Genomic DNA, 115000 nt, shown 5'->3' with positions numbered 1-115000 from the left:
GTGAAACACTGTGCCGCTCTCTGTGTGCTCTCTGCCTGTCTGGGGTCAAACTGAGGTCCGCTTCGCTTTGAGACTCGGCCGTTTCTTTCCAATATGTGATATCATTTTCTTTCCGGTTGTGCCAGATGGATCGAGGGTTTCCTTAAAGCTCTGAGATGATTTGAGATGTTGGTTGATCGAATCCGTTGCCTCACCTTTGAGCTTTGATCACGAGTGGAAATCGGCCCGGTTCTGTCCCGTATGCATTAGGCGACTGGCTGCGTTTCTGTTGGACTGTTTGCATGTTTTTTTTTTGCAGAACTGCAGAACGGCTTCCAGCGGTGTTTCATATTTTAAGAAGTCTTGACTGGCTAATTGATCCCCACGCTTAATTAAATGCAGTCAGATGCATGATCGAGTTCAGAGTTTTGATCCAGGCCCTAATCAGAATATCAGCAGGAGATTTCTGTTTGATGTTATGTGAAGCCCTTCTTCTTCTTCTTCTTCTTCTTCTTCTTCTTCTTCCACAGCCTTGTCAAAATATCCTGTTGAATTAATAATCAATCCTAAACATGTATATGCTTCCTTGTGCTCAATTACTGTACTTACTAGTGTGAATTTGTGTTCGAGTCGGAGTGCTTTTGAAAAGGAGAGATTTTGGTATTTTTCAAATTTACTCTCCCTGTCTGTGTTCTACTAAACTTGAGAGGGATTTCCATTATTGGAGGGAGAAAGACGAGAAAGATATCAGCAAAAATCAGACATTTGACCTTTGTATCTGCAGAGTGAGACGTGCCGCTGTGGATTTTTACACTTATTCTGCTAATTCTGTTTGTATCTTTCTCTTTCTGTCTGTGTTTGTCTCTCTCACACAGAAGCATAGTATAAAATCAGTGTTTAAGCCTGAACAGAGCATGTATTCAGGTTAAAATATTTTCTTTTTTCCTTTTCAATTTTTTTTTTTTTGTCAGCAATATTTTTTGTGGAGCAGTCATGCTCCACAGCCATGATGCAATACTGTGAAACGCGGTTTCGGCTCGCTTTTGAAGAGCGAGTTTTATCCCAACATCAGTGAGGAAGGTGCATATATGTTTAAAAAATAGATATACTGTGCTTCAAACACAGTCTGGCGAGCAAGATTCTCTCTCAGAAGTCTCTTTCTCAGCGCTTTCAGTTCGATTCAAGGATGCTTTCCTTGCATGACAGTCAAAGAAATAAACTAGACTTGAGTATTGATTACAATAATGATTAGTGATAGAAAAACAGGTCAGAACAGCTCCGGTTCTGTCTCTGTCTCTCAGGATGTGGATTACTGACATATTGAACAGACAACTATGTTTGCTTCTTCTTCTTCTACTTCTTCTTTTTCCCCTTCTTTATATTTTCTCTGTCTCTCTTCACAGGGAGATTTGTTTAATGTATTTATTGCACATATCATTAAGTTTTTTCATAATGTAAGAGAATCTCTTCCTGTCTCACGGTTCCACAATTGACCAACTTTCTGTGTCTCACTGCATCCACTTTTCCTGCTTATTCTTACTTTCTGCTTCACTCATTTTGTGATGAAGAGAAGTTAAAATGCAGATCACACGGACTGTCTCCATCAAATGCTCAAACCATTTAGTTCAATGATGAAAAGCACAGAAAACAGTGAAACCAAAGACTAGGAGAAACATACGACCTCAAAACAAACGAAAGAAGAAACCAACAAAAGGCAACAATAAGCATATCGTCCCCTACAGGTGATGCAGTCATCCCTCGGGCCAATCGGCAGCAATTACAATAAAGCACACCCCTATTCCCCATCGTCAAGTACTACTATATGTATGTGTGTGTGTGTGTATAGTATAGAGTATAATGTAGAATGTGTAGAATCGCCTTGGGCCTTTGTACAAAGTTTGTTGTCTTGAAAAAGCCTAAAGTGTAAAAACTGTTTTATAAGAAATTCATAATGGTGAAAAGTCCAACATGGTGCACATTGAAAGATTTGTACATACTGTATGTAGATATGTGCACCAAATTTCACATCAGTCAAACTGAGGATGTGGAGATTTCATCATGGACTAAAACAAACAAACAAACAAACAAACAAACTAGACGGCGGACAAAGAGGCAACTGACCTGGATGAGAGAATCTGAATAACAACAGAACGCAGCGTGGTGGAAAATGCTTTGACAAAATGAAAGGAAATAAAATAAACCAAGGGTGGGCTGCAATTTGAAAATGTTTGAATCAACAACAATATTTGCCAGCATGTCACATGTTGCTGTGTCAATTTACTGCTGTGAGTTTATCCATAACAGCTCCTTACACACTTCCTTCCACAGCGGAGGGAAATCCAGCTGCACAACCAGAACAGAGACAGAACTGACCAACAGGATGCTGGGACATAAACAAAGTCAACCTAGTGTTGTGTTCTCACAGTTTATCCCACAGCTTTACATCAGAATTACAGCCACAACCAGAGTTCAAAAGCTCCTTCTCACCTAGGGTGACCACATTTTCAAACCCCCAAACCGGGACCCTTAAGTGTACCGTACGTTCGTGCACATGCACATGTATGCGCTTATGCACGCACCATAGTGCATGTAAAACGCTCGTCATAGAATTTTCGAATTAGACCAGCTGTACAGTCCATGGATCGAAAGCTCACTGTCACCGGCGTTTGCCCCGCTGAAGTAGGTCACAGCGGTGCTACTACTAGCTTGTAGCCACCGCTTATGTTTGGCCGTCTTAATATGATCTTTTATGTCGGCATTTCCACCGAAAATGTACTCTTGCAGTGTGTGCAGAACGCAGCATTTTCGTTGCCGGCTACTTCACGAAGAAAAGAGTAACTTAAGCCTTCTGGAGGTCTTTAGAAAAGAGCAACTTTCTCTTCGGCACGACAGCTAACCGTTAGCGTACTGACAGATTCTGTCAGACAGCCACGAGCGTCACAGGCTAGCAACAGCCTTGACAACGACACATTGATTGATTGACACACATACAGACAAATCAGTGTTGAATTCAGACGCGTGGTGCATTGTTTATGTTTTTTGATTGGGTTAGGTAAGTATAATACTATTATTATTATTATTTTAATTGTGGTGAAAACCGGGACAATTTGGTAGTGAATGTTGAAAACCGGGACATTTTAGTGTTTTACAGATATTTGTCGGGACTCGGGACACCCATCTTGAAACCGGGACAATCCCGGACAAACCGGGACGTCTGGTCACCGTATTCTCACCCACTGCTGCTATCAGGACATTTAAGGTTAGCTAGTTAGCCTAGCTGACCTTCCAAGTTCAAACTAGCCATACTAGCCTATAGCTATCTGGTAAGCTAGTTAGCTAGCTGCTGACCTTCAACATCATGAATGACTGAAAAATGAAGTCATTGCTACTTATATTTTTTATGTATATTTCAACCAGAGTTCTTTCTTTGCAGTTCAAGTTTGCTAACTTGCGCTCTGAAAAACTGTGGTCATTTGGCTCCGCCCACTGAGGTTTAACTCAACCAATGAGATTATTTCTGCCTCCACTCTGGCTGTCTCCAAGTGTTCTGCCTTCAAGTGTTGGCTGCTCAGTTACCCATTATGTGTTGTTGGGTGTCTGTTTATTGTTATGTGTCCATATATGTAGGCTAGTGATTTCATTCATTGCATCATGCTGTACTGAAAGCAGTTTCAGTAGGACATGTAGGTCATGTAAGGCAAGGCAAGGCACGTTTATTTATATAGCACATTTCAGCAACAAGGCAATTCAAAGTGCTTTACATAAAACATTAAAAGCATCAAGACAAAGTGAAAAAGATAAAATTCATATATTGCATTAAAAGAATCAAATCAAGTAAAATAGAAAGATAAAAGAACACAACAAACACACCAACACTCCCACTTTTAGATGCACATTGTGAGTGAACCCATATGTTTTTCTTTACTGTAATTTACAGATCTCACTGGCCAAGGCAGACGAGAATCATAGAATCTCCTATGTAGGATGAATGATTCTATTCTATTCTATTCTATTCTATTTATTCGGCAAGTGCTACAAATGTGTTTAGTGCATAAACATACCAACATCTGACATAGTAACAGAAATACATACTGGTACACATGATGCTGTGATAAACGGGGCCTTTCATTTAGTGCAGGGGGACAGTGCGGGACATACTGTATACATCTCTGGCTGCAGATATGCACCAAAACATTGTGTGTCTTCATGCAGCAGGTTGCAGCCCCAGGTGAGAGTCCAGCAGAGACAGCCACACTGAGCAGGAGGTCAGAGGAAACGACAGATTGAGTTTGTAGCCTCAGATCTTTCATCTCTCCTCCAGACCGATTTCCCCTCTCTCCTCCAGGATGGACAGACTGAATTTCGCTCTTCGTTATGTAACTACGCTACATGCGGCTCGTGTTTTCCGCTTGCGTTGTGGATCTCGAACACATGGGCTGCTAAGAATAGGAATACTACAGCAGTCATACCCATAATAAGGCCGTTCTTTACTGTGATTATGGGGAGGACAGTGATGAGGCAGAGGACGAAATATGCACAGTAAGGGTCATTCGTAAAGATATTATGGTGTTTATACAACACCAACGCATGTGTACTGTCTGAAATGTTTTGATGTATGGCATTTTATTGTATGATGCCCAAACAATAGAATAATAGCAGGAGAAAATGAGAAAGATCACTCACCAGCTCCAGGTTAGCAAAAAAGTTGGCATAGCAACCGATATCTTGTGAGGAAGTCTTGGAGGGGAAAGTCGCAATTAATTTTTTTCCTGTGTTTTTCTTTTCTATTTTTTCCGCCTTTTTTCCTTATGAAATAATGAATAATGAAATAAGCTTCATCCACTGATTAATCAAGTGGAAAATAATGAAGCTCAGGCAACCAGAGGGAGAGGTGCTGCCTTAAATGAAATTGCATAGAGGGATTACGAGGTGCGACTGTGCAAACTTTAATAGTCAATCATATTAAGAGCATGAAAAGATGGAGGTCCAGTGTCATGTTTTTAATATGATTCTGAAAAGTGGGAAAAGGGAAAATAAATATCATAGTGTCAAGTTCACCATTTTGCACATTTACGCCTGCAGCACGGGTTCAAAAGGCAACATTTTGCTTTTTGATTTTATTTTATTTCTCTTCTATTTAGCCAGGAAGATCCCACTGAGACACAGTATGTCTTCATCCAGGGAGTCCTGATGACAGAATTTCACATAAATCAATTTCTCACATAAACACGGACGACATAAAAAAGCCGTCTGGAGGTCACAAGTTGAAAAGCTTTAGAACAAACTGCCCTGCAACAGCTCAGCTCAGCTCATATTAATGAATATTTCCTATAGCCAGAAATAAGAAGCAATTGTTTGTCTTTTCCCCCCGGTGCCCCCAGTCTGTAATGTCACATTGATGTACTGCTCCGCTGAGAATGACTTGGGAAAAAAACGGAAAAGGCGATTAGAAGAGCAGCCAAAGGGAAGGTTCTGGGGAAACGGTTATAATTTCTGCTTCAGACTTATTATCACTGTTATGAAATGAAGCTTTACTGGTTTAAAAGGCTCAAGCAAAAGTTGGGAGAGTCCCTTTGAGTCAAATTCAGTGTTAATAAAGCGGCTGATGACTGTACCTCTGGTTAACATCAACTGAGTGGCGCTCCACTTTAAACCACATGGACACAATACAGATATGCAGCACGGAAAACTACAGAAGCCCACTGAGGACATGTATTCATACCTTTTATTTACGTTGTTTTCCCATAATAACCAGTTCATTTTCTTTGTTTTCTCGAGATATCGAGTTATTTATGTCATTATTTTGCGATAACACATTTTGTTTTCCCGAGATAATGTGAAAATTATCTCTTTGAGACGGAGGTAAGTGTGGTGAGACATTCTCAAACTTTCAAATGTTGTGGTTCATGGAGAGTGCGTCGCTTTAAAGTATCAAGTTCATGTGGGTTTGCCTAATCAGCATGTTTGTGTGTAAATTATCTCACATTTGCTGTTATATGTATGCTTACACATGCATGTTGGTGGTGTGTCAGCTTGTGTGTATGTAGACTGCTTCTATATTTGTCCTGTCTGTCTATCTGTACAGTACCTGTATCTGTACAGATGACTGCATGTTGTGTTTTTATATGTATTTTTTTTTATATGCAGTTTCTTGGCTAATAACATCTGGCCACAGGGACTACAGTTGAAAATTAGCCAGTTGGCTGAAACTGACACATTTACCCTCGGATCAATTAATGTGCACTGGCCCTGTTTTAAAAATGAATAAACAAATGAAATGAAAAATGCGATGGAAAAATGGAAAATGATGCCACTGTTGGTGGTGGTTTATTAATAAGAACTTATGGATGAATTGATGCCTCTGGTTGCTGGTGTTACTGGTGTCAAGTAAACTGAGAGCACAGGCGATGGAAGCTGTCATACTGGTCTGAAGTAAATGTTACTATGGTTACAGGCAGTATTTACAGCCATAGCGAGATTGGAGATATACATTATGTACTTTTGGCATATTTGACATGTGCAAATATGCTAAATACCTAAATACCCATATACACTTCCAGTCAAGAGTCTGGACCCACCTGACTGAATGTTCTGTTTTTTATTCTCTTAAAGCCATTTTGATCTAAAGGCTTCTGCTTAAATGCTTGAAATTAGTTTCTTATTCAAATATAAATAGTGAAGTTGATCCTATGTATGAATTTCTTTCCAAAGCCTTTTGCCTTTCCATCAAGGCAAAGGGCGGCTACTTTAAAGAATCTAAAATATAAGATAGTTTTGATTTGTTTAGCACTTTTTTGGTCGCTGCATAATTCCATGTGTGTTATTTCATAGTTTTGATGTCTTTACTGTTATTCTAAAATGTGGAAAATAGTAAAAATAAAGAACTTTTGACTGGTAGTGTACTTCTACTTACTCTTCAGGAGTAGTTTTTGCGTTCTTGTATTCCCTCTTATGTACATTGTTTATCATTCCTCTGTCCTTACAGCTGCTGTAACGCTGCAGTTTCCCCTCGGGCATCAACAAAGTACGCTCCCGTCCCATCATACCCCTATACAGCCAGACAGGTAGGATGCGGGCCAGCCAGCTAGGGTTTCTACATAGCTAGATTCTCCCACAGAGATGCTCAAACAGCTTACCGGGTGATTGACAGGTGTCAGGGGGCGGAGTCACAGTGCAGCAGTTGGACGGCTGCATCTGTGCCGCGGCAAACGATCCGAACGTGTCATTCTAACTTTTCTCCTCTAATTTCCATCCCCACTGGGACACGCTCGCTGCTGCACCGGGTGAGAGGGAACACAGAGCAGAGAGAATCAATGTCAGCGGCGCACACACACACACACACACACACACGCAGAAATGTTGGAGAGGTGCAACCAAACAACAAACAGGAAGCAGGCGACCTGAGACCTGACACTGGAGGTGTGCTGTGATTCTGGAATGAAGATGTGCACTTAAAAATTGTGTGCAGGCTGTTGTACACACACACACACACACACACACACACACACACACTTCATGAGCCCCAAATCGCAGGCTTACCACTTTGCACTTATGGTCTAAATACAATCAATTATCTTTCAGCTACTCCGCCATCTCCATCCTTACGCACACACACACACACACACACACACACACACACGCACACGCACACGCACACGTTGAGACCTGATGGGCTTGGTTGGAGTGATGAGAACCGTGACATCTTGTGCCTTAACATTTCTTTTTTTTATAAAAACAAAAACAAAAACAGAAGGTTAGAAGATTTTGTTTTCTCAGAGAAAAGGACACTGCTATAAAAAAAAAACCAACAGTGTTGAAAGGAAGCTGGAGGAGATAAACAAGGTGAGAAACAACAGAAAAATCACGTCACAATAAATATACTCTCTCCCCGAAGAGTTTCACGGCAACACACACACGTCAAGGTTGTGTGTGTTTTACTGAATCAGTCAAGAGTTTTGTGACGTGTGTGTGTGTGTGTGTGTGTGTGTGTGTGTGTGTGTGCTCAGTGTGCCAGGGGCAGAGAGGTGGATGAAGCTGAGGAGAGAGAGAGAGAGAGAGAGAGAGAACGAATCGAGACGGGAAAACAGACGGAAGGTGAAAAACACTCTGATCCGGCCTGACACCCGTCACTTTAAAACACTCTGTCCAGTAAGAGAGGAGAGGCTTCACGACCGTGTGTGTGTGTGTGTGTGTGTGTGTGTGTGTGTGATGTCTGTATGTGATGTCTTATCTTTAATCTGGACCTTTACCCTTTAAACTAGGCTTAATGTTGACTTAGACACGAGAGTCAAAGTTGAAGGCCAGGTGGAGAGTTGTTGACTGACTCTGTTCAAGGCTGTGTGTGTGTGTGTGTGTGTGTGTGTGTGTATGTGTAGAAGTGTGTGTGTGTTAAATCACAAATTATGAGAATTGGATTATGATGATAAAAATGTAACAAAATTCTGTGGTGGCTGGCTCCAGAAAATAAAATAAAGCCATTCTAGTAGAGTGAGCAGATTGTGTACAGTTTTTAATTATAGCAATCTGTAGGTCCTTAAATATTAAATATGTCCTTTCATGCTTTTTCAAATTGAATCCTAGTACTTACCTTTCTGAAGTCCTGTGGAAAGAAATATTAATGGTTTGATTTATTACACTACCTAAGAACTTACCTTGCTAGTTCTAATTTTTGTCCAAAAATCATTTCTTTTCCATTTAGTTTTAAAAAGGTCTTAAAAACTATTAAATATAACTCTGATACCTGCTGACACCCCGTTGAGTTATAATTGGGATGCATTCCTCGCGTGCATTTTTGTACATTGAACCACAACTTCATGTTATTTTCTTCAGACACTTGTTCATAAACTGCATGACAAACAGCTGCAAGTCTTCACCAACTTCCTTGCCTGCTTTGTCAAATCTGAACACCTGAACCTGATGCCCAAAGCTCTGGCTACTCTGGATTTAGATGACAAACTGCTGTGAGAGATGTATGTGGGACGGGAGGCTGATCGATTCAGAGTGGCACATCCACAACACCCTGTGAGTACTTTACAAGAATGATTAATTTGGAGCCTCTGCAAGGTTTGTATGACTACATGTACAGTAGTAAGTGTTTGTGTGCTTATTCTTCCTTCTAGAAGTCTCCAGGGCATGCAGTACATGTGCCAAATACCTGCAGAAAAAGCTGCCTTTGCAGAGCAGGACCCTGCAGTGTTTGCCCGCCATGGATCCAGTTGTGAGAGGGCACTCAGACCGGGTTTGAACTGAAGAAGCTCACACAAATGATGAGTCACCTGCTGCCGCCTGATGCTGACACTCACCAGGAGACTCTTCAGCACAGTGTGGACCAGACCCTGCCCACTTTTAAAGAGGGAGATGATGTTGTGAGATGGTGGGCCTCTGTCTTTGAAAATAGGGCTGTCCCGAATACAGTTTTTTCGTCGTGTTAAGAGTCACGCACCTTCAAACTGCTTGGCTTTCCATACACGGGCAACAGTTCGCCCGACAAAGTTCACACATAGTCACAGTTCCTCCTCACAAAAACACAGCGCTGAAAACATACTCGGTGGAGTCCACAGTAATATATAGATAGAGATAGATATTTATATTAGAAACCAAGGAAAATGTAGCTTAGCACCGTTTATATCCACTGAGACACCGTCATAGCGCGGAGATAGCAGTCCACGGCAACAATGCTGAATCCACTTGAACTCAAACAACAGTCCGACCTCACTCACAGAGCGGCCGCAGCTTAAATCCGAGGTGATCACGACACGGTTCGGGCGCCGTTTGTAGAGATGTGGATGATCTCCGGGGAGTCGTTAGAGAAGAAGAGATGAACACCAGACGAAAAACTTCATGCTTCAGCTGTAGTTTTATTAAGGGCAGACGTTGTTGTGATATAGGTCAAGCTCTGACTCTGCAAGAGCGGAAGTGTGACGTCACTATATAGGCACCCAAGCAGCGATCATTACATATAAAATTACATAAAAAAAACGAATATCTGAATCCCAAAATTGAAAACCGAATACCTACCACACGAACGAATATCTGAATAGTCGAATATTCGGGTCCAGCCCTAGAAAATACCCAGGCCTGTGCCAAGCTATAAAAGCTGCCATGTCCATCTTCCATGGTCCCTTGGTAGAGTCTTCATTCAGTGTAATGGGTGCCATCATAGACCCAAGAATCACCAGCATGAACATTAATACATTCAGTGCCATCCAGGCGGTGAAATACACTTTGCAGTCCAGGAAGCAGAGTGCCAGAGAAATGTTCAGGAGGCAGAATTTGGGGCGGCAGACAGGAAGCTGTGCAGCAACATCAATTCGGCAGGAACAAGAGACAAGGCCCAGCGACAAAATAAGTTCCTCAGAGTCAGAGAGAAAAGGATGGAGTTTGACTGCCAGCCATCTACAAGTGCTGCAGAGAAAAGGATAGAAGTGGTAGAGGAAGAAAACGTGGCAAGAAAGAGGCAGCGAAAACGAGCACTTCAAATTCTTGTACAGGCAAAAAGACTGAAGAAATAAACTTTAAAATCACAAAAATTTTCTTCTGGGGGCCCCCAGACCCCCCTACAGGGGTTTGGTTTACAGACATGTCACCTTTTTCACCTCTTATGAGTTTGCAGGTCTGATTGAGAGAGAAGCAGAGAGAGAAAAATAGAGATACTCTATACTGTAGGCAGATAAAGGAGCATTTTAAACATCAATATATATCATTATCAAATTAATTGTGATACCTTGATATAATTACTGTAAACAAATGAGACCATGGCCCACCAAGCAGCATTTACTTCAATAAAAATTCAGGATTTATAACTGCTCTCCCCACAAAAAACTGTGTGGGTGGTGTTACTGAGCAGTGGGAATTCATTTTAAAAGTGGACAGTTTATTTAAATGAGTGCTGCTTTTGTGGATCATACAATGTGGGTCCTAATGATTCAGAAAAGGCCTTTAAAGGTGGTAGGTGCAACATCAGTATATAATTTTTAAAATAATTGTGATACCTTGTAATAATAACTGAAAAGAAATGAGAGCATGTTGGAGACCAGTAGTATTGTTAGTGCCAGTGTTTCTCCACATTTAGACTGCATTTCCCATAAGCCCCGTTGCTTCCTGCCCCCCCTCCCTAAAGAGGATCAACATGTTGGAAGTGATTTCTCCATCTTCCTTTCCCTCCTTCCACCATCTGCTGCCAGAAACTCTTTCAGCTTTAGCTCCGTTTGCTCTGGAAGAACAGAACCTCTTCCTGTTTTGTGCCGTAAAGCGATCCAGCAGATTTCCCTCCAGATCCAGAGAAACAATGGAGGATGCAGAGTAGAGGCTGATAGAGGCTGACAGGCTGACCACTGATGGTCTGGTTTGTTTACAGTGATTATACTAATGTCTCAAAATGAATGCTATTGATGTTAAAATGCTACACACAGCCCCTTTAACCAGATTTGCCTTGCTGGTCTTACCATAAATTAAGCAGAATTGAAAGAATTGTTGGCTCTGTGTTGTTCTTCTTGGCCCTGGGTGACACAGCATAGTGAACTCACCAAGAGAACCTGCTGACCTGTGACCACAGCACTGTAAACATGGTTTGAACCCATAATCCACTAGTTTGGACACTGATTTACAGAGAGGGGGATCTCTTCACTGAATAACGTAAGAGATGGATCCTTCACATCCCGTCCCTCCTTCCCTCGTTCTGTCTCACTCAGTCCTACATCATGTTGGACATAAATAGAACTATTAATCTTAGATAGGATGACAACACTTATAGTTTAGTGCTGATAAGCTGGGTGTTGGAGCAGTTTCTCATGGAGCTCTGACAGAAGATGCCCTCCATCTGCACTGGACTCCCAAACTCCTCCTGCATGCTTGACTTTATATAAACGGGTCCATCGTTTCATCCAGCAGGTTCAGATCTGAGCGTCATCCCTGCCTATAGCCTATACTGCGCTGAATGCATTACTCTTCAATGGAAGCCGATTCATTTGAAAAGAGAGAATCCGTACTGCTGCATCATTGTGTTGCGTAAATTGCTTTTGCATATGCATGCCGTAAACTAAATCGATTGTTTATGCTGTGATACTGTACAGCCAATAATGCACTAATTAGTTTCAACTCGATATTTTGAGTCACTCCGGTGTGGTAGAACTCTGCACACAGTTTGCAGCAGCATAGAAGCATTAAATAATCTGCTAAGTGTGATACCGGACACCGGCGTGAGGAGAAAGAGCCAAGTCATATGAATGACAGAAAATCCGCAATCCGCCGGACAGCGACGCACACGGTGGTGGAGCCGAGTGATGCGTTCAACGCTTCAGCGACAAACCTGTCGTTCAGAGAACAAGTGGTAAATCATTCTCTCTCTCTCTCTCTCTCTCTCTCTCTCTCTCTCTCTCTCTCTCTCTCTCTCTCTCTCTCTCTCTCTCTCTCTCTCTCTCTCTCTCTCTCTCTCTCTCTCTCTCTCTCTCTCTCTCTCTCTCTCTCTCTCCCTCCCTCTCTCTCTCTGTGCGTCCTGACGCTCTGACTCGCCGCGGGGATTCGGTGCCAAGACTTTCTGCTGGACGCAGCGCACTGAGCGCACTCACAGAAACCGCCGCTTTAGACGAGGTTTATTCAAGTTTTGGCGACAAACCCGGAATATTTCGGAGGGGAAATGACCTAAGGAGACATACAGGCACAGCCTCCTCCGCTGAAGGCGGCGATCAGAAGTGAACGGCAGCGCCGTGCGTAACGGGCAGCAGGTGGATGGACAGGGTCTGATGGCAGGATGCAGCAGGTCAGCGCCGCTTCCCCGCGGCTGGACTCCATGTTCTCCGCTGAAGGACACTTTGCCGCGACGGACTTGATATGACGATGAAGTTCTCAGTTTAAAAGTAAGTGATGTAGACAAGGAAGAGTGAGACATTTCATTTGGTATTAAGATGCTCATTGAATTTGCCTTGATCCACCGGAGTATCTTAGACATGTTTTTGCGCACTGTTATCCATCTTTACCGCTTTACTTCTGTTAAAAAGTTACATTTTTAGCATCAGTTGAAATGGGCACCTGTCATTCTGTGGCGCACACGCAGTATTATGGCGCAGCAATTATTTGGTTTCCATGTGGACGGACGCTGATAATTAAATTAATACATCTTATTATATTCATTAAAACTCCAACTCAAACCTAAAACACATGGAGCTACTGGGGCGTGTTAAGGTTCCTGCAGGTTCTGCCAATCAGCTTTGCGCTCCGTTTTATTTATCTCACTTAAGAAAAAAAAATAGAGCAAGTGATTTAATCTTGCACTGTCTTGCAATGTTATTTTCCTTAAAACAAGTGGAAAAAAACCGCAGTGTTTCCAACGCAGAACAGCTTGGTTGAAGTGAAGTGCCATTTTCTTGAACTGCCTCGTTCTGCTGTGACTGAAGGTGCTGACGCTTCAAACCAGAGCAGAAGTGGAGTTATTTCAACCCAGTGGCAGAACAGAATGATCCACCTGCTGTAAGTCAAACGGCAGAGTGGGATAGTGATTAGAGCGGCTGTCTTGTAGTGAAAAGGTCAGAGGTTTGAGCCCAGCAGCCATTTTACCTGTCAGTGTCCTTGAGAAGACAAATAATACCTGCTCAGTTATATTGAGACGCTCTGGATGAGAGCTAATTGCAAAAAAAAAAAAAACCCTGAAACTAAAAAAGTGACTTGTTAAGATGGACATTATTTTGCAGTGCAGCATACAGGTTGTGTGTGAGGCTCCGTGCTGCTGCTTCACCTCATCACACACCCACTGAAATAACCGTCCAGCTGAAATTCCTGACACGAATCCCGCGATTTAGGTTATTCTATGAATCTCAAGTAGCCTATTAGAGTTTCCCTTTGCAAGATTTTTAATAGACAACTAAATCTCCTGTTAGAATTGCTAATGTAATTACCCTATTTTATAATTAAAGTCCAACGTGTTGCCAAATAGCACTGCCACACACACGCACACACACACACACAGGCATAATTATCCCACGCCTCCTGCGAACAAATAACAGTCTAAAGCCTTTCATCAGCGCATCCATTATTAGTGCAGATAGCGCTTACACACACTTTCTCTCGCGCTGTCTTACTCACACACACACTCTTTCACACTGTGCGTAGGCCTATTAGGGTTCGACTGATAAGGGTTTTTGAAGCCTGATACCGATGCCGATATTTTTGGATTGCAGGTGCCCATACCTGATATTTTGTGCCAGTGTTCAGTATCTTTAAATTTGACCATTTCCATGCCTAAGAAATCCCCCAAAATGACAAGTATTCAGTGTGTTCCCCAGAATTATATCCTTGTCAGGGTGGAAAAAGACTCTGAAACAACATTTAGAGCATCATGGGACACAAACTCTCCACTGAAACCCAGATTAAAGACAGTTTAGCTGGGTTAGCAGCTCATTACAGCAGATTGAAGCAAGTTTCACTGCAGGTTTTACCGACTGCCACCCTTTAAGCTGGCGGAGTCAAATACTCCCACAACACACTGATGATTTCTCTAGGCAGGAACTGGAAAAATAAACAAATAAATAATAATAAAAACATATTCACTAGCCATCATATCCATCATACTTCCATTATATCGGGTTAGGGTTAGGGTTAGTGATGACTTTCGCTTGCTAGAATGTAAACAACAATTTAAAAATGTCTTTACAAAGTGCAAATAATATAATTTCGATGGAGAGCTTGAGAAATTGACGTCTCATTTGTGATTCCTACAGCAGAATAAAATGTAGCTCATATTGCGATTCATTTTTCTGCCCCACGAATTTCGATATATATCGTCCCCGTCCCTAAAGAAAGAGCAAAGTGGGCTCACGTGTGCCAATCACAGTGCAGGGAAGTCATGAAAGCAGGAATTAGTCTGGTGTCATTATTCACCCGGCTGCAGTGAAGAGTGAGCGCTGCTGCCACAGTGTCAGAGCTGTTTGTCCCCCCAGATCAATTGAATAAACATTTGTCTTCAGCAGCACAGTGCCCTCGTCCTTCTCTCTCAGGCGTGCCTTCTTGCATGTATGCATACGTGGGCGGTGGGGGCACACACACACACACACACACACACCCACACACACACACACGCACACACGACTACTGGGCTGAGTGGAGCATGGGAGGATTTATGGTCTGGACTGAGATAGAAAGCTAAACGACTGAGGAAAACAGAGAGGAGAGGACAAGAGGAGACCCAGCAAACATTTAGACGTTGAGTAGATGTTGAAAACCTGCATAAATATAGCAACAAAATAAAAGTTGAGATGATGTCCATAGTGGTCCATAGTTGCTCGTTTTGTGGAATCAGGACATAAACATCTTTCTGATGTCTGTTCAAAACACTTAACAAAGCTGTTTTAAACATTTTTACTGTGCCGTAATATCATATTGTGAAAAATTTGTGTTTGTATGGGTTGACGTTGAAATTGCACGTAATGATGCTACATAACGGCGATGTCCTGGGTTTGAATCCAGTTTAAGATCTTTGTTGCATGTCATCCCCCTCGCACTCCCAATCTTTCTTGACTGTCTCTACTGTATCTATCAAATAAAGGCAAAAAATGCCCCACAAAAAATCGCAGTCACGCTGAAATGAAAAATAACTTTTTCGCCTTTTAAGGTCATTCTAACTATCATACCATACACCAATTTGACAATTTATGCCAAAAAAAAACGACAAAAAATATTTTCTTGTGTTTTTATATCAAAATCTCATTACTTTTACTTCCTGGAAAATGGAAAATCTTTAGTGGTGACATCATCGTGTACCAGGAGGCATACATAGAAATTCCAACCAATGAAACATCACAGATTTTTGAGCAGTCCCGCCCCTCTGCCCCTCCCATCAAATAAAACTGCCTTTCTCTCCCTCACTGAAATCCCATTGGTTTACGCTTTTGACTGATCCCTCCCTGCATTATGCCCCGCCCCAATATCCCTTCAACAAGAAATACATCACATTATGGAAGGTAGATGCTCTCAAAATGCTGTTTCATTGTGACTTTTAAAAAATTACATGTAAACCTATGGGGATGAACTTGGTCTCCTGCATGTTACTGTCCGTCAAATGTGAGCGGAAAAAGTTGAGGAGTGGATAATGAAGGAGAAGGAGGACTGAAATTGTGGAGCAAATATTCTGAATATTATATGGAGGAGATATACTGAATATTCTGTGGGTGAAATATCCTGAGTGAAGGTGTGAAAGCAGTGTTATGTAAAGCGTGTTGCATTAACCTTGCAACAGTTGCCATGGTTCTTGAGGGAATATTATTTGCCAAATGAACAATTCTCTGTTTTTCAGCCAAACTTACTGTTCTCTCGCTCTCTCTTGTTATTTCTCTCTCTCTCTCTCTCTAGCTCTCTCTTGCTGTCTGTTTCTATCTGTATTCTCTACAGGTGGGATGTGACACTTAGTGGTTCTTTATACCTCAAACACCTTGAAAAGACCCAGTCATCCCAATCCCCCGAGCCCCGAACCCCTGGACCCCAAATTCCCAATACCCCTCTCCCTAGTAGCTGAACTTAGACCGTCAAAACCAGGCATATCCCCAAAATCCTTATACTCTATAACCAGTATTTCCAAACCTCTATACATTCAAATCCATGTTTTTTAGGCATGTAACCCCAAACCCAAATCTCACCTTGAATCCCTGAGCCCCAAAATCCCTTGGTACCCCAAATCTTTGAACCTCTTAACCATCATACCTCCAAACCTTCCCCCCCCTTCATCCTCAGACAGCTAGAACTCTTTGGCACCCCAAAACCCGCTCATACTCTTCGACAAACATCCTCATCATCCTCTCAGTCGTCATGGCCTTGGATCAGTGGTCCTTCCTCCCGACCCCGCCCAACGTCTCCCTCCCCGAGCCCCCGCTGTACGACAGCTACATCCAGGGGAACGAGTCCGACCTGGACCTGAACATCTCCGAGACCGGGGGGCCCCACCAGGACAAGACCAGCTCGGTGGTCATCACCTTCATCTACTTCGTGGTGTGCGGCGTGGGGCTGTGCGGCAACGCGCTGGTCATCTACGTGATCCTGCGTTACGCCAAGATGAAGACGGTGACCAACATCTACATCCTGAACCTGGCGGTGGCCGATGTGCTGTGCATGATGAGCCTGCCGTTCATCGCCATGCAGCTGGCGCTGGTGCACTGGCCCTTTGGAGAGGCGCTGTGCAGGGTGATCATGACTGTAGGTGGGTGTGGAGCAGAAGGATGATGGTGCACTTTAAAGAGTAATGGGTCACTGGGTTGCTAAGCACTTTTGGGTTCCTCACTAGCAAAAATGATCTCAAAATGAAACTCCACTACGGTTGAAATTTGAAGAAAATGTAAATGAAACGATTAGCTCAACAAAAAATATAAGACTTTTCTGATTGAAATTCAAAGACTGTTGGTTCCCATCCCGAGTGTGCATGGGGAACAAAATGGCCGCTATCTCACTCTCATCACCTTTTGTCAGAAGTGTGACCAAGTCAACTCTGCCAAGTCAGTCTCAAGTCTTGAGGCACAAGTCTCAAGTCAAGTCTCAAGTCTAAATGTAGAACAGCAAGTCAAGTCAGAACAAATCAAGAGTCCAGTATCAATTTAATATCTTAAAGAAAACTAAATATCTAGGACTTTTCAATGCAATATGGTTTTAATAGGATAAAAACTTGGTAAGAGCATCATGAGTTTGATTTCTATAATCAGTTTCAACTTCAATAAATTCAATCATTCCATACAAATTCAGAAAACAGAATTTAAATTCAGTCGTCCGCTGGAACAAATCTCATCACTTTCAATCTAAGTCATTTACACAAACACAAGATCTCAAGTCAAGACTTTAGAAACCTTTTCAAGTCGTCAAAGTACAAGTCAGAGTCAAGTCCCAAGTCACCAGAACCCAAGTCAAGTCAAGTCTCAAGTCTTCTCTTCATGCATCAAGTCGAGTCTCAAGCAATTAAAATTGTGACTCAAGTCCAATTGTTATAAAAAAAGAGGACGAGTTAAAAACTTGTATTTCACTGCACTGCATTTTACGAGTTTAATCCAAACTGATTAATTAATCCTTAATTTGTCTCCTCTTTTCCTTTAACCTCACCTCCTTTTTCTCTCCTCTCCTCTGCTCTCTCTCCTCCTCACCCCCTCCCAGACTCCCTAAATCAGTTCACCAGTATCTTCTGTCTCACGGTGATGAGCATCGATCGATACCTGGCCGTGGTTCATCCTATCAAGTCCACGAAATGGCGGAAGCCGCGCATAGCGAAGCTCATCAACCTGACAGTGTGGGGCGTGTCACTGCTGGTCAACCTGCCCACTATGATCTTCAGCGGCTTGAACAAGGTGCCGGTCTGTGGGATCGTGTGGCCGGAGCCCCAGCAGGTCTACTACACCGCCTTCATGTTCTACACCTTCTTCGTTGGTTTCTTCCTGCCCCTGGCGGTCATATGTATGTGTTACCTGCTCATTATAGTCAAGGTGAGGATCGTGCGTCTGCCTGTGTGAGAATGTAACATCATTTTTGTTCTGTTTCTTTTTGGTATTTTCACAGTATCTTCCTTTTATTACTGACTATAGCGCTGGAATGCCTTGTGGTAATCCAGCTGTCACCAAGGCTGTGTAGAGTTATTCTGGCTGTACATTTGACAATTGGCTAAATTGAAGATGTCAAGACGGTGTATTTTGTAAGAACCTGAAAAAGTCAAGGGTAGGAACATTCAATTCTTGAGAAGTTTTTACATTTCACTTTCTTACAATTAAGACACTATTTACAGAAACACAAGGAATGGGAGAATATATCACACACCATCCATGTTAGAAATACTGTTTATTTCCATGATAGAGGGACATATTAGAAAGGGTATTATATCAAATATCTATAGAGCATTGCAACACAAATCACCAGACAATAATATAGATACCAAGGAGAAGTGGGAATAAGAAATGAACATTACAATTTTAAATGAAAGTTGGCAAAAAAACGTTTAAGGATGGACATAACATAACTGATAGCCCGAGACATAATGCGTACATAACAACCGTCACCCAGAAATGGACTACAAGTTTTGTCTGCGATTGCCAGTTTTAAGTTGTTTTTGCTTGAGTTAATAAGGTTGGGTTTTCACTATCTTACCTCTACATAGCATATAATACACATGACAAACTACACTGCTCTACTTCTCCAGATTTGTAATGATTTGTGCCTCTGCTAACATTTTTTTACATCATTTTTGAACTAGGACACTAGAGCTGCTGTGTGACTGAACGAGAGATAGGTAGCACGAAATTATTGAAAAAAATCGGAAAAAACCTCTTCCATAACCATGGTACCATGTGACATTCCAGCTCTATGAAATGATTGTTTGAGAGAGTTTCCCAGGTTTTTATGTTGTTCCTTTACAATGTCTCAGCATGTGAACTGTGTGCTTTTACACTTGGAGATTTTAAGCGCTTGACAATCCTTCCCCTGCCAGGTGAAGTCGTCCGGCATGCGCGTGGGCTCCACCAAGCGCAAGCGCTCAGAGCGTAAGGTGACCCGGATGGTGTCCATCGTGGTGGCGGTGTTCGTCCTCTGCTGGCTGCCTTTCTACGTGTTCAACATCACCTCCGTCACCAGCTCCATCAAGTCCACCTCTGCCGTGAAGAGCACCTTCGACTTCGTGGTGGTGCTGGGCTACGCCAACAGCTGCGCCAACCCCATCCTGTACGCCTTCCTGTCGGACAACTTCAAGAAGAGCTTTCAGAACGTTCTGTGTCTGAAAAAGGTGGCGGGTCTGGACGAGATGGAGCGCAGCGACAGCCGGGCCGACAGGAGCAGGATGGTCAACGACGCCATGATTAACCACGCCAACTTGGAGACGCACAACGCCGCCCTGCTCAACGGCGAGCTGCAGACCAGCATCTGAGGACGGAGGGATGGAAGAGCGGTGGAAGAGCGAAGGGTGGTCACATCCACGGAGTGAGCAAAGCAGTGGTTGGGGCTTCCAGAGACCAATGGGCTGCCAGTGTCCCGCCACCGACCGCTGTCCAAACACGTTGGGACAGGAGGATGATGTAAGAGCTGCTGATGGATGTGGACATATGAACAAAGTCCAAGTGAAAAATAAACGATTTGTTGTGGGGTTTCAGAGATTAGGGAAAATATAGCGACTCACCCGCTCGAAAGTGCTTTGATATTTGGGTTGTTGAGGCGACTGAGAAAAGAGATGGATCCTCACTGAACTGATTATCAACAACAACAACATTTAGATGAGTAATGTCAGAATCAAAGAGGAACAAGAACGCTGTTTACTCTTGCCAGCTTCAGACTTACTGGCAGCAGAAGTGCTGACTGACCCAAAATTGTACCAAGTCAGTGTGTGGACCAATGTGGACCAATGTGGACCAATGTGGACCCACTGGAGAAGTAGTTTACCTGCAGCAGGGAGGGGCCTGGACGGGAAGGAGGATTATCTACATCACCACATCACATTTGAAGGAGCTATGAAGTTCTCAGCATGATATTTTTCCTCATGTGAAAATAATAAATATTCTAAGCAGTTGGCCAAACATGTCAGCGATAAAGATCCAGTGCAGGAACTCTGCAAAGACTTTGAAAACCAAAAAAAATAAAATAAAAAATACTTGATTAATCCAACAGAAACCAAAAGCTCCAAAAATAAATAATTTCACGCTCATGTTTTATTCAAAACCAGCTGATCCCTCTGGTCTTGACAGTGAGGGTTACAAGCTCTCTTTGTGTGACATCTTATTTATTGACAAAGACGGATGTTCTTGAGGCTTCTCCAGTTGGCGTCCGTACGGGAGAAACCGCATCGATCGGCAAACTCTCGAATTTCTCATACTGGATTATTGATTAAGTGTAAGGAATGGAAACATCTCGGCGGCCCCTCCGACCTTGCTCACTTCAAAACAGCTTGACACTGCACATAGGAAATGGTTTTCTGTCGAACTGAACTCTGCGTGGGAGGTTTCACACATGGACTACTCCTTGTCCTAAATTGAATTTCAAAGGAACTCCCACTTGTAAAATTGTGTATTGTGGTATGTATCTAGGACAACACTTCAACCACGTGTGAAAAACCCATAATATAGTATCATAGTATCTTGGTGATAAACATGATCGTTGCTCCCTGCCATTGTAAAGAGCACATTTCCAGTTGTAAGCTGTTCTGTTTTGACGATGTGAAAAAAAAAAAAAATTCCTCTTGATTTGATGTCAAACTGTGGTCACCGCCCTCGGATTCACATTTGGTTCAGTCAGCGTGAGCTTGCAAAAATGCCTAATGGCACAGAAGGCAGGGAAATGTGTCACAGAGAGAAAGAAGGAGAGAGGCAGAGAGAGAGAGAACGAAATGAGGAGAGAGAGAAAGAGAGACAGAGAGAAAACCAGAGCTTGTGTATGTAAATCTATTAGGAACACAAGAGACATAAAGAGAAAGATAACAGTGGATTGCATGGATACAGGTGAAAGAAAGAAGACAAATCTGTGTGTGTGTGTGTGTGTGTGTGAGTGAGAGAGAGAGAGAGAGAGACATTGGAATACCATTAGAATTGTTGCAGACTCGTTAATGACCTTAATTACCTTTAATTACCACCAAGGAGGTAATGTTTTCCGTCCGTCTGTCTGTCAGCAGGATATCTCTAAAAGAATTGGGCACAGATTTGCACAAAACTTGGTATGAAGGTTGGTTATGGGCCAAGGAAGAACTGATTAACTTTTCATGTCGATTGGCCAAAAGGGGGCGTGGCGGTGGGCGTGGCTTATCACCAAAAGGTGCATAACTTCCTTGCAGGGTGTTGTCAGGCATGGCGGAGGTCTGCGATCTACTGAACACATTTTCTACTTCTCAATAGAGTAGAAAGCTAAAGGAGCTGGGAGTAAAGACAGTTTACTGTGTCACATTAGCCTAAATTTGGAAACAAATCTACCTTATCACACCATTATTTTTACCTAAACGTTACTGAATGGACCGACGCCCACACCATGACCGTCTCTTATAGATATATCTAATTTTTTTGCCTGCTTGTTTTATAGTTAGCTGTTATTTGCACCTCCATGGACCTCCATGGACCTCCATGATGGCACCAGATGTCGTTGCTAGGAGATTTGTGACACAACTGCAAAGACAAGAATGGCGTCCATGCTGCAGTGTGCAAATCCACTCTCTATCCCAGTATACTGATCCTGTCAGAAGTCATCAACAAGAGATGAGGAACCAGACAGAAGTTACTGCAGTAAACTTATACACCGCTATGTGTGGGAACATACACACGCACTCACACACACTCACACACACACACCTAAACAGTCTAGTTGGTTTTCAGCCTATAATATGTCATGACATTCTCTATGCTGTCACTGCTAGTAGTATTTATAGCGGCGGAGGGCAGATCAACCGCCACAGGGCCAGTCCCACCTTTACGTAGCGGTCAGAGCTGAAACACACACACACACACCTACACACACACACACACATACACACACACTCACATACATAGAAAATTGGAGGCATGCACGTAGGCACACTCACAGCATATGCATTTAAAGACACAAAACACAATCTCCAGCTGTCTGGCCCTGTCTGGACACACACACACACACACAGGCACATGCACCTACACACACACATACACATATATACTCACACACACACACACACACACATAGGTATCAGTTCCTTACTTCTTTGTCTGGGTGACGCAGATGGTGATCTGAGTGACCAATGTTGCATCAGGGAGTCATACTGACCCAGTGGACCGTGTGTGTGTGTGTGTGTGTGTGTGTGTGTGTGTGTGTGCATTCGATGTGACACAGTCCAAGGCCTGAAGGCGTTGTGTGAGCGATACCCGGCCTGTTTAAACTAAAACCACAACTAGAAACATCCTTGGATTGTGACTTGTGATATATGTGGAAAACCTATGAGCGCTTCTGAAATGTTTACGAATATTGTTGTGTGTGTATCTGTATGTAAACTGTATGCTCTGTGCACTCGTGTGTGTGTGTGTGTGTGTGTGTGAGAAAGTCACGTCACATTCTTCCCCATTACGATGGTGAAGTCAGGCGTTGTATTTAGCGGCATCAAGCCAGAAATACAAGCATGACTCTTATCTCTTATCATGCAGAATTATTTTCTTTCTCTCCGTCTCTCTCTCTCTCTCATGCTCAGCTGGTAAAAGTTGATGTAAGCTGACAAACGTTTCACACTGTAACCCGAATTTAACGGAGCTGAAATGAACTGAACCAAAATGAAGAAAACACGCTATGCCCGTCATCGCCAACGGATGACTGGACTGTCTCTTATACTTAACGGACCAACGCTAAGAAGAACAGATGAGTAGATGTTGATTTTGACGGCCTGCATCAAAACCTGTGTAAATATAAAGAGTTAGGGTTGGGAAAGTTGAGGCGGCGACGTCCATCACATCAAAACAGTTTCCAAAGCTGTTCGCTACAAAAAATCTCCATCTTAACAAGTCATTTAGTCTATTATTGAGTGCTAAAATAATAATTTTCCTAAAATAAGTGTAAAAATCTGCCAGTGGGGTTCGATAATTTCACTTGTATCCAACGCAAAGCAATTTCTTTTAAGAATTTAGTAGAATCAAGAGTCATTTTCTTGACAGCAGTGCAGTGATCTGCCTTATTCTGACTGGTTTCAACACACTGACACTCATTTCTAGAAAACTCCTGAAACAAGTGAAGCTGCATTGGAAACAAGTGGAGTTATCTCTCCTCACTGGCAGAATGTTTCTCTTGGTTTAAGAAAAATAAGATCTGAAGGCTGAATATGAGCTCTATGGCCATTTTTTTTTTTGCAGTGCTTTAATATGAATTTTCACCCTGCCATAATGTCATATTGTGAAAGTTTTATGCTCGTTTGGGGCGACGTTGAACTCCTGCCTGAACTCCTCCTGCATGTTTCTGTCCGTCAAACGCTCGCCGGGTTCAGTTCAGCACCAAATGTGTTAAAAGGGGCGATGGGCTGCTGCTGTATAGTGTACAGATGAGAGGCGGGACGGGAGCAGAGGACGGGGAAACCTCTGCCTTCTCGCTCTCTCTTTTTTTTTTCTAAACGTGAGTTCATTTGCGAAGGGCTAGAACGTGCTCTCCTGAGGATGCGCCGTTCAATATAAACTGTGTATATTTGCGTGATCCACCGCTTATTTCCCCCCCCCCCACATGCGGAAAGCTGCATATCCCACCTGCCGAGTCGAAACCAGTGTTACAAGCTACACACACACTCATTCGGTGCCACCTGTTTGCTAGATACACCCTCGGAAAAAAAAGGTACAGAGATCTGTGCTCAGGCTGGGCGATACAGCTGAAATCAATATCGTGGATTTTTTTCTTCGATAACGATATATATCACAATGTGAAAAACCACATTCCCATTAAACTGAATGGTAATGTTAGGTGTGATGTCAAACAAAAACTGAAATATTCAAATAATACTCCTACCATGCCTCATTTTGTCAGAGTTTTTAAATAAAATTAGAATCAGAATCAGATTTATTTTCGCCAGGTACATTTTCACATAGCCTACTAAGAATTTGACTTGGTGAAGTTAGTGCAATATACAAGCATTTAGACAGACAGACAAGCAGCAATCAAGCTTTACAAATATAATTTAAATATCAAAAATATCAGATACAAAGAAGAAAGAAAGGAGAGATTCCTGAAAAATTGCTTGTTATCATCAGTTTAGACATCAGAATATCCCAAAATCACCACGATAAACGATAATATTGAATTATCGCCCGGCTCTTGCTCTGTACCTGTTTTCCCCGAGCGTGCAGAGCGATGGATATGTACTTTTCTGTGCGGTTACTTTTATCTATGTGCCTTGGACTTTAACATGAGAGGATGCGACGAAATCAGTGTACAAGCAAAACAAAAAAGACAGCGTAATAACCTGTTCCTCCCACAAGCCAAACAACCAAAGGCCTTTGTACTGTGTGTTCTGTCTCATGGTGTAACAGAGAAGTCGGTAACCAAAACATAACAGAGATCTCGCTGTGTCATTTTTTCAGTACTATGTGGACTTCATCACTGTTCCCCGGGCTTACGAAGCGTGTGTTTGTGTGATGTGATGTCAGAGGCAGATGTTGGTTTCTTTGACTGTTTATTGTTACATAATAGAGTATAATGTGATCATTGATTGTAACGGACAGGCAAAACGTCCTAGTTGATTAAATGCAGGCCAGTTTGTGCTCCCATGGTCAAAACTGTGTATTTGTGTGTCAGCGGGTGTGAGTATGTGTGTGTGTGTGTGTGTGTGTTAGCGTGCACACACACGCCTGAATGTATGCATGTGGTCATAACGTGTTTCAGTTGCCCTCTATTGCTTTACTTATGCTGCGTTACATTCAAAGATTTCAGTGATCCAGTTCAGAAAATCCAGGGAAGAAACATGGACGCCCGAAAGATTTAATTTACCCAACAAAAAATCCTGTTCCCCATGCAACAGCTAATGTTAGGTCAGTGATATTTGGCAACGTTTGCTAGCGAGTTAGCGTAGAATGATAGCAGCCTTAAAGTCGAGATGAAATGAAAAATGCATTTTTAACCCTTTTAGATCACATCCCCGGTCATACTGTGCACCTATTTAACAATATATGCCAAAAAAAATACAAAAAATCAATTTCTTTGTATTCTTATATCAAAATCCAATCATGTTTTCTTCCTGTAAAACAAAATATGCCGTGTGCTTACATAAGCATGCCCATAACCAAATTCAACCAATAATATCATGACACAACAAGTGAGGGAGGTGTGTGTGGAGCCAACAGTCCTCTGTAGCTCCATTTCTCTCTGTAGCTCCGTATCGCGCTAAACTCTAAGCCCCGCCCACTGTTTAGCGGTCCAATCAAATGCGAAGGATTTGATTTAAATCCCTCTTGTAACTGTACACCGCTCAAATCTTCCGTTTCACTGGGAAATACGTCACAGTACAGAAGCTAAAGACGCTCTAACTTCCGTTTCAGTGGGACTTTAAGTGCAACATAACTTTTCAAATTTCTATGTTTAACCATTTACCACACAGGTGTTTTGATTTTGATTTAAAGTCACAATGAAACGGCATCTTGTTTCCTTAATTTTATGTATTTCCTGTTGAAACAGGATGTTGGGGCGGGACATAATGCAGGGAGGGATCATTCAAAAAGTGTAAACCAATGAGAGATCAGTTAGGGAGAGAGGGGCAGAGGGGCGGGACTGTTCAAAAATCTGTAATGTTTTATTAGCTGGAATTTTCATTTATGCCTCCTGGCACACAGTGAGAGTCATCACCATCATCAGAGTCATCATCATCATCATCAGTGGACATACTGAAGCTCCTGAGGCTAAAGTGGTGGAGCGTTTTCAGATCTGTGCAGACGGTTTAAGCAGCAGGAGTGAAAATCTCCCCAAAATAACAGTAAAAACGACAGATTGGACACATTCAGTTCCACAGATTCTGCGCAATATTCCTGAAATTATTTGAAGATATTCATTCCAAAATGCTGAGAAGAATATCGTCGCTGTCCAGTAAAAACGTTGGATCTCCAAAATGTCAACTTTTTAGGAACTAAGAAAAGCACCCATGTGAATTTGAGTTTATCCAATGGGTTTTGAAAGGCCTTCATACTGTAAATCCAACAGTTTCTCAACCCATAGAGGAGCATGTAGTCCTTCAACTAAAGTTAAAATATGAAAATCAAACCCCCGAGATCAGAGTTACAAGGTTTTCACATGACAACAGTGATTTATTGCCTGACGTTCATGATGCAATGCTTCAAAACTACAGAGGATCCAGTCTGTAAAAGTGTTTTCATTCACCTGCTATTAATCATCCTGTCAGAGCAGAGCGCCACTTTTTATGTCATTTTGGAACAAATCTCTTCATTGATTCCTCGTTCTTCAACTGACAACATGAAAGCCTTGACCTTGGATGTTGTTTTTCAAACCCTAATCAGAGAATCAGAGAGTTTTTCATCCTGATTATGCAGGATAAATGGTAAATTTTCATTTATGCCTCCTGGTACACGATGAGGTCAACATTAAAGGTACAGGAAGTAAAAGTAATGGGATTCTGATACAAAAATACAAGGAAATAAAAATATGGTATAGGCTACATTGTTTTGCAATTAGGTAACAAGGTGAAAAAGTAATTTTTCATTTCATTGTGACTTTAAGATCATGCAAAGCTGAAAATCGAACTTTTTGTATTTTGAGGATTATAAACATGTTAAAAGTAATGTTGTGTAGCGTTTACAGTTTATGCCGCCATGTTGACATGACGTCACATAACTGCATGTCAGAGGGTCAGGGTTAGTTTCCAATTTGGATTTCCAACTTGAAGGGTCATTTTATTGCATTTTTCCCTACAGGAGGCCAGAATTTCTGACTTTCCGACATCTCTGGAATGCAGCATTACATCTTCTATACCAATCTCTCCCAAAAAAACTGGGATCCAGCATCCAGGACGGGTTCTTAAGGGGTGAAGGATGGTTAAATTTCAGTATTACAGTTTTTTTTTGATTGCCAAGACCCATTTCTTGAAATTATGCTCCATTTCCCAAAACTCTAAACACAAATGCATAACTGCACACTCATCTTCACAAACAAAACCAAACTCTCCGCTCAAAACCATGTAATCTTACATCTAAACCAAACTTTGCCTGCAGACATCACACAAAAGCCATCAAATACACGTACACTACAAAACAGCCATTACACACTGGTGAGATCAATTCAAAACACTACCGTAAAAACCTGTTACTGCAATGAATAATGGCGCTTATGGTTTTCCCCCAGAACAACCTCTTTACATGATGAACTCAATATAAAGACACAACACATGTATACATTTTCAACATTTTTACAGTAGTTCCTCAATGTACTGTAGTAAAATAAACTGAAATTGAGTGAAAAAGTAAATGTACTGTAAAAATATGCAACTGATAAAGAACGTAGAATACAGTAAAATAATTTCCATGTATTTACCAATATAAAGCAATGGAAAAAAAAAAACAGTTTGTACATAAAGAAAGAAATCACATTTATTCTGCCTCAGCATCCCGTCTCTGGTCTGGGTCAGGCCAGAGATTCTCATCAACATCACATCACAAAACAAGTGAACTGACCCATGGCCCTTTTATCTATCTATCCTGAGCTTCTGATTGGTGTGTGAACAATTTTGACTCTTAGTGTTTCCACCTGGGGAATTGTGTGTTAATTGGGTTCGAGCTGTGATGACTTGAGTTAATGATATTGAATGCCAGTGCTTTCTAAATGGGCACACGGTGCAGCCGGTGATATATGAAGGGATTTGTGTGTAGAGTTTTTCACAAAAAGTTCAACAAATCTGAATCATGTGTGGAAACAGGGGAATAGTGTTTATAGTTTTGGGAAATGGGTCTGTCTTTTGGTAGATGGCGTCATGGTTTGGGATGTTTAGTTAATAGGCCCAGTTATAGTGTGTAAGCGATCGAGAAAAACTGTAATTCACACCCTAGATGTTTGCCCTATTAGAAAATGTGTAAGAACGACTGTTGTCACCACAGGTTTCACTTCGCCCCGGTGCTTTTATCACCTCACCTACAGCTGGGACGGTTACATAATTCTGTACCAAGTCGTAACTGACAGCAGAAATCTCCTCAGACGGGGATTCTTGGGACAAAATCCTATCAAATGGGTGTTTGTGTTTGTAATTGAATTGGGGGTTCTTAATCTGAAAAGTCTGGGATCCCCTGTTTCTATAGCGTTAATACATGTGAGTCTGCCTGCAGCGATATTCCCTCTCACCACCTCTCCTCCTCTCTCATCCCTCTCTCATCCTCTCGCCTCCACATGACTCACGACTCCGATCGCTGTGCCAATCTGCGCTGCCGAGGATCCAATCCCACTGTGAAAACAGGAAGTGTACGCTGTATTAAATATTGTGTTTGAGGGTGTTTTCATTGGGGGGGGGGGGGGGGAGGGGGGTTAGCGAATGAGAGGAAGGGGGATCAGGATTAAATGGATGGCTTGGAAAGTTGAATGTTCATATCCACTTCTCGAAAGTTTCACGGGAGCAAAGTTGAAGCGTCGCTGTAAAAAAAAAATGTCAGTGAACTCATGCAGTAAACAGGATATTTATTTAAGAGGGACGAAGCTGTGCCAAACTCTTGGTAATGTATATGTTTCTGCTTTTCTGCTTTTCACATGACTTTTTCTACAACCAAATATATAAAGGAGACCATCAAACTGCTCCTGAAACATGATTTGATTTGTTCTATTCCAAAATATGGAGACTAAAACTAGAAAAAAACTAAAGTAGGTTGAGTAGGTCAAGCTAGAATCAGGATCTCAATCTTTGCCAAATATGATAAACATACAGGAATTTGTTTTGGTGACATTGGTGAATACAGAAAATACATATTGGCCTATATACACACAAAGCATTTTCTCCCTGTATGCGTTAAAGCAGCACAGCATACATTGTATTGCAGTGGAACAACATGCCATGAGATATTTGCACTGAAAAGGATGGAAACGCATGAAATACACTGTGAGCGCTGCAGAGAATGGACATGCTGATGCTCCTGAGGCTATAGTGGTGGAGCGTGGAGAGATCTGTGCAGACAGCAGGAGTGAAAATCTCCCCGAAATAACGGTAAAAAGGACGGATTGGGACAGTAGCGGCAGCAGGATGACAGCCAGTTCCACAGATTGTGCACAATGTTACTGAAATAATTTGACGATTTTCATTCCAAAACGCCAAAAGGAATATTGTCGTTGTCCAGTAAAAACCTTGTATCTCCAAAACTTTTTAGAAAGCTGAACTAAGAAAAGCACCCAACATGTGTTTTTGAGTTCATCCATGAGGTTTGAAAGACCTTCATACTGTAAATTCAAGAGTTGTATAATTTTCTCAACCGATAGAGGAGCATGTGATCCTTCAGCAAAAGTTAAAATATGAAAATCAAACCCCTGAAATCAGTGTTACAAGGTTTTCACATGACAACAGTGATTTATTGCCTGACGTTCATGATGCAATGCTTCAAAACTACAGAGGATCCAGTCTGTAAAAGTGTTTTCATTCACCTGCTATTAATCATCCTGTCAGAGTAGGCGTCACATTTTATGTCATTTTGGAACAAATCACTTCACTGATTCCTCGTTCTTCAACTGACAACATGAAAGCCTTGACCTTGGATGTTGTTTTTCAAATCCTAATCAGAGAATCAGAGAGTTTTTCATTCGTCTAGAGCAGCACATGTACAAAGAGGTTGTTTTGGTGACACTGGTGCAGGAACACATCAATAACTGACACAGTGCCATCAGTACTGATGTAGTAGGAATCCCACTGTTTACTGCATGTTTACTAAACCACTGCTGCACTGTGGCTCCATCCCCAAGAGGAATTATCTGGAAAAATCAAGCTTGAGAGAGTGTTTTCTTTTCTTCTGCATTACAGTTGCAGGATGAATGCAGGATAAATGGACTTCTATAAAGCAGTGGTTCTCAACCTGGGGGTCAAGATAATTTTGGCGGGGCGTGAGATGATTTATGGGATCGGGAAAAAAAGCATACGTCTACTTTACAATTCATTATCTTGTTATTTTTTCTGGTTTTTCCTCAAATGTATTACTTCTTTCTTGTGAAACACTGAATAGCTATAGATATGAATCAAATGAAACGAACTGAAAAGGGAAAAAGAGCCAAAAAGTTTTCCAGTCAGATGTGACACAAATGACTTCACTGCTCTCTCCGTCTCATGGCCTCCACCTGCACAGATGAGGTGAAGAGGAACTGCAGCCTCGTCGGGTTTTTCTTTATTCTAATCTGGGCCAGGTTTTCCTCAACAGCAGGAAAGTGAAAAGGTCAAGAAATTCCCAGGGGTGGAACTGACTAATTACATTTACTCACAGTACTGTAATTGAGTAGCTTTATTTGTGTACTTGTACTCTTTTGAGTCAGTAATTTCACTTTTACTTAAGTAGAAGTATTGTACTTCACTCCATTTTAAATCCCATCCATCACAGAACAGATTGTGTGTCTCCATCAGCAGCAGAAACTGGATCAAACTGTGGATCCATTCACAGTGAGAAGAGGAATCTGACTTTATTTTGTTTCTGCACTTTATTTTGTCATTTCTAATGTTTCCAGTTAAAAGAATCTAGTTTGAACTCTGGCCTCTCTCCTGTTAGAATCACATGGAAAAGATCACAGCTAACAGCGTTCTCTGTTCTAAAGAGGAACTCAGGAACTTTTACTCTGAGGACATTTTAAATCAGACACTTTTTACTTTTACTTCAGTAGATTTTTACACCAGTACTTTTACTTCTACTCAAGTAAAATATCAGCAAAGTAGCAGTACTTCTACTTCAGTAGGACATTCGAGTACTCTTTCCACCGCTGGATATTCCACAAGTTTCATTAAGTTGACATCGGAGACAGCAGATGTGGAAAGTTTCATGTAGCGTGTTTTTTTTTTTTTTGTGATCAACATTTTTTTTTATTGTTTTTCACAAAAAGAAGTCTGCAGTACAAACCATAAAAGTGCAGTGTAAAAATAAGAAAAGGGTGGGGTCGCGGTAGGGAAGGGGGACAGCAGACAATTAACACATCACAGATGTTAAGCTATTGCCTAATAAATTCAGAAACATTACATCGAATACATTTCCATACATCCACAGTTGAAGGTTTTGCCTTATTTAACCTCGCAGTCATACATTCAAGATTAATAATGTTTAGAAAAGAGTGTATCCAAATAATTTCCATGCATATTTTCAGGGGTAAAACTACTGTCTCTTATTTACAACATGGCCAATGTACGCTAAAGTCAGATTGCCCTTCAGAGATTAATAAAGTTGTATTATTGTATTGTACTGGAGCCCGAGCCCTTTCTGTATTCATATCTGTGTACTTCACAAACTCCTGCTGGCATGATCTTCACCTTCACCACTTGTATTAGACTTGTAAATTCAGTATATATGATCCATCAAGCAGCAGTTACTTGAATAAAATTTCAGTTTTTTTATAACTTGTTTGCCTTTTTATTCCATTTTTGATCATCTTCTTCCACCAAAATACACTGTGGCTGGTGGTAGTGAGCAGTGGGAATCGGTTTTAAAAGTTGACATTTTATTGAACTGAATAGTCTTTTTAGCAGCTGTAAAAGCCAAGCATGTTGGTATTTTTACACAATCCAGTCTGTACAGCTAGAAATGATGCTATAGTGATCAGATTGTGTCTTTTCAAACACTGCACTCTGTCTCCATCTGCTGGTGTGTGTTGGGTGTAGCGGCCGGTTGGAGGCGTCAGGACAGTTACAGTCAGACAGCTGAGCGACAGCAGCAGTTCAGTCTGATAATGTTCAGCCTGTAAGAAAGAAAATGAAAGGAAAATGAGTTTTTACTCTCGTCACCACTCACATTAATAGATGTGAGTTGGTGAATGAAAACATAATTGGGTTTTTTTCTCCCCCGCTCTTTCTCATTTCATCCCAAATCCATTATGAACAGCGGAGGTGATGTAATGATCCCAGTCAAGAGCCGTCATTTCTTCTCTAACTTTTTCACCTACTATTGGTTAATTTCTCTTCTCCTAAAACATCCAAACACGTGAAATGGTGACACTACAGACGGCCGGTTATACTTTATAGTTCAGGACTAAGCAAGGTGTTTTCTTAATAAAGCATTTTAGGATAAATGTGCTGATGTGGGATCAACTTCTGCCTTTCCAAGCAGTGGATCTCAAACTTTTTGGCCTCTGAAAACCAAGTGATTCCTCTATTCTGATTCCTATTCACTTTTGTTATTTTCCCTTTTTGAGCCATTTCACTTGATTGATTATTGGAGGAAGAGCAGATGCTGATTAACTCATAATTTAACAGCAGAAAAAGGAGGGGAATCTGCACAGCGCTAAACTTAAAAAAAAAAAAAAGGCAAAAAAGAGGCAGAAAATCCTTTAATGGGATTTATTAATTAATCCATGCTCAGCTCCACAAAAAAAGGATGAAACCGAAAACAAACATTTCAATATACGTCAACATACGTCAGACACTGATGAAGATGTCATATTGAAACTAGGGTTAGACTGATATGTGGAACCAATATTGGTCTTTTATTAATATCAGATATCAGCCAGTCATGTCGTTCACCTCAGATAAGATGGTGGTTCCTCCTTCACCACAGATACAGAAATCTGCAATTAAAACCTGACATGAAATATTTCTTTCTTTGCACGTTTTATTCATTCATTTAGTTGTTCAATAATGGTTTTTTTTTGTAAATTCATTCTTCGTTTTAAATGCAGTAACATATCCTAGAACAGGTGCGGTGGGTCTTTCTGCTTTAAAAGAGCTGCTGACACTAAAATAATTTCATCAGTCTGGGTTTCAGTGGAGAGTTTTAGTGTCCCATGATGCTCTGGATGCTGCTTCAGAGGCTTTTCCACCCTGAGAAGAATATTTGTAATCTTTTTGACATATAAAAATGAAAACATATTGTGAATATCAGCACAAGATAGCTGCAGCTTCAAATATCGGTATTGGAATCAGCCTTGAAAAACCCATATGGGTCAATAATAATAATCAAATAATCAAAATGTTTCTTGCTGGTTTTTGCACTTTTCTAAAGCGTATGGGTTGATAAAAGCCATGAAAGGATTTTTTTTGCCTCTTGTTGCCTCGTCTTTGTTCAGTTTTGTGCGGCTTCCTCCTTTTCTCTCGTGGTACTAATTGGAACAGACGCACCTGCTGCCAGCTGAGCTGAAGGACCGGGCACAGCAGTTTCCTCTTGTTGATTTCACAAGTCGAAAAAACCTTACATGATCCTGTACGGGCTGAGACAATTCTCTGACTATTTTGGGCTTATAAAACCCTTTCAAACCCCCTCTGGATAATGTTAAGAAGGCATGGGCGGTCAGGCTGAAAACAAGGCTGTTTTTCTTTCGCTCCTGAAAAGTTTATAATTCGGAGATATGAGGATTTCACAAGGTTCGACTGAAGATTTCTGATTTTTCACTGTCAGAGCCGCTGTCAACCAGACACCTCATACCTGATTGCTCTTTCCTAATAAATGTATATTTCTTTTAAAACATTGAATTTGTCATATCGATTATTCTTATTGTTGTACATACAAAAGTTACAATAAAAATTAAATGACATTTCAAACAAAAAGAGCTTGTCTTCACTCACCTAGCATGTTGTGCGCAGCTTGCCAGATGGCAGATCTGGTCATGACTTGACCATTTTCTGTTATTTTTACCCATGTGAACCGTCTTCCTTCAGTGAATTTGATTAACATCTGCTGCAGCTTCTATTCTGGGCCTTCAGGTTTCTGTAGGTGGTTGTTTGGTTAGAGGTGTGATGCAGGACCTGACACCTTATCTGGACTCATCTGCACAGCAGTCGCTTGCCTTTCATGTTTCATATGTATACATTATACATATACTACTTTCATAGAAATATAAAAGTAAGACAAGAGTCTGACTTGGACTTTTTAATTAATGTTTTTAACCTCTGTTTTATGGGACTTGCCTTACTTTTATAATTCTTAAATTGTTTTTATTGCTTTTGCTGTTGATTTTGTTTTTTTCCCCTTTAAAAAGCCCCCTGTAACTGTGTTTTGAAAGACTATATAAAGTAATATAGGGCTGCAGCTATCGATTATTTTAGTAATCGAGTATTCTACCGATTATTCCATCGATTAATCGAGTAATCGGATAAGAAATACTTTTGCTTTATTAAAGAGCAATAGTAAATATACAAAAGAGAAAAGCTGTCCGCACGAAGCTGTCCATACGACACTGTGATTTACTGAAAAAGAGGTGAAATAATAATTATTATTGATATTTATTACTAGGCCTAAATATCATACAAGTTCATAAGACTGGCTAATGTACATTTATTTGCTATGTTGAAGGGTTGCCCTACACCTGCTGACCCTACTCACTGCAATCAAACTAAACTGAATATACCTGCTGTATTGGACTGGTGCATTTTAGGCTCCAATTGCTACTTACACCACCTGATATTTTGCTTTCTGGGGGATTTTATGCATCACTGTGAGGGGAGTAGGTGTGTGTGTGTGTGTGTGTGTGTGTGTGTGTGTGTGTGTGTGTGTGTGTGTGTGTGTGTGACTATCATAATAAAAGCATGAATGAAGCTCAGGCTTTCACAAATTGACTGCAGCATTTTATTTTCTGTGGTTATTTTCTTGAGCAAAACTTAGCTAACTTAGGGACATCATAACTAGCCACCATATTGATTTACGTTCTTAACTAGCCATTACATATAGCCATAATTAACGTACATTCTTTACTAGCCTTCATCTCATCCCGTTTTAATATTAAGTGCTGACTCCGCCCACCCGGGCCAGTTTGGACGTATGCCGGTAGCAATTACAAGTGCACCCTATCCTACAGTCCCTGCTCTCAGCGGAGGGAGGGGGGCTACGCTGTGATCATCAGACCTCTCTGGATTAGACAAGCAAGTAGAGAAAACCGGCATCAGCCGAACCAATTTATTGCCAAATGCTTTGGGATTCAACACATTAACATTGCTTCCCATGGTCAGAAAAAGTTGCCAGATTTGTCGCTAGTCGCTTTTGAGAAATAAAGTCTCCAGGGGGTTCTGAAAAGTCGCCAAGTCTAGCGACAAAGTCGCCAAGTTGGCAACACTGGATCCCAAACTTTGGACACTTTCTGTCGTTTTCTCTGGCCTGTCTCTTCTCTTCGCCCCTCGCTATTTTCTCTCTCTTTCTCCAGCGCGTTGTGCAACAGTAATAATCATCAGTGAGCGTGTATATAGTTATATGGATTAAACGAAGCTTCGATGCAAAGAAGAATTTGCATCGAAGCTTCGTTTAATCGAGTTTCTCGAGGAATCGTTTCAGCCCTAAAGTAATATAAATTATGGTTATTATTTTACTTATATAGCACTTATCTAAAAGCAGTTCAGTCAGGAACACTTTAGTCACAAGATAAAACCATTAATCACAAGATAAAACCATTAATTGCAACTAATGGTAATACAGTTATGTTTGGTGGATATGGCTCTGCTGTATCTGCTCCCTGCTCACCCAGCAGCATGCTGAAGGTATACTGTAGCAGGAGCGCCGTGCAAATCCCCCATGGGAGAACAGAGCAGAGCCGGAGCAGCAACACTCAGCAGCGTTGACACTTAAGAGCCGCTGTGGCTCGACTGCATATAGACTATAACAGGTGGAGGCCGGGGAGGTGGAGGTGAAGCTTTACCGAGCAGCAGAGTGTGCAGCAGTTGTGAAGCAGGAGTCAGTGTAGGAGGCCATTTAAATAGACCGCCTTGTTATGAGAATGGATTATGATCGGTGTGTGTGGCGATCAGCTGGTAGAGGACTAGCAACGCGTGACGTCCGTGCCCTGCCTGAACTAACACGATGCTTCATTTCTTTACAGAAAGAATACAGCAAAAAAAGTAAAATTTTAAATGAGCAGATGAAATTAAGAAGCACAAGCAAGAGAAACACATTTAAAGAAGAATAAATCTACACATAAACAGTTAAAAGAAAACATGACAAACACAAGATTAAAAGTGGGCAAGATCAAAAACAATTACATAAAACCCAGTCTATAAAAGTGCGTTTTACAAAGTGATTTTATGTCAGTAAACTAAACCATATTTTTATGTACATATGCTAAATATATGTGATTATGATAGTGGTAATGAGAACAGACACTGATGCACATGCCCTTTGCACATTAACATTTATCTGTACATTTGGTTCCTCCATCTTGGTTCTAACATCTTGGGACCATGTTGGAAATAAGTGTTTTTCACTTTAACATGTTATCCTTTGGATTTTTTGTTTTGTTTTTTGTTTACTAATCCATAAATAAAACCAATCAATCAATCAATCATCTGGAGTTTTTGATAAGGTGAACAGTAATGCACATATTTAAATCCACATATATTTGGAAGGTGAACAGTTTTTAGCAATGTATGAGAATAGTTTTTCTTCATATTGTCATATTCCGCTCATTTTGTCGCTGTTGGGTGAAAATTTTTCAGGAACAAAGTCTTGTTTTCAGATTGACCACCATGCATTTTTGGGATTTTTAAAGGGTTTCATAAGCCCGAGGGTTGCAGGATTTCTAAACTCTAAAACACTAAAATTGTAATTATGAAGTTTTCACTTGGTTTTATCTAGATTTTTTTGTCTCTGTCTTTGATGTTCCCTTTTACTATTACTTTTGGCCCAGTTTCCTCATTAAAGTTTGATCTAATCTAATCTGCTGTAGAGGGTGAGAGGAGGAGGAACATGTGGCAGGGACAGTTTTGGTTTCACTGTGACTCAACATGAAGCCCAGTCATCACTTCATCCGTCCCATGTGGAGATACTTCTTCAAATTCTTGGTTTTGTTTTTGATCTTTTGTCTCACAGTAGGTTAGACAGGAGGATTTACATACAGATGCAGCCAAAGCAGAAGTCTCTTTTTTTTTTTTTTTTTTTTTTTGCACTGCATGCTTACTGAACTATACTGCTGCACTGTGGCTCCGTCCCCATGATGAATTGTTTGGTAAAAGTCAAATTTTGATGTTGAATTTTTCAGATTGGACTGGCAACTAGCTGGTGGAGAGACAGTAGAGTTTTGTGTTACAACTCTCTACTTTGGTTCTACTGTAAAACAATCAAGAACGAATTTATCTGCAGATGTGTTAAAAGAAATATTGTATTTTTTGTTCATATTCTATCTTTCCTTGTATTTTGTGCTGTATCCTAAAATAAAGTTTCATCATCTCTTATTCCCCAAATGCCCTTACTACTCATACAGTGGGAGCCATTATAGAAGATCTCCTTCATGCATTTATCTTGCATTAGTACTACAGACAATGAATGTTACACAGTAGAACCCACAGATTTTAAATGGATAGAGCGGTCTTTCCACTGTTTTCTATGGCATTTTGGCTAGTAGCATCCAGGAGCATTGATGTGAATGGGAAAGATCGTTCTATCCATTCAAATTCTGTGGTAGAGCCAAATTAGCATGCTATAAAACAAAACTAACACCTCTCAAAAACTTGCTACTGGACCATGTCCTGTAACGTCTGACAGCTCAAAAGAGCAAAAAACAAATTTTTGTAAATAATTCCTATTTGAGGAAGGAGAGAAGCAGCGAGCAGACAGTAAAAAGTGAGACTTCTTCAGTGGCTTCATAGTTTTCTCCACACGTCAAAACCAATTTAACCTAATCAATTTTACATTGATTAGCTGTTTAAAAGACGTCTAAATGGTTACAGACGTCCAGGATAAAATGAGGCTGCATTGGGTTTAAAAGTGGAAGTTTAGACTACGTCTTCTGGGGTAAATGACACAAATAACGCATTATCTTGCACATATGGACTTTATGTTTTTATATTTTTTATATTTACAGCTGTTGATGCGTTGTTTCAATCTACATCCTGGGCTTTATGAGAGTTAAAGCAGAGAAATCAGGCTGAAATCACGTCTAATCCTCCTCAGTGGGAAGTGAAACAGCCGTGGATTGAACAAACTGTTTGTCACTGATGTTGGGAAAGTGACTTTACTCAGATTTCCAATTACAACAAAACAAAAGTCCTTAACGCATCCAGTCCCGTCTGAAGTCTCGTCGACCCTGAGTCACAGTGCCTGGCATCGTGACTCAGTTCACTTTAGTTCACTTTAAGGCAGGGAGAGCCACCACATCTATTCAATAGTAGAGGAAACTCTACCAGACACCTCTACAAAAAAACACATTACTGAACAATAAAATAAATAAAATGTGCTAAGAAAATCAAACGTCATGTCAGGTTTTCCAGCCTGTGTTTCTGTAGCTGTGGTCAGGAGGAGGTGGAGACAGATAATTAATAAAGCCAAATATCCACCTGATATATCAGTCTAACCTCGGAGTGAAATGTCTCCAAGTTTCAACTAGAAAACTCAAACCAAACGGAGATGGATCGGCACTGTCTGTGGATACGATACGATCAATTTCTTGCTCCTCTGACATGCTGTTTAACAGAGAAAGTGAAAGAGGAAAATGCAGCAACACTTGCAATACTGAAAACAAATAGTTATTAGTAAAAAAAATCTTTGTTATAGATAAGAATGGCGATGACGTGGCAAAAAGACAACGCCTACAAAGTGCGAAACCCTATTCAGTTTCTATGAGCAAAACAACAAATCAACATTTTCTGTTTCTTTTTCTGCGTTCTAATAATTTGATAACTATTCAGTCTGTATGAAGTACTCACTTATGTGTTGATGGAGATCGATCTTCTCCTCCGCAACATCAAGGTCCAGCAGGGATGGACCACGAAGGCCCTGGAGGAGAGGGAGCAGATGGAGAGAGAGGTGCAGGAGAAGAACACCCAGATCCTCACCCTCAACGAAACCGTCGGCTCTCTCGCTGCAGAGAAGCAGCAGCTGTCCTCCACCGTCTCTGTTCTGCAGGCCCGGGACGTCCCGCAGCAGAGCGGGGACAAGGAGAAGCAGGAAATTGAGACAGATGGAGCAGAGGGAAGAGAAACCAACCAGAGAGAACAGCAGCATGTTGAACCTCACCCTCAACCGTCTGAGGCAGAGGATGAGGCAGTGGACGGAGGACAAAAGAGCCTTTGAGGCCAAAGTCGCCCGTGAGCGACTTTGCAGGAAGAAGGAGAGAGAGGAGCTGCAGAGCCGGATCAAGACGATCAAAGAAACCGGCTTGGTCCAGCTCAAAGAGAAAGGCGAGGACCTGAAACTCCTTAGACTCAAACTCCAGTCTGCTGACAGAGAGAAGGCAGACATGGCCGCCACCATCTGAGAGATGGAGAACAAGGCCAGAGCAGCCGAGGTCAGAGAGATGATCCAGCTGAGGGAGAAAGGCAAAACCTTCAATTCCCTTCTCCTCGCTCTGGACAGACAGAAGGAGACAGAAGCCAGCAGGACCAAAGACCTGGAGGACAAAATCCTCCAGGAACGAGAGTCCTGCAAAGAGATCCAGGAGCAGCAGAAACACACAGCAGCTGCTCAGGAGAAGAAAGTCCTGGACCAAGAGACCCAGACTGACCAAGCGCAAAGGACTGAAGACATTTTTTGGCATTTTTAGGAGGAAGAAGAAGAGAGATGGTGTTTAATTCTGCAGGATCCAATCTGTGCTGGCACTGATCTCCCAATCCACCTGAAAACCACAGGCTGCTCTACTCCAGCCAGCCAGCCAACCAATCAGCTAACCAGCCAGTCAGCCAATCAGGCAGACAGACAACCAATCAGCTAACCAGCCAGCCAGCCAATCAGGCAGACAGACAACCAATCAGCTAACCAGCCAGGCAGACAGACAACCAGTCAGCCATGTGGTTTGGCAATTCTATCGGCTATAATAATACAAAATAATTAATCAATCATTGTTAATTTTAGAAATGTCTTCCATTAGTAATTAGTTTCAGAACATTTGTACAGATTCCAAGGTCAAAATGAAGCCAAACTTTTCCGTCTGTTCTTCTGTCCTGAATCATCTGACTGACTCTCCTCTCCAGTTGAACCCTGTTACATTCACTACTGATAGAACTTAGAATTGATTTTTATAATCAATCTTATTGATTACTTTAAAAGAAATGCATGATTTAGCTCCTGACTATGTTGCTCATTTGGTGTAAGTGGATTAATTCGCGATGAGCTTTCAATCCTATTCATTTAGTTTGTAATTATTTTCTGTTGATACATATATGATGGTGATAAGGACAATTATGATGATTATGAATATGAATTCATATACAAATCAGTTTTCTCTAATAGCGTATCGCTGCACTCTGGGGGATTCTCTTTTACTTTTCTCCAGCTGAAAGTCTCCATGGTTGTGTATGTGTTGTGGTTTCATCGCCCTGTTAATATCTCCCATTGTACAATTTCAAAACTTCTTTTCTTCATTCCTGATCAACAGTTTTTCCAGACACAGGGTTTCTGTCCAGCAGCAGCAGGGACACACACTCTGCTGTCCCGTCTCCTGTTGCTGCTGAGGAAGACAAATGACTCCAAAACAGTTTTCAGCCACAGTTTTCTGCCTTTGTACCGGGGAAAATACTCTGACATGAACTTTGTGGCTCACCTGCTGAGGCTGGTAAACTAAAAACATCACCTGCCAGGAATAATGTTTACTGACTCAACACAGTTTTTCTCAATCGCTTAGATGCATTTCCCAAAACACTATAACCTCATTCTCAACACAGCCTCAGGTCGATAAAGGTCGACTTTAATTCCATTCAACAGAAGAATGTTCTTGATATCAGAAACGACGATCAGAAACTCTTCTTCAGTGGTGGTTTTATTTACTCAATTCATTGAAAAGGCAAAACAATCCCTGTTAGCGTTCAAAGGAAAATTATCCAAAACAAAAGCAAACAGCTGTGAAGACGTTCACTGACACGGCTAAGCCTTTAGTCACACACACACACACGCACACACTTTCAGATTATTCAAGACCAATTCTGACAAAACTGACTTTTACGTTGCAAGTCCTTGTTTTGTCGCATTTATGAGTTTTGACTTGTGACCTCGCAAGATCAAGCAAAATGAAATCAATTACGAATGTTTCTCCTGGATTTCACACCTAAAAGTCTGAATAAAAAGTGGAGAAGAAGTTTAATGTGGGTACTAGAGCATGTCTGCCCACGAAATTTCCTTTCAAAACAAAGCAAAAATCACAAGTGTTCAGTGTTTCCTCCAGAATTGTCTTCTTGTCAGGATGAAGCAGCATCCAGAGCATCATGGGACACTAAAACTCTCCACTGAAACCAAACTAATGAATTTATTTTAGTGTCAGCAGCTCTTTAAGGCAGAGAGACCCACCACAACTATTCAGTGGTAGAGAAACTCTGGGAGACATTACTGCCTTTAAATAAAATTTACAAAAAACTTAATTAATTGTAATAATGAATGCAAAGAAAATACATTTTTGACAGACTTTTTCATGTAGCTGTGTTCTGGAGGTTATAGCGATATATTAGGTGTGTATGTGTGTGTGTGTGTGTGTGTGTCGGGGTGGGGGTCCTCCTCACCCAAGGGGGAAGTCCCGGCCGGGTAGGAGATGAGCTCATACCCAAATGAGCTTTCATGTTGAAATACAGGCCGAGTTTCACAGCAAGCAGGGCGCTCATCTTCACACCGAGGACTCTCCCCGCTCCTCTTCACCTCAGCAGGTCAGTGGTCTCTAAAGTAACCGAAACAGACTCAGTACTGTGTACGTTTTTTTTAGTGGGAGTCAGACCCATAACCTCAGAAGTGTTATCGCAGTTTCTAACCGGCGTGATGATGATGATGAACGTAAGAGATGAAGGTTCACGGTTGCTCTGTCGCTTGCGGTCAGTCCAATCCGCACTGAATGTAGTTTATGGACAAATTGTAAAAAGTAGGAAAAAATGAGAGGAATGCACACTGTCCAGGTGAGACAAAAAAAAATCTTCTTAAATATCTGAAAACAGAAAAATAACATCAAAACTCAACAACGCTGCAAAAAATCTCCATCTTAACAAGTGATTTAGTCGATTATTGAGTCCTAAAATCATAATTTTCTTAAAATAAGTGAAAAAATCTGCCAATGGGGTTAGGTAACTTCACTTGTTTCCAATGCAAATCAACTTGTTTCAAGAATTTTGTAGAATCAAGTGTCATTTTCTTGACAGTAGTGCAGCGATCTGCCTTATTCTGATCTTAATCTTTCTAGAAAACTCCTGAAACGAGTGAAGCTGCATTGGAAACAAGTGGAGTTATCTCTCCTCACTGCAGAATGTTTCTCTGTTTAAGACAAATAAGATTTAAAGGCTGAATATGAGACTAAATGACTTGTTAAGATGGACGTTTTTTGCAGTGAAGGAGGAGAATGGCACAAAAACAGTAAAATACATCAATAACAAGTGAGATGAATCAAAGTAAATGGTGATTTTGGTTCATCTGAGTGAGTTAACTCAACATTTGCAGAGTCAGATGCTGTTTTGGGTCTTAGCAGCTACAAATGTACAGTGTGTGCTAACAGTGTAATAATGAAACACTGAAATGAGTACTGATAAATGTACTCAACTCAAGACTAAATCAAGTTTACAATTCATACTGAAGTGTGTGTGTGAAACCAGCGAGGGGGGTGGGAGGCGGAGGTTTGGATCTGCGTGTTCTTCACAGTTGGCTGACTCAGCGCTCAGTGGAGCGAGGAGGAGTGTGTTTGACTACAAAGAAATGATTTTTTAAACAGTTGAGGTTTTTAAACTGCAGCTACAGCGAGGCCGGTAGCACCTCCATCTCTGATTCAGACGGGCGTTTAACGGTTTTGACGGGTTTGCTCTAAAAAAAACAGTTTAACACCCACCAAAGCAAATGGATTCACTCTGCTTTGGAAACAAAGGTGAGAAAAACTTTTTCCAGTCTGACTGCCCCACAAACTAAACCATTACATCCACTATACACCATGTCATTTTGTGTTAAGCTGGTGCAAATGCAGACTTACATCTCCTTCATGTATTTATCCTGCAACTATCATATATTAATACTTTTCTTGAATGTTACACAGTAGAACTTAAGTAGTACACTGCAACACAAAACTATTGTCATTCAACCAGTTAGTTACCAGACCGCCTGAAACTTGTGACTTCTGAAAATAGAGCAAAACACAATTTTCCCCAAACGATTCCTGGAGCCCAAGTGCAGCAGTACTGTAGTTCAGCAAGCATGTACTAAAGAAATGGGACTTCTAGCTACATGTATGTACTGTAAATCATGTGAATGTAACATACTGTCACCGGCAAGCATGTCACGGACGGCGATGTGCAGGAGGAGGCGGCCAAGTTCAACACTGACCTGAACATGCACAACAACTTCAGAATATAAAATTCATATTACAACAGATCTGGAAACTGTTTTGAACTGATATCATGCAGATATATGCAAAATAAAAGATAAAGAAAAAAAAACTGTTTTGTGGGGAAGAATCTTTACAAGGGACAGATGGAGCGACGACTCGGCCTAGCGGGATAGATATGTGCATAATATTATCCACATAGTAGTAACCACTCACCTATGACAGCTGTGTCTACTGTGTGTGTGTGTGTGTGTGTGCGTGTGTGTGTCAGTGTGAGGGTTATCAGGGCTGATGGGTGGAGGTTGTCCTGAGGGGGAGTTCTTGGACTCCCTGGTCCAACAATGTGTGCGGTGTCACATGATCTGTCAGCGGCCAGACAAAGACGCCAGATGCATCAAGTACTGCGGTGAGTTCTCACACACACACACACACACACACACATACACACAAGGTGAGCCGAAAGCGCACCCATGCACACACACTGAACACACGCACACACGTTTGCCTACTTGTGAGGAAACACACCTAACCTTAACCTTTACTTTAACCTAAACCTAATCCTAATTCTAATCTTAATCCTAAACCCAAGTCCTAATTCTAAACTCGCCCCCTGAAGAAGTGAGGATCGGCCAAAATGTCCTCACTTTGCAAAAATGTCCTGACTTTGAGGGTCTAAACTGGCACACACACACACACACACACACACACACACACACAAGCATACATATGGGTGCATACATCACATAGGCATGCATGTTTACACAGGTTATGAAAAACAAAAACAACTCGAAAAAAATGATTTTCTCCTCAGCTGACTTTGTTTCCTAGCACTTATCTATCGTCCATGACTGTTTTAAGGTCACAGGAATATATCTATATCTATATTTATCTTTGTGGCTCTATGGCTTTGTCCATTGCAGTCGTTACTATGGGAACTAAAGCTTATTCTACTGTTTCACTCATGAGGGTTTATGGATCAGAATCGTTCCCTTTTATTCATTCATTCGTCCACCATTTTGTTGAAATTTGGAGAAATGATTCATCTTGCACTCCAACATTTTCAAAATTACGCTGATTTGCCCAAGGGGGCGGGCGCTACGATTACAGGTCAAAACAAAGTGACATCTTTGTTACTGATTGGCCCAGTGGCATCATTTGTGGGAGACGACATGTTTACTGTGGTTTTGTTTTAATTCGCTTTGGATAGGATCATCAGCTAAATGACAACAACTTAAAGGAGAATACCAGAGTGTTTAGAGTTACAGCTCATCTGCATCTACTTTACATTTCCCCCAATCACTTTTTGCAATTAGATGTATATGCAATATGCAATTAGATTTACTCTCTTTTCATCATTTTTAAAATCCAAACTTTACGGTGTTAACTGCTGTCAAAGACGGCCTAAATAAGAAGACATGGATGTGACAGTAAAGTTTATAAGGCGACATGTTTTCGAGGTATTATATCCTGGAGTAGAATGTAAATGTGCACTCAACTCAGCACAATAATGTAAAAAAAAACAAACACTGGTATTATCCTTTAAAATGTAAATGTAATGGGAAACTGAATGAATATGATGGCATTCACAGTGGAATACGTCGCCCTCCACCCTCCCTGATCCCCCTTGACGTTGTGTGTGTGTCTGTGTGTGTGTGTCAGTGTCTGCAAAGTGTAAGGAGTTGTCTGGACACTACTATGACCGGCTGCTGTTGAAGTGTGTGAGCTGCGCTAAGATCTGTGGCAGACATCCGGTAGAATGCTCCCAACACTGTCCGAGTGAGTACTGACCCCGCTGCACACCGGAGGTTTACTTGTTCCCCTTGTGGCGTCTATCATATTTCTATCATATCTATTTCTTCACGTCCCTCCCTCCTCCAGCCCGGCCGCCTCCCTCGACAGCTGTAAACCCCCTGGTTGAAGTTACCGTACGCACCCCCACCTCCAGGGGGCGCTCGGTGCCGGACTCCGCCATCCTGATCTACTCCCTCCTGGCTGTGTCTGTGGTGCTGCTGCTGTCCAGCCTGTGTGTGGCCTTCGCGGTCTTTCTGAGGAAAGCCAGGGCCAGGACCTCCAGACCTGGACCCGCAGCGACCAAACAAGCCCAGGAAGGCGCGGTCAAGCTGGGCCAGGAAGTCGGTCAGCATGGGTGGAGCTCCAAAGGTCAGTGTGATAGGGTTTCCAGTTAAAAGACCCCACCCGATGCAGTCGATGAATGATTTTAGCTGGAATTAGAAGTCCTTTAGTCCACTAGAGAAATGTCAATACGTATAGCGGTTTCCCTTCAGACAGATTTTTCTAGTTTTTAGTTTTTGGAAAAGCATGACGGATCTCAAACAAATATTGTGTAGATAATAAGGTGAAAGAGGTTTCGTTATTATTTTGCATATCCAGTTAAAGCTGCACTGGCAGTAAGAGGTAACTGAATTTTTGAGAGACATTTGAAGTTGGAAGGACTTAAAGAGTAACTAAACCCCAAACCCAAATCTTTGGTGAAGCCTCACACCTAATGGTGAAAAGTAGGGTACTGAACTGGCCTTCTCCTATTGGCTGGTCTTTGTGCCAGGTGATGTCACCACCTGGCCAGTTCAGTACCCTGCTTTTCACCATTAGGTGTCAGGCTTCACCACAGATTTTGGTGGGGTTTAGTTACTCTTTAATTACCCCTAACGGCCCCGCTCCACTACAGCCATCGAAGGAGTGATTCCTTTACCAGCACTGAAAGATGCTCCACTGCTCGCGTTGCGTTGCGTCCGATGGCTGCGTCCAAGCGAAAAAAATCGCCGAGGTTCAATTCTTGATGGCTGACGCACGCGTTCTTCCTCATTGAAATAAAGTTGAATTGATTGTTTTCTGGTGAATCCACTCAAAAGTCGACGCGCTCTGTGGAGCAGGGAGAACGTCACGCTGGAGCAACAGTGATGGCAACGCTGGTAGTGGAGCTCTAACGTAAGGGGGCGGGTTTTTCTGGCGGTTTTTAGGCGCGCTTTAAAAGTTAAAATATTCTCAACTTTTTAGCACAAGCCGCAGAGTCGCACCGCTCGTCAGTGTCACACGTGGGCCAGGCAGCCAATCAAATCAAGCAGAAGGCGGGCTTTCCTTCCTGTTTTGATGCCGTTTGATGTGGTGGGACAGAGGAAAACACAGATGAAAAGCTGATATTAGCGGTCTTTAACCCGGTCGCCCACGCAGCCCCGCTCTTCTGGCGCACCGAGCTGTTTTACCCGACGCGGTCCGCCTAGGCGTTTTTGAAGCGGCCTCGCCTGTAGCGCCGCTTCTCGGTGTGATCGCCCCCCCTAAGTCATGTAATGTGACGTCTTCTTAGTGGCTGGTGGGGCGGAGGGGGTGGAAAAAACAATCTTTTGGTAGCAGGTTCAGCCATTGTTGGTGAGCGCTGACTGACTGCTGTTTGGGAGAAAGTTTTGTATTTCGGTCTTAAGTTTCGATTGTCACTTCCTGTATGCAGAGTAAACAGGACAGGTGCATCTTTACATAAAGACCTCGCCTGGTGCAGCTTTAAATGTGTTTTGGAAACGTTAAAGTTGACGATGTGACTTTTGTGGACTGCACAGAGAAACTATTTTTCATTTGTTCTATCATTGTATTTACACTAAAAATACATTTGTAATTATATACAAGTTTAAAAACTGGCCATATGATTAATCTGTGCGGAAATTATATGTATTTGTATAAAACGAGGAGTAGAAAGACACTGTTTACTTAACTCAGTAAACTCACTATGAACTCACTATGAATATTTGTGATAAGTTTGACACCGGCACTTTCCTCCTCTTTGTTTTCTGAACTTGTAAATATGTTTTGATGTAAAAAGTAGCCATTGTGGAAGTACTTCATGCAGTTTTCATGTTAGTCCTGCAGTTTTCTTTAATGTTGAACCAATGTAGAACAAAATGAGTGTATTTTAATGCAATACTCCAGAAAACCTTATTTTTTCCTAATAACTCCTCGAGTGTTGAATCCAAAGTGCTGCAGTAGGTCAGTAAGCATGCATTTAAAAGTGACTTCTATAAAGGTTATATCTATAAAGCTCACCCAGTGGCGAACTTGCACCTGTTGCACATGCTTTGCTTCAGTGTGTGTGTGTGTGTGTGTGTGTGTTCTACCTCAACAGTGTGTGTATGCTGCCCTCTCCTGTCTCTCTACAGGTTTTCTAACAGACTCGAACATCTGCCATCCCACGGAGCCGGCCGGCAACTCCTGCCCCACCGAGACCTGTGTGTGTGTCCACTGTTTCCCCGACCTGAGAGCGCCGGACCAGGGGGACGAGAGGCTGCTGGGACCCCCGTTCTCCTTCTACCAGCAGGCCGTCCTCCAGCGAGCCAAGCCCCAAGAAGGAGAGCCTCTCTGGACTCAGGAGGTCCAGGCGGTCGCAGTGGGATGAGGATAAGTTTGAGTTTGGCTTGTTACTGAAAAAAGATCTTTGATGAATTGATGAATCAGACCAAGGACATTGTCACACCTTACCAAGACACAAACAACACAGCATGCAGCTCAATTCTGCCCTACAGAGGCGAAAAGCTGAAATGCTCACACTGTGAAACTAAGAGAAATGACTTTAAGAGGGGCACTAAGTAGTCCAGGACCTTTATCAAACTATCAACGACCGATAGAAACCGCAGCATCGATGGAACTCGTCTCCAAGACGACAAACAAATACTTGTGAGGATACCGTAGCAATAATACTGCTTTGTGATTTGCTTGTTTGGCTTGGGAACGAGGCTTTTTAGCCTTTTTTTGGGGGGGATGGGGGGATGGGGGATTGTCTTGAAATGTCAGTGGGTGAGGAGTTTTAGTTGAAAAACAGAGTGTGGGATGGACAGTGACTTTTGAAAGCCAGAAATCTCAGCACCCGACCAAGTAATCGTCAAGTTATTGTATTGACCAACAATAATCTTAATCTAAATGTACCCAATGCATGTTTTCATTCTTATGCTGTTGACATAAACTGTTAACGAGGCCCTTGAACATTTGAAATGTGCGTTTAATTTGGTTCAGTCTCAGCTGTGCGAGCTCAAGATTGATTTAAAGACTGAAAACAACATCATCGTGGATTTGTCTAAGGCGAGGAACGGATCCGTCAAACCTTACACCAACTGTTCCAACTCGAGGCAAACAGACCGAGGTTGTATCTTGTTTTAAATATTTGAGCATTTTAATTGATGCTCGTCTTTCCTTCAGGCCACACATCCGACGATCTTGTTAAAAAGCCAAAGCTGAAGGTGGGGTTTTATTTCAGAAGCAAACTTTTCTTTTGAGGCAAGGACAAAGCCACATTTTCACCACTGCTTGATTATGGTGCGATTCTGTATGTAACGGGTGTTAGACACGTCCGGTTTACCCATGGTGCTCCGAGATTTGCAACCAAATCTCACCCAAATCTTGACTCATCATTCTACTTTGTATTCCACGGCTGGTTTACCGCAGTCACCAACTTCTTTTATTTATAAGGCCATTGTGGGGAAGTCTCTGTCATATTTGTATGTCTATATGAGTCAGAACTGTAGGTCCCATTATAGTCGGAGGTCCCAAGACTCTCGAACGGAGCTGGGGGGGGAAAAAAATGTCACGGTTGTTGCCCCCTCTGCTTGGAATACTTTGCAAAAGGACCGGAAACTTCATGAACTGGTAACTCTTGGTGAATTTAAAGAGATTGTCGGGTCTATGGAACACGACTATTGAAAATTGGCAGTGTTTTTTAGTAAGATGCTTGCTGCTGCGTTTGGATTTTACTTATTCATCCCCAACTTTCTCTCTCCCTCTCCTCTTGGCTGTCTTTCCTTTCGTCTCTCTCTCCCCTCCCAGCTGTCTTCTCCTTCCATCTCCTTCCCTCTCTCTTTTTTTTTTTGTTCAAAGTCTTTTTATTTTACAAATGGTATACAAATGACAATACAATTTTACAATATATTCACCCTGCCCCCCCCCCCCCAGTCATTCTCCAACAGAGCCCCACCCCTATTGCACCATTGCTTCATCTTTAGTCAATAGTAGTTAAGCAAAACCAGACTAGTTCTCTCTCTGCTTTTTAATATTATTGTACTATTTTTAGGCTCACAATCCGCATTTTCAGGTTATTTGGTGCCACTTGAGTTCGAACGGCATCGCTCTCACCAGCCCAAACAAACCGACCTAAAGGAGTAAAGGCTCCAGAGTTAAAATAAACCGCTCCAAACATTTTCAGTTTGATCCCGGCAACAGCCAATGTCTCCATCAGCAACCACGTGTGCTGAAGCAAGACAGTTAAATGCCTGATACGCAACTGTGATCATATACACCACCAGCTTCCCCCGTCTTATTGATGAGAATAAAAAAAACGCAGCACAAACGAGAGTTTAGAGATATATATTTGTCTTTATTTGTGAGTCTTTCCATCGTTGTGTCCAGTTCTTGCAGCAGTTAAGTGTGTGTGGGAGGAATGACTTGCTAGGTCAAAACAGGTTCCTACTGATTTACGACCCCGCGGCCGGATCCAGCAATACGGATGAACAAACCAACTTGAGGTTTCACTATTTGTCTCTTACATACAAACTGTACATATATACTCTTACGTACATCATCAACATGTGGAAAAGTCCTACGAAACTGTGATACCCAGCTCAGACAGCATGCTGAATGCAAGTACTGATTCAGTACACATACATACACACATACGCACGCGCACAACACACGTGCATACACACAGTAACACATACACACATTTTTTATTTTTTTTTTACACGCAGTTAACACACACATTTTACACAAACGCACCTACACTGGGCTTGTTTTTTTTTTGTTTTTTTTTTGCTTTCTCTGGCACATACGCGTGCACGCACACATACAAACACACCGAATTAGAGCAACATGCGGCCGACGGTTAACACTGCAGGATCGAGCTGAGGGCTTGCGGCCCGTTACACACACACTCTGTGTCGAGAATAGCGCTCTCCTCTTTTGTTTCACATCACAATTTCTTTTATCGCCATTTACCTGAAACAGCATCACGACAACATATCTGGAACACAAACAATATGCCTGCTGCAATGTCGTCACCATGAGGGGAAAAAAACAAAATATACAAACCAATAAACAAGCCAAATAAAAAAAAAAACACAAAAACCCTCAGGTGCCATAACAGCAGTCTAATGAAAATGATCATCACCATTTTTGTTTTTTGCGTCTATAAAAAAAAACATGACCGACGGCACAGTGTAACACAGACAAGGTTTGCGGGAGACGGGGAGGGTGCAAAACCGTAAACGAACGCTTTAATTATGTATAAAAATATATTCACTGTGTATTTTTCCCCCTGTGCCCGTTAGAGGAAACAAAAGAGAGGGGGAAACTAACAGATCCACTATCGTTCTCTCTCCCGTCAAAAAAAAAAATGCTTCCTCATTTAGGAAAATGTATGCTAACTTTATACAGTATCCGACTGACAACTACAAATAAATCACAAGTGATGAATGGAATAAATTCTGTCTTGCTATACAATGTTCATAATACCATTTGTCAGGTGTTTTTGTTTTTTTTTTTGCATTCAGAACAACAATGCGTAAAAATGCATAATAAGACAACTTCCATCCTTGAAATGTTTGGTCATTTGGAGGTGTGTGTGTGTGTGTGTGTGTGTTTTTAGACAAGTGTGCTTGTGACCAGAAAGTCGCCGGTTCGAATCCTAGACCGGCTGGTAAAATCTGGGTGGGGAAAGTGAATGAAAAATGCACTTCCGTCCCTAAACAACTACCACCGAGTTGCCCTCCAGCAAAGCCCTGAACCCCCAATTTACCTTAATCACACAGCGGCCATTTTGAACATCCAAGGTGGGAATATCTACCCGGAAAATTGGCGTTACTTATTTACTGTAGCGTTACTTCTGAAGTACTGAAGATAGACCTAATAGCTATACAATTAGCTAGCAATCTCGGGAAAAACAACCACAACTGATGGAAGTTAGCAGGGTAGTTAGTTAGCAACTAACTAGCTAGCTAGACTCTGGTAGCTATCGATAATGGGCCAAATATATTAAAATGTGAATTGAGATCCATTCACTTCAGTGTGGAATGTTTTTCAGTCTGTGAAATGCTAAATGTTTGCATGATGCATCTTGGTGCACAACAGCAGGACACAGCTGGGCTATACTTGCTCTTCCAGTGAAGACTTTCCCCACCTCGAGTGTTCAAAATGGCCGCCGTGTGAATGAGGTCAATAGCTCCAGGGAAACCGCTCAGTGTCACCAGTAGAAGGCTGTGGTGGCACTGGTCAGCTCCCAGGTATGAATGTATAGCAACTTGAAGCGGGACGTTGATGCAGAATAGCACTCGCGCTCAGTCAATCTTCCCTGGATAAATAAAGTAAATAAATAAAATAAACTCCTGCCCTTCTGTCCGTGTGCAACAACTCAAAAAAAGAGGGAGAAACAAGGAAGGGACACAATTCCACAATTCTCCCTCCCTCCTCCCTCCATCGATTTTAACCTCCTTCCTCTCATCTGAAAGTAAGTGCAGACTGGTTTAGTAGTATTTTCTATATATAGAAGACTAGCGCGATTGTTTTCTTAAATACAACTTTACTTAGCTATGTCCTTATTCCAGCAAATTACAATGAGGTATTGCAAGTACACAATATTTTAAGTGATTAATGATAATCTCCTTAATCCATAATGTGCTTACAAGCGTGTAGCAACACAATGTGCAGCCAGAACATTATGTTTGTACTCTTGGTAATTAGACTGAGTTGTTACATCCTTGTGAGTAAGTCGCAGTAGTCGCCCTTGTAGGCTTTCTTGCATTTTGTAGAAGGTTCTTGCATTATCCTGCATCAGCACTGTAGGAAATTATTTCTTCAACATTAAACAGTGGAACCAGATTAGTACGTTCTAACTACTAATATCTCAACAAACTAGCTACCAAGTCATTCCTTGTCACTTCTATTGAGCAAAACTTGATTTTTCTAAACAATTCCTTAAGGGTGTGGAGTACAAGTTCAGCAGGTGTGCAGTAATAATTCTACAATGGCTACCCTACGGCTATTTTTGTGTACTTACAATACTATTCCATAGGTAAACACACAGGTTAATCCACAGGAATAAGGTCACTGGGAAGTAAAGTGTTGTCTTTTCTTCTCCGTGTCAACAGACATGGATGTAATGGTGTTGAAGAACCTGCCTAAGCTTCTTCGGTTTGAACGCTACCCGCCGTCTGACTCAAAATTGAACTTCTGACGTATTGCGATTGGTAGCACCTCCAACTGTCATGCCATCGAGTGTAGGACTCGTGGGTTTTGAGACTGGGCGATGGCACCTCTGAGTGGTAGCTTACGTGTCCACCGGGGACCTCTCTTCACAGCGTTAGTTTCGTTTTCCTCCTTGCTTTCAGTGGAAACGACTCCTGTTGCACGTTCCCAGCAGTGCTGAGAGCTTAGCATTTCTAGTGCGAGACGTTTAAAACGCTTCTAGCAAAAGAGCGCCAGCCTCCGAACGGGTTTTCAGTAGTCGCTTGGCGGCAAAAAGAGCCATGACCAGCACTTGCCCGAAGAATCGACTGAACGCTACTAGCTAAAAAAAACAAAAGGAGGTGCCTGGTGGACACAGGGGGAGAAGGGGTGGTTCTTGTTCGCGTGGATGCTGCCACCTAGAGTGATTCAGAGTTCAGGTAGGCTTGTGTTTCCTTGCCTCTCTCATCGCTCCGTCACCTTTACCCCTCCCCAACCGATCCTTCCATTGCATCCTCTCTCATCTCTCCCTGCGGCTGTGCTGATGGAGGGACCTATTCATACTCCAGGAACTGTTTGTGGTAAAACAAAAGGTACCTGGGGAGACAAAAGCATCAAAAGAGTCAGACTGCAAAGCAAGCAGTCACTGTGAACCAGTCATTATAAAAAACCAAAGGCAGGAATTCCCATGTCACACTTCATGCTCATTGTAGAGTTAAAGGAACATTTTGTTACATCTATTATCAGAGCGCTGTGGCGGTGACTCTCTCACTCCTTACTATTGGCTGCCTGTGATGTTGCTGATCTAGGAATTGAAGCTTATTCACTCACTGTAATTCGTTCTGGATGAGAGCGGAAACTAAATGCCTAATTTTTAAAGATAATCAGTGACAGAAATGAACATGGCACTGATGTACAACATGAGAGTCCCTACAGCTTCATAGAGATATAGCCATTGTAGAAGTCCAACTTTTTGCCCAATGATCGTCAAGTTACTGCGGCACTTTTGCTCAATTCTCAAGGGAAAATGTTTGGAAAATTCAATTTTGCTCCGTTTTCAGCCACTGGAAGATCCAAGGAATTGCCTGGTAACTAACTGACAGACATGAGAGTTTTATTATATACATATTTGGTTCTACTGTATAACATTACAGAGAGAACTGTCTGCAGTACTAATGCAGGATAGATGCAGGATAAATGCATAAAGGGGGATTTCTACATTGGCTGCCACTGTTGGATCAGCACTTTAACCTGCTCACCCTTCACTGTCCAGGACGTCCTTGATGCTGGCCTTGGTGATGATGGCGTCGTCACATTTGAACCACTGGTCCTTGTGCTGGCGGATGAACGTGGTGTAGTGGCCGCTCTCTAGCGTCCCCTGGTGGTTCACCACTGCAAACAGACTGTACCTGATGAGAGACATGACAGAGAGAGAAAAATAGAGACTTAATGCCGCAATCAAGCTTTAACCCAGAATGCATTAATGGCAAATTTTTTCCTGCATGCTTGATGAACGACTGCTACACATTTGCTTCATCCCCAAGAAGAATTGTTTGGAAAAAAAGCTCAAACTATGTTCTCTTTGCAGCCATCAGAATGGTCTTGTAACTAGTTGGTTGAGAGACACTGGAGTTTTGTTTTACACTCCAGACAGTAGAGTTTAGTATTGTAACGTACTACCTTGGTCCTACTGTACGACGGTCAAGAAAGAATTGTCTGCAGTAGTGACGTAGGATAGATGTAGGGCTGCAACTAACGATTATTTTCATTGTCGATTAATCTGTCGATTATTTTCTCGATTAATCAATTAGTTGTTTGGTCTATAAAATGTCAGAAAATGGTGAAAAATGTCGATCAGTGTTTCCCAAAGCCCAAGATGACGTCCTCAAATGTCTTGTTTTGTCCACAACCCAAAGATATTCAGTTTACTGTCATAGAGGAGTAAAGAAACCAGAAAATATTCACATTTAAGAAGCTGGAATCAGAGAATTATTTTTTTTTCTTAAAAAATTACTCAAACCGATTAATCGATTATCAAAATAGTTGGCGATTAATTTAATAGTTGACAACTAATCGATTAATCGTTGCAGCTCTAGACAGATGCAAGATAATTAAACAAAGGCAAACTTTTACAAAGACTGTATGTACAGATTCCAATGCAAGGATTACATGGCTCAAATATTTTCAGATGAAACTGGTCAACCGTGATAATCGGTTATAGTATTATAACATATATTTCAATTGCAACTTTGGATGTTCTGATGAAAACTTCAGCAGTAAACGTCAGATGAAAACGTCACTAGTAACAAAAACGGGTAAAACATTTGGTTTAGTTTACAGATGAATAATCAACAAATTCAGCTGATTTCCTCAATGCAAACGCTCATAAACTATAGTGGAAAACTGGAGTTCTTGTAAGAATTCGACAATTTGAAGCTTTTCGATACCTCAAAATCAGCATCAATATCAAAAATCTGTCACACCAATATTTACCATTTTTTAATAACCCAGCCCTCACAATTTGGGTCCCATGCTGAAACGGTCAAAAGAACCACTTGCAATAAACCGCTAAGTCAATTCACACAGTGACGTCCCAAACATGAAAGACAGGGGTGAAAGATGTCTGCCTTACTTGTTGTCGTTGTTGAAGGGGTCGACGGTCTGCTGGTACTGCCCGTTCATCCTGCTCTCTTTACTGAAACACACAACAGAGAGGAAGAGGTCGTCATGACAACGCAAAGACTAGCGCAGTGGATCAGCAGAGTGGAGGGAATCAAGTTTTGCTCTCTTTTAAAGTGTCAGAAGTTCAAGAATGGTCTGTAACTAGCTGAGTGAGAGACATTACAGTTCTGTGTTACAATATACTCGTGTAGTTTTAGTATCAAGAAAGTATTGTCTGCAGTACTAATGCAGGATAGATGCAAAATAAACGCATGAGGGGGATTTCTACAATGGCTGCCACAGTAAAATGTGACTGATGCAGCTGCAAAACACCAGATCTGGGTCAAATAATTATTTGAAATACTTCTCAAAGTTTGTTTTAGTCAACATGGAGTGCCAGGTGGGTGGAGTTTGCCTTTTAGTACAATTCTGTTTTTGGGTAGGCGGTTATCATTCACAGAAGAGTATTTTGGTAGCTTTCAGGCAACAGTCTGTGATTGGATCTAAATATTGTTAAATGTGACAAACTCCACCCATCTGGCCCTTTAAGCAGGGCAAAACAAACACTGCAAGTAAATGCTATTTGACCCAGGTCTGCAAAACACAGAACCTTGATTTTGGCTTTGACATTTAACTATTTCGAGAGAAAGTAAACACTTATCGTAACGTGACTTTTCTGTCGTTTAGCACCTTGAATCCTCACCTTTTATCACCCATCTTTTATGGGGTAGAAAGTGTGTATGTGCATGTGTGTGTCGTCAGTCTCACCTAGACAAACTGAGACCAGCTATTTCTCTTTAAAAAATAATATGCTTGCTGATAAAGCATGTAGAGCCAAAACATTCACTGTGACTACAGAATTAAGACACAGTTCATTCATTTTTCCCCCAGAGTGCTGCCTATCCTTTCAAGCCTTTTGCACCTAACCTGGTCTTTTTTTTTATGTATTTATTTTTGGAGTTGAGCATCTCCAGCCTCTATCTGGATATTTGGATAGTACATCCTCACCTGGAGGCCATGAAGGGAGTCATGTCCAGCTCCAACGGGAAGGAGACGTAGGTTGTGATCTTCCGCCGTAGTTTGGCCGAGTGCTCAAACCTCTGAACAGAGAGAGAGAGAGAGAGAGAGAGAGAGAGAGAGAGAGAGAAAGACAGACAGACAGAGAGAGAGGAGAGAGACAGACAGACACAGAGAGAGAGAGAGAGAGAGAGAGAGAGAGAGAGAGAGAGAGAGAGAGAGAGAGAGAGAGAGAGTGAGAGAGGGCCATCAGAAGAACCATGTTAGCTATTATTCCTAACTCAGTGCCTGTGTTTCTAAACTCACACACACACACACACACACACACACTCTTACTTTGAGGTGAAAGCAGGCCACGATGGGCAGCTTCTTCATGGTCAGCTGTTTGGTGGACTCCTGGTAACTATGGCAACCGCTACACTTGATCTTAGCACTGCTGCCTAGGTGCTCCGGTCTGGTGAATCTGGACAGGAGAGGAATGGATTTAGTGTGTGTGTGTGTGTGTTTTCATCGATGGCGCTGCTCCCTGAGGTCTCTGGTCCGGTGAATTTGGAGAGAAGAGGAATTGGTTTCAGGGGAATGTGTGTGTGTTTGTGTGTGTGTGTGTGTGTGTGTGTGTGTGTGTGTGCTTGTGTGTTTTCATTTACACGCTGCTACCTGTGGGTTTTGGTCTGGTGAATTGGAAGAGGAATTGGTTTAAGAGAAATGTTTGTGTCTCTCTGTGTGTATGTTGATGTTGATGTGCTTGTATGCTGTATGTGTGGGCACATGTGTGTGTGTGTGTGTGTTGAAAAGGATTATGGTGAATACTTCCATTCTGGGGCCGGTATGGTGGAAAAAAGTAGATTTAACACGCACACAACAGGTAAATGATTATATCTGACATACTGTACAGCCACCGGTAGTGGGTACATGTATTATTTACATATTATGTAACGTGTGTATGTAGTCACCAACTTTCCCAGGGGGCCATGAAGGGGTCGTGTCTTTGAAGCCAAATCTCAAAGCAGGGAAATGTTGCAGGAGAGGCCAGAACCAAAATCTTTTGCAATGTGGCTATAATATGTAGATTTGATCCTTTTGGACTTTCATGTTTAATTAACTCACAATAAATAATAAAACGTTTCAAAATCAGGCACTAGACCATAATTCACTAATATTCGCTGGCTTGCCACCATTTTGATGGCCACTGATTCACATCGGCACATTACTTCTGATTGGTGGAGCCAGCTGCAGGCCTAATATGAATCTTCAGATGAGATGAAACTTTAATGTTCCTTGTGGGGAAATTCGATTGTTGCAGCAGCAAACAGCAATAAGATACAGCAGAGAAAAATAGAATATAAACAGAAAAAAAAGAATGAAAACAACAATGTAGCAAATGGCGGTTGTATGAATATACTCAGCACTACAACATATTAACATGTACAAATGTAGAGTATGGGAAAAAGTATGCATTATAGCATTAGGCAAAGAAAGAATAAATGCTGAATATCTACAATATGAACATGTACCAAAAGTATGAAATATATACAGTGTAATATAGATGAAACGTTATATCAGTATATATAGCAATATACAATCGTGAGATATGAAATATGAAGAAAGTGGATATGTGAATTTACAGCAAATATACATGATGTGCAATGAAATTACGTTCAGTTGGTGGAATTTACTACTTCTTTAGGTTAGTTTTTGATTGCTTTTATTGTGTCTGGAGTGAGACCGAAGACAAATTTACAGCTTTGGATGGACAATAAAGTTGTATTCTACTGTATTCTACTCTCTTCCAAACCAAACGGCTCCATGTTATTCACCGACCGCTGGAGTCCGGTTACCTGCGCAGGCAGTCGGTGAGCGTGGTGGCTCCAGTGGTGTGACTCTCTCCGTTGAGCGCCGACCCGTCTCCTCCGGGGCTGAGGGGCCAGAAGGGGGTGGAGGAGCCCGGCAGGTCCAGGCTGATGTCCCAGAACGGGTCGATGGTCGTCGACACACCGCTGGGAGCGAGAGAGAGAGAGGGAGAGAGAGTGTGTGAGAAAGGTGTGAGATCCAAAGAGTTAGCGTACACCTGTTTCTACATCTTCCAGTGTTTTACCCACCTAAAACGAAGGTAGAGCAAGCTGCTACACTTCATATTTTTACTTTAATTAGACAGAAGGAAAAGTGGGAGGGAGGGACACAGGAGAGGAGGTCCCAGGACGTTTTCAAACCTACTGTCCATTTTCTTTGGTCTGAATCAGGGGGATGAGTTGCTGCATTTACATTTACATTGCTTCAGTTACATTTCACATGGAAAAACTTCCAAGCGATTCATCATTTTTCAGCGAAAGCCTCCTGGGATCATTTCCTTCAGAAATCTGCTGCGGGGAAAAGACTTTCTTCCGCGGAAAACAAACACGTAGCATCAGAATCAGCTGCGTTTGTGGATCATCGCATTTCCCATCAAAACTCTCTGCGGGGATTCTGCTTGATGTCGGTCCTGAAGTATAACAAAGGATTACCCCACTGTTTATGCTGTGAAATTCTCGATGAATAATTCAAACTTTTCCTACTTCATTTCTGGCTTTTACAGAGTAGAAAGGGGATTCTGCCGACATTCCTGCAAGTTCAACAACTGAGGACATTTTCTATTTTCCTATTAATTAAACACATTTCGGTGGTATTAGACTCTCATGTTAAACCCATGCGCAGTGCTTCTTGTAGCTGGGTTGGATCACTTTCGGATCATTGCATCTCCGTTCTGGAAGCTCCAGGTTTGGTTTGGAAAAAGAAAAAAAAAAGAGACCTCCCTCCAAGTCTGGGTCCAATCGATTTGGTTCAGACCCGAGAGCGATTACTGTGCCCAAACCCAACTAGAGGGGAAACCGCTCCAGGGTTACTGCTCTAAAAAAACCTCTTGCCCATTTCACTATACTGTTGAGTAAATTATGTTGGAAACACGGCACTGATTCTGTCGTGGCACTATATATCACAATCATAATATCATGATAATCATAAGGATGTTTTTTCGATACCGATATATATCACGATATGGCTCACGTATGCAAAAATCACACCTTAAATAATCAAATTAATGTTCATCCCATTGAACCGAATAGTAGTGTTGGGTGTGATGTCAAACAAAACTTTTCAAATAATATTTCTACCATATCTAATTTTGTTTAAGTTTTGAAATAAAATTAGCTTGTTATCATCAGTTTAGAGAGCAGAATTGTGCATCACAACATCCTAAAATCACCATATAGACAATAAACAATAATATTGAATTATTGCCCATACCCTTGCATTCAATACCACTGACTGCTTGTAAGATTATCTAGGAAGTGTAGCTCATTCTACTGTTACTACTATACTGTCGCACCAATTGCAAGTCATTCTGGATAAGAGTGTTAAGCCAAATGCCAAAAAATGTTTCTCAAAACAGATCCAATACTCACTCTGACCACCAGGTGGAACTAGAGTTCAACTTTAGAAGCCCTGCGCTATGAGAGGGAGCTCCTGTTGCTGCAGTGTAGCAGACTGGTGTGTGTGTGTTTGAGCGTGCAAAGGTGTGTGTACTTGTGCGTGCGAGTGTGTGTGCGCCCTGATATCAGCCCTGAACTGTGCGTCTGTCAGCAGGATGGAGGGGAGGAGAGCGGAGGCTGGAGGGTTCACCTCAGGACAGAGAACCAGGAAGATTCTCTGAGACAGAAAACACCCATCAGCGTTCGGAAAGGTGTCATTTCTGAGCTGCCTCTCTCAAAAACAGACAAGTCGCACCTACTGTAAGAGACACGTCAAATCGCACAGTGGTAGCCGGGGTTTCTGCATTTATACTGCGTCTATCCTGCATTAGGAGCGCAGACAGTTCCTTCTTGAACCTTATACAGTAGAAGCAAATTGGTAGATTACAGGGTGATGACAGGAGAGACAAGACTTTTGAAGACCTTTTTAAATCCAGTTAAAAATAAGATTTAAGGCTAATTTCATCCTAAAAATTTGCCTGAAAAGTAAAAACCATTAGGAAGATTTCTTACCAGACAGTAACGTTAGCACATGGAAAAAGCTACATTTTAAGACCTTTCAAATGCAGCATTTAACCATATTTAAGACCTCTAAAGGCCTCGATAATTCAATTTAAATAATGTCAGGACTTTTTAAAAGGACCCGGAGACACAAAACTCTGGTGTCTTTCAACCAGCTAGTTACCAGAACTTTCCTTGTGATTTCCAGTGGCTGAAAAGAGAACAAAACTTTTTATTTCTTTACTTTTTTTTTCAAAAAGATTCCTCTTGGGACCGGAGCAGAGTGCAGCAGTAGTTCAGGAATTATGCAGTAAAAAGTGGCAGCTCTATAATAGCTACATCTGTAGGTAAACTAATGACGGATTTTGTAAAAACACACGCACGCACACGCACACGCACACGCACACGCACACGCACACGCACACGCACACACACACACACACACACACACACACACACACACTTACTGGCAGACTTGACAGGTGACGTCGGACTGCAGGCCTCCTGTGAAGATTTGGTCGATGATGCAGTTGCAGTGGTTGGGGTTGTTGGCTTTCTTCCCATTGTCATCTGTGTGGACGCGCACGTACACACACACACACACACACACACACACACTGTGACTCAAAGCAATGCTGTATAACCTCCCCCCACCCTCTCTGCCCCCTAAACTGCAGTATGAAAGAGAGAAGGAGAGATCCAACAGATATTTCTCTTAAGTGTCTCTCCATCTTTCTATCAGTCAATGATTCTCTCTCCTCTCTCTCTCTCTTCTCTTCCTCCTCTCCACTCGTCCAATAATCCCTCATTCCAACCAGCTCTCCTCCTCTCTCACCTCTGCTCAAGTCTCCTCTCTCGCTCATTCTTCCTGCCTCTTCCTCTCTGTAACATCTCTCTCTTTGTGTCTCCGTGTATGGCCATGACTGTCTGTGTGTGTGTGTGTGTGTGTGTGTGTGTCTGACCCTTGCAGTGTCTGTGCAGGACGTCCAGCGCGGCGATGAGGAACTCGTGTGCGTCCTGCTGCTCGTAGCCGGCCAGGTGACGGGCGTGAGTCCAGACCAGGTGGAGCAGGCGGAACGGGATGTGGGGCGAGCGATGGCCCGAGTAGAACTGGAGGGAGAGAGGGAGAGAGAGAGAGAGAGAGAGAGAGAGATGGGGGGGGGTTAGTGTAATTAATTGCAGAAGACAGCGAGAAAACCTCCATAAACTCCAGCTGTCGTTTCCCCCTCGCCTCTTTTGGAAGAGTTGAGGCTTCTCTCTTTCTCCATCTCTCTCTCGCTCAACTATTTTTCCTATTTTCTGATTCTCTTCCCCCAATCGCTCAAAAACCCATCCTCCATTCTCCGCCCTCCTCCCTCCTTCTCTTTCAATTCAATTCAAAATGCACTATTGGCATGACACTTACGTTGCCAAAGCAAGGTACACAGAACTAGAGCTGAAACAATGAGTCAATTAATCGATTTGTCAATCGTCACAAGATTAATCGTTTATCATTTTGATCATCGATTAATCATTTTAGTCATTTATCAAGTAAAAACACCAAACATTTGCTGGTTGCAGCTTCACAAATGCTAAGATTTGCTGCTTTTTCATATCATTAAAAAATGAATACTTTTGGCTGCTGGTCAGACCAATAATTTTGGGCTCTGGTAACTTGTGATGGGCATTTGTCATTATTTTTTGCTTTTTCTAGACTAAATGATTAATCAAATATATAATCAACTGATTAATCGACAATGAAAATAATTGTCAGTTGCAGCCCTACATAGACTCATTGATGGATCCAACTATTATATGCAGAGATCTTGAATATGAAAAGTATACTCATATTTTGCTCTCTCTCCTTCCCTCCGTTTACCTCTCCTTCTCTCCCACCCTCCCTTTATCCCTCCTTCCTTCTAGTCCTCCTCCCCCTCCAATTCAACTAATTTGCATTTCACACACGAGGCAGGAGTAGCTCTGCATCTCCCTCTCTTTCCTCCTCCACCTCCTCTCTCTCTCTCTCTCTCTCTCTTTCCTCCCTCCTTCTCTCTCTCTCTCCTCCCTCCCTCTCCTCCGCCTCCTCGGCCTACTTCGCACGGACGAAGAAAAGAGGAAGAGGAGTCAGTACCTCCTGGAAGAGCTGTGACATCTCACACACCAGGCACGAGTTGCTCTGCATCTCGCATTTGTGGCGGTCGGACAGGAAGAAGTCGCGCAGCAGCGGAGTGTGAGTCAGCGCCTGGACGATGCAGTTCATGAAGCACGTGTTGCCCAGGTTTATCAGACCACGAAGACCTGAGGGAGGGAGAGAGGGAGGGAGGGAGAGAGAGAGAGAGAGAGAAAGAGAGAGAGAGGGAGGGAGGGAGGGAGGGAGAGAGAGAGAGGGAGGGAGGGAGAGAGAGAGAGAGACACAGAGAGAGAGGAGAGGGGGGAGAAAGGTATGGAGATAGGGAGGAAGGGGTACAGAGACAAAGAGGGGAGAGAGAAATGGAGAAAAAGGGAGAGAAGGAAAGGGAGAGGGGGAGAAAGAGAGCAAGAGGGGTGGGAGTGAAAGAGGGAGGGAGGGATAGAGAGAGAGAGAGAGAGAGAGAGAGAGAGAGAGAGAGAGAGACAGAGAGAGAGAGAGAGAGACAGAGATAGAGAGAGAGGATGAGAAAGGGAGAAAGGGGGATGGGAGGGTGGGAGAGAAAAGTATGGAGATAGGGAGGAAGGGATACAGAGACAAAGGGGGGAGAGAGAAATGGAGAAAAAGGGAGAGAAGGAAAGGGAGAGGGGGAGAAAGAGAGCAAGAGGGGTGGGAGTGAAAGAGGGAGGGAGGGAGAGAGAGAGAGAGAGACAGAGAGAAAGAGAAACAGAGAGAGAGAGAGAGGATGAGAGGATGAGAAAGGGAGAAAGGGAGAGAAGGAAAGGGAGAGGGGGAGAAAGAGAGCAAAAGGGGTGGGAGTGAAAGAGGGAGGGAGGGATAGAGAGAGAGAGAGAGAGAGAGACAGAGAGACAGAGAAAGAGAGACAGAGAGAGAGAGAGAGAGAGAGGAGAGGGGGTGAGAAAGGGAGAAAGGGGGATGGGAGGGTGGGAGAGAAAAGTATGGAGATAGGGAGGAAGGGATACAGAGACAAAGAGGGGAGAGAGAAATGGAGAAAAAGGGAGAGAAGGAAAGGGAGAGGGGGAGAAAGAGAGCAAAAGGGGTGGGAGTGAAAGAGGGAGGGAGGGAGAGAGAGAGAGACAGAGAGAGAGAGAGAGAGAGGATGAGAAAGGGAGAAAAAGAGAGAGAAGGAAAGGGAGGGGGAGAAAGAGAGCAAAAGGGGTGGGAGTGAAAGAGGGAGGGAGAGAGAGGAGAGGGAGAGAGAGAGAGACAGAGAGAGAGAGAGAGAGAGAGAGAGAGAGGATGAGAAAGGGAGAAAGGGGGATGGGAGGGTGGGAGAGAAAAGTATGGAGATAGGGAGGAAGGGATACAGAGACAAAGGGGGGAGAGAGAAATGGAGAAAAAGGGAGAGAAGGAAAGGGAGAGGGGGAGAAAGAGAGCAAAAGGGGTGGGAGTGAAAGAGGGAGGGAGGGAGAGAGAGACAGGAGAGGGAGAAAGGCAGAAAGGGAGAGATTGAGAAAGGGGGGGAGAGGGGGTAAGAAAGAGAGAAGAGGGGGAGAGGGAGGGAGGGAGAGAGAGCAAGAGACGAGGGGGAGAGAGAGGAGAGAGGAGAGGGGAAAAGAGAGAAAGGAGAGAGAGAGGCAGAGAGAGAAAGAGAGATGAGGGGGAGAAAGGCAGAGAAAAGAGAGTGGAAGGGGGAGAAAGAGGGAGGGAGGGAGAAATGGAGAGAAGAACAGAGAAAGAGGCAAAGGGAGAGGGAGAGAGAGAGAGAAGCAGAGAGAGAAAGGCAGAAAGAACAAAAGAAGGAGAGGGGGAGGAGAGAGAGAGTGAGAAAGAGACGGAAAGAGGGAGAGATAGAGAGAGAGAGATAAAGAGCGAGTTAGATCATTTTTCTTGGCTGTCAAAGGTGCTGCAGTGGACCAACTAAGCTGCAGACACACACACACACACACACACACGCACACACGCACACACACACACACACACACACACACACACACACACACAGCAGTACAGTGGTGTCCCTGAGGCAACATTGGACTGAACAAGGGGGAAGCCCTTGTCAGAGTAAAGCACATAGACCACACACACACACACACACACACACACACACACACAGAGTGAGAAAGCTGAGCAGAGGAGGGAGATGAGAGGAGAAGAGAAAGAAGCAGAGAAGATGGAGGGAAGGAGGAGAGCAACCAGAGTGAGAGAGAGGGATGGGAGAGAGGAAAGGAGGCGATGGGAGGAGAGGAAAGACGCAGAGAAAGAGGGAGAGAAAGCATGGTCTCCTCCCTCCTTCATGCTCTCCTCCTCATCTCTCCTCCTTTCTCTCTCTTTCATGCTCACCTTCTCATCTCTCCTCCTCATCTCTCCTCCTTTCTCTCTTTCATGCTCACCTCCTTCTCATCTCTCCTCTCCTTCTCATCTCTCCTCCTTTCTCTCTCTTTCATGCTCACCTCCTCATCTCTCCTCCTCTCCCTCCCCAATTCCTACCCTCCTCTCTCTCATCTCCATCCTCTCTTATCGTCACCCTCCTCCCTTTCCCTCCATCTCTCTCCCTCTTTTCTCCACATCCCTCACTTATAACGTCACATCTCTCTCTCTCCATCTCTCTCTGTTCAGTTTATTTGCACAAATGTATGAAAAAAAGGAGAAAGAAACAGAAAAGAAACCAGAACTGTACAAGCATGACAAACAAATGAAATCCAAAGGGGCTTATAAAGACATCTGGCCCTCAAAAAAAAAAGAGAAAAGAATGAAAATGAAAATGAAAATGAGTTACAAATGACAAATGGTGCAGTTATACAAAACAACAGAAGGCAGAAATAACAAGGGTATTCAAACGGATTAAAAAAGCCTCGATGAAGATAATGATATCATAAGGAAAGGGAGAGTATAGAAGTGAGTGGGAGAGTGTGTGTGTGTGTGTGTGTGTGTGTGTGCAAAAGTTGCGTTCACACTGCAGCTGAAAGTGTCCCAACTCAGATTTTTTTTCCTCACATGTGACTCAGATTTGATGTTTTCTAATCAGAGTGAACAGGAAAAAAGCTGCATGGAGTCGCAGTTTTCCCAATTCAGATCTGCATCACGCCAACATGTGACTTGGAATTCGTCAGCGTTGCCATGACAGTAAGTAAATCTTACATCATTCACCTGAGACAATGGTCATAATTTGTCGCCCACGGCAGCTTGGCTGAGCAGCGTTAGCACGGAGGACAAAAAGACACAACGATGGAGAGAAAGACAAATAGCGACTTCATGGGTATTTGTGGAGACGCTTTAATTTTAACGCTTTAATTAATCGAATTGTGTCCGAAAAAAGTGGGGGAGTCGCATAGGTACAAAAACAGATGTGACGTCTTTTGTCACGGTTACTCTCCGCATGCGTTTCACATGGCTGTCAGCTCATATTGGTATTGAGTGTGGGTTACATCCTAGAATAGATATGAACAGAAAAAAATAAAAATCACAAATGAGCCGCAATTTGGACTTGAGCACGAAGGCCTGCGATGTGAATGTAGAGAAAGAGAGAGTGTGTGTGTTACTCTCTGTGTGTGTGTGTGTGTGTGTCCCTCTCCTCCTCACAGGAGACAGTGACAGCTCAGAGAAGTTAATGGTGGCAGACCAGATCCCTGCAGGCTGCTGCGAGGTGTTAACCGTCAGCCAGCTCTCCTCGCTCCCTCTCTCTCTTCCCTCCATCTTTCACTCCCGCTTTCTTCAGTCCTATCCGAGATGAGGAAATCCAATTTGTTTTTTGTTGTTTTTTGTCTTCAACGATTATAGATCGATCTTCTTACGTTCGTCCGTCTGTCTAGGCATCGGTCTCGAGCCGAATCTCAGACGTCGCTGATCGGATTTTGATGAAACTTGGGGGAATGATGATTCAGAATTACACCGATTGATCAAAAGGAGGGGTGCGCGTGTGAGTGTGTGTGTGTGTGTGACTAACCAATAGTACAGTTGGAAGTGATTCTCCTCCTCTTGGGGTTGTGGCGGAGCAGCTCCAGCTCCCTCTTGGTGGGCTCCCACGTCGAGTACTTCTCCCCTACGCCTGCAACACACACACACACACACACACACACCATCAAAGGTTTGCAACTTGAAGGCACCGACACTGCCAGGGTTAGGGGTTCCACTGTGTGTGTGTGTGTGTGTGTGTGTGTGTGTGTATAATACTCCCATACCTTGCATTTTCCAGGCTTTCCTCTGTTCCTCTTTGGCAATCTGTTCCATGTCTTTGTCGTAAATGTAGTCTTGGCACACGAAGCAGTAAATTCCCCCATACAGCAGGTCAATAGCTAGAGAGAGAGAGAGAGAGAGAGGGAGAGAGAGAGAGAGAGAGGAGAAGAATGAGAATGCATAAGAGAGATGAAGGCCACTTAATGCTGTTGTATACGGATGCAGGGACAGTCAGTATGAACTGCAAACTGCTATTCTTCTCTCTTTCTATTCAGGCCACGTTGCCATGGCGCTGCGATGCCAGATAGCAGGCTTATCTGCTGACACATCCGCTATCTGTTAACACCATCCAGGAACGACAGAGCGACAGAGAGAGAGAGGGAGGGAGGGAGAGAGAGAGAAAGACAGAAACAGACAGACAGAGAGAGAGAGAGAGAGAGAGAGAGAAAGACAGAGACAGATAGACAGAGAGAGAGGAGAGAGAGAGAGCGAGAGTGAGAGAGAAAGAGACAGACAGACAGAGGAGAGAGAGAAGAGAGAGAGAGAAAGACAGAGACAGATAGACAGAGAGAGAGGAGAGAGAGAGAGCGAGAGTGAGAGAGAAAGAGACAGACAGACAGAGGAGAGAGAGAAGAGAGAGAGAGGGGAGAGAGAGAGAGCGAGAGAGAGAAAGACAGACAGACAGAGAGAGAGACAGAGAGAGAGAGAGAGAGAGGGCCATCAGAAGGGTGAGAAAAAAAAGGGAGGAGGGAGGCATCAATCCAAGTGTGCACTCTCTCTCTCTCTCTCTCTCTCTCTCTCTCTCACACACACACACACACGCCCAAATAACAGAGTAAAGTGCTCTCTCATTCTCTCTCTCTGTCTCTCCTCACTTGCTCTGCACCCTGCAGCTACCTGTTTGCTGTTGCTATGACAACCTGCCTGCCGGCTCTTCCCAGGCGGCGCTGTCATCCTCTGCAGGTAAATGCAGGGTTTTTCCTGCATTTGGCGGCCCCCAAAGCGTAATGGATGAGTGCTAAAAAAAAATGTGACTTTGGTGCTGTAGAATGTGTTTTACAACAGTTTTCAGTGAGATTTTCCCCCCATGTTATATTTTTGGCTGCTATACAGTACTCCGACCAGCAGGGCAGCAGTCATGAGCAGCGTAGTACCCACTCTCTCTATGCAGAGGTCAAGTGATGATAAAACGTTTTTTGATTTCAGAAAGTAATACAACATGTTTTAACAAAAAGTTAAGCTTGTATTTGTTTACACAAGGAATAGTGTAGAATATTATATGACTTTTTGTTTTTGAGCTATCCATCCCACTTTTATTTGTGATTTAGTGGATGAGTTGCTCAGTGATTTCTTTTTCTCAATTATTCAAGAGATTAAATTATTATATAGAGCGATCATATGTATTAGACAGGCTTTGAGTTGGTGTTTGTTGTTGTGTGTCTTAGTGGTTGTGTTATGTATTGAGTCTTATTGTGAGTATGAATGTTACGGATGTGTATTGATGTATTTTCTGTTATTGAAGTATTGTTAAAAATACTAATGGGGACCCCAGGAAGAGTAGCTGCTGTTACAATACAGTAGCTAATGGGGATCTAAATAAACAAACAAACAAACAAACAAACTGATTCAAAACAAGATGCGAGTGAGACAAAAATGTTACCCAACTTTAGACCAAAGTTAAATGTTAACGTCATAAAGTCAAAATTAAGATATTCTTATTCTTATTTTTTGTATATTTTGTCGACCACCTGTTAACTATTTTCTTATAATAGGCTAAAAATGCTTGAGCCACTTCATCATTTCATTTGGGGCCACCAATTGGCCCCAAATAAAAAAAACAACCTCCTTCTCCTCCTCCTAACTCCTTCAACCATCAATTGGATTTAAAACGATGCATTTGTTTTCTTACAGCTGTCGTTTTAGCAGTTATTAAACTGCTTTTAAATAATTTGATTCCCTGTTGACTGATGCCTGTGTCGTCCCCGGTGTTTGCTCTTCCAGCTCTTCGATCACACAGATGTTGAACCTGGCGAAAAAAATAAATAAAAAAAAAAAATAAATCACCGTCTTTGGGAGCAACATTCTTTTCGTTTTCAGTCTACGTGTTTTTGATGTTCGGCACCTGAGACGACTGGATGTTTACATTTCAACCTCTTTTCCTTTAAGAAGTTCACTGCATTGTAGGCAATATCGTTCTTTACTGTGATGCCAGTAAAGAACAGCGCACTGAATTGAGACATAAGACAGAAAGAAATTAAAAGAAAGAAAGGAAGACAAAGAGCAAGAAAGGGAGAAAGAAAGAAGAAAGAAAGAAAGAAAGGGAGAAAGAAAACAGAAAAAAAGAAGGGGTTACATAACAAGCGCGATTAGATGAGATCATTTGACAATCCCGAATATCGGAAGGGTCATCAGGTAACCATGGGAACGAGGGGAGGGAAAAAGACAAGAGTGAGGGAGGAGAGAGAGAAACAGACAGAGAGACAGAGAGAGACAGAGAAGAGAGAGAGGGAGAGAGAAACCCGATATGAGGTCGCAAACAGAATAAACCAAATAGCTGTGAGTGAGAATGCAGAAAATGGTAAGATGAAAGAGACTGAACAGCAAAAAACAGAGGAGTAGGGGGGGAGGAGGAGGAGGAGGAGGAGGAGGAGGGGGGACTGAGTTTAATGCAGGCCAATTCCGCTGGGTTCGTTAAGACGACTTAATTACCCCCGCACCGTCTGCTGAGATTTGTCCTTTTCTTGTCTTTTCTCTCCCTCTGTATTCCACCGTCTCTCCCTCTCTGTTTTTGCGGCATTTAATTCAGCAGCTAACCTAATTAAACTCACAATTACACTCTGGGGGGTCTGAAGGCACACACACACACACACACACACACTCACTGACACACACACTGAAGGGGGTCTTCCTGAGCGGAGTGATAACGCCGAGTAAAAGGAGGCTTCACAAAAAGAAATTGGGGTAAATCCTCGACATCTGCCAGGCGCAGCCTTTTGTCATCGACACCCGGAGCGTCTCTGCCGCTGCGCCGCCGTCCTCCAAACGCTGCGGCACAACACACTGAACCCACAGCACACACCGCCTGACGCTATTATGTGGAGAAGAAGAAAAGAAGCGATCGGGCACAGAGCTGGTATCGCAGTGTTAAGGCTAAGAGCGTCGCGCCCGGTGTTCAGGATGTCAACACCTCACTCTGTTTACACCATCTTCCTCTCCGGTCCATCCTGTTTGTTTTGCTCAGTGTTATTTGCACAACTTTTCAACTGCGTAATATCTGCAAGAGTTTGTACTCAGATCCATATTGTACATAGGGATGGGACAATATCTCGTATTACTGTATATCGCGGTAAAGTACACTATGCCACTAATTTTTATTATCGTGACCACCGCAATAACCGCGGCTCTCTGTCATCAATGTTTTATTTTCCACAAAAGGGGGAGCACTCTAATGAATGTTTTATTCATGTTAAAGTGACGCATTTGACTTTGTTTTAGATGCCGTTATTTTGATTTTTGTTTGTGTTGTTTAAAACTATCCTGACAGCTAAACCAGCATTTTGTAATTTTGTTTTCTAAGAAAAAAGTCAAATGTCTTGTGATAGATATGATAAATTACTTTACATAATTGAAGCGTATTACAGTACCGTTTATATAGTGTTCATCTTTTTAATAATTATCAAGACAATATCATGTATCGAGGTAATTTTGATCAAGATAATCGTACTATGACATTTTCATATCGGCACAGGCCTAATCGTAAAATAAGCCTCAATATTCGTGATCATGTGATCAGATTTGGAAAAACCTTGAGGATTGCATAGGAATGAATGACTCTCATGATAGATACGGGACGTTTCAATGCAGTATCGTTTTAATAGGATAAACTTAGTAAGTGCATAATGAGATTTTTATAATCAGTTTCAACTTTAAAGCTACACTAAGCGATTTTTTCTGACCACTAGAGGGCGACAGCAACCGCAACACGTTTTGTAAACACACAGCAAAGCTACTGGGCGACGGAAGCCCTTAAGGACAAACCGTGCATAAAGGCTAATGGCTAAAATAAACGTACCTACGGAGAAATATCGGCGGTTACCAGTCTCGCTTTGCCAGATCTTTCTCCCGCTGAAGGTCACGTGTCCCACAATGACAAGTGAAGAGGCAGGGAGCAAGTTTACTAGTTGAAAACGTTTACTCGCTCATCGATTCGCCATCGAATCGGGCCGAACGTAACAACAAGCTTTAGGAAAGAGGTGAAAACAGCTGCTGCTGTGTTGTTGTTTGTTTACCGTATTTCCTCTAATATTGGCCCAGGCCTTTATTTACCTCAACTGCAGAGGGTACCAGGCCTTTATTGGAAGCAGGCTTATATTAGAGACAGGCCTTTATTTCTAATTCCCTCTGTTTGATAAGTATATTTGCTCATATTTTAGTACGAAGCCTCCTTGTTTTCTGATCTGCTTCTGTTGGGGTTCGTTAGGTAGACGTTTTTTTGTTACTGCAATGCATTACGATAATTACGGTAATCGACGACGGCACGCTCCAGAGACTTCCGCCGGCCGAGCCGTCTTGTGGCACTTGTACGTTACTACAAACTACAGTTACAAACAGGCAGCAGGAGTTTACCGGTATCTTCCGTTGTTTTTTCCTTTGTTTTTTTCCCCGGCCTGTATTTGGGGCCGGCGTTTATTTGTTCGTGTCGACCACGGCCATTATCAGAGACCCGGCTTTTAATTGACTACAGACCACTATTAGAAGAAATACGGTATATCATTACGTCTCACGGAAATCTCCACGTAGCACACGTTAGTTTCAGGATTGGTTACAGGGTCTGAAATCGCTTGTTGCAGGTTTAAGTCATTCCATACAAATTCAGAAAACAGAATTTAAAGTCAGTCGTCTGCTGGAACAAATCTCATCACTTTCAATCTAAGTAATTTACACAAACACAAGATCTCAAGTCAAGACTCAAGCCTCAAGTCTTCTCTTCATGTATCAAGTCAAGTCAAAAACCTAAAACTGTGACTCGAGTCCAACTCATGTAACTCAAGTTCCCTAGACTGTAGGCATGTCCTGCAGTTTGTTTTACTGGAGGAGATCAGTTAATGTAACTTTGGAACTTTTACTGGCATAACTCAGTGATTTTCAGTCCTTTGCAGAATTGTATGTGTGATCATTTCAGGGTGTGTCCCTGCAGCAGTAGCAGTTACAGAGCAAACAGAAAACTCCCATGTCTTCGGTCAAATCTGGAACCATCAGGCTTGTGTCTGTGTTTGATGCAAACATTGAATTAATTGAATTGAAATATACATCTCCCATTTTCGACTCTCACTGTGTATACTCTCCAGCAAGCCGTCCTCCACGTGAGCTGTGTGCTTGGAACATTTTTTTTTGTAGCTGTAGGCAGATGGAGTGTGTGGTGTATTTCTGAAAATAAAAACACCTACACACTAATTTTGAGGAATACTGTTGTAATAGCTTTATCCCATGAAGACTGATAATTGAAATCACTGATGTGCGATGTAAAGGATTACAGTACCCACTTTGTCCTGTAACACTAATCCTCTCTAAACAGACAAATCTTTCATTTCTGTATTCCACCCCTTCCACACACACACACACACACACACACAAATGAACATTTTGGAAGGAAGGAGTTGGAGAAAAAGCTGCAACTGCCCTTACTGCATTTCAAATCACTTTCTGCCTATTTCACTTTTTAGGCATCTAGCAATCAGCGCTATAAGAATAAGCTTCTAGTCCATTTATTTTGAGCCTAAAAAGGGAAACTTAACCTTCATTTTAATCAAACCAGCCACCAACACAGGCCTCAGTCACTACTCACTACTAAGTTGACTAATACATATTCCCTCTAGCAGGCTGCATGAGGCCAAATACACAGGTGACGTTCAAAACCCCTTGTGGCCTAAGCCTTTTAGACTGTGTTGCAATTATGTTGCGCTAGGTTGCATAATCTCTCTCTCTGTCTCTCATTTTCTCTTGTTTACCTCCAAAATAGATTACTTAGCTTCACTAAATGTATCACAAACCACTAATGTGTCATATTTAGGCCCGTGAGAAAGCTCCATATAACTCACATACAGCCTATGTTGGTTATAGACACACACACACACACACACACACACTCCAGTATTTATTTACTGTCAGGGCTTTAAGCATCAGAGCAGGCTAGCTCTTCATTAGACACTCAGCTGCATAATTAGCCTTTTTAGCAGCCTTTGTTTTGGGAGAGGAGACATTACTGAGGGTGGTGTGTGTGTGTGTGTGTGTGTGTGTGTGTGTGTGTGTGTGTGTGTGTGTGAGGGAGGCTGGTATCAACTCATTTGAGCAGAAGAGGCTAATTACAGGTCTTTGGATGCCTGGTGTTAACACCATGTGCATAATGGAGGTGGAGGACACAAAACACACCTGCTCCCATTGCACCTGTGAACGGCTTGTGTGTGTTTGCGTGTGTGTGTGTGTGTGTGTGTGTGGGGTACCCAGGTTGTGCCGTTTGCTCTTGGCGTGCTCGTGGATGTGTTTCTTGGCGAAGCAGGCGAAGAACACGCAGTACAGGCAGGAGTGGAGTCTGTTTAGGTGGGCGCCGCACATTTGGCAGATACATGACTTGGCCTGGAGGGGGAGGGGGGAGGAGGGGGGGGGGGGATAGAGAGAGGGGGGGGATGAGAGAGAGAGAGAGAGAGAGAGAAAGAGAAAATGATCATCACCATCGTGTCAAGCACACAGCTTTGGTTTCCTGAATTTTACACTGTAGCACCAGTGGAAACACCATCAGTAGCTCTGGTTCCATCCAAGTGTCAAAACGTTTAAAATGTCACAAAAAATCAAATGCAAAAATGACTGTGTTGTTTTTAATCAGCTTTTTATCGAGTTGGAAAAGCAGAGAGTCTTGTTCCTTAGTGTTGATTTCCTTGGTGGAATGTACTGAATGGGCTTTGAATCTGATGCTTTACATTGGCATGTGGTAGAAATGTTTCAGCCAGACACACACACACACACACACACACACACCCAGACCCTCTGGGGCTGCATGATTATGGCTAAAATGATAATCCCCATTACTCTGCTCAATATTGTCATCTCAATTATTAGTCACAATTAGTCATCTCAAAGATTTGAGGAACAAAATCCGACATCTTATGCCGACACCTTGACTGTTTTCAACTGCAGTAAAATTGCAAAATTGCTGTATTGCAGATGGGCCAATATTCTGAGATTAGTCTTATTATTTTGCACATCCTGTTAATGCTGGAATCTATACTTTTTGCACATTTTCATGCATACATTTTCTACTTAATATGTGCTGGAATTATCAGTTGTGTATGTTTATATATAGGCCCCGTTTTAAATTCTATATTCTTATTTATGTCCAATTCTTCTTTGATGTATCCTATTACTATTTCCTGCTGCAACGCTCCAATTTCCCCATGGGGATCATTTCAGTTTCATGTAATATAATCTAATTAGATGTGGAAACCTAAATTGCAATATACGATTTTGCTGCCTATACATTCTGTTACACATTCTGTTTGATAGCCATGTCGGACAGAAGAGAGAGGGAGGGGAGGCATGACTGTGGATGGAGGGCAGATCAAAGTTCAGTTCAAAAGCATGCAGATGAGAGGAGCTGGCATGCCAATGAGCCCGCATGAATATGAGGTAGAGAAAAGAAATCAGCAATGACTGGGAGAGGAGAGGAGAGGAGAAGAGAAGAGGAGTACAAGTCAAGCATAAGTCAAGAGGAAAAAAGAGAAGCAAAAAGAAGGAGAGAAGACAGAGAGGACTGCAGGAGACAAAATAAGAAAAGACAGGAGGGAGAAGAAAGAAGAGGAAAGCAGAAGAGAACAGTCGATATGATGACAGAGAAGAGGCGGGAAGAATAGGGAAGACGAGACAAAAGAGAGAGAGAAGAAAGTGAAAGACTATTTCACTGACAGCGCTGACAAAGACAGACACCTAACCGACATCAAACCCCCGGAGGAGAAGCTTCGACAAAGCTGTCCAAGTCAAGTGTGGCAGCACAAAGAGCTGAGCAAAGCATCTGTGTGACCGCTGTGCTCTGACACTGCTTGATGCTCTTTCTTGTTTGCCCTGGTATCACTTGTATCGAATTTCTAGATATTAAACTTAGTGTTGGTACTGAGGTCAAACTTCTGGTATCTACAACAGTAGAGAAGACGAGAGAGAAAAGGAGAGGAGAGAAGGGAAGGACAACATTTGGAAAAGTCACTCACAATAAGATTCAGTCAATATTAAAGCAACAAAAAGAGTAGCTAGGAGTTAATGCAGTAAACCTGACAGTCTATCAGAATGGTGACTGTTATGTTGCCTGACATTGAAGCATTAGGAGAAAAAGACTCAGCTAATGGCCATTACAGTCACAATACCAAGGTATCATGGTATCAAGAAAAATCGAAACTTAATAAAATAACCTAACATAACATGAAATATCAGTCTAAGTTGTTTACAATGCAATAATTATATAGGTAGGGCTGGATGGTTGAAATCAATATCTAATCATAAGGATTTTTTTCCATATTGATGTAGCCTATATCACAATATTGCTCATGCATGCCAAATCACGATCAAACAAAACTGAAATTTTCAAATAATATTCCTACCCTACCTCATTTTGTCAGATTCCATTTAATATCTTGGGACTGCCCCCTCCTCCCCAAACCCCCGACAAAAACAAACAAAAAATCTCTGTTGTAGTCCAAATGTCAGATCTATAGGCTGCAAACCTCCATCAACTGTCCGGAAGAGAAACCAGTGATCTGCACCCATCATTTTGCGTCCTGTTCTACACATCGCAGCTCGGCAGCCTTCCAGCCTAAACCTGGACATAAATATAAATGAAAAAAAAACAACCAAAAAAAAAAAACGATTCCTATTCCTGTCACACGTCCCCTTCCATGCTTAAGTGCTTATACGGCACATGAATTATGAAGAGGCATCAATATGCATCAACCTCTCCTCCTCACGCACTCCCAGCGATCAGTGTTGTGATGTGTGTGTGTGTGTGTGTGTGTGTGTGTGTGTGTGGTATTCATGCAGGGATTCGTGTCTATATGACGTTCAGGAGGCTCTCTGGAAACCCTTCATACTCTAAACTCTGGTTCCAACGCCAACTTAGCTGGCATATCGTCCACGGTCGATACGGTCGAGGTTCCTCCCTGACCACAGCTACACACAAACTGACAATTACATTTTATTTTCTTTGCACAAGTTGTTAAAGTGCTCAATCAAGTTACTTGTAAATTAATTCATTTAAAAGGCGTAATGTTTTCCCTACCAACGAGTGGGCGGGGTTTTTCATGAATCTGGGTTTCAGTGGAGAGTTTTAGTGTCCCATGACGGTCTACATGCTGCTCCAAGAGGCTTTTCCACCCCGATGAGAAGAAAATTATGGGAGGATACTTAAAAAAATATAAAAAATAGAAATGTATATTGACTCTCAGCGCAAAATATAGATTATCAGAACCCGTCAGAATGCTATTCCCAAATACACCGGCCCCTTTAAGGTTTGTCCAGCGAAATATCATCGTTAAAATGCAAAGAGCCTCCAGACAATTGATGGCTACCTGCCAACGTTGCTGCTGGAGTGGATAGGCTTACCAGTCACAGCCAAAATTTACCACACACACACACACACACACACACACAGGTCTGCTGTACAGTAGTAGCTGCACACTGGAATATTGTTGCTATACACATGCAAGTGCACACACACTCACTTCAGGTGTTATGTACACATTTCCTGCCAGTGAACGAGCATGAAGAATACCTAATATTTACAATAATTAATGCCAGGCTAGCTAGGAAGAGTTATTTTACAGGCCAAAGCCTTGATACATGCCAGTCTCCATTTTTCTTTTTCTATAGGAGAGAAGGTCATGGCAAACTGCATGGTGAAATTTCCCAGTGTAATGTAGCAATTTAACATGAATAAATCATCACCACAGTAATTTTGAGACATTAGTATAATTACCATAAACAAACGAGACCATCGGCGAGTGGATTGTCAGCCTCTACACTGCATTTTACACTGTGAGACACTTTTGGGGAAATCTGCTCTATTGCTTCATGGCACAAAAAAGGAACCGTTTTTCCAACACACATAGAAGTTCCTGATAATACACTTTCTCTCAATGGCAGATGGTGGGAGGAGTGAGGAGGAGGAGGGATAAGAAGCAACATCCTCTTTATGGCACTTCTTTCTTTAAGCAACAGGGTTTATGGGAAATGTGGTCTTAATTTTGAGAAATACTACCACTAACAATACCACCGACATGAGATAGAGGCTCATCTCCACCCTGGTCTCAATTGTTTATCGTAATTATACCAAAATATCACATTTGATTTGATAATGATATATTGAGGTTTTAAATTGCTACATGTAGCACCTCCAAGACCTTTTCTGAATCATTAGGATCCACTGGTAAATTCAGCGTATGCATGATGATGATCCACAAAGCAGCACTCGTTTCAATAAAATGTCAACTTTTAAAACCGATTCCCACTGCTCACTACCACCAGCCACAGTGTATTTTGGTGGACGAAGATGATCAAAAATGGAATAAAAAGGCAAACAAGTTATAAAAAAACTGAAATTTTATTCAAGTAACTGCTGCTTGATGGATCATATATACTGAATTTACAAGTCTAATACAGGTGGAGTAGATGAAGATCATGCTAGCAGGAAGTACACAGATATGAATACAGCCTAGCTTGGAAAGTGCTCGGGCTCCAGTACAACACAATACAACTTTATTAATCTCTGAAGGGCAATCTGACCTCAGCGTACATTGGCCATGTTGTAAATAAGCGACACTTCGCTCACTGAGGCCTTATGGTCATCCTAACACCCATAGAACACCAAGCGCTCCGTCCCTGTCATATTTCTCCGAGCGCTGCGATCATCATCATCATATAAGTGAGTGGTGAGCCATCTGCCGGGGGACGTCATGCGAGAAGAGCAGGACGGGGTAATGGGTTGGAAAGATCCTGGTTAGGAGTGTAAGCGAGGACATTATCGCACTGGGAGCCAAAAGCAACATCATCTGTCTGCTTCAATGGGACGGCCTGTGCAGGGGAAAGGTTCACACCCGGAGTAGGCTTCTAGACAGCTGTATTAAAGGAATATTTCACCAAATAAGAAGCATCATCCCCAAAACATTCCTACAAACCAACTGCGGCATCCCTAGGTCTTCACAACGTAATAATGCCTACACCGATTCGCCTGTATAACTGGTTGACAGTATGCCCCCCGCTTTAAATCATATTTCCCCTAACTGAAAGAATCTAGATTTCATAGTTTATTACCATATTAACCAAGATTGTTAGGAATCTACCTCAGTGTGCTCAAGATAGACAGGACAGAACCATCAGGTACAAATATTATACCCCCCCTTACATTAATACACAGTTACCAATGATAATAAATAAACAAATTAGTCAAGAAAAGCCTGTTAGAAGTGCAGTAGAAATTAAATCTCTTTTAATTTCTATCCATAGATACAAGTGAAGCTGCAGCCATCGCTTGCTTCAGTGGTAAAGAGTTGTATCAAACTCCCAATCCCTTCACAACGTGCAAAGAGTTTCATTCTAAAACACGATCTTTTTTTGGGAAAACATGTTACCTGATGGTCACTGCTCAATATTACCATGGATTAGGCTATACCATTAAATCTTTACCATATAGCAATAAATGTTTTTGTAAGCTAAGATCGTAAATGAACTCATAATAATAAAAATAATCCATAGTAAATTATACAATGGTGCCCAGAAATCACTTTGTAAGAGTCACATTTTCAAAATAGTGGCTCAGTTTGTAATTAAACTCTCCAGACATGCTGTCCTGCACTGACCTGACAACCAGAGAGAACTCACTGTGTCTAAACTTTATGCTGGTTAATATTTTATTTTTCTACTGTTGGTAGATGACCATGGCCCTCAACCCCAATTACCACTCCCCCTTTCCATTAGCAAACACCCTTATACCTGCTTGGTATGAGGTCAAAAAGAAAAACATCATATCTGAAATCACAAATGCATCAAGAGATAGCAGTTACTAGTGATGGGTGGACAAGATTTACACAGGGTCACTCATTTACAGTCACACTCCATTACATCAGTTGAGTAGAATATCTTTAAGAGTAGTATTGGCATCGATAAAATCCAGTGATACCCAACCCTTGCAGCCGGTGTGCCTGGTTCACCAATACAGTTCACTGCAGTGGAACAAAGGGTGGGGACATACTAGAAGGTTTAGAGAGTGTACCAGTAAAACGGGAAGGAAATGAAGAATTGTGTGACATTAAAAAGGCAGAGAAAAAAAAAAAAAAAGTGTGACAGCAGACTGAGAGAAAATGGCTTCTCTCAGTATCTTGTGTCCTGCGTGACGCGTCTGATCCCGGAGGTTTACGTGCCAGCTGAGGATGCATCAGATGGGAGACTTGGGAGAACGGTGCATCACATCGAAATAGTGCTACAGTCTCTAGGGTACCAGAACCAGTTGAATCCGCTGGAAAAACGAACACCAGTGTGGCTCAACTGATGGGGCGAGGTCAAGCACACGGTCCATCTCAAATCTCAAACTGTAAAGATGCTTTCTTGACAAGTTCGTTCTCTCCAAGACAACTTGGCAAGAACGTTCTCCAAAAGGACACAACTATAGACTTGGTATTCTTGGGTTTGATAATCACCTCAGACTCAAACACACACATGTCCTAATTTAACACAAAAATCCGTAACTACATCACACACACTCACACACACACACACACACATCTATCAACAGTTTCCAGAGTAGTAACACAGAGTTAGAGGTCATCCATGGCATGGCAAATATGGACTGAAGTCAGGGCTGCAAGATTAAAGCGAAAATTATCCTGATTATTTTGCCACATATTGTGATCATGATTTTTAAATTACAATTTTTCACCTTGATGACCTGGGGAACAAAATTTTACTCCACTTTTCGCATCTCATATCAACATCTTGACTATTTAACAACAACAACAGTTGCTGATATGCCCATAGTCTACGATTATCAATGAAACGAAAAATCACAATATATGAATATACATGATTAATTGTGCAGCTGTAACCGAAGTCAAATTCACGCTTAGTGCAACAGCTGGCGGTGCCGGGTGGGAGCCGGGCTCAGCTCTGGGAAATATTTTACTAACCTTCTGCTTTCAGACAGCAGCACTGAGTTTATGATCCACCGGCCCGCTTTCACAATCCATTTTACATGCTGCTGTACTGAGCGGCTGCAGCAGCACTGGTGCAGGCTGGGAGAAGGCAGCCTGAACAGGGCTTTGAAGAGAAGTACATCTGCTACAAGATGAAAGGTCAAACAGGACTGACTGACTGATGGATCCAGTCTTTGGTCTTTTTTTTTGTGTTGGCACTCATCTGCAAATGCCCAGCCTGCACTGCCTGATAGTGTGATTACTGGTAAATAAAAAAACAAGGACGGTTAATTGATTAGCCTGTGTGGCCGCAGAAGCTGACACGAAGCCCGAGTCCAGTATCCAGAGACAAGAGAGGTTAGATTAAAACACGCTGCTCTCTCATCAGGTCAAACTACATGCAGCAATTTAGCAGTTTAACCATTCCTCGCTTATCAGTATAACTCTTCATTTCGTCCTACATGTGACCCACAAAGCATCACTTTTTTTCCCCCACAGAATTTCAACTTATAACTGGCTCACTCATTATTCCTTTGTCTTCTTCCATGAAAAGACACCGCAGGAGGCAGCAGCAAGTAGTACGAAAGATGAAGTGTAATTGAAATAACAAAGTGTTGCTCGTTGCATTGGATGCATGCAGGAGTGAGAAGTCGACTCCAACGAAAACATCGGAAATTTTGTCCGACGAGGTATGGACCATGTTCACTGGTTATTATAGAAACAGGAACCTGCAAAATTTCGGCATGCAGTTTCACACGCCGATTTCTCCCATACAAAACACGAGAAAGAGGGCGGCACCTGCTGGAGCTAAGGTTAGACTAGTAAATAAACGGATGACCTACGACACCGGTGGAAAACATTCACTACCGTCGTACCGTCACACTCTCAAACGATATATATACTCACGATCTTCATGAACCCCTGTAGAGAAAACACCTTGAGAGCGTCTCCACCATTCAGACAGGAAATTGGATGACATTCAAAACAGAATTGGCTGGTTTATGGGTTTCCTGTGAGAAGCATGCTTGCATTTCAATGGAAAATTGGGCCGCGATCAAATAGGAATGGAGTGCCACAGGGAGGCGATGTGCAGCAGTGATGTGAGCCTCCACACAGTCTGTTCTTCAGGGGTGGAGGGGAGGCAACCAGGCAATTATGGGGCGGGGGGGAGAAGAAGAAGACCCGGCAAATATTTACACTGTTCATTTCAAATCTACACGCCTCCTGGCCCACCAGCTTGTCCCCGATCCCATGCAGATGACAGGAGACACAGCGGGCCCAGAGGCACATACGGGTGCAGGGTGCATGGAGCCAGGCACGCAGCCAAGCACGCACACACACACATACTGCAGATGCAGGTACTTTAAGCTGGCGCACACACATACACACACACAGGTTTTCTCTCTACAAGTGCCAGACAGCCACAGGTCATGTGAATGCTGGAAATCTATGGAATAAACATAATTCAGTGGAAGATGGTGTCTCCTCCTAGGCAGCAGGCACACATGGAGGACACCAATAAAGTCTGAAACCAATGAGAGGCAGCCTAAGGTGTCTAGACGGGGACCATTTCTCTCCCTCTCTCTCTCTCTCACACACACACACACACACACACACACACACACACATCCTGCTATATTACAGTCAAGATGCTCCTCATATCCCCTTATGATTCTGTCATGCAGTGCGAGGAAAGCAATGATGCATCTCTCTCATTATGGCCTCGGGTTACCAGGCATGGGGCTTGGTGTAGGAAAAGACTCATAAGTGCTAAGTTGATTTTAAAGCCATCAAAGCCCCCCTGAGCTGGAAATACATCACCATGTAGTGTGTGTTGGCCTGCGGTCGCCTGGTGAGGGAAGAGGCACTGTGCCAATGCAAACAGATGCACCATCAAACCAGCCATCAACCCTATTAGCTTCTCGTTAGCTTTGAAGCTCGGTTAGCCAGCTAGCTAGGTGATGTGCTAGTAAAAAGACAGAGAGGAGGGGTATTTTGCTTCATGTTAGCATGTTTTGAACAACCGTTGGGATTCAAAAAATTGCAGTTCTGGCGATGTCAGGTCTTTAGGTTGGCGTTTAGGCATGTTTATTATTAGTATAATTAAACAAGAAGACTTGACAAGGTAAATTCAAGACGATGGCTTCAAAAAGAAAGAAAATAAAAACCTTTTGAAACAGGAGGTCTTTCCCCATGGTTGCCCTAAGTGTGTATGTGAAAATAAAAGGGGGGTTTATCAAGCCAAAGCTAGCTGCTGAGCCTGGGTGGTCTGTGTGAGGCTGAGGGCAAACAGCAGCTTGGCATTGAGAGTCTCTCTGTGTCGGATGTGTGTGTTGTTCTCTGGAAGGGAGGAGCTGTCAACAGAGGAACACGAACGAACACACACACACACACACACACACACACACACACACACACACACACACACTCGTAGGATCTGTTTCAAGTGCTTCATTTCTCCCCATCACTCTTTACCTTGCGTTTTCTGGTCTCGGCCGAACCGCTCCATACGAAACACTGATAAATGACCCTCAGGTTCTGTTTCCAGTTATCCACTTTGAAGCTGTTGACATGGGGGCAACCTGCGGGACTCATGGCAGACACAGCATTCGCTTTTCAACTGTCCTATCAGCGACGAAACCTGCTCCGATCCCTCAACGCAGACCCAGTCCAAATGGGCTGGCTAGCTCGCCAGGTTCGTTATCCACCGATTGCTCCGATCTGGCTAACTCGACATGTCCCGGTTACGGTACTGGAGACAGGCTCGGTGGAAAACATCAAGGCAATTCTTCCAGTAATCCCGTATAAAAATCCTATATCACTTGTGCATGTAAATCCACAGTAGGGCCGTATCCGCAGTTCTTCCCTGTTCGCTAAATCGCATGTTAGCAAGCTGGCTACATGTTGTTTAGCATTGGAATTTCAACCGTAGCTTAGATAGTGAGCTGCGTCAAGACCCACCTCATTCATAACGGTGGGCCAATAGGGAACGAGTGTTGCACTTGATTGACGCGCGCCAAGCTTCCTTTGGCGGTTAAGTCCCGCCTCTACGCATCAGATGCTGCGTCGTGATTGGTGGAATTTCGCTGCAAACCACATCCGCATGTCGGAGGATGTTCATTGGCTAAGGTCTAAATTAGCTTCATCGTACATTACAGCAGCGTGAGGAAGGAAATTCAAATCCACCTTACAGTAAATGTTGCACCGCAGGGGCGGGAAGGTCTTCACAAAGGCATAAAAACCCAGAACAATATTCTTAAACAATTTATTATAACAGATCCACAATCGCAAAGCTCAAGCTCCCAAATAACATGACAGTTTGGTTTCATCTGTTTACTTCACCTCTTGTAATAACAACCTGTCAAAACAATTTACTGTACAGTGCGCTAGCGACCTCTAGTGGATCCGACCTAAAAAAACAAAAAAAAAAAACAAAAACAAAAAAAACAGTGCACCAGATTGTGACTCCTCCATTCTGCTGAGTTTGGTCAAGGGCATGTCTGTGTGTACAGATTTGCTATTTATGATATCTACATTCTAACCAAAAGGAGTGAGAGGGAAACGATCTTTGCAATCTTTACAACTGTAGAATATATCAGATTTATTCCATGTCAGCCATAGATGTATTACCTCATATTTAATGCCCTCTAGTAACGGCCATCATGCAGCAGAACCAAAACAAACAGTGATTATTCACACATATTTTTTGAACAAATAAGTCCAGTTTTTATTGTGGTTTGTTAATGTAGCAGTGGCGCTCCCACCTGAACATTGATAAATAAAACACTGACAAAATTGTAATCTTTTTTCTTTTCTGTAAGGATCTTTTGTTATCCTCAAGACACTGTGAAGAAAGAATAACCAAATTCATCATCATCATTCCACACATTTAGATTTTCCTTGACCAATGTCCATACGCGATAGAATGTTTATTTGTTTTTCCTCTTTTAAAAAAAGCCAACTCATCCTGGGAGGAGCGTGTTGGTGGCCGCAGCGCTCGCTCCCCGTCCAAGGCCTCTCAGGAGTAACTTGACGTTTTACTACCAACATCGTCCTCCTGCGATCCCATACTCTGAAAAATAGTGTCACACATGGAGAGCATTACCGGTCAGAAAACAGAGGGTCAACCAGGCAAGGATGGGTCAAAAACCCATTCCAACTGTGCTGATTATTCCCATTAAGAACAGCTAAGCCAAATCTTAAAAATGGAATTAATTGCTCTTATATCTATTGTCGTTAAACAGGAAAACAGAAAGCTACATTTTTCTTGCTTTTTCCCGTTTTTGATTCTTATGTACACTACTTTGAAGGGAACTTTTCAGACAAAACACATACATTAGTACCAATTTTATAAAACCTTTACACCCAAAAGAGCATTTTTTTTTTAAAACTGTGATTAGGGGTAATTCAGTCATGCTGACAGTAGCTGGTTAGTGGTTGGAGTAGCTGCATCACATTGTACCCATAATCACAGTAAAAACGCCTCTTGGGTAGAATTACTTTATTTGCCACATTCACATTCATTAGTTTAATCTAGTCTTGTGATGTTTTTAATACCTGTTAACACATTCTACCAAATATAAATACACTTTGCTACTATAAACTGAAATAAGATAAAACTTGAACTGCAGTGCATGGCGTGCACTGTGACGCTGACAAGGGAAAATGTGTTGTTAAGTTTCCACGGGTCGATATGCATCAATGCAAACATGCAGAAAAGCAAGTCCTAACATCATAATAGAGACAATGAACGTTTATACAATAGATTATAATAGTAAACATTGCCCCACCTTTTGCACAAATTGTGGGTTTACTGTGATTTCTTGATCCATAGACTTTAGCTTCTCATCCAGCTCTATACACTTCAACATCTGAAGAAAGAAGAAGAACATAATTACTTCATCAGAAGGATTTGCTTCCTGAAGACATTAGAGGAATTTCATTTACATGAGGACGGGATCATCCTAAATTCATGCAAAGTGAGACGTGACTCAGAGCGGAGCTGAACGTCCTCCTCACCTCTTGGTCAATTTTGTGGAGCATTGCTGGGTTGTTGTATTTTTCGGGGTTGTCGTGGAAACAGACCATGCCATCCTTTTGGTTGATGCTGGCGTAGATCTCTCCATCTTCAATCTGCTCAGGAGCACAAGGAGGAGCATGAGGAAAATATTAGTGCTGACCAACGCTAATCAATCATTTGTCAGTTGCTGTAGTGTCAATTTAGCAATTTTACACTGCGTCTGGGGCCTGATGCAGTAAAACAACAGACGGGAACATAAAATGTCTCTGTATATGTTCAGAGACCGAATAAGAATTTCAGTGTGAATACAGAACACAGATATAATGCCCCCTGTATGGATTATTCTTCTCCTTGTATGGTTAACAGATAGAGAAAGGATATCTGCAAATTTGAGAAAGCCAAATTTAAGACTTTTTAGGACCTTTGTAATTCTACCTGGAACTGAATTTAAGACTAATTTAAAAAACAAAATAAAGAAACAAAGCTGGCATAACCAGCTAAAGACAGCTAATGAATGTTCTGAAACTATAAATGGGCTGTATAAGAAAAAGGACAATAGGAGATTAATTATTAAGGGACATGAAGTCCAATTGTGTTTAGTAAAGCAGATATAATGTATATTTCCAATCAACAACCAATCCTGTTGTGTATGAATTTAAGATTGAACATGCAGTGCAAACAAACATGCAAGCATGGCAAAAAATTAAGACCTCCAACAGCTGAATTATTACATTTTAAGCCTAAAATTTAGATAATTTATTTGAAGACTTGTTCAGATCTTCAAAAGGACCTATGGATACTCTGAGAGATTGTTTTGCATCAGCAATAATCATCAAGAGAAACAGAGTTATATCAAATCATTAGATGTTGTTTCCTCTTATATGTAGTGTATCACTGTGTGTTGGGGACAAGCGAGCCTTGTTTTTCGTGCTCGACTCACCATGTGTAAGACGTATTTCTCGGCCTCCTGGGGGCCTGACAGCTGCACTCGACTCGCCATGTCTTGCAAGGACAGCGTCAGGAAGGTCTGCAGAGGGCGCAGGAGACGGAACAGCAGATCAGGAGAGATTAGACCAAAAGATATACCAACCTTTTAATATAAGGGTGTGATCACTCCTGCAGCTCATTCTCTTTGGTGGGAATCCATAGTGGAGAAGTTTGCTTTGTTGCATTTTTGTATTTGGTTTGTTTAGATTCACATAATTGCAAGGTAAATTATAAGCGAACCAGAGTTTGTAAACAAAAGTCACATGACTCACGAGTGGCTTCTTACTGGACAGAGTTTTGGTAACCTGTCATCCTGCCAGGTTAGAGGTTTTGGCGGCGGTGGGGAGTCAAAACAAATCTGATTCCAGTCCCTGTAACTTTAGCTAAGCATGATGGACTGGTCTGTGGACTTGGCCGTCATGTTCTATCTCTAGTGTTCAAACCAGTCAGGAACACGTGAAGAAATATCTGATAATGAGCATCAGTCCGGACTGCATTTTGTTATGCTCGGCTTTCCAAGAATGAGGAACTGCTGGCTATCAGATGTCAACATCTACCTTCAATCAATCAACCCTTGTGTTCTGAGATAGTTTCCTGTAGTTGGTTTGATTACGTTCTCATTCCTAAAGTAGGGTACAGTGAATTTACACAAATGCACTTTACCCCCTGACCCTGCACCATGATCGACCCTAACCTGCTGCAGCACCTAGCTTACCTGTATGTTGAAATGTTACACTGTCATTCCTGTTGTGTGGTTTATGTATGTTCTTTGTCTTAAAATGTGATCGCTGTTAAATGTCTGTAAATGTCTGAATGCTCTTACATGCAAGGCAAATTCCCGTAAAAGGCTAAATAAAAACAATCTATAAAAACGATAAAAACGAGTCTTGCTGCGGTTGCATGGTGCCACCCGAGTTCGAATGGCATTGTTCTAACTTTCATCATCACCAATGGGCGTCACACCGCTCGGTGTGACGCCCATTGGCTGAAACCCATGAGGAATCGCAGCAGAGAGGAAGCTCTGAGGTGAAATAGGAATATGTGTACTAGGAATTTAAGCCTATGCTACTGTTACACTCGTTGTTATTCCCTCAGGATAGGAGTGTCAGTTAATTGCTTAAAATGTAACTGAATAAATAAATGAAGAGATGTATTAAGTGCATGAAATATGCATGGCGGACTATCTCAAACACACACACGCTTCCACACACATTTTTATGTTGTTTTTGCCCGCCACTATTATGTGCTGCTGTGTTATACTTTACGTATTGTTACTGCCTGGTATTGTTGTGTGATGATGTGTGTAAAGTATATTGTTGGTTCTCCTTGTGATGTACAGTTTTGTGGAAAAACAAACTAACTAATACACATGCACACACCCTTGTTAGCCTCTGTGTGAGAGTGTGAGAGGCTCTGTTTGACCAGGCACGTGTTGTTGCATCACACACACACACACATTTATATTACTATAGTAGTGAGAACCTTCTGTTGACAACATTCAATCACTATTCCCTTAACCCTTACCCTAATCTAAACCTAATCCTAATTGTAACCTTAACCCTAAATCCAAGTCCGAACCCTAAACTAGCCCTGTAAAGAAGTAAGGACCGACCAAAATGTCCTCCCTCTGGAGAATTTTCCTTCATATTTCCATCCCTGTGAGGACATTTGGTCCTCGTTAGTATAGAAATACAAGAACACACACACACACACACACACACACACACACACACACCGACCTTTGTTAGCCTCTGGATGTTCTTCTTGTAGAGGGAGGAGAGGCACTGCTTGACCAGGCCTGTGTTGTTGTCTCGTGTGAAGGTCTCGCTGTGTTTGTTGACCAGGCTGCGCAGCTCGGCGGGGTTGTTGGTGGTGTAAACCTGGGCTAACTCGTGGTACGCGTTGCTCAGGGGCTGAGGGCGGCAGAAAAGAAATCAATCAATGGCAAGAGAAAGGAAGCAGCTGCATGCGTAGATGTTTAGTGGCCTCATGCGTTCACACTGGGACCAACATGATCAATAAGTCACTGGAAGTCCATTCAGTATCTAAAGAGCAGAGCTTCTTGTTTCCCTACTGATGTGATTTAGCTTAATCAACAATAATGATGCATTGATCCCAGCCATTCAAAGTGTCCCAGTTCTGCTACAACCTTTTCTACAACTTCTATTTGAAAGACGACAGGAATAAACGTCTCAAAAACAATGCTTAGAGAACGGTTGCATCCAACGCTGAGGTCGATGGTGAGCTCTGAAGTCACGTTTTTATGTTTATTTCCGTAATGTTAACACAGCCTATCAAACAGACTTATGACCTTATATCGAATGAAGAAAATCACTGTCAGAATATATAGAACTGTATAAATTTCAGACCAAAACTTTGTATCTGCATAGAAAACTACACAGCAGCAGACAGAGCCTCTGGCAGCGCCCACAATCAGTCACAAGAGAGTGAACCATGTTGCTCGCTGTGTGTTAGTTGTTTTTTTTTTCACCCTTCCAATCCAGTTACGCCCATTCACACCTGGGAGCTGTTCAGTACAACCTACTATTCAGAGTCTGAGCTTAACCAGGTTACTCTAACCCAGTTATGACGTTAACATGTTTCGACCCAAAACCGTAATTCTCTGTGCATGTAAACATAGCCACAGGACCCTACGAGTAAAACCCACTTCTATTCATTCCACCCATTCATTTATCTCTCTGTCCCTCCGTCTATACATACCTTGATGAACCTCCCTACTATCTGTGAGGTGTATTTGGGCAGCTGCTGCACTTTGCCATGGAGGATGAGTGAGACCAGGATGTACTTCTTATAGGCTTCCAACATGATGTGGCTCACCGCCATGGCTGGAGTGGTTATTGCCTGATGGGCGAGAACGAAAAACATCTGGTCATCGCTCACTTATGCAGGAGGAAGAGTAGACAGATTAAAGTGAATTCAGGGCATCATACATGACTACAGAGCAAATTCTGCAGAAATGAATGGTCATATTTAGGGCTGCAACTAAGGATTATTGTCATTATCGATCAACCTATTGATTATTTTTTCAATTAATCGACTAATCATTTAGTCTATAAAATGTAAAAAAAATGACAAATGGCCATCACAAGTTACCAGAGCCCAAACTGATGTCTTAAAATTGCTTACTTAGTCTGACTGGCAGCCAAAATAAAACTCTAAAGTATTCATTTTAGCATTATATGATGGAGAAAACAGAGAAAAGCAAGTACATTTTAGCATTTGTAAAGCTGTAACCAGCAAATGTTTGGTATTTTTACTTGGTAAATGACTAAAGCAATTAATAATTAATCGATTATCAAAATTATAATCGACGACTAATCGTTTCAGCACTAGTCATATTACAAACAGATTTGTCATTTTGTTATGAGTTCACAGATATAAGTACCTGTTCGTAAAAATACAGTGCTCTTTCGAAGTTTTTGAGGCCCGTGTAGATCATGCCACCATAGTAGTAGTAACATAAAAAGTGCTTTGCGTCGTAGGCTCCGTTCTCCTTACAGATGTCCATCATGTCCAGCTCCAAGAAGGGCAGGGCGGGCTTGAAGCACTTCGCTAACAAGCACAGCTGCAGGGGGAACAGGTATAAAAAAAGACTGACAGGGTTACACACTGACTGCTGCTCCAGTTGTCTTACTGTAAAGGATGGAGTCAACCCACCGCTCTGACTAAGTCTGCGTTTGAATTATTCAACACATCCCTTAAACAGAATATTCAACAAGTATGCATTTGGGAGAATGAGGAGAAGGAAGGGAGCGAAGGGAGCAGGGAGAACGTAGCTCTTGATTATAAATAAACTGCACAGCGTACAAAACAAATAACAACAATAAATCACATTTAGCAGCAAAAATGTAAAGTTCGAGTAAAATCAGGAGGTGAGCGGTTGACTCACCTGACACAGGTCTGCATGAACTGAGGTAAGTTGGTTTGTGTTCATCTGCATTTTGTCTATTGCCTGTTTTAGGACGACGACACCCCTCAATGGCTGTGCAGGAGAGAGAAACAGTGAGTTGCTGAGCTTCAGCTTGCGGCCGCTTCGTAGCTCCAAACACACTGAAAACTGCCGAGGCTTGTGCCACACTTTAAAATGCATTAAAATATTTAGATCGAGAGGGGGGGAAAAGGCAACAAGCAAAGGCAACCATGCTACTCTTGGTCGCTGAGATGCAGTGCGGTACTAGGGATGGGATGGGATGAGTCATTTGGGCCTCGTCCTGTGGAAGAGCGGCGGAAATATACAACAGCGCTCCGACCCAGTCTACATACACACACACACTAACTCCACTTTGCAGGTTGGCCTTCTGCTAGAGGCTGGAGGCGCGTGACTCAAAAACCAAAGAACAGGACAAGATGCAGAAGGCTAAACAAATTGCAAAAGCTGGGAAAATAGCCAGTGCTCTCTCTCAGAAAAAAAAAAGAAACTGTCTGAATTCAGTAGTTTGGTTGATTTAGTCTTCATCAGTAGTCATAGCACTGCAGGCTACTGTCAGTGAAGGGTAAAATGATTAGCCTAAGTAGAGATTGTGTTTTTACAAGCATCCCAAAAAGAATCATGCGTACAGATGTAGCCATTGTAGAAAATCCACTTTTTAATGCACGCTTGCTGAACTACTCCTGTACTTTGGCTCCGTCCCCAGAAGAAGAATTATGTGAATATAAAAAAAAACAAAAAAACTGCTAATTTGGTTCTACTGTATAACATTCAAGAAAGAACAGTCTAAAGTACTAAAGCAGGATAAATGCGTGAAGGGAGACGGCTACAATAGCTACCACTGTATTTGGAGTTTTCTGAATAGATGTGTGACTCTGAATGGAAGCTCTGTTGTGATATTTTGTTGGACATTTCGCTCCTGTCTGACCAGTCTTACCTGTTTCCGTTCTACAAGGGCATTTGTCAACTGGTGGCAGAGACCAGCAACTGTGAGAGGAGAGAGAAGGGAAGGAAAAGGTTAACTGAACTTCTATCACTGATTTATTAATTGATTGGTTGGATGGTTGGCTTTATTTCAGTATCATGCACTTGACAATGCAGTTTATGTGTAACAAACATATTCCTAAACAAACCCAGGTATAATACAAACAGTGTTGCCATTTTCCCCAAAGCGTTACAGATAAAGTCTGCCACACAGAATCCACCTTTTTACCAAACATGTCTCACGTTTTTCATCTAACATAAAGAAATTAGCAGAAATGGAAGTCATTTTGCAACACCAAACAGTAATATACTTGACCTTAACTGTCCACAATAGAGATCTTTGGCTCCTGGACGTATGCTGTTTTTAACAAGGCAGTATGATCTTTATTTTTGGTTTCAGCCAAATATGAACATACCATTTTTCCTCATAAATAAGAACAAATCTCAATCTTAATTTCCTGTATATCAAACCATTGTCTCTTTTGGTAAATTAATTTTAAACTAGTCACAAAGAAATAACTTCGCTGGTCCATGGACAGTCGATAGAGTTTTCCCAAACAAATAACTTTCAGTGAGTCAGGCATAATTACAAGCATATTGCAAAAACAAAACATTTCACATATGTTTCTGGTACCTTTATAAAAGAGGTAAGTAGTTACTATGTATGATGCAAAGCTAGTAGCACAAAGTAGGCTATATAACTGCAATGCTACGATAGACACCACAGGTCCAAAGGTTTTAGCAAAGACTGAGAAACAGCCTTCAAGGTACTTTGTTGACCAGGAAATATAAACAAACTGACAGACACATAACAGAAACTGTATACATTTGATACTGGGTAACAATAGCCCATGTTTCAGAAGACTGAAACCTGTTCACCTTCACTTTGATATGTTGTGCAATGGAAAAACAATCAGTGAGTTATTGAAGGAGTGAGAGGTTTGGTTAGCCAGGACTTACAAGTGTCTGTTGCATATCTGATGTGCTCTCCATTGCAGGTACTGATGAAGAGCTGAACTTGGGAGAAGAGCGTCTCAAAGTCAGGGATGTTTGGCATGGAGAACTTCACAAATCTGTGGAAAGAGAAGGAGGTTAACAAAAAGAAAAAAACCTGTGAGACTGTGATACAGGCCTAAAGACTCAACTGGTAACGACCCAAACACTTTGGCATGTGGGCTGAAAATACATCATTAGATGGTTTATGTTTAGTCCATTTCCGCATGCAAATGATAAAAACGGTGCAGATCTTTAGTGAACCACAGTAATGGAAAGGCACCGGTCAAAAAACTGACCCACTCAATCCATCTGAGGTTTGAAACACAGGAGTGAATTAGTAACATTCAGTGTAGTCATGGGTAACAGTTGTGTTTTTTCTCACTTCACTTATGGGTTTTATCACTGTGCAACTAGACTCAACTACTTACAATTATTTTCATAACTGGCTAAGATGCCTTGCAGCGTGGGCACTGACCATTTGAATTTACTGTCATGCACCAAAATAATAAAGAAATAACAATTTTCCAAGCTACAACTGTAGGTTACTTCTTAGCTACACTTGGTTTGCTGTGCAAGCGACAGGCAGCTAATAATTTAACAACAATATTTCTAACAATAATCTTTATCTATGTGAAAAGTGAAATTGCAAAAAATTGGAGTGTTGGTATAATTTATCATGTTCCCCTGAAAACAGACCAAACTGTGACACCCCCAAGTAAGTTTTGTGCTTCATTCCAGCCTCATTAACAAAAATCTTTTGTTCTCAGTAGCTTTCTCTTCTATATTCATCACAGAAAGCATAATATGACCTTCAACAGATGCAACAGTGACAGAAAGGAGGTTCTTTAAGTCATGGCCCAGTTAGGAAAGAACGGGGCCGCGGGCAGGAAGGAGAGAAGAGGAGCGGAACGAAGAACGGAGCGGAGGGAAAGCAAGAGAACAGGAGAGAACAACACCAGGTTCTCCAACAGGTAAAGACCCAACACCAAGGCAGGCGCAGACTTCACAAGGAACCCGCGATGAGTTCCTGGTAAGGCCGGGCGATAATTCATTATTATCGTTTATCATCTTTTAGTGGAATCATATTGTGATGATATGGTGATTTTGTGATATCGTGATGCACAATTCTGCTGTCTAAACTGATGATAACAAGCAAATTTTATTTAAAAACTCTGGCAAAATTAGGTATGGTAGGAATATTATTTGAAAATTTCTGTTTTGTTTGACATCACACCTAAGATTACCATTCGGTTCAATGGGATGAACATTTATTTGATTATTTAACAGGATTTTGCCATATTGTGATATATATCCATATCAAAATAAATCCTTGTGATTATTGTGATATTGATTTAAACCATATCGCCCAGCCCTAGTTCCTGGGGCTTATACTGGACTGTTGGTAAACCCAGCCCAGTTTAGGATCGAAGCGGGCTACTCACAGCACAGCCAGCACGCCCAGGGAGTGCTCCTGGATGTCCAAGGCCCCCAGCACCGTGTCCAGGTGGGACAGATTTTTGGCCAGCAGCTCCCCGCTCTTGTTGATCAACTCACACAGCTGAGTCATCTGGCCTAGGGGGGCGGGAGAGACAAACAGAGACAAATAAACCCACTGTGGACCTCCTTGGATGCTGTTTAGACCTTTGGAAGAAGGCCACATATCTTGAAATGTCTAGACCAGACTATGCAGACTAGGGCATAGTACTAGAGGCAGATTAAATTTCAATAATCACTATTTTTAGGCATCCCTAAATCTTATTTATTTAATTATGCTTGGATTTGCTGCCATAATGTTCACAGCACACAAACATAGGCTTATTGCATGCTGTAGCTCACCCAAAAGGCACACTGATTGTGTTGCAGAAAGATGTGACTGAATCACAGTATCCAAAATTAGCACTGTTATTACAACAACCCCCCTATCACTGCTTATTGTTCATGTTGTTGGGTTATATGAATAAAAAACCCAAAACAGAAGAGGGCAATATTGTAGTATGTTGCAGGCATTTTCCTAATTGTTTTAGTGATCAAATGTGTAATAAAATAACGTTGCTCTTACCAACGAGAGCCTGGTGACTATTCTTTACACTGGTGTAACACAAACTGACTTACAAAATTGTTTAGGACCATCGTGCTGTGGCTGACTACTGTAAAATAAATCGGCCGGTCAAGTGTCCTGTCAAGGCCTTGCAAAGGAGGCAATGCATGTAGGTTGACAGATATGACTTTGGACCAATAGTATTCGCAAATCCAGTGCTCCAGCCAATCGTTTGCCGTTAGGGCGGGACTACCGGTAGGCAGTCCCCAGAAATTATTTTCTAGATCAAAAACAAAAAGTATGATTTTAACATATTTTCTGAGTAGCTACATTGTCCGAGGCTATCCTTGGCGTCCATGTGTACTAACGCATCCTTTGGGAATACTTTAAAGAAGTCTCGCTGCCCGAAAAAGACATTTTAGCGGTGTGTTTACATGATAAAGCAAAAAGAAGCCTCTGTTCAGTTTGGCTGCCTAGCTATCGGCAAGGCATTGGTTAGCATATGCTAGCTACCTAGCTAATAGTTCCAACTCAAATGAGTTTAGCAAGCGTACCTTGAGCGGAGAGCTGCCGCACATTGTTCACAAACTGCTCCAAGGCTGAAGCCATTATTTCCTGGGTCCAAAGTGGAGGTAATTCACACTGTTTTTCATTCAAACGTCAGAAACAACTCCGTCCGGACTGAGATAGGTGGCCACACAGCCGCCACTGAGGTGAAGGTATCGCGAGATTGTAAGAACGGAACAGACTGCAACGAGATTTACGATCCGATCATTAGATTCTTAAAGACACAGACACACGATTGATTGATTTTGATTGAACTAACGTTACTCAAATAACTTTCTCGTTTCACTTACCCTCTTGTTTCTCTATTAAGAAAGCGTAATTTACTTTGCTAGCATTTTATGTTGAAGGACCACAGCGGGTTTTTCGGACCACACTGTCATTTCAGTTCGGTGCAATCTAAACCAACTGCCCCTTTAAGAATAAATAAATACAGGAACTGACGTTAGCGCTTCCGGGTTTTCAACAAAGATGTTATAAAATCTAAGAAGTCATGTCTAACTGAAGTCTTCAATCATAAGACTGAAGACTGAAATCATCTGAATAACACACACACACACACACACACACACACACACACACACACACACACTATCACGGGAGATAAACAGAGACTCAAGATGAGACAGTTACTGTTTTGTATTTTCCCAAAATGTACAATCATTGTAACTTATTGACAGAGGTGCATGATACTATTTTTGCAGACCAAATAAGTTATAAGCATAAGTTATAGCCCATATAATTTTGAGAATTTGCCAAATACAACAGGCTGACGAATTGGGTTTATTTCTTGGCATTGACAATTTTGGTAATGCTCCCTTAATTTACAGATAATTATGAGGAAAAACTAATCTTTACATTGTTGGTTCTCTTTGAACCCTGTAACCTCAGGGTTGATCTCATTACAAGGTATCCTGGCATCTAATTTTAATTAATTAGATGATAAACATTATTTCAACACTATCAATCGACATAGGCTACTCGTTCCTTGGTATGGCTTGAGTCTGTCATTATTTTTCCTTACATGAAGCCATTCCATCTAATTTCTCAGAGGTCTGCTTTTAGAAACCCGGTGTTATGGTGTAACCCTGCGTCAGTTGAGGAAATGTCATAATGTGAACCTCTGTCTTCTTCTGAGTCTCTGAGGTTTTCTTCCGATAAGAAGATTGGTTCATCAACCTCAAAACCATAACCATATTTTCAGATGTCATCTTTGATAATAGTTATGTATAACATAGTTAATATTCTTATATTATGATATCTATGTTGGACCAATAATATGAGATTGATGAGATTTTATTTTTGCATTTATTAGATAGGTCACAGGAGGGAGAGACAGGAAGGACTGGGGGAGAGAGGGAGGGGAATGACATGTGGCGAAGGTCCCAGGCCAGATTCGACCACAGATACAAAGTTACATGACTTGAGCCACCAGGACGCCCCCTCTTTATACAATTTGACACCTACTCATAAATCTGGTCCTACACTTGATTTTGTAATGAGGTTTGACCTTACTGTAAACAGTGTTGACTCAAGGGATTCCTTTGTTTCTGATCATCATGCATTTGTTTTTGGCATTCCTTGTTTTTCTCTTATCAATATCTGTCCTCTATGATTGACTCTCCTATTGCAAGTAAATTTGAAACTGATTTTAGTCAACTGTGTTCAAACTCCATTACAGAAAGTCTACCACAGGTCTAGTTGAGAATTTCAACATCCTTTACTCGGCTGTGATAGATACAGTCGCTCCTCTTAAAACTAAAAACAGACAAACTTTCAACTGTTGACTGTTAACATTTTAAGGACAATTAAATACAAAAGGTGATTGTGCATTTTCACTGTAAATAACCCTAAACTATGGAACAACTTGTAGGAGCAAATACGATCAGCAAACTCTGTATATTCTTTTAAGACACAACTGAAAACTCATACTTTTGCTACTGTTTTCACTAAGCTACATTATTATTGTTGATTTGATTTGGCCTTAACAAACCAACACTCAAGTGTTGAGTGAACTAGCAAACCTGTAGTGTTGTAGTAGTTGTAGTAGTAGTAGTGGTGGTAATATAGTAGTAGTAACGTTAGCAGTAATAGGCTAATAATAATAAAAAAAAATATATAATCTTTTTTGCTCTTTTTTTTTTTGCAACTTGAACATTTATTATTATTGTCATTATCATTATTATTATCATTATATATTGTAGATAATACCGGTGGTGTTTGGTCATACACATTCAAAGAAACGGCCGTGTGAACCATCTCGTTTTGCTACACTATCTTTGCTGCAACAGCGATTGTACAGCTTGTTCTTCAGAGTATTTTCTCCCCTTGGCGCTACACCACTACAATAGTACTAGAATGGGAACAAGGCATTATTTTTAGTCCAGGCTGCTGCAACAGCCGTTGTCACAGTTGCTGCAGGATTGACAAGGGCTGCGGATAGATACCGAGCAGTTAAAACTCAGTGACAAACGATGTAAACAAGTCCCAGTCCACTGTGGTGAAAGGCATGTCACATTTGACCTGCTCGCTGCTAGCGTGCCAGCTAGCAGCCGTTAACTTAACAGAGAGCGGCCCAGCTTTCTCAGAATGACAAAGTTAAGCTAGCAGTGAAACATGAAACTTCACGAATAGACGAATGACAACAAACCGTAACGCGTTAATTTCAGTGTAAAAAAACAACAACGCGGTTTGATTTTCGCAGCGGTTGGCCACTTTTCGGTTCTCATGCGGACTTTTCAACCGTTTTACCTCTCGCCGTTTGCAAAGGGTTAACGGTCATACTACCGCAACCAGCCAAGAGTCAACAATGTCTTTACTACCAGGAGCAACACGCCTACTCGGGAGAGGGAAAACCTTTCTCCGTGATCCGTTTAAGAGGATTTGCGTAAACATGTCGTCCTCCTCTTCCTCGGGTAAGAGACTGCGGGTTCTGGTTGACATGGACGGGGTCCTGGCGGACTTCGAGGGGGGGTTCTTGAAGAAGTACCGGGCCAGGTACCCGGACGAGCCGTACATCACCCTGGATGACAGGAGGGGGTTCTGGGTGTCAACGCAGTACGGGCAGCTGAGGACTGACCTGTGTGTAAGTGAACCGCCTGCCCGGAGGACCGGCCGGCAGGGCATGCAGGGGGACCTGACCTAGGACCCCGCACCGCCAAGGGCCTCCCAAAGCCCTCGGATGGGGTGTAGATATAAAACTGTAATTGAATTGTAAATGTGCACTCATACATTTGCATACTATCCCCGCCATTCTCAATAGCTGTGCACCGAGCTATAGGGCTGCAACTAACGATTATTTTCATTTTCGATATCGATTATTTTTTTCGATTAATTGATGAATCATTTAGTTTAGAAAATGTAAAAAATAATGACAAATGCATATCACAAGTTACCAGAGCCCAAAGTGATTCTTAAAAATTGCTGACTTAGTCTGACAGCAGCCAAAACAAACAAAAAAAGTGTTCGCATTTGTGAAGCTGTAACCAGCAAATGTTTGGTATTTTTACTTGATAAATGATTAAAACGATTGATCAGTTATTCAAATTATAATTTTTTGTAGATCAAGTAATCGATTAGTCAAATAACCTGAACCTGAATTTCCCCAAGGGGATCAATAAAGTGCTATCTTATCTTATCTTAATCGTTTCAGCACTAATTGTCAGTATAATTTGCCTAACTCTGCTGTTAGTTTAATTTCACTGAAATTTACTAGAAACTGTCCCAGTTCAAGAATGTATAAGACTGACTCTTCAACCACCATTTCACTTTCACTTCTGCTGGTAATCATTACCCCCATGTACAGTGAAGACAGTTTACAACGACATCAAATCTCATTGCAGGTTCAAAAACCTTTCATGTAGAGCCAGGTTTGAGCCTGGTGCAACAGAGAACCTTACTAAAATGGTTCGTTATAGCACCAAAAAGTGTTATTCTATGGTTCAAGCCCAAAGAACCATTTTCTGGTACTAAATGGTAAGAGTATATAGTGTAAACAGTTCAATACTAAATCAACAACAGCTAAAATCTTTCTATATAGAGATCCAGAGACAACATCTTATCAAAATGGGGCTCTAATGTGTGTCTATTTTGGGAGTCCTTGACATGAAAATGACACAACCAATTCAAACAGACAGCAACGTCAATGTCATGAAACATTTAGCGGGGGAAATCATCATTGCTCTTCATGCGTTTTAGTCCTGACATTGATTTGTCTTGATTGGTTGATTGGTTTCCCAGTCAGTCACATGCCTGCAGTTAGAGAGAGCCCAACAGAAGCTCTTTCATTTAGCCTCATGAAGCCCACACAGGTCATTTCCGAGGGAAGTCGATGTGATAATCAAGTGTGTAAATGTCCCATTAATGCGTAAGTGTTCCGTTAATTATGTTTTTTCTTCATAGCAACTGGTTATTTAACTAGAGACTTTGGAGCGCGCATGCTCACGTGGATACCCCCCCTTCACATACACACGTGTAGACATGTCCAATGTACACGGTTGATGATAAGCTCTGTGTGTGTGTGTGTGTGTGTGTGTGTGCTGACTCCAGGAGAAGGCCATCAGTATCTGGGAGTCCAAGGACTTCTTCATCGAGCTGGACCCGCTGCCAGGAGGAGTGGAGGCTGTCAAGGAGATGGCCAAGATGGAAAAGTAGGTTTTGACGACACAATTCACTCATATGATAAATAAACTGATTTGGTTACTGCCGTTACAATATAAAAGATTTTCCACATCGCTTCAATAGGTAGAGCATGGCACTAGGGCTGCAACTAACGATTATTTAATGAATAATGTATGTACAATAATGTATCAATTATTTTTTTCAATTAATCAATGTCAAAAATAAGGACAAATGCCCAAAACCCCACAGTATTAATTTTATAATCATATGAAACGGAGAAAAGCAGCAAATCTTAGCATTTGTGCAGCCGTAACCAGCAAATGCTTGGTGTTTTTACTTGATAAATGACTATTATCAATATTATAAGCGATACGTTTTCCGTCAATGGACTAATCGTTTCAGCACTACATGAATTTGCATCGGGAGGGAAGGGTTTGATCGATATATCAGGCTGATACTGGGCTTTTAAATATCAGATATTGACAAGTCATCCCAGGTTCCTCCCTGACCACAGCTACATAAAAACAGCCTGTAAAACCTGCAGTGAAATTTTAATTTTCTTTGCACATTTTATTTACTATTATTATTATTTACTAATTATTCAGTGATATTATATAGTTTCTCTACCATTGAATAGGTGTGGTGGGTCACTCTGCTCTGCTGACACTAAAAGAATTTCATTAGTCTGGGTTTCAGTGGAGAGTTTTAGTGTCCCATGATGGTCTGAATGCTGTTTCAGAGGCTTTTCCACCCTGACAAGAAGAAAATTCTGGAGGGAAACATTTAATTTTTGGGCATAAAAAATGGTCAAATTTAATGATATTGAATATCGGCACAAAATATCGTCTTTCGGCAGCTTCAATCCAAAAACATCGGTATTAGCAGCATCAGTCTGATTGATTCCCTGTGGGACTGCACACTGCTAAAATTGGATGCACTCACTACGTGTTTGGGAAAGCATCCTCCAAATAGCATACAGTGTGTTAAACAGCTGTTTCACTTACTAACTAAACATGAAGAGGCTGTGATTGCCGTTTCCTCACGCATTCTCGGAAGCACACAGTAAGGTGGAATAACGTCTATAAATAGCCCTCCTCGTTATGAAACTGTATGTTTACATTTCCTCCTCATGGTGGAACTGAATGGGTTTCTTCAGGCTGCCTCCGCTGGGTGAATGAACGTGTTTTCTTTCCAGGGAAACAACCATATGGCATGATCTCATGTTTGTCACTTTTGTTTTCTATCTTTGTGTTCTCCCAATACGGAAGGTACAGGTGCACCGTCCCGTGCGCATTACGGTCATAATAAAGAGCGGAATTGATTAACATGCAGTAATCGTACTGAGGGGAAAAACAAAGTGGACAGCGTATTCAGCAGGGGGGAAACAAAATTCATTGTGAATGTACATTGGGTGGAAGAGTGGCTTAGCAATTAGAGAGGCCGTCCCGCACCTGAAAAGTCACGTGTGAGCCAGTGTGACATCCATTTTTTGGTGTCCTTGAGTAAGATACTGAATCCCTGCCTAAATGCCTGAAATGTAAAAATGTGTGTATGTTTTTCAGTTTTTCCTTCTGATCCTGTTGTTGTTTGTCTTTCTCTCCGCAGCACAGATGTCTTTATTTGCACCAGTCCTATAAAACATTACAAACACTGTCCGTATGAGAAGGTAAGCTGACCACCAACACGCTCTGTTCCCTTTGCAGTCCACGGAGTTTGGGAAGTGATTATTGTGTTTCCTTTTTCTAATCACATCTGATTTTGCTGTGTGTATGTGTGTGTGTGTGTGTGTGTGTGTGTGTTTCCCTCCAGTATGCCTGGGTAGAGAAGCATTTGGGTCATGACTTTCTGGAGCAGGTCGTCCTGACCAGAGACAAGACGGTGGTTACTGGAGACATCCTCATAGATGACAAGCCTGACATCCTTGGTGAGTGTGTGTGTGTGTGTGTGTGTGTGTGTGTGTGTGTGTGTGTGTGTAGCATCATCTCATCACAAAATGAATGACGAAAATGCCCGCTCGAACGTTTTCTTAATTCAGTCAATGACGACAAATAGAAATTGTGTATCGTGACAATATTACAGATTAGTTCCTCGTTTTTTATTTTTCTATCACTGTGGTGTTTCTGCACTGCACTTCCCACAGATCACCTGTCAATCAAACAGTGTGGGCGGAGCTTGGATTTTCTGTTGATGCAGTTTGAGTTTCTCTTTTCTCTGTCTGTTCAGTCATGGTGGCTATCGCTGCTCATGCTAACTACCCAGTTCTTCTTCTTCTGTTTATTCCAAACAAACTGGAAATGTAAAACGCATCACTTCCTGTGCGGTAGAGGATTTTTCCCAGGAAAGAGCGACCAGACACCGGCTGTTTAGAACAGACAGTGGAAAAGCTTTCATGAACCAGATGAATCACTGTTGTGTTAGAGCAGTCGGCGACAGAGTGAAGCAAAACGGACGTTTGTTCTAGGAAAATGTTACAGATTACAGCTTTAGTTAGACGTAGTTTATTATTATCCAGCCACAGACATGCATTAACTAGTGCAACAGCTCTTTGTCCCTCTTGACCACACTTCCACAGTGTAAATTTTGGCAGCTCCCAGATCAACAGATAAATTGGGAAATGCAAATATAGTGCAAATGCAAAATAGTGCAAATTTTTCTTATCTAAAGAGCTGCTGCAGTGGACATTTTTATCACTGAATTTAGCAAACAATGAGTAACTGACTAAACTGAATCAATATAACATAATTACAACCTGACTAAATTTAGAAATAGTATGAAAATTAACAGTGTAAGTGTGTGTGTGAAGGAAGAAAGAAATGTGGCAAGAAGAAAAGTAATGTTTGTTCCAGAAATGGAGCGAAAGGAAGAGATTGCGTAATGGTGTTACGGAGCGTGGGCTTTATCATTGTTTGCACCTTCTTCACCGGTTCGTTGGCACCACACACAACAGCCGCCACGCTGTAGGTTCTGTGTTACTCAAGATCCGCTGGATTGACAAATGTTTTGAACGCCGCGCGAGCGCCGTTACGTCATGTTTGTGCCGAACCTGTCTCCATAACAGGCGTGGAGCCGAGGCCGACGTGGGAGCACATCCTGTTCACCGCCTGCCACAACAAGCACCTTCCCATCAGCCCCTGCCAGAGACGCCTGCTGTCCTGGGCCGACGACTGGAGGGCCGTCCTGGACAGCAAGAGGCAGTGAGGAGCTCCCGTCACCCACGAGCCGCGGCGACCTGGGAGTTGGGAGGGGGGGGGGAGGAGGGGTCATCGCCATGACAACAATCACCGTCTTCATTTCTGATGAAGGAAGGTAAAAGAAGGAGGAGAATGAGCAGACAAATTAAGAAGAAAATTTGAGGAAACATGGAGGTTTTAAGCAAACCAAACTCTTTTTGAATTCTGTTGGGAGAGGACATTCACCTGTTTGGCCACAAGGGGGCACTCTGAGACCGAAGTGTGAAGACTGAAAACCGATTGCAATAAAAGAACAGTGGTAATATGATAAATCAGGATGAGAACATAGTTTCAAAAAGTGTTCAGTCGGACCTTAGCTGCTCACTTCTTTCACTTGTGTCAGAATTTATTGAGTTTTGAAAAGGGAAATGAATTCACGGTTTGAGTCGTCTGTCTGGGATCTGCACAAAAGGTTTACAGATAGTTCACAGTACTGTGTTAAAGGATCAGTAGAGTCTCATTCACTCCACTGCACACTTAAGAAAATCGTCTCCACCAATAGTAGGCACTGATGATTTTGTGCAATACATAAACGGAGAGATTTGACCCGGGCTTCTACACAGTCACACAGTATAACTGAATTGTTCTACCATTAATTGATGTGTACTTTTTGGGAGTGTACTGTAATGTGCCAGTGTAGTATCTGTCTTGGGTCACCGAGTACCACCTTCAAATCACAAATATAGAAATATTACAGATATCCGAGTTGATACGGTAATATTGGTGCTTTTTTAAAAAACGTTTCCTCTATGTTTTGCGATGATCTATGCATCTTAACTAACTCACGGATGAGAAAATACTAGTTAAAGCCTGAGAATTGCACACACACATATGCATGTACGCACACTGCCAAAACCACACATCTTAGACTAGTGTTGAATAGTTTTTAATTACAGTCATTTATGATGTGTGCTAAAATATGTTTATAGTAATAAATGAAGAAAGACAGTTAGACCTTTATTGAAAACATGCAACTAAGAATAATATCTATTTAGATGGATCGAAGAATGAAATAAAAGAAAAACTATTTTAATTTTGGTGTAAATCACATGAGAAAGATGATTATTTTTTGTCGGATACTACCTATCCTTTTTCTGTTTTCATTTTTAGCATATACCTCAACACACACACATTTGTATTCATCGTAACGTGTCATTTGCCATTTGAGATGGAATATAATGTTGACCGAAAAGAATATATACATCTAATCAAACATCTTACGCTGTGAAAAAAACATGAGCCACAAACAGTACAGTATGTTTCAGCCAAACACCTCCGAGCTCCTCATCACGCCTTGCTTTTAGAGAATGACTCAAGATTTGTATTGTGCTGCTTCTTAGATTAATTTAGACATAAGTAGACAGAGAGTGCATTGGAATCTGTTGTCTGTTGCTGCTAATGTGCTTTCTGGGAGGAAAATGGAGGATGTACTTAGTGCTGAGTGTTCGAGGAATCTGGTTCGTTTTATGTAGAAAATCATGTTGGTGCTGATTTCTGTCCATGGGGATACTACAGTATGTCCTTTTGTTACACAGTCACTGAACTCTCTGTAACGCTGTTGTATTCCACCTTAAAATACATTAAAAAAGCAGGAGGTCCTCTTGTGTTTTAGGGTGCAATCACACCAACAGTTCATTTTCTTCTGTCTAAACCAGAGTGGAAAAGTTGACTTTGTTGCAGTTTTGTTTTTGGGTCATTTAGGTTCACACCGCCAAATTTCAAGTGAACCAGGGCTTGTAAACAAAGGTCACATGATTCACAAGTAGCTTGTTTATTGGACAGAGTTTCGGTAACATGTCATCCTTCCAGGTTAGAGATTCTGGCGTCGGGGAGGAAAAACAAATCCAATTCCAGTCACTGTTAACTTTAGCTCAGTATGATGGACTTTACTGCACTATTTGCTGTAATTGACCTTCTCTGAAGATGAATATAGCTGAATATGAGCATCAGTCCAGGCTGCAGTTTGCCCTCAGTTCATTTTGTCATGCTCGGCTTTCCAAGCATGAGGAACTGTTGGCTATCAGATGTCAACATCTGTCTCCTTCTACCTAAAATACCTCGTGCTTCCTGTAGTTAGTTCGGATCACGTTCTCACTTCTAACAAACCACACTGCAGTTCACTATTTGGTGCCACGAATTCGAGTTCAAACTCTTCTCATCTGCTCAAACGAACCGAAATAAAGGAGGAAACACTCCAGAGTTTGACTAAACGGTTTCAAACATGCTTGGTGTGAACGCAGCCTTTGATTCCTTTAAAAGCACAATTACCAAAGACAAACACCTTGAAATCACTACTTGGATATTATATTTCATGTTTATCCCTAAAGCACTATCTCCTCTACTTTCTTTTACATAAAAGAAAACCTCAATCTACACTTTGTCTGACCTGGTTCACTTTCAGAGCCACTCCTTTGCTTCCTTACACTCGTCTTTGTAATTTCAACCAGGCCAGTCTGCTGTGTCAAGTGGAAGCAAAGGAGAGGAGGGAAGTGACACCACTGAAGTCTTGTCCGCTGGTTCCATGTGATCGCCCTCCTGAAGCTGTGTGACAGCAAAAAAAAAAACTAGTCAACCACTGCATAACAAACCCTGCATGCATCAAACAGTTTTGTCAATGAATGTCTCATGTTTGTGGTGCTGCTGATAATAGTTTTGTTGTCGATCGCTCTCACCTTTGTGGGAGAGACTTAAAATGTTAAAACCGCCATGTAGAAAATAGCAGATTTAATAAAGAATGCTTCGAAAATGTTGTAATCTGATGCTATCTTTATTTTGTAAGTCCAATATTTAGTAGTTAAATTTGTCTATGATTTATTCCATTTTCCATATCATTCACATTATTTATACTGTATGTATTTCACCATAATTCCTGTTAACCTCTAGGGGGCGCTCTGACTCTGTGTTTCTGGCATATAGCAGCTTTTTCTCCATGTTTTTCTCCCTTCACCCTTCTCTTACATATAAAAACAACAGCGACTAACACTCCCAACACAGGAGAGGAATGTGAAAATGAGTTGTAAGAATATTTCGCCCCCCCTGTTTTTAACAAATAAGTGGAAAGCTCTTTCAGTCTGTATGTGATCAGGAATGTCGAAGAACCAGGGAAGAGCGTGTTAGATAATATCACTAACAGATGCTTCACACACGCACAGAGAGCGTGACCCCAGCAACACCTTGAGTAAGGAGGCTTTATCCTGACGTGAACCGCACCCGCAGCAGATCGTGTTGCTATGCAGCCGACTGATGCAGAAAGAGAAGTTAGGGAAGCTATCGCCTGCAACCTGCTGGGCCGCCAGTCACAGTCCTGGGTCCTTTCAGGTCTTCATCCAGTTTTCTGTCCATTCACAGTATCATCTTTAGCTGGAGCCTGCTGTGCTGCTCTCATCATTACAGACCTGACAGCACAGCAGCGTGACAGTTCAGATTTCTTTTGTCGTCGGAGGAAGTGTGTCATTTCGTCCGGCTGTGAGGGATGGAGGGACAAAACCTGGACACCTGGACGCTTAAGTCTTTTCAGGGTCCTGGAGGGGGGCTGGAGTTTATCCCAGCATGCACTGGGCAGAAGGCAGGGAGACACTCTGGACAGGTCGCCAGTCCATCGCCCATCTATTCTGATTTGATTGTGTGCGATGTGAGAAGCTCCGGCTGCATCTATGTTGTGGTGACTGCCTGTCATAATGTTACATCGTTTTAAAGAGTTAACATTTCTACCCAGCAAGTGCTAATTAGGTAGTATTGATAAAAAACTACACAGGATAAACAAACTCAAAATTATTTCAGAGCTTACTACAATGGATACAGCATTGTTTTTGAGACATTTGTTCTTGCAGTCTTTCAGATAGAAGTTATAGAGAACTGGGACATTTTGAATTGCTGGAATCAACTTTTTGCCTATTTAGCACTTGCCAGGCAGAACTACTGATGAAGATACAGCATCACGTCAGTAGGGAAACAGCGGGAAGTCTGATTGGCAGCCGATGACCATGTAAGTTTTGGCTATGGTCAGCTTTTCTCAGCCGACAAGCTTGTTGACTGTCCACATATTGGCCGGGTTTCCTTGGTGCTCTATAGGGAATGAATGGTCTTCTGATGGCTTGTTTATCAGACTGTTTATCACCAATTTATCCAATCTGCATGACTTAAAGGATAAGGCCGGTGTTTTTTAATGCATTGCTTACCGTCATCAAATCCTATGAAAATAACAAAAATCAGCAATGATTTTGTTTTGCCAACAAGTCTCGTCCATGTAGCCGGTGCCCAATGCAGCCTCATGTCCCAGCAGCCATAGAACTCCATTGTATTAAAAAAACGATTAAAAACACGTCACAGAGCCATGCCGTTGCTCTGGGCAACATATTTCATCATCACGATGCACCGGGCCGGCCGACTTTTTCCTCAAACAACTTAATAAGCCGGCTGTAAACACTTTGCGATCTCAGGAAAGTAGTTCCGTAGCACCGAAAATAGTCCCCGGCGTAATGAAGAATTTGTTCCCATTTGAATTTGATTTGGTAATAACTACAACAGTCTGACATTTCGTGGTAACAGTTAGCGATTTTTAAAATGTAAACTATGTCTTTGTGAGCTGTATTTCAAGGTTTTTAGCTTACAATTGGAGCCAATGACTTCCGGGTTGACGGCTAAAAACGGTACGTGGAGAAGTCAGAAAGTAACGGGAGTAGAGCGAACGCATTGTTGATTTTGTTATTTTCATAGGATTTGTTGACGGTAAGCAATGCATTAAAAAACACCGGCCTTATCCTTTAAGGAGGAAACCCATGTGAACACAGAAAGGACCCGGCGTGGAACCCGGGACCTTCAGTGTTAACCGCTGAAGACACGCTGTACTGAACGCTTTCGCTCTCTTGTCAGCTGTGGGAAATTCCAAGGAATAGTCTCATAAGTAATTGGTTATGTGTTTTTTTTTTTTTTTTACAAAATAATTTGCTTGTACTGTATTACATTATACTGAGACCTTGAGAACGCCAGGTGGCTTAATCTTCAGAAATCCTCTCCTCTTTTTTCATCTTCTCTCTCCAGCGTCCAACATCTCTTTTTTTCTGTCCTCTCACTTATGCTCAAGTTCCTCCTCCATGTTTATAGTGGCCCTGATTTATGTGTGTGTGTGTGTGTGTGTGTGTGTGTGTGTGTTTATGTGTGTGAACTCATTCAACTCACCTCCACACCACACCATTTCACCATGAACACGTTTTCCCTCTCACATCTACTTCTTATTCATTTATTAACCCGTGCAGAATCTTTACGCTTGTATATTTAAATCTGCAGAAAGCTTGAAAATCTGCATACTATCACCATAAACTCATGTCAGTCTTATGAAATACTAAACGCATAAAATGTTCACTTTAAGGTCTGCTACTGTTTTTCGTCCAACATCTGAGGCCATTTTCACACCGCAAAGCTGATCTGAGCTTCTCCCAGGTCATTCTTGTCCACATTTCCCACTTGTAAATGGCAAACCAGTGAGCTTTTATTTTATTGTTCTGGTTTAGTTAAGCCAAATGCTAGAAGGCCACATCATTTTTTGAGTCTAATTTTGAGTCACGCTGACTCCAGCTGAGATGGATGCTGAGGTTGGAAGCTGCTGGAAAGAAGATGTGGGCTCAGCGTAGGTGCAGAGGAGTGTGGGTGAAGACGCTGTCGGCCGGCGGTGAGTGTGTTAGAGGAAGGGGGGGGCGGAAAAAAATCAGCGATGAGTGTTTTGGAGGTGGGGTGGCCCTAATTCATCCCAGCGAGGAGGAGAACGGAACAGAAACAACACAACAGGCGTAAACAGCAAGTGAAGCCCTGTTGGGACAGGACTGGTTTTCAGGACGATGTGGATTCATAAATGAATTAACACAGGACGTCTGTAACATCATCTGTAACGCCGATTTGAACGGGATAAGAGATCTCCGTTGTCTCCAGAATAACATTTGAGTGTTGTTGTGATCTCACCAAAAATATACCATGTGTCCTAAATAACTTTGTGCAACTGACATTCAAACAAAGTCTGTCATCCAGAGTCTGGACCACAGTTGAGACTTTGGGGTCTGATTTCAACATCTTGATTGCTGTTTATCCAAACAAAGCTCCATTTAAGCTGTGGTGGGGAAAAGGCCACAGCAATCTCAGAGATGTCAGACGGCACTAGTTTTGCCTCAAGTTATTTTTGAGGGAAAAGCAGTTGGGATGTTTACTGCCGTGTGTGTGTGTGTTGTCAGTAAAAATTAGTGAGATGGCAGATTCAGACGGGACTAACATGACATGATCAGTGTTGGGCGGCGACGTGTTACTCGGGAACTCGTTACAGTAATGTGATTATGTTTTTCAGTAGTAGTGTAAGGGATTACCATACAGTTACGAATCCCACTAACACACTTAAACCTGAACCCCCCCCTTCAACCTTTTCTTTTCTCTCCTTTGAGATTTTCAATTTGTTTTGTTTTTTCCCAAATCCCTGTTTGGTGTTTTCCTAAGGTCATGCTGGGCAGGATTACGTCGGCCGGTAGCTAAAAAAGCAAAACAAAAGCTGGAGGCTGAGAGGGGAGAGACGCAGGCTTTCAGCAGCGGGACGTTTTCCCGTTACTTTGAATCGATCTCAGTCGAGGATCAAAGAACATTCTGGTCTGTTGTGAACTTTCCTCCGAGAAAAAACATCCAGTTTATCAAAGCATCTGATACACAACACAGCGATGAGAAACTCAGGGAGAAACGAGGAGCCGCTGCTGCCGACGAAACGCAAACGAGGAATGGAACTAATTACTGAGGAATTAGCAAAGTAATGTTCTTCTGTTTTAAATGAGGAATAAGTAATTGATTAACGCTGCAGATGGTTACACCGCCCGAGGCCTTAAGTCGACTCAAATAAATCAAGTGAGCGTGTGGATTGTCTCTTTGTGTTTGTATGTAAATGAAAAAGCCGTCAGTCATCACACACACACACACACACACACACACTGACCGACTTCCACCCATAACACCAGCTCAGCACAAAACAACCATTTCTGTTTCTGTCTGAATTCAATCCCACAGACTCCATTTCTCCTCTTTGACTCACTCTCTCCCTGGAGGCAGAACGGCACGCTGTGTCGTGCCAACTGCTGTTTTGTTGTGTTGCGTGGAAAAAAAAAAAAAGAAATCCCTTGTATCGCTCTACTTGGCTCTTATTTCTCAGGGTCAGCGGGACGTTGTCTGGTCCTGTGGCTCTGGCCCTTATACTTTTTTACAAGGGTTTGACTGAAGGTGATACAGATATTTTTAGACTGATGTGGCTGATAGCTGATATTTTGTGCAGATATTTTCAAGGATTCAGTGTTTTGTTTTTTTCTGTTATGTCTTCTTATATTTATTTATGTTTTTACAGTTGCCTTGTTTGTAAATCCATGTTGATTGTGATGAAGCCAAAGTCAAGTCAAGTTTATTTATAGAGCACATTTCATACACAAGGCAACTCAATGTGCTTTAAAATATAGAGAAAAATAAGAATTATAAGAAGAAAAAATAAGAAAAATAAAGAGAAATAGAAACATATATACAGAGATAACACATAAAAAGAAGGAGGCAGTGACAATACAAGACCTAGTCACAGGCTATATTAAAAAGAAATGCTTTCAGTTCTTTCAGACAATTTTCCACATTGTGGACAATAAGGTTTCTAACTACAACTAACTAACTAACTTTCCTCCAGATTTGTATTCTTATCAGGATGGAAAAGCCTCTGAAACAGCATTTAGACCATCATGGGACACTAAAACTCTCCACTGAAATGTAAACAAATGAAATTCTTTTAGGTGGGTTACAGTAGCAGCTCCTGCAGTCTGGGGTGACCACCTATTCAACGGTAGAGGGAATTCTGGGATACATTAGGCCTGTAAAATGAAGAACTCATTTACAAAAAAATATCGTTGAACAATTAAGTGAATAAATAAAACTCAAACTCAAACTGTGCACTGAAAATAGATTTTCTTTGCAGGTTTTACAGACTGTTTTTATGTCGTCGTGCCTCCATCATATTGGGGGTGGATGACACTGACTGGCTGATATTCAATATTTAATAAAAGGCCAATAAGGAAATAGTCTAACCCTACTCCTTCCTATTTGTTGCCTGTAAAATTGATGATCTGGGAATTGAAGCTTATTCTACTTTTGCTGGATAACAGTGTCAGAGTTTCATTTCAGTCAAAGCAGGCAAATTCAGCGGCTTATCTTATCAGGAGTATCCACATAAGAGCCGTGTGTATTCGGCCTTGGAGTGAAGCGGCCTTGTGTGGACCGGACTGCATTGTGCGCAGCTTTGTAGTTTTTTGTTTTTTTTCCTTTAAGGGGCAAATGCGTCACAAAGCCCCGGGCAAATCCCACCAGAGCCGTAAAACCGTGGCTGCGCAAGAGCAGCTACACGGGAACACAAATTCTGAGCGCGTCCCCTTATCTTCCACGCACTAGAGGAAATACAGTTTGTTTTGTTTGTGCGAGTCGGGGTTGATTGTGATGTACAAACTGTCCTCACATGGAGAGAGAGATGAGGGAAATGCACGCCGGTGACGCTGCTCGCTTCCCGCTGAAGGACACTTTAGGGGTCAGCGCTTGGGGGTTTAGGGTGAGAATCAGGGTTTTGTTTAAAGGTTAAGGTTAGCTGTGAATAGGCGTAGTCAATTAAAGGTTTCTCACGTGTACAGTAATACGAGTGTGTGTGTGTGTGTTTGGGCCTTTTGTTGTTGTGTGGGTGTGTACAGAGAAAAATCCTTGCCCTACTTCCATTTATAAAAGAGTACATTCCATGGAAGGGAAAAACAGAACAAATGCATGACTAATACTAAGGAACAAACTGGAGAACAAACAAGAAAAAAGGACAGTAAGTGAGCTAGTTGGATCGAGCATCAAAGAGAGAGAGAAGAGGTCAGGTGCAGCTTTTCACCGAGTTTGTTTTTGTTCTCTCCATCCATGTACCTCTCTCTCTCTCTCTTTGCTTTCCTCTCTGTCCGTTTATCTTGTTCTCTTTCCGTTTGTCTAATTGCTTTACAGCAGAGAAGGAAAGAGAGACGCTCGGAGTGTGTTATGAAATCTGTTCCATCCAGGAGAGACAGACGGTCTGCACAGAGCACACACACACATATCAGTCTGTGAACTTTTGTTTTATTACTAACTCGTCTTGTTTCACTACATCTCTGTTGCACCTTGAGCCTGGAGAAACAATATTTCATGTCACTGTGTACAGTCTGTGTGTATTTGGATGTTTATATGTAGATTTATGCAGCTGAGATGACGATACAGCAGAACCTGAACTTGAACTTGGTTGAGGAAGCTGCTTTGGAAGTCTGGTTTTACAAGCTGCTAGTTAATTTTCACTGGAAGGAGCTGACCCAGAGACTTGACCTGCTGCTGAGCTACTGTGAACGCCTCAAGGGACATTGGTTGTGTTAAGTTACTTGGAAAAAGTAGTTCAAACCACTTGGTAAAAAATGATCACATCTACATCCGCAGTGTTGTACAATACAAAACCACAATTGCAAAAAACACCAGTGAAAAGTTGTATTTTATTTTAAATGAACTGCAAGAAAAGTTCACTGGGTTTATGATGCCCTCATTCTCACAGCTGCCTGACACAAACTAGAGTCAGCAAATCTTAGGATGAGAAAATGCAATTACCCTCTTTTCTTTTACAGCCAAAAGTCGCTGGTAGTTAACGACGCCTCACGATGACAGAAACGTAATAATCTAATAATAAAATCACTCTGCAAATCTGAATTTAGTTGACCGACCACCAAGCTACTGCAAAATATGAAACTGCTGGATTCATTTCATATAGTAAAACTCAGAGGTGGGACCAAGTCAACTTCACTCAAATCCCAAGTCAGTCTCAAGTCTTGAGGCACAAGTCCCAAGTCTAGATGTAGATTACCAAGTCAAGTCCAAGTCATTAATGTCAAGTCTCAAGTCTAAATGTAGAACAGCAAGTCAAGTCAGAACAAATCAAGAGTCCAGTATCAATTTAATATCTTAAAGAAAACTAAATATCTAGGACTTTTCAATGCAATATGGTTTTAATAGGATAAAAACTTGGTAAGAGCATCATGAGTTTGATTTCTAGAATCAGTTTCAACTTCAATAAATTCAATCATTCCATACAAATTCAGAAAACAGAATTTAAATTCAGTCGTCTGCTGGAACAAATCTCATCACTTTCAATCTAAGTCATTTACACAAACACAAGATCTCAAGTCAAGACTTTAGAAACCTTTTCAAGTCGTCAAAGTACAAGTCAGAGTCAAGTCCCAAGTCACCAGAACCCAAGTCAAGTCAAGTCTCAAGTCTTCTCTTCATGCATCAAGTCAAGTCTCAAGCTATTCAAACTGTGACTCGAGTCCCCACCTCTGGTAAAACTACTCATATACATACATACATATATCTACTCTTCCATATACTTGTTTTCTCAGCCACAGTGATGCTGTGATGATGAAGTTACTGAGAGCAGTAAATGTTTCTCTCTGTGTGAAAATGACTGCAAACAACAACATGCAACTTTTTCGCCTTGAGGCAGGAAGTGTGTTGTTAGTCCCCGTCGGTCTCCGCCCCCTCAGTTGGTCCGGTTCCCATCCCGAGACCTGTCAGTCATCTTGCTGATGTCATCGGGCCTGAAGACCGAGGTAACTGGCAGCGTGAAGCCTCAGCAGCCGCTGAAGAGGCAGGCGGTGAGCGCAGCCAAAAAAAGCAAGCGTGTTTTCTGAGCGGGTCTTATCTGCCGCACATTTAGCTTCGCTGTTCTTTCTTTTCTTTCTGATTTCCATCTTTGTCGTTGTTGTTGTTGTTGTTGTTGTTGTTGTGACTTTCCCTGCGCGTGACAGCCACAACCTGACCAATGGCCACGGCCACAGAAAATGGTACACACCCCAAAACATCCCCAACATCACTGAAAAGTTTCATTTCATTTCAGTCAAAGACAGATAAAGTGCTATATACTGTATCCTATTTATTTACTGTTATTTTAATGTGAAAAGTTGCACATTGCAGCTTTAAAGGCCCTTAATGGTGGCTGCATGTGCCGTCCCATCTCCATGTGTTCCGTGTGTGTGTGTGTGTGTGTGTGTGTGTGTGTGTGTGTGTGTGTGTGTGTGTGTGCACGTATCATCCCAGATGCTGGTATGTAAATATCTGAGTCAGTAGTTAGCAGTGTTGCTGCCAGTACCGAACTGGTTGATTCATCCATAGGCAACAATCTGTCAACCTGTCAGCCTGCTCTCTGTGCTCAGTTTGTCCATCTGTCTGTCCTCCTGTCTGTCCTCCTGTCTGTCTGTCTGTCTGTCTGTCCTCCTGTCTGTCCTCCTGTCTGTCTGTCTGTCCTCCTGTCTGTCTGTCCTCCTGTCTGTCTGTCCTCCTGTCTGTCTGTCTGTCTGTCTGTCCTCCTGTCTGTCTGTCTGTCTGTCTGTCCTCCTGTCTGTCCTCCTGTCTGTCTGTCTGTCCTCCTGTCTGTCTGTCTCTCCGTCTGTCCTCCTGTCTGTCTGTCTGTCTGTCTGTCTGTCTGTCTGTCTGTCTGTCTGTCTGTCCTCCTGTCTGTCTGTCTGTCTGTCTGTCCTCCTGTCTGTCTGTCTGTCTGTCTGTCTGTCTGTCTCGCTGTCTGTCTGTCTGTCTGTCTGTCTGTCTGTCTGTCTGTCCTCCTGTCTGTCTGTCTGTCTGTCTGTCTCGCTGTCTGTCTGTCTGTCTGTCTGTCTGTCTGTCTGTCTGTCTCGCTGTCTGTCTGTCTGTCTGTCTGTCTGTCTGTCTCGCTGTCTGTCTGTCTGTCTGTCTGTCTGTCTGTCTGTCTGTCCTCCTGTCTGTCTGTCTGTCTGTCTGTCTGTCTCGCTGTCTGTCTGTCTGTCTGTCTGTCTGTCTGTCTGTCTGTCTGTCTGTCCTCCTGTCTGTCTGTCTGTCTGTCTGTCTCGCTGTCTGTCTGTCTGTCTGTCTGTCTGTCTGTCTGTCCTCCTGTCTGTCTGTCTGTCTGTCTGTCTGTCTGTCTCGCTGTCTGTCTGTCTGTCTGTCTGTCTGTCTGTCTGTCTGTCCTCCTGTCTGTCTGTCTGTCCTCCTGTCTGTCTGTCTGTCTGTCTCTCCATCTGTCCTCTCTGTCTGTCTGTCTGTCTGTCTGTCTGTCTCTCCATCTCTCCATCTGTCCTCTCTGTCTGTCTGTCTGTCTTTCTAGGTGAAGGAAAGGTGTGTTTTGCTGAGCTGGTGTTATGGGTGGAAGTCAAACACTGCAGGTAATGACTGCAGGTCTTTTAAATACACACACACACACACACACACACACACACACACACACACACACACACACACGCTCAACACTCATGAGCTTGATTTATGGCATCTAATGTTGCTGCTGCTTTTATGTGCGTCTCCTCTGTGTACTGTATTAATTACATTTTTTATTGTTTTTTATTGAATCTTGAGCCCAGCCTTTAGCCCCAGGAAAAGTTTTCTGAATCTCAATCTCAACTTATTTTATTTCCCTTACTTGTTGTTAATGCATTTTGTTGTTTTGTTCCATTCTCA

The 115000-nt window shown here is 42.1% G+C and overlaps 5 protein-coding genes across 5 annotated transcripts; 3 read left to right on the top strand and 2 right to left on the bottom strand.

The window, feature by feature from the left end:
• Window positions 1–16770: 16770 nt before the first annotated feature.
• Window positions 16771–19849, top strand: LOC139918161 (somatostatin receptor type 2). Its single transcript, XM_071907447.2, has 3 exons — window positions 16771–17158; window positions 18097–18422; window positions 19418–19849. Exons 1-3 carry the CDS (start codon window positions 16771–16773, stop codon window positions 19847–19849), a joined length of 1146 nt encoding a protein of 381 aa, XP_071763548.1.
• A 22175-nt stretch (window positions 19850–42024) lies between these two features.
• On the top strand, window positions 42025–48487 carry tnfrsf13b (TNF receptor superfamily member 13B). Its single transcript, XM_071907459.2, has 5 exons — window positions 42025–42091; window positions 44012–44146; window positions 45400–45516; window positions 45619–45900; window positions 47904–48487. The coding sequence occupies exons 2-5, from the start codon at window positions 44032–44034 to the stop codon at window positions 48137–48139; spliced, it is 750 nt and encodes a 249-aa protein (XP_071763560.2). The 5' UTR covers window positions 42025–42091; window positions 44012–44031; the 3' UTR covers window positions 48140–48487.
• A 1605-nt stretch (window positions 48488–50092) lies between these two features.
• Window positions 50093–82959, bottom strand: usp22 (ubiquitin specific peptidase 22). Its single transcript, XM_071907448.2, has 13 exons — window positions 82569–82959; window positions 73374–73506; window positions 66879–66992; window positions 66644–66745; window positions 62740–62906; window positions 61592–61739; window positions 61097–61199; window positions 58464–58622; window positions 56962–57088; window positions 56617–56708; window positions 55580–55642; window positions 54207–54356; window positions 50093–53544 (listed from the first exon to the last, which is right to left on the bottom strand). Exons 1-13 carry the CDS (start codon window positions 82686–82688, stop codon window positions 53502–53504), a joined length of 1521 nt encoding a protein of 506 aa, XP_071763549.1. The 5' UTR covers window positions 82689–82959; the 3' UTR covers window positions 50093–53501.
• Window positions 82960–83352: 393 nt separating this feature from the next.
• Window positions 83353–95018, bottom strand: cops3 (COP9 signalosome subunit 3). The gene is made up of 13 exons (XM_071907454.2): window positions 94925–95018; window positions 94622–94815; window positions 93472–93601; window positions 91994–92106; window positions 90987–91036; window positions 90011–90103; window positions 89507–89686; window positions 88822–88962; window positions 87840–88013; window positions 86054–86140; window positions 85113–85226; window positions 84884–84964; window positions 83353–84165 (listed from the first exon to the last, which is right to left on the bottom strand). Exons 2-13 carry the CDS (start codon window positions 94674–94676, stop codon window positions 84112–84114), a joined length of 1272 nt encoding a protein of 423 aa, XP_071763555.1. The 5' UTR covers window positions 94677–94815; window positions 94925–95018; the 3' UTR covers window positions 83353–84111.
• Window positions 95019–97002: 1984 nt separating this feature from the next.
• Window positions 97003–102474, top strand: nt5m (5',3'-nucleotidase, mitochondrial). Its single transcript, XM_071907483.2, has 5 exons — window positions 97003–97716; window positions 99180–99280; window positions 100857–100917; window positions 101061–101175; window positions 102310–102474. Exons 1-5 carry the CDS (start codon window positions 97441–97443, stop codon window positions 102447–102449), a joined length of 693 nt encoding a protein of 230 aa, XP_071763584.2. The 5' UTR covers window positions 97003–97440; the 3' UTR covers window positions 102450–102474.
• The last annotated feature ends 12526 nt before the right edge of the window (window positions 102475–115000 follow it).

The sequence above is a fragment of the Centroberyx gerrardi genome, chromosome 20 (assembly GCF_048128805.1).
Source record: "Centroberyx gerrardi isolate f3 chromosome 20, fCenGer3.hap1.cur.20231027, whole genome shotgun sequence".
Lineage (NCBI taxonomy): Eukaryota > Metazoa > Chordata > Actinopteri > Beryciformes > Berycidae > Centroberyx > Centroberyx gerrardi.
Note: the sequence above shows the minus strand (reverse complement) of the source record. Positions and strands in the feature narration are given on the sequence as shown.

Bases quoted from the DNA above. Each gene is read 5' to 3' on its own strand.
- LOC139918161 (XM_071907447.2), top strand. From the start codon at position 16,771: ATGGCCTTGGATCAGTGGTCCTTCCTCCCGACCCCGCCCAACGTCTCC. The intron at 17,159-18,096 runs GTGGGTGTGGAG...ACCCCCTCCCAG, and splicing joins CAGGGTGATCATGACTGTAG to ACTCCCTAAATCAGTTCACC. The intron at 18,423-19,417 runs GTGAGGATCGTG...TTCCCCTGCCAG, and splicing joins ACCTGCTCATTATAGTCAAG to GTGAAGTCGTCCGGCATGCG.
- nt5m (XM_071907483.2), top strand. From the start codon at position 97,441: ATGTCTTTACTACCAGGAGCAACACGCCTACTCGGGAGAGGGAAAACC. The intron at 99,281-100,856 runs GTAGGTTTTGAC...TTCTCTCCGCAG, and splicing joins GAGATGGCCAAGATGGAAAA to CACAGATGTCTTTATTTGCA. The intron at 100,918-101,060 runs GTAAGCTGACCA...GTTTCCCTCCAG, and splicing joins AACACTGTCCGTATGAGAAG to TATGCCTGGGTAGAGAAGCA.
- cops3 (XM_071907454.2), bottom strand. From the start codon at position 94,676: ATGGCTTCAGCCTTGGAGCAGTTTGTGAACAATGTGCGGCAGCTCTCC. The intron at 90,104-90,986 runs GTAAGACTGGTC...TCTCCTGCACAG, and splicing joins CCCTTGTAGAACGGAAACAG to CCATTGAGGGGTGTCGTCGT. The intron at 85,227-86,053 runs GTGAGTCGAGCA...GCTCCTGAGCAG, and splicing joins AGAAATACGTCTTACACATG to ATTGAAGATGGAGAGATCTA.
- tnfrsf13b (XM_071907459.2), top strand. From the start codon at position 44,032: ATGGGTGGAGGTTGTCCTGAGGGGGAGTTCTTGGACTCCCTGGTCCAA. The intron at 45,517-45,618 runs GTGAGTACTGAC...TCCCTCCTCCAG, and splicing joins ATGCTCCCAACACTGTCCGA to CCCGGCCGCCTCCCTCGACA. The intron at 45,901-47,903 runs GTCAGTGTGATA...GTCTCTCTACAG, and splicing joins GCATGGGTGGAGCTCCAAAG to GTTTTCTAACAGACTCGAAC.
- usp22 (XM_071907448.2), bottom strand. From the start codon at position 82,688: ATGAGTCCCGCAGGTTGCCCCCATGTCAACAGCTTCAAAGTGGATAAC. The intron at 66,746-66,878 runs GTATGGGAGTAT...TGTGTGTTGCAG, and splicing joins GAAAGCCTGGAAAATGCAAG to GCGTAGGGGAGAAGTACTCG. The intron at 55,643-56,616 runs GTGAGGATGTAC...TGTGTGTTTCAG, and splicing joins ACTCCCTTCATGGCCTCCAG to TAAAGAGAGCAGGATGAACG.